Source organism: Tamandua tetradactyla, chromosome 22, assembly GCF_023851605.1.
Source record: "Tamandua tetradactyla isolate mTamTet1 chromosome 22, mTamTet1.pri, whole genome shotgun sequence".
Classification (NCBI taxonomy): Eukaryota; Metazoa; Chordata; class Mammalia; order Pilosa; family Myrmecophagidae; genus Tamandua; species Tamandua tetradactyla.
In genome coordinates this window covers 10,890,062-11,031,032 of record NC_135348.1, presented here as the reverse complement: position 1 = coordinate 11,031,032, position 140,971 = coordinate 10,890,062, and the positions used below count along the sequence as shown (strand labels likewise).

Below are 140,971 nucleotides of genomic sequence, written 5' to 3'. Positions count from 1 at the left end.
GAGGCTAATTATTTGTTTATAGTAGCAATTTTGAGATGTTTTTAAAGTATTATATTAGAGTTGAGAATGTGCATTATTGTGTATAAATGGTGCCATCTCTTGGCCCACCTCAGGAGTTCAGAGCCTCTCAGATCTTCCATGCAAATATTTTACAGTATATAATCACTTACCATTAGTGGTGCACTTTTACATCTATTTCTTTGAAAACTTGATTCTATAAGTTGAAATTAGTCTTATATGGAGGCAGACTAAATACTTCAAGTGACATATTTAGCAAGGGTCCTGGGAACACTTCCCCAACCATCAAAGTAAAGCTTCAGGGAGCTTGATGTACAAATGTCTCTATTTAAAGATCTATTCTTTTGGGTTAAATTACCATATGGCAGAGTGCCCGTCAGCTAAGATCTTATTAGAATGATGGAAAACCTCATGACAACACTGAAAGCAAGTGGCTTGGCGAGACTGCGTGGGCTAGATGTCCTATTTTTCCCCTCCCACAGTGTGTTTTCTCCCCCTTACAAAGTATTCCTCATGGCTCGTTCTTGATAAACCACTTTGGGCAAAAACATTTCCCGCACACATCTAAGATACATGTGTATGGATTGTATGTATTCCTTTAGTATGTATGGTGTCAACACTGTTCTAAAAATAGTAACTGTAGCAAGGGTATTTAATCAACTGAGTAGCTCTAATAAACAGCTTTTTGCCTCTCAAGAAGCTCAGTTCTTCTTTCTTCTCATGTGGCTCCCCTGAAACTCTCTGCAGGTTCAGAGGTGACAAGTGGTGCCCAATGTGGGGCCTTTTCATCAGAAGCAATGCCTAGGGGGTGAGTTTTGTCCAGACCAACTCTCACCGTAAGAGAATCACAGTACGTTAGATACTGCTGGTGTGCTTCCATATTCTTTCACTTTCCCAACTATGGGCTCTGATGTTCCGAAAGAGCAGGACCAATTTCTTTTTTTTTTTTTTTTATTAATTAAAGAAAAAAAAAGAAATTAACCCAACATTTAGAAATCATTCCATTCTACATATGCAATCAGTAAGGACCAAATTCTTAAGATTATTCAACATGGGCAACCTCAGCATAAATCTCTTCCTTAAATGGTATCTGAAAGTACTAAAAAACAAGGGTTAACAAAAATGGACTCTGAAGCTCCTTTACCAGAAAAACAATTGTAGCGGGCGGCCACGATGGCTCAGCAGGCAAGAATGCTTGCATGCAATGCCAGAGGACCCGGGTTCGATTCCTGGTGCCTGCCCATGTTGAAAAAAAAAAAAAAACAATTGTAGCATCTGTTGCTCACAGTTATGGTGTTCATGGATGGGATTTAAAAACTCCTGTTAAAACAATTGTAACCCCTGCTCAGTAGAGTATTGAGTGATTAGAATTTCAAGAGGGCTGTACCCAACAAGCCATTTAAAATATTGACAGGCAAATTCCCATCGAAGCAAGTGCGCTCCTGGGTACGCCACTGCGTGACCTTGGTAAGAAATTTTTGCAGTGTGCACTCAGCTGGGAGGGCTGGCTATCCTCTCAGAAGGAGATGAACTTTAATGAAGTTATCTAGGTCCCAGGAAGCTCCTCTCGGTACCAGTTCCCAGAGGACCACCTGGACCCTATCATGTAAGCTACTGGAAACTTGACCATTGCATAAATTAAACATCAATGAGAAATAGCCTAAAAGTGAAACTTTAAATTTCAATAGCATCTTATAATTAAATTCATTTTGTAAAAAGTCACAAACGAAATGAGGTACCTTATAATCAATCTCTTTAAAAATGGTGATCATAAAACTCTAAAGAAATGCATTTTTTTAGAAAACAAGTATAATATCTATATGTACCATCAATCCTTATTAAAAAATGAATATTAATGTTTTAAATATGCATTAACTAAAGCATTTTTAGTATTTAACATTATTCTAACAAGTTTAATTGTAATCGTAACTGTATGTGGTAAGATTTTGCTTAAAAACATTTTTCAAAATCATTTTAGTAACTAAAATATGAAAAATATATGTTATTTTTTTTTTTTGCAACAGTAGGCATCAGGAATTGAACCCGGGTCTCTGGCATGGCAAGCTAGAACGCTGCCTGCTGAGCCACCGTGGCCCATCCAAGACGTGTTTTTATTTAAAAAAAAAAAAAAATGAGAAAGAGAAAGAAAGTAGTTTTGTCCTAAAATAAATTAAATAACTGTTACAAAATGAGAAAAGTATAAAACAAGGCCTGAATAAATATGTTACTGAAGGTTTATAAAAAAGGAAATTATGGTCAAAGTTAAAAAAAAAATGAATCTATTTACAATGTTTCTAAAAGCTTTAATATCAAATAATATACTAATGCAAAACTAAAATTTAGTTTTCTCTATTTTAATGAAGATTGTAAAATTATTTTTAAATAATCAATATAAAAAGCAGAAACTCTATGTTTTATCAAAACTTCTTATACTTCATGTTAACTTTATCATGTCCTTGGCTATATAAAAAATAAATAAATAAATCATCTCACTGTTTAAAAAGGCTAAGTCAAAAAAATTCCCAACTTCCTATTCAGTTATTTTTATTTCCCACTACTTCAGCTCCTACAAAATTATTAGGCCAACTGCCCTCTCATTTGGGTTATTTAAAATAAATCTTTTTACCACAAACTCCCTTACAAAGCTTAAAAATATCATAGTGTCAAGGACCTGATAAGCAAATTCTCAAACAAGAGTGCTCAGAGGCTTTGGCAGTAGTGACCCTAACACTGTTTTTTGGTTCCAAATTATTAAATTTAGATAAACCTATTTTGCAAATCACCATTGAAGGCCAGCCCTTCACTGGATTAGTAAACACAAAAGCTAATATTTCCATCATGTCTACTTTCAATTGGCCTGAGGAATGGCCACTAAATGACTGCCAGTTTCTTGTACAAGGGATTGGGGGCTTCTCAACACCACAACAAAGTAAGAATATGCTACAGGTTCTACTGCCCTCATAATAAAAGTCGTTTGTTTCAACCTTATGTCATACCTATGCCTATAAACTTATTGGGCTGAGACCTTTTATCACGATGGCAAGCAAAACTATTGTTACCTCCTTTTTCATAGGGGCCACTGTTCCTTTAAAACCTCTCGCCCTTACTTGGCTCACAGACATGCCGATATGGATTGATCAGGGGCCCCTAAAAGAGGAAAAGTTAAAATTTGCTCACTTACCAGCATAAGAGCAAGGGCACCTGGAAAAACCTACCAGTCCATGGAACACTCCTGTGTTTGTTATTCCTAAAAAAAAATCTGGAAAATGAAGATTGATACACGACTTAAGACAAATTAATGCTATCATCCAACCTATGGGGCCTTTACAATTAACAACACCTAATCCTGCCTTCATCCAAAGGGAATGGCCCCTAATTATAATTGATTTACAAGACTGCTTTTTCACCATTTAGCAGCCAAAGATAAGGATCGCTTTGCGTTATCTCTTCCTTCCCTTAATAACTCCACACCTTCTGTTTGATATCATTGGACTGTACTTCCTCAAGGTATGCTAAATGGCCCTACTATAGGTCAATTGCTAATGCATCAGATTAGTCGACCAATCAGGCTTCAATTTCCGACCATCTTTGTATATCATTATGTGAATAATCTTATTAACAGCTCCAAATGAGAATATCCTTAACCAAACCTTCACGGCTTGACAACTTAAAATAACAAATGCCAGTCTAAGAATAGTTCCTGAAAAACTTCAGCATACGTCCCCTTGGAAATACTTTGGTTTTATTTTGATAGAAAAAATTGTTAAGCCTCAGAATCCACAGATTTCTATTGCTTGCTTAAAAACTTTAAATGACTTCCCAAAACTATTAGGGGCTATCAATTGGATTACACACTCCTTAGAAGAACCTACAAATCAATTAACTCATCTTTTTAATACATTGGAAAGTCCATCAGACCTCAATTGCCCTCATACTTTGACTCCCCGAAGCCCAGAGAAAACTGTGGCTCATGACGGACTCCATCCAACAAAAATACCTTCCTTGTCACATTCCTTCCTTTCTGGTATGCTTGTTCTGTGTTTTCACCATGCATTCTCCTACAGGGATTCTTGGACAATTAATTCCTGGCCTATCTTGCCTGGAATGGATTTTTCTTTCCCACCTTCCTAAGCACTCTATTAATCCAAACTATTGTTTACTAACAACCATCATTGCCAAAGGACAACTGCATTGTCGTAAATTCGTTGGATTTAATCCTGCTTACATACAACTTAAATTAACCCCCAAACAGCTTAAACATTTATTGTCATTTTCTTTAGATTTTCAGATAGCTCTAGCTGACTTCACAGAAGAAATCTTGCTGCCCTTACCCTGACAAGTTGCTCCAGCAGTTTGCCAGCTTTATTCTTGTTATATCCAGTTTATTGTCTCCCAGACCACTTTGCGGAGCTCAAACTGTATTTGTGGATGAATCGGGAAAAACAGGTAAAGCCACTTTTACCTGGAAAGAAGACAATTCTTGGCATTCCTTTACCTTTTCTCAACATTCTTCAACTCAAGAAGCAGAAATCAATGTAATCATTTGGGCCTTGAGACATTTTTCTGCAAAGCCTTTAACCATTGTAAATGACTCAAAATGTACCATCTATGTTGTACAAAATATCGAAACAGCCTTGTTAAAAGAAACTCCTGATCAGTCTTTGCATGCTCTTTTTCTAAGTCTGCAAACTCTCTTACATCAATACAAATTTCAACTATATATCACTCATAGTCGATCTCATACTAAACTTCTGGGACCATTAACGGAAAACAATGCTCAAGCTAACCCTATAGTCACTCTAAATCTCTCCTTTCACAAGGCCGTGGCCTCTCATGAATTTTATCATCAAAATACAAAAGCTCTGCAGTAAATGTTTCACATCGCTGCCAAACAGGCAAAACAAATTGCCAAAGCATGTGTTAACTGCCAAAAGATTTCTAGGCTTACACCCCTAGAAGACTCAATCCCTGCAGTCTGTAAGCCAATGAATTATGACGAACTAATATTTCTCATTGTTCTAGTTTGCTAGCTACTGGAATGCAACACACCAGAGACAGATTGGTTTTTAATAAAAGGGGATTTATTTAGTTAGTTCTTCAGAGGAAAGATAGCTAACTTTCCACTGAGGTTCTTTCTTACATGGGAAGGATGGTCTCTGCTGGCCCTCCCTCCAGGCCTCTGGGTTCCAACAACCTTTCTCAGGGTGATTCCTTTCTGCATCTCCAAAGGCCTGGGCTGAGCTGTGATTGCTGAGATGAGGTATGCTGAGCTGCTTGGGCTGTGCTATGTTGTGCTCTCTCATTTAAGCACCAGTCAATTAAGTCAAATGTCATTCATTGCAGTAGGCATACCTCCTAGCGGACTGCAGATGTAATTAGCAACAGATTAGGTTCAGGTACCATTGGCTCATGTCTGCAGCAACAGAACTAGGTGCCTTCACCTGGCCAAGTTGACACCTGAATCTAACTACCAAACTCATACTCCTATGTTTGGACCCCTGAAATATGTACATATAAGTATCACCACCTTTTCTCATTGTATCTTTGCCTCTGCACATGCAGGTTAAAAAAAAAAGTCAACATGTCAAGGCCCATTTGCTAAAAACAATCTCCTTTTTAAAAAAACCTAACAAAATAAAAACAAATAATGGGCCAGCCTTTATTTCTCATGCTTTACAACTTTTCTTCCAGCAGTGGAATATTATGCATTCCACCAGTATACCACATAATCCACAGGGGCAAACCATCATAAAACGTGCTCATGGCCTCTTAAAACCATGCCTGTTTAAACAAAAAAGGGGGAAGGAATAAGGGTGATCAACTCTCTCCTAAGGAAAGATTACTCTCCCCTAAGAAAAGATCACATAAAGCTCTACATATTTTAAATTTTTTAGAGTGTTATTTGGCAGGCTATAGAGCCATAAAAAAGCCAAAACATTTTAATGCTACAAAGCATAAGGGGCCACGCCCATTAGTACTGTATAAAAACCCAATGGAAAAGAGTCTCTGAAAGGGGCCACTGCTAACCTGGGTGTTCTAGTTTGCTAGCTGCCGGAATGCAATATACCAAAAATGGGATGGCTTTTACTAAGGGGAATTTAATGAGTTGCTAGTCTACAGTTCTAAGGCTGAGAAAATGTCCTAATTAAAACAAGTCTATAGATATGTCCAATTTAAGGCATCTGAGGAAAGATACCTTGGTTCAAGAAGGCCGACGATGTTCAACTTTTTTCTCTCAGCTGGGAGGGCACATGGCAAACATGGTGGTGTCTGTTGGCTTTCACATGGCTCTACCAAAAAAGCACTCTCTCCAAAATGTTTCCTCTTTTAAAGGATTCCAGCAAGCAACTCCACCTTTAGTGGATGGAGACACACCTCCATGGAAATCACCTAATCAAAAGTTACCACTCACAATTGGGTGGGTCACATCTTCATGGGAACAATCAAAATGCTCCCACCCAGCAATACTGAATGAGGAGCAAAGGGTTTGGCTTTTCTGGGGTCCACCACAGATCCAGACCAGCACACCAGGGAAGAAGATATGCTTGTGTCTCCACTTCTCCAGGTGTGTGGTGACTTCCAGCTCATTTGGTAAAACCTTACCAAAACCTATCCAAGAAAACCCTCCAGTCAACCATATTCAACTGAAGCCTGCAAAACAGAAGACAACCCAGGATCCAGAGACCCTCATCCCATCACTGAAGAAGATTAGCATCTCTCGTCAAAGAAAGTGTCAAAAACTCAACAAAGACTCTAATGTGGCTTGAGGAGGCTTGAAAACACTGGAGCAACAAGCCTCCACCATGATACGACAAACTGGGACTGCCAACATGCCAGTATCTCTCAGCTAATACAAGCATTTGAAAAAAATCGTAGAAGAAGACTCCTGGGAACTCTTATTGCATGCATAATTTCTCTACTTATATGAGCTGCAACTGCCACTATGGCTATTATCTCTTTAACTACGTCCATTGAAACTGCTGATCAAATAAATTGCCTTGTTAAAAATATTACAAATGAATTAATAGAGCAAACTGATGTTGATAATGAAATTTCAACCTGACTTAATGCATGAGAAGCTGCTGTCTTATGTCTAAGGAGAAAAGCAACACGCTTGAGCTATTCGTCTGTCTCTTCAATGTGATTTTAACTATGCATCTATTTGTTACCCCTGTTCCCTGGAACAGCTGTTAATGCTCATGGCAATCTATGAGTCTGCATATACAGAAGGTTATCAGGGGAAACATAACCCCAAATGTACAGTCTTTTGGAACTTCTCTAAGACAACAACTCCATGATATACTTCTGAGCTTGCATAGCGATTATCTGTAAGCTACTTCTGAAGGATTCTCTCAATTTAGCCCCAACCATTGGTTTCCCTCTTTAAATTTACAAGCCTGGTCCAATACATTTGTAATCATTCGCATTGGTCTATTGATCATGTTCATTCTGCTCAAGTTGTTTAGAAATAACCAGGCCTCTTCCCATCTAGTATGTTTCATGATGATTTTTAATGATGACCCAAAACAACAAAGGGGGGAATATGGCAGAGTGCCCAGCAGCTAAGATCACATAAGAATGACTGAAAACCTCATGACAAGGGTGAAAACAAGTGGCCTAGCAGGACTGCGTGGGCTAGATGTCTTATTTTTCCCCCTCCCACAATGTGCTTTCCCCCCTCACAAAGTATTCCTCATGGCTGGTTCTTGAGAAACAACTTTGGGTAAAAACATTTCCCTGCACACCTTTAAGGTACGTGTGTATGGATTGTACGTATTTCTTTAGTATGGATGACGGCAACACTGCTCTAAAAATAGTAACTGTAGCAAGGGTATTTAATCAGCTGAGTAGCTCTAATAAACAGCTTTTTGCCTCTTAAGAAGCTCAGTTCTTTCTTTTCATGTGGCTCCCCTGAAACTCTCTGCAGGGCAGAGTGTACGTCAGGTACGGTCTTTTAAAATGTAGGTACTCCTGAGACAAATGCAGCTAACTTACCTATTCACCCTTCCTTGCTTACCTTTCTTCCTTTATTCTTTCCTCCAGCTTTCCACTAGTCTTCGTGGAATGTCTGTGGCATATGAGGTTATGTATTAGAAGGCCAAGAAGGTCTAAATTATCAGTTATCCAGTGTGACTTGCTGAGCACAGAGTAACCAGTTGCTTTAAGTTCTGGGAGAGACTGGTTCAAAGAGAGCCTCATCTTGAAAAAGCTGTCCTGAAAGGGGGCACAATAAAAAAACAACATGGAGATTGTGCTGTGGAGCAAAAGAAAAGAAAAATCAGAAAAGGGCCTTCCAAAGTTATTCTTTATCAGCTTCATAATTTAACAAAGACACGGACATAATCAGAAATTTTCTTAAAGTCCATTTAGTGTTCACTTTCATTTCACTTTTTCTTTCCTCTTGGTTATAACCTTTTGATACTTTCTCACAGTGCTTTTCTCCAACAGAGAAAGAAAGAAAAAAAAATAAGGTGGAAATGACAGAAAAGAAGGAAGGAAGGCAAGACCTCCCATATCCAGCCAGTTCTTGATTAAATAAACTAAGAATAAAACAAAAGGAAACCTCATTTTTATATACTCAAACTTGTTCTGCTCCTCTATGATGTTTAAATACAGAGGAAGGTATTTGTTCTTGCTTGCACAGATCTAGCTCCTTATCTCTCTGCCACTTTAAAATGAGCTTCTCAAGTTCCTTTTCTCCTTTCTTCAGTTTAAAAAATAGGCACTTCAGTCTCACCCTGACTCTATTAGTGACTTCTAGTAAATTTGAATTCAATCATTGATGAGTTAGGAAGCAAAATCTGTCCCCTGTTTTCTCTCACATTTGAAAGTAAAGCTCAGGACCCTCTTCAGAGTTCTGTCTTGTTTCTCCTTTATTAGCCCAAGTTCAAAAATAAACACAGAAGGTTCCAGTTTCCTTGTTTCTGCTTTCTCTGCCGATTATGGCTGGTTTGCATAGCAAATGTATTTGGCAGAAGATAAATCTTCAAATCCTTTCCACATCCTCTCCTCCCCACACCATACAAAGCTTGGCGATGAATGACAAAACCAAATCCAGTGATAATCTGGAGAGTTCAGAATGATCATTATCTACCATCTCTGCACAAGAAGGATGGACAGCAGAAAATCACTCATTTAACACTGATAAATGCAAAAGACAAAACGGAAGAGAGTGGATAGCAAACAAGACAAGAGAAAACACTCATCCGAATTTGCGTGTGAATACAAAGCAGAGGAAGCATTAAGAACAACATAGAGAGACATATATTTATTCCAGCCCAGTAATAGTAAATGCACTATGATGCATATCTTAGCCAACTAATTCCCATTCCATTTTTTAAAAATTCATCCGTGTTCTTCATAAAACTGTGATCCTCTGTGTCTGTGATGACTTGGCATGTATCTTAGAGTTTGAAAAATGTCGTCTTTGGCAACTACATTTAAATTATCTTTGAATTAAACTTTGTATTTTGTCATCTGTTTGGAGCAATGCATTGTCATTAATAGTGATGCAATATCTTTTTTTTTCTTTAGATAGATATAACAGAGACTACAGGGACACAAAAGAAGACAGTATAAAAATATTTTCATTTTTCTTTCATCTGAAATCGGTGTTTTTCTTCATAATCTTGGAAAGAAAAATCAAAACCACCTCACAGCATGCTTTTAAAGTAATACATTGTTCAGTAGCCTTTTGCCTTGGGTTCGTAATAATACGAAAGTGGAACTGATACTTCTGTTTTCTAGTATGCCCTCTGGGTAAGTCCTGTTGGCTAGTGCTTTGGAATTCATTGCAGTATATTATTTTTATAAAGTGCTGAGTGGAAGAAATTGACTCCTGTTTGAGATCTATTCAAGGCAAATAAATCCATTCATCTAAAATGAAAGCATGTCATGTAAAAGGCAGTGTAAACCATCCAGTCCAACCCTATTACCATCTCCCCATCCTCGCCCATTTCACAGACAGGAAGCTCTGGCACAGAGAAGGGTGGGCATGCCACAAACTCAGTCTCCTGCCCTAATTTGTTTGCCAGTCTACCCAAATGCATGGAAAAATGTTGGCAGATAGAAGGCAGTCAACAAATATTTCTAGAATGAATTCGAAGTTTGTCCTAGCCTTGTACTTTCTTCTTTACACACATCATTGTAATATAGGAAATTTATTGTACTGTTTTTCCAACATTTTATTTTGAGAAGTTCACACTTAAAGGAAAATTACAAAAACTAGACCATAAATCTACATATATATTTTACCTTGATTCATCAATTTTTAATATTTTCCCACATTGATGTCAACCCTCACCCCTAAATGCATCATCCCATTGTGTGTTAACCACAAGGATATTCTCGTACATATATATATAATACAAGAATCTCATTAAGAAACTTTAGCATTGATAGAGTACTATTATTTAATATATAGTCCTTACTCAAATTTTCTTAATTGTCCCAATAATGAACTTTATAGCTGTTATAGTTCTTCAATCCAGAATGTAATCAAGGATCATCATGAATGGCATTTCTTTGTCATGTCTATTTAGTCTTCTTTACTCCAGAATGGTTCCCCAGCCATTTATTCACTTTTGGCTTTTGGCTTCTCATTATATTGCTGTTTTCGAAGAGTCCGTGTCAGTTGATATTCAGAATGCTCCTCAATTTGAAGTTGTCCAGTTGCTTCTTCATGATTGTGTCAGCTCTTTATGGCAGGACTGCTGCATGGGGGATGCCATGCCCTTCACAGGCCATCGCTCAAGAAGCATGCGAGATCAGGTTGTCCTGCTATTTGTGAACTTAAGTTTGATGGCTTGGTCAAAGTGGTATCTGCCAGGCTTCTACATGGAATGTGTACCTTCTCCCTTTTCTAATTAATCAGTAATTTGTGGGAGTAATTCTTTGAGATTAGAATATCTTGTTCCCAAGCAATCTTTGGCTCAATGATTTTTAGCATGAATCAGTAATACTCGCCTAAATTAGGGTGCTTACAGCATGGTGATTTTCTGTTTCTGTCATTCTTTCTGTTTATTTGTTGGCATTCTTATGTGAAGAAGATTTTTATGAATTCATGGATTACTTTATGCTCTGTACATTATAATCCATTTCTAAATTTTCTCATTTAAGAATTCCTTTTGAATTTTTAAAATTCATTTAAGAAACTTCACTTTACCTCTAAAGATTAATTAAAATATGTGTACTTTGCTTACTACCATCTCATGCTTCAAAATTATGTATTAAATTAGTAATTGAAAATATCTTTTGGAAGAAAAACATTGTTAATTTGAGAAAACAAACTTGTGAAGCCTCAGACCTAGGTTGACCAATTTAAAGCACCAAAATTCTTAGCCCTACAAGAGGAGATAAGGTTCATGATCATTTTAGCACTGAATTATTTGAGTGGTTATGAAGAAAGTGGCAAAGCAATGCATAGACTTGCAAACTTCTGGCTGTTTCTTTTAAATAACACTATAATTTATTTATACAATATCTATTTTATGCTTTTCTACCAGATATACCAGAAACCAAACTTCTTGGGTCAAAACAAAAGTAAATCAAGTCATTTTTATTTCTTCATCCCAATTTTTATATGATTGCAGCTAAAAGATATTGAACTTTGTTCTTCAGACTTTCATGTCCATGGACTGATGATGTAGTTGGATTTTTAAACCCAGGAAGCAACAGTTCTTTGTATATGCTGAGTAATTAGCATAGAAATATATTACACATCTGTGGCATTATCACTAACAAACGTTTATTAAATGTGCCATGAATGTGTCCTAATCGTTTGTGTGTTTACAAAGTCCAAACGCAGCTGATGTTTTCAGTCTTCTGAAAATGAAAGGTTTTTGGGAATCTGACAATGAATTTCCTACTGCAATTTCTACCGTGATCTGCCATTGGCTCAATCTGTGGGAGGCTTCTGTTTGTTACTCAGCTACAAACACGTCTACAGGGAGACAGCCTCTGTTTAGACACCTCTGTGGTTTTTCATAGAATGTGAAAGCATTTCAGTTATTGGTCAAGGTAGGGGGAAGGACTCCACTAATGCTTAACTCGTAAGCCCATGAGATTGCAAAATATTAAATTCATACAGTACGTGGCATGGTAGGCCAAGGTAGCTTGGATAGGTTCAAATTCTCCACTTCTCCCTGCAATTTTCTGTTCCTGTCTGTTTTCTCAACTTTGAACTCTTATCTCTTTTGTGTAACAGAACATTTGGGAGAAATTGATCTGCCTTCTAAGTACTTGAGCAAAAATGTTGATTTTCATGTATTTCCAAAACCTAAAGGAGGGTTAGAAAGTATGTGTTTAACATAAAGCAAAACAAAAGCAAACAAGCAACAAAAACTAACTCAGAGATGCCAAATTTTTTTTTGAAGTAGAACACTAAAGAGGCACAGATCATGAGAGATAATATTATATAAATGATTTTTAAATTCCGATGTACATTTTACGCAACGAAGAAATACAAACTTGTCGGTCTCCTTGGAAACTTTAAGAATTTTAACCTTGTGTTAGTATAGCCTGGTTTTACCTTGCCTTTCAAGGGCGATCAATAAGATTATATATGCCGGATGAAACTAATGCGACTAAACAGCAAAACGAATGTAACAATCCAGGTGGAAGCTGGGTTAGATGTAGAACCAAAGATTTTAAATGAACATTTTTACAATAGCAAGAAATAATTCTCCTTTCTTGATCTAAGAGACTGGACAGGAGAGAGGAAGCCAGAAGGGGAAGCCATGTGATGGCTTCATACAAACCAGGGCACCCCAAGGATCACCAGCACCCGAATACTGCAGACCTTGGGAGAGCGCAGCATGTGTCGAGATCTTGATTTTAGACTTCAAGCCTCTAAAAGAAAAAAAAACATGAAAGAACAAACTCCTGTCGTTTAAGCCAACCCATTGTGTGGCATTTGTCATAGCAACACTGGCAAACTGAGACGAACCAGTTCCTTTCTTCACTAAAAGACCAGGTCCTTTGGTTTGATAGAACTTCTCTCTGAAAAGTACAACTTGATTTTCAAATGAATTATTAAGTGGATGAGATAATTTTCTGGTTTTCTTTTTTATCTAGAACATAATAAATTTAAAGAACAACCAAATCAGCCAATCAGTCAAGACAATTCTGAGCAGTCATTGTATAACAAAGCAAACACCAACTTTCACCAAGGCAAGCCTGTTTCTCAGACTGGAGAACTGGACACCATGTTACATGGCTCCAAGAAAGTTGGACTCTTTTAGTATAATTGCAGTGCTGTGGAGATATTGTTATTGTTGTGCAAATGGATATAACAATGGGAGAACAATTGTTCTTTCTCTTCCATAAAATGAAATCTATCCCTTGGTTTCTGGCAGCAGCTATGATTTGCAGGGCCTGTGGCTCTTTAGCCTCTTTAGCCTAAGGTGACGGAGAGATTTTGCTTAAAATTACCAATATCTCCTCCAACTCAGAATGATAATTTGACTCTAATAATTAAGTTCATAATTTCTATTTGTTTTTTATAGAATTTCTTTCTCTTACATATGCTGTTCTCCTACTTTCTATTATCTTAGTTCAATAGATTGGTTATAGTTTGTCAGCCAGTTTGAACAAACATCAAGATAATGAAATAGTTTAGAGAACACAGCCATTTTATGAATGGGAAGCAGCAGCATAGGCAGAGTAGAAAGAGCACAGTTTTTGAAATCAGACTTCAGATTTGAAGACAGGCTTTACCACTTACTGACTATAACCATGGAAGGTCAATCAAATGATCTGAGTTGCCATTTCTCCCTTTATGTAATTAGGATTATGAAATCTCATAGAGAAGAAATTAAATGAGGTAACTGGGCCTGCCCTGTGGTCGGCTCAATTCATGTTAGCATTCATTATCATAGATGAAACCATTAGTCAATTAAAAGTGACGATAAAATAAAATCTCATCCTGAGGATGAGTTTGTTCCGTTTAAAGTGATAACGAAAGCAAAGGAAAGAGGTGCTGAGTTTAGCATGATGAAGCAAGGGAATTTCATAGAAACAAAATAAAAAAGACTTGCAAAATGTTTTTTGTTAATGGCAGGCAGTGGTGGCTCAGTGGCATAATTCTGGCCTGCCATGCCAGAGACCAGGGTTCAATTCCTGGAGCCTGCCCATGCCAAAAAAAAAAAAAAAATTTTTGTTAAGAGATTGACAATAATTGTAATTGCAAGCACGTGTTTCTAATTTCTTGGTAGAAATATATCACAAATTCTATCTTCAAGTCATATACAGTCCATAATCTTTTCACTAGTCATTTAACATCACTAACCAAACCTTTAGTACAATCAATTCCATCATGCATTATCCCTAAATCAAATTCACAAAACTTCATAGAATTTACTAGGACTAAGGCATACTATTATGTTTTCTAGAAGTATATTATCTGCCCTTTAGATGCAGAGGTAAAGGAAACATTTTCCAAATGAGTTCTATAAATAGTAAATTCTCTGAAGTCATATAGGACTTCAATTTCACTGTATGCCAATGGTGTTTCCTTCACCTTATGGTGAAGGAAAGACTTGAACAAGTCTTATAGAATTAAGGAAATACTTGGGCGGTCCTCCATGTTATTTTGTACCTTAAAGAGAAATCTTAAAAAATTGAATTTATTATTTTGCCACAGAAAAGCAGACTGTTCATAATCCCCTTAAATTCCCTCTCTCATTAACATGAGCAACTCCAACTTCTTCTCCAGATGAAAACTCTAGCCCCACATTTTCCTTCTGCTTCTGGATTAAAAATGACAAAAACCCGATCACTACTCATTAATTGTTTGATAATCACAGTGACTCTCCTTGCATTTCATTTTTCCATTTTGTCTTACCATGTTGGCACAGGAAAGGAGATACTCACCAGAAGAAATGTTAAGATTCTGATGTGAAGGATGTGTGTGTAGGTTTATAGTACAGCATTTACCAAATTGCATTTTATATAACATTAGTTCATCGATCAATTCTTGTGGATATTTAAATAAGAATCACCAGAATCTGAGATTCACCAAGCACATTGACAATTTTTAAGCTTTAAGGAAGCTTTGCAAGATCTAATTCTGTTTGCACACAGTCAGCATTTTGTTACAGAAACCTTTATTTCTATTACTCTTAATAAAGCAGTGGGTGAAATTCTGTCCCAGACCACTCATTAAAGTGATGTTATAACTTCACTTTATTAATAGGATTGCTTAGACAATTCAGGCACATCATAAACCTCAATATAATGTCTATTGATTCAGATTGACTGCCTGACTCATGCATACGTTGAGGAAATATTAGAAGAAAGCAAACTTTTCTTTGCATCATAAGGAATATTTGTTGTTGTTCTGAATAACTGGTTTATCTTTATTTTCATGTAAATCATATGCTCATCTAATTTCCTCCTTTGCATTGACTGTTAGAAAACTTAGAGCCAAGTTTTGGCAGATCTCCAACAATTGTCTAAACTCTTACAGTTTACACTGTGTGTAATAATATCATTCTTGGCTTAATTGCATTTTCCTATATTAATTCTCCTTTTGCCTTGATCTCCACATCTGGTTATATTTAGGTACATTTTACCACCTTCATTGCATTTATTTTTTTGAACAAAGATGGTATATTAGGGTTCTCCAGGGGAACAGAACCAACAGGATATATAAACACACATATTAAGTTATTTATTATAGGAATTAGCTCACATTGTGAAGATTGGCAAGTCTGAATTCTATACGGCAGGCCACAAGCTGGAACTTCTAATGAAAGTGATGTTGAAAACCCTTGGAGAACTTGGCTGGCTGAAGGAGAGTCAGAAATTCTTCCTTCTGACTTCCAAATTCTCAGTTCTGGCTTTAAGATCTCCAACTGATTGAATGGGAAGATTCTCTTCATTGCTGAGAGCAAATTCCTTTGTTGATTATAGCTAATTATCAGTTATGGATGAAATCAACCCACTCTAGACACAAATCCATCTGCAAATATCCTCACAGTTACAATCAGGCCAGAGCTTGCGTGACCAAGCAAATGAACACCTAGCCTAGAAGACCCATGAGTTAACCAACAAACTACCTGCATGGCTTTTGTTTAACCAACCCACTCTTCCTTTTACAGAAACACTATAACATAAGAGAATGATGATGGCATTCTGGATTCAGGAGGCTTTAAAAGGCTTCATTTCACTTCCATGCCTAACTAGCTATTGAATTTTAGGCACTTGAAACGATGGCATTCCCTCATCAGTAAAGTGAGTTAGTTAAAATGGACAGCCTAGGTTAAAGATTTCAGGTTAAGTAGTGTTTTCTGGCAAGTTTAATGGAGCTTCTGCTGTCAACTGAAAAGGGAAGTGAAATGAAAAGGGTTTAGTTTCTGCCAAAAACAGGGCTGGTCTAAGTTTCATGGGCAACTAGGGATAACTAAAAAATTGGTGGTCTTAATAGTTATATCTTATTGGTCTGTTTTGTTATTCTTTAATTTGTTTGTTTTGGTAGAAGCAAGGCAAAACTAATTTTTGCACTAATCAAAATTGGTTTTAAAAACAGATTCATGCTATAATTCACTTCCAGTGCCTAAGTGGAATGAGTAGTTTGAAAAAAAAATTTTTTTAAGATATTTGTTATCATTCTTCTTCTGTTTTCAGTTGCCTTTTAATATTTCCTGAAAACAACATATCAAAGGGTTGGGAAATTCCATATTGAAAGTAAATAATTTATTACTATTATACTGTAATATTTTTTGCAATTTTTTGTTTCAGAATTATAGCTGACTGTATTGCACACGCTTACAGAAAAAGTGTTTAAATGCAAAAAGTCAGTGGTAATGAGGAGACTTTCTTCCTATTCTCACATCCCCTGAGGGTACTCTATATTTTGGCAGGGAAAAGATCTGCTCTGCCTCCATTTCACCAGTGACTTAAAGAAAGGATGAATTTGTATTTCTATTCCCTCCAGACCCAACATTTTTGTAATGGTCTTAGAGAAATGAGACGTGCACACAGTTGAACTTAATAAGTATATGACTTATTCACACCAAAGACTAAATGTCATCACTAGGTTCCGTGGGAATTTATATTTCACGATTGTATGAATAGACCAAAGAGCTGGGAGAGTTGAGGGATCACACAGCCCTAGTGATTATAGAAAAGCAAAATTCAGAAATGCATGTGTTGCAATCATTATAGACAGGAAGTTGAATAAGGAAAACTCCAAACACCACACAAGAAAGCACCGAGGCCTCTGAGAAGTGAACAAGCTTTTTATTGCTGTGGCAGACTCAGAGGACTTCTGTACAAAGTCTGAGCCCTGAATATCTTTTGTCTCCAAATTATACAGGAAAGCAAGCAGGACAGGAGTTACTGTAGGAATGGACAGGGATGGTGCTATAAGCTCTGGCTTGTAGCTGATTTCTTTTGTCTGGAATGCAGGCAGGCCTGGACATACCTGAAAGATGCAACAGACATTTTTTTCACTACCTCTTTCAGGAAACATGTTTTTGCACATTCTTGAGAGTACACAAATTCATAAAGCCATTTTAGTAAGGAAATACAGCAATAATATTGGGTCCACTCTATGAATTACCTCATTCCTCCCTTTTGATGATACTATTCATCACATTTCATTCCATAGATGTAGCACCACTTTCATTTTCAGGGGAATTCAAATTTGTGATAGTTTGAGGAGTGCAGGCCTCTGAGTTGAAGTAGGTGGGAGGCAGTTTTTCTGTCTACTAAGGCTCCAATAGTTTGACTTACACTTCTCAGTAAGCAAGGGAGGAGGCAGGGGAGGATAAGATATACACTAAGCAGAACTAACACTTTCAAGATGGGGTTAAGTCATTTCCAGGTTTCAGCCAGGAGTGGTGAATCTAAGGGATGACCTTGCCAATCTTGACAGTGTGTGGGTAGAAAGGAAGACCATATAGGGTCCTAACCAGGTGGGTATTAATGCCTGATTCTTCCAGTCTTTTACCCAGACTAATGATCCTGGGGTAAAGGAAAGCACAGGGGGTGTTAATTGTAGTGGGAATCTTTCTTTCATTTCCCCAGCAGTGCAGCCGAGACAGGGCGGAGTTTAGGTCCTGGAGTTGCTTTCTTAAGGTCAGTTCTCCAAATTGTGTAATATTTCCTTGGAGTTCTTTTACCGGTGGTGGAGGACATCTGAACAACACTTCAAAAGGGGAAAACTTGGATTGTTTTATGAGACTGCATCTTACTCTTAACAAGGCTATAGGGAGAACATCAGCCCATTTTAGACTGGTTTCTTGACAGAGTTTCTTCAGATATGATTTCAGGGTGTGATTCATTCACTCCACTTTTTTGAAACTCTGCAGCCTCTATGCTGTGTGGAGATTCCATTTTATGCAGAGGGTTTTGCTGAGATTTTGTATAATTTGGGCCACAAATGCCGGTGCATTGTCAGAGCCCAGGGAGCTCGACAGGCCTACTGTGGAATGGTTTCTTTGCATAAGAACTGAACTACTTCTTGGGCTTTTTCTGAGTGAGTCAGAATGGCTTTTACCCATCCTGAGAAGGTACAGACCCCTGCTAGTAAATAGTGATACCCCCTTGTCCGGGGAAGCTCTGTGAAGTCCACCTGGATGTTGTTGAATGGCATTTGTCCCACGACTTGAATTCCCAGGTGGGGAGAGGGGTTTGGACCTTGTAGGGGGTAGTTTCAAGCACAAGTTACACATTTAGTCCAAACTGCTCAAGTAAGTTGATGCAGCTGAAGAATGGAAAAGCACTCTTGAAGGAAGTGCTCCAGGGCTGTTTTCATGAACTTGCGAAACCACTGCTGCTGGGTTAGTGCTTCTGGGATTGCTAATTGAGCATCCTCAAATTTCCACCATCCATTCAGCAGGAGGGCACTGCCTTCTTGGCTCAACCAGGTACATTTGGCCTCAGAATATTTTGGTCGTAGGCCACTTGTAGGTTCTGGTAGAAGTGCTGCTATTAAGAAGGAATAAGTTCCCCTTAAGGCTGCTTCCTTGGCTTCTTATCAGCCAGACAGTTCCCTCAAGCTACTGTTGTTTTTCCTCACTGATGTCCAGGTCAGTGGACGATGGTGACCTTTGTGATGGCCCTTACTGCTTCCAGGCAGGCCAGGATTTCCCTGCCAAACTTTATTTCCTTTCCCCCAGCATTGATCAGTCCTCTTTCTTTGTATAAGGCCCTGTGCACCTGAGCAGTGTTGAAGGCATACCTCGAGTCAGTGCAGATGCTGATGATGGAATTTCATCTTAACTGAGGGCTCTGGTGACTGCTATGAGTTTGGCTTTTTAAGCTGAGGTGTCTACTGGCACAGATTCTATGATCGAGTCCAGGGTTCCTACAGCATATCCCACTTTCCGCATTCCACTGTGGACAAAACTGCTGCCATCTGTGTAGTATTCTGCATGAGGGCAGGAGAAAGGCTTGTCCTTTAGGTCTGGTCTTCTGGAGAACACTTCTTCCAAGGTTTCCACACATTCATGCTCAGGCAGGCCTTCTCCTGTTGGTAGGAGGGTAGCGGATTTAGGCTGCACACAGCCTCCACTTGAGTGTTCGGGTTGTCTCATGAGAGGGCCTGATACTTCAGCAGCCAGGAAGTGGAGAGCCAATGATGTCGTTTTTGCTGGAGAACTGCCTTGATTTGGTGTGGGATGCAAAGCATTACTTTTTCAGAATCATGGGTTAGAATGACAGTAGTGGCTATGGCCTGAAGTCACTATGACCATCCTTTGGCCACTGAGTCTATCTTCTTTGACAAGTGAGCTACCAGGCAATCCCTAGAACCTAGTTTTTGGATGAGGACCCCTGTGGCTATTCCCTATAGTACAGGGTGAGAGGTTTGTCAATGTCTGGGAGACCCAAGGCTGGAACTTCGGTGAGCTCCTTCTTTAGAGTTTCAAAGGCTCTTTGTGTTTTGGTTCCCCAGGGCAGGGGTGAATTTTCAGCTCCTTGCATAACCTCATACAGGGGCTTAGCAACTGCAGCAAACTTAGGGATCCAGATGCAGGAGAATTTTTCAGCCCCTAGGAGCATGGATTTGTCACCAAGATGTGGGTATAGGTAAGTGACAAATGGCTTGTTTTCTTTCAACTCCCAGGTGCCAGGTGCCTTGGGCAATGTGAAATCCAGTGAATTTTACTTGTTTTTTTTTTTTTGCAAATTAGGGCCTTTTTCCTAGAGACCTTGTAGCCTCTTTGATTCAGGTGGGTCAGGAGTGCCTTTGTACCTTCTAGACAGTCTTGTGAAGTTGTGCTGGCGAAGAGTAGATCCTCCACATATTGGAGCAGAACACTATTGTATTTTTGTCATGAAATTCTTGCAAGTTCTTCCCTAGGGTTTGGTTAAATATAGTGGGGGAATACTTGAGCCCTTGAGGCAGGTGCATCCAGATGAATTGTTGCTTTCTTCCAGTGTGTGGATATTCCCATTCAAAGGTAAAGATGGATTGGCTGACCAGTGCCAGATGAATTAGGAAGAAAGTGCCTTTCAGGTCGAGGCAGGAGAAAAATGATGCTGTTGCAGAAATTAAGCTCAAGAGGGCATATGGGTGTGGTGCTATGGGATGGAAGGTAACAGTCAATTTGTTAATGGCCCACAAGTCTTGAATGGGGCCGTAGTCATTGGTGCCAGGTTTTTGTACTGGAGACTGACATTTGCATAGTATGCCATGAACAAGTAACTGGTCAATGTATGCTTGAATTCTCACCTGAGTTTCTCAAAGGACTAGGTATGGTTTAAGATGCACTGTGGCAACTCCCAAGTAGAATTCCATGAGGACCAGAGAGGCATTTGCTGCTAGCCCTGGTGGACTGTTTTCTGCCCAAACAGAAGGATCAACTCCTGGCATCTGTAGATGGTTGGGCTGGCTTCAGCCTTGTTTGGCAAGAAAGAGTCACCACTCTTCTCTCTGGGAGGCTATCAGGGTCACCATAATCTTTTTCTCTGGGTCCTTTAGTGTCAGGAGACATTCCTCTTCTGCAGTTAAACTTATTTGGGCCTGGAGCTTTGTCAGGAGATTTTGGCCCAGTAGGGGTCCTGGGCAGACAGGAAGATAAAGAAATTGATGAGAAACTTCACAGGATCCCAGCAGACACTTGTGGGATGTTCAGAAGGAATGTTGAGCTGAGACTCCAGTGGCTCCAACAATGGGGGCTTGCCTATTAGTTTTTGGCCCAATTTGTTGCTGACAACAGAATGTTCTGCACCTGTGTCTACCATAAAGTCCATCTTTTGGCCCCCTACTGTCATCGTGTCTATGGGCTCCCTGGCACCGAGTGTGAAGGGGCCTGGTCTGTCTCAGTCTAAGTTGTCTTCAAGGGCTGCTAGACCTACGAAATCAGCAGTTCTGAATTTTCCATGACTGGGGAGGGGGCAATTCTTTGTCATCTTTTTCCCATCTTTGTTGGGGCATTCTGGTTTCCAGTGTCTCTCTTCCTTACAGTAAGCACACTGGTTTCTTCCCAGTGGAGCTGCTCTCCTGCTTTCTCTGGATAGCCCCCAATAAGTGAATGCTTTATCTCCTGACCCTGGTTGCTTGAAGATTCTGGGGGATTTCTTGGTGTCCTGAATGAGCACCACAGCAAACCAGTCTGCCTTTTCCTTTAGTCACTGGTCTGCTTCTCTCTGTTCCTCCTGGTCTCAGTTCATGTAGACTTCAGTAGCTACATCAAGGAACTGGGATAAATTCATTCCAGAAAACCCTTCTAATTTTTGCAGCTTTCTCCAGACATCAGGTTGAGCTTGCCTGAGAAATGCAGAGTTAACAAGTCTTTGGTTTTCTGGGGTTCTCAGAGTCAAAATGAGTGTACAGTCTAAAGGTTTCACAGAGGCACTCATGGAACTGGCTAGGGGCTTTGTCTGACTTTTGCAGGACTTCAGCAGTTTTTGACATATTGTTTTTCTGGCCCCCTTTTCATGCCTTGACTGAGCACATCTTGGTAGAGATTTAAATTGTTGCTTCCAGCTTCAATGTTTGGATCCCACTATGTTTGGATCCCACTGTGGCATCTGGGAAGGAGTTTTGAGCATATTGGGATGTGTTCATTGTCCGTGCAGGAGCATTTTCTCACCACTTCAGGGTAGTTTGTGAAACCCATTTCCACTCTTCTTTGTTGAAGAGGGTGATGCAGAGCTGGCGGCAATCTTGCCAGGTTGGCTGATGGGTTTACATAATTGACTGGAGTAAGTAATCATAATCTGGGGCTTCTCAGTGTAGGAGGGAGTGTGGTTTTTCCAGTTTATGAGGTCAACATTTGAAAAAGGTTGGTAGATGAACACATTGGTTGGCCTCCCTGCAACTGGCCTCCTGGATCATAGTAAATAGGTCCTATGGTTTCTCGTAGGGGTGGTTGCAGAGTTCCTGAGGTATTGCAGGTTTTTCCAGTTCAAGATCAGATGTTCCTAGTTTGCAGGATTTCTGGTGGGGGTTCATGTGGACTGGGACTCAGAGAGATGGGAAGCAATAGTTGAGAGCTGGCTGGAGTTCCTGATGAGGTGAAGTTTCCATAGAGGGCATCAGGGAGCTGATGGCGCTTCTGGAACTACAGCTGGTGTTTGAGGCAGGGGGATGAGAAACCAGAGCTGAGTAAAAGTTAAGGCGGGGGTGATAGGTCTTCATTGGCAGTGGGGAGGACTGGAAGTTTTCCTGGGGTCAAGGATTTAGGAAGGTAGGGGTAAAGAGTCTCTGTCAGCCACAGGGAGGGTCACCCCTCTGTCCCTTTATCTTGGCAGCCTGAGGGTGGGGAAAGGTTTTTCTTTGTCGGCGGTGGGGAGTTCTCCAGGGTGGGATGTTTGGTGGTGGCTCAGGTCAATTGTTTTGCAGCAACTCTTCCAGGGAGTGGAATGCCCAGGTCTGCGTGGGCTACCAGGACTTTCACATGGCTTTCAATGCAAGCTTTTAGCCATGGTGGCAAATTCTGAACAAGTTGGAGTCAGGAGTCAATGAACAGAAACCGGTCAGGATGGCCAAGCTGTCCCGAGACAACTTGCCAGATAGCTTGGCTCAGTTAGGGGTTGCACAACCCCTCCAAAAGTCATCCAACTCTTAAAGTTGGCCAGCCCAAATTGGCAAAATTTGCACAACTATTGGGGCTAAGTTTCACTCTGTAGTCTCCAGTAAATCCTTTTTTGAAATCCTTAAGGAGGCAGGCTAAAGGGGTTTTGCTTTCAGAACTACCCATGGTGTTCCTCCCAGGGCACCAGATGACAAAAGAGTAGAATAACCAAAAACAATCACTTTGCTTGTCTCTGACCATTTCCTTTGAGGGAATTTAGGGTCCTCTTGGCATGAAGTGGGTCGGTATATACCCCTAACCTGGCCTCTCTTTCAAATGAGAGGGCCAGCTTACCATGAGGACCCTCCAGAGCTGCAGATCAGGATACTCAATTTGCTTCTTGGGTGACACAGTGCAAAAGCCTCCAGGACAGAGCCATGCACGACAATATGACAAGTTATGTTGCCTCCCCAAACCAGAGTGTATCTAACTACCCGGGGCTATTCCTTCCAAGGGTACTCAGCCTGGTTTAGGAGGTAATCAGTCTCCTCTTCTGTCTGAAAGGCAGAACCTGGCTTTTCCTATACCTGATGGAATGTCTGTTCTTACACTCTGACAGGCGGCGCTCCAGTCCAGTTCTCAGGGCTGCCGAGGTCCCTCCTGAGTCCGGAGAAGCTGGTGTCCCCTTCCAATTAGATGATCCTGAACCGGGGGAAGAGATGTCAGAGCACACCAGGGGAGGATCAGGATTGGTCTGCAACTCTGGCCTCCCTGGCAATGGAGAGGGAACACAAGCGTGCCTTTCTCTTGGGGTACAGAGCTTCCTAGCCAATGCACCAGAAATGAAGTAGGGAAAACTCTGAACAACACACAAGAAAGCACCAAGGCCTCTGAGAAGTGAACAAGCTTTTTATTGCTGTGGCAGACTCAGAGGACTTCTGTCCAAAGTCTGAGCCCCGAATGTCTTTTGTCTCCAAATTATATAGGAAAGCAAGCAGGGCAGGAGTTACTATAGGAATGAACAGGGACAGTACTATAAGCTCTGACTTGTAGTTGATTTCTTTTGTCTGGAATGCAGGTGGGCCTGGGCATTCCTAGCAGATACAGCAGATGTTTTGTTTCACTACCTCTTTCAGAAAACATGTTTTTATATATTCTTGAGAGTACACAAATTCATAAAACCATTTTAGCAAGGAAATACAACAATAATACTGGGGCTACCCCTATGAACTACCTCAAAGTGAGGCAGTTGTGATAGAATAAATATCAAGTTCCAAATTTGCTAGGGGCAAATCACAAAGTTTTAATAGACTATAAAATTATGTTTATTGATTTAAATTTATTGGCAGCTGTTTGTGGTTTGAAGCTGTATGTTCCCTGAAAAACATGGTTTAAAATGTAATCCATTCCTGTGGGTGTGAACCCACTGCAAGTAGAACCTTTTGATAACATTACTTCAGTGAAGGTATGAGTCATCTTACCGGAATCTCCCATTCCATGGGAGAGGAAACAGAAAGAGAGAGAGAGAGAGAGAGACAGAAATATGAAATCAGCATGTGCCTTGCCATGTGGCAGAGGACTCAAGGATCTCTGTCACCAGGTTCTTTGGGAAGATAACATCACCTTAATGATGCTTAATTTGGATATTTTCTTGGTCTCAAAACTGTAAGCTTGCAAGCTAATAGATTTTCACCATTTAAGCTGAACCATTTCATGGTATCTGCTTTGAATAGCTTAGAAAACCAAAACAGAAACGTAGTTTTAGTTTTACATTGTTTATGAATTTACTTTGTTATTAATATTCTTTAAAAGACAGAAACGTCCCTTTGTCTGATATTATGTTCAGCCAAATTTCTGCATTGCAGAATCCTTCTCATCATGCAGTATTCAAAGTATCTCTCAGCAGAAGCTTTCCTTATTACCTTCCCATTCCCTATTTTTCAATGTCTCATTGCTGTTTTATTTGCTACACAGCCCTTATTATGCTCTAAAATGATGTTATTTCTTAAATTGTTTTAATTTTTTATTGTCTTTCCCCCCTCATTGTGGGTATTAGCTTCACGAAAGAATGGGGTTTTGCCATCCTGTTGACCATTTTAATCTGGGGAGCTAAAGCACTGACTTCAGGGTAATCATATGTTGAGTGAATGAATGAATTTAGGCATCCTTGTAGTAAGTATAATTGAAATCAATACTTACGATTGTTTACCTTTGGAACACTATCTTAAAAGAGTCTCAGTCATTGGATAGATGATGGAACTCAATGACTCTTAACTTCAAAATCCTAGACTGTATTTATAATTCCTAGGATTGTATGAAATAAATTGCAATATGTAGAAAATATTGAGCACTTTTTCTTACATCCTTGGGTATATTAGCATATTAACGATGGATACATTTCTTCCAATTTGGCTGTTTAAACAGACCCAAGCCTTGAAGCAAATTTGGAGGTAGTGATATTTATTCTTTCACAGCTGCCTTACTTCCTGTAGATGCTAATAAACTTGCTATATGAGTAAGACTCTGGGTATTACAATTTTTTCCATGTAATAAAATGAAAGTTGAATTCAAAGTCAAATTGACAAATGATTATTATAATCATTAATTTCCTTATTGCATAAAATAATTAAAGGTATTCTTACGTTTATGACAATATAAAACATGGAATTTTATCCCTGAAAAAAGAGGAGAATCAGTGAAAATATGTTATCAAAATCTAACAGTTGGCATTTGGAGGCAGCTTGTATAGGAGAAAGAGCAAGTACTACATAGTGAGAGAGACTTCAGTTTATATCCTAGCACTATCAATTGCTAGTGTGTATTTATATATATATATATATATATATATATATATATATATATATGCTTAAAAGAGTCAGTTCTTGGATGGTTGCATGTATGAACATATGGAACAACTCCTGCACTGTGTCTGACATATAAAAGGCATTACAAAGTCATTAGTTCTTTTCTCCTTCTCTTAATTGTAGTTTTGCCATTCAGTTGTAAAAACTGCTTCACAAGTACTTGACCATTTTCAGGAGTGACCAATTCAGTCTTGGACTCATGAGAATTCAAAATGGAAAGAAGTAAGTTAATTGCAGAAGATGCTCAGCAGAAGTTGTTGACTAGCTGACCTGCCAGTGAGCCAAGATTTATGTATAAATGTATTACTACCTATGATACCTGAAGTTTCATACTTTAAAACAATCCCATTGACTTTCTTTATCTACTCCCCATGTATACTTATTCCAATGTTACTAAATGCTACCAAAATGCTACTTCTCCATTAGACACCTAAGTCTTTGAATTTATCTTTCATTCTGCTGGACACGGGGTGATACAAAGAGGACATTTAATTTTGTTCAGAAATACATGCTTTATTCTTGTTATCTGGCTCTATGTTGGTGCAGAAGATTCCAGAAGAAGTAACACACTGTGCTTGTCCAGGGGAAATATAGTCTAGTGAGTAAATCAGGCAAAAACCTAATGATGACAATTAAATGTGATAAACTAAAAAATTACATACGAATCAAGTTTTATTTAACCACAGAGGAGGAAAAGTTACTCTACCTTGCGATATCATGGAAAGGAATTTTTATTTGAAATGTGCCTATGCTGGTTTGAAAGGATGTATGTCCCCTAGAAAAGCCATGTTTTAATCTAAATCCCATATCACAAAGGCAGAATAATCAATATTCAATACTGTGTGTTTGAATCTGTAATCAAATCATCTCCCTGGAGATGTGATTTAATCAAGCTTGGTTGTTAAGCTGGATCAGATGACGATATATCACCACCTGTTTGGGTGGGTCTTGATTAGTTACTGGAGTCCTATAAAAGAGGGAACATTTTGGAGAATGAAGGAGATTCAGAGAGAGCAGAGAATGCTGCAGCACCACGAAGCAGAGAGTCCATCAGCCAGCGCTTTGGAGATGAAGAAGGAAAATGCCTCCCGGGGAGCTTCATGAAACAGAAAGCCAGGAGAGAAAGCTAGCAGATGATGCTGTGCTCGCCACGTGCCCTTTCTAGATGAGACAGAAACCATGACTGTGTACACCACGTGCCTTCTCGGATAAGAGAGACACATTGAACTTTATTGGCCTCCTTGAACCAAGGTATCTTTCCCTGGATGCCTTTAATTGGACATTTCTATAGACTTGTTTTAATTGGGACATTTTCTTGATCTTAGAACTGTAAACTAGCAACTCATTAAATTCCCTTTTTAAAAACCATTTCATTTCTAGTATATTGCATTCCAGCAGCTAGCAAACTAGAGCAGTGCTTAAAGAATGAGTAAGAGTACTATAGGTAGAGGGCCAGAGAAGTCACTCAAAGCATGGAGAATTTAAGAGATTCCAGGATTTAACCTTTTTACTCTGGATTTATCTTGTGATGTTTGAGTGGGAAAGTGAGATTTGAAAAATCACACAATCTGGGGTAAGGGTATAACATCTTGGTTCTACGGTAATAATTTTGTACAATTGGAGATTGTATTATGTTGAATATTTACAGAAATAACATCCTCCTGATAGCACTAGAATTCATCTTTCTCCTCCTTTTCAAAGAAAAGCCTTTTCTAGTTGAGCATTTTGCAAATTTTCCTGACTTACCCACCCTTTAATAGTAATAATAGCATGAACCATATTAAATTACCAATTCCCAATCACGACCTAGAAAGTTATCCATTTCAAATGGTTCAAAACATATCATATCATATCATATCATATCATATCATATCATATCATATCATATCATATCATATCATATCATATCATATATCATATCATATATATCACATCATAACATATATCATTTATTATATTGTATTGGGTAATGTTTTCTATTCAAAAAATTAACAAGAATGTATGTGTATGAGAGGTTGTCATTGCGGTTACCGTATTGAGTGAAGGGAACAAGCTATTCTCAGATTAGTTTATCTTTGCTCTGATATACCAAATTCAAATATTTTAGTGATTGGTTTCCGTGTTGTGAAGGCAAATCATGGAATTGACACTACTCAGGAGATCTAAGAAGAATGCTATTAACAAAAATCTCTTTTGCTCTTAAGATGGCAATTTTTTCTCTGATTTATAGGAAAAACCTTTTTCACCTTAATCTTACTAGTATGCTGACAAGCAAATGATGGACACGTCTCAGCCCAAAAGACTTAAAGGAGAGTAGACTATACTACTTAGCTACATTCCTTATAAACATTTACCAAGTAGAACAACCAAGAAGAGAAAGGAGATGGTAGGCATTCCTTGCTTCCACACATTGCTTCTTAGCCACGAAGAACAATGATCTTCCCTCTTCCAGAAAAGTCCACTGACCTGTGTTTGAGCAATTACAAGGGTTATCTGTAAAAACCCAGAGAGGGCGGTGCAATGGTGGCTCAGTGGTCGAATTCTCACCTGCCATGCCAGAGACCCAGGTTCAATTCCCAGAATCTGCCCATGCCCAAACCAAAAACAAAACCCAAAGAAAATATAAAGGTTTTAGAATGTGGTTTCAATAATTTCCCAGTTCTCCTATAGCATAGCATTTTCATGTTGTTTATATGTCTGTAAAACATTGCATTAAATGTGTTATAACTTATTATCAGGTATTAAAATCAGGATTTTAGGGTGGATAAGAAGCTTCAAAATTAAATTTGAAACACCTTTATTTCTTTTGATAAGGCAGCTGATATGCACAGAGGTTAAATCTGTTTTCCCATATCACGCAGCTAATCAGTGACAGAGCCAAGAATTGAAATAAGGTTTTTGACTCTTGATTACTTTAGTAGATTATGCAAAAAAGAAAGAAATAGGAAAAACCACCATTGTAGAGGGTGCAATAAATGGGAAAGTTTGTTTTAGCAGGTAGCAGTGGTGTGCCAGGGACAGGGTAGTGGCTTCTGTTTGGCTCAGTAGTCCTCAAAACAATCTCAAAGAACTTAGAGCAAGAAATTACCTATTATTTTTGGATGAATATCTTACCACTAGCATTGTTTAGAATTGTGACTCGATGGTTACTATTGTTTAAAAATTATCCATGGATGATGAACTCTAGCCTGGATGTTACCCATTGCCCTGAACTTGGTGTCCCACTGGAGAACAACAGTAGATTAGTAGTATCCATTTCATTTCTAACAGTGTTAGGAACTTAGCTCCTGATAATAATTAGATCAGAGTTAAGTGAGAAGAACTCAGATGGCCTGATGAAAGTAAGGATTTTGTCTATAGTAGACAATGAATTTCCCTCCCTAGTTCATTTTTTTTTGCTTGAGGAATTACAAGAATATCCAAATCTAGAGAGAATAAATACTTGGTTTTTACAAGCTCGTCATCTGGTAACATCCTAACACAATGTTAAATGTGTTAATGTGATGCAATAGTTAATTTTTTTTTAACTTGCCCACTGTTGATTTACTTGATGTTTGTTACTCTGGATTGAAACATGTTGTAAATTCGGTTTGGCAAATATCCTCACTCTTGTTGCCAACAAATGGTTGGTGATATAAATCCACTTTAAAGTTGACAGGAGACCAGCTTCTTTACCAATTGAAGTGAGAGCCCTGCTAGCAGTATGCACACAGAGACGGGGTTGGCTGGTGCAGAGTGAAGAGGAGACATAAAAGGTCGCTGTGGAACACTGGGAAGTTCAGATTGATTATCCATTAAGAGACAAACCTACTGTGCTTTCCAAACACTCCAAGCAGCAGGAGTCCTGATCATGAGTGGGTGCCCATTTTTAGGAAACAATGCTGGGTGAGTATTTATAGCTCTTCTAAGTGTGATTAGACTCTTAGAAAGCCCAAGTATTTAATTTCTGAATTTAAAAGGCATTGAAAACCATAGCCTTTATCTGCTTGTTTAAAATGATCTATTCTGAAAACACAGAAAGAACAATAAGAACTTTGATCTCTATTTTCTTACTTACCTGTGTTTCCTTAAGCTCTATTTTTTTCTTCTCACTTATTAAATCTGCAGGTGTGTTTTTAGAAACCAACCTGCAGAAGATAGTGAAGAAGACAAATCACAAGCTGGTGTGAATAGAGCCAGCAAAGGAGGACTTATCTATGGGAACTACCTGCACGTAAGTGAAGGGCTCAAAGTTCAGCTTCTACTGTTAGCATGAAGATCTGCTAGGTGATGTTTTCATGGTTGGTTTATTTTTTTCTAAGACGTGAACTCTCTGAAACCAAATATTTGTCTAGGTACATCTGGATCTAACAATATCCCTCTTTATACAAATTTATGTTTTTTCATCTTTTGTTTGACCAATTCAGAAGACAGATGAAAGAAAATTCATCTCTCCAGAAGAGGTGCAGTAAGCATAGGAAATTCAGGGTGTCCGTAGAAGATTATACATGATGAGATAATGTGTAGATAATGAGTGGCCATTGAGCAACTTGTATCAATACAACTTGTTCAATAAAGTCCAGGTCACATAACTGCAAATACATGCAGAATGAAGTTCTCTTCTAAATCCCTTATAATAAAGTAGTAATGTGGAAGACACCCTGAAAGTTTTCTTGAAATCATCAGTTAATAAAAGAAGCACATTAACAAATGAAATATTTGGAAATTATTCTGGAGTAAATTTCAGCCTGTCTTCTATTTCCTCTAAGAAATGAAATGATTAGAGACCTTGATGCCTCCACAGATGGAGGCATCAAGTTCTAAGGTTGAACTGAAGAAGAACAGAAGAGTTTTTCAGAACAGGCCATTTAGGAGAATAAAAGGATGGTGGATGCACAGTCAGCTAAGCATATTACCAAGTTTTTACCATACTCATTTCATAAGATGAGAGGGACATTACTTCTTGATTAGTGTAATGTTTAATAAAGGTTTATTTTTAATATTTGAAAAATTATTTTTAATGTTTAAAGAAATTTATTTTTAATGTTTTATAAAATGATTGGTTTTGGGGTGCAAGGGTAGTTCAGTGGTAGAATTCTTGCCTGCCATGCAGGAGACCCAGGTTCGATTCCTGGCTCATGCACTTCCCCCAAAAACAAACAAACAAACAAAAAGCAAGCAAACAAAAATTCAACAAATGGTGCTGCAATAAGGGGATACTCACACGGAAACAGAATGAAATGTGACTCTGCCATGCAGCATACAACAACAAAGAAAATGATTGGTTCCCAAGAAGTTGGGCATTTGGGGAATTCTTTGCATATTTTTGCATATCTACTTATTTTTTTAAGTGTTTAAAAACTAAGTTCTGCAATTTCAATATGGCATTTGTATTTTTCTGTTAAAGTTGGAAAAGGTTTTGAATGCACAAGAACTTCAAAGTGAAATAAGAGGAAATAAAATCCATGATGAACATCTCTTTATCATAACTCATCAAGGTAAGTTACATAAAAGATGGGAGAAAAACTATTCCATGGATATATCCCATCAATATTGAGAACTACTATAATTCTTTTTATTATTAGATGGTAAAAAATCAAGAAATCCACCTTTGTTTAAGTGCTTGAGAATACTTTGCTGCCAGATAAGTTCTCATAAGACTTCCTTCTAGGATTTATAAAGGTTTTTTTTCATGCTAGTTTACTGCTAATTGGTTCATGTGGGACTTTTGCTTTGCCCCTAATTCCAAGGGAAACTTTCATTTGCAAAAATTTCCCCTCAAAATTTCAAACTAAAGATATTACTATTCCTCATCTTGGAACTTTATAAAACTATTTTCCAGAAACCAAAACATTCAAATTTCTGGTGGATTAACATATTCTTATGAGACAAGACTATGCATTTTGTCTACAATGTGAGCTTATTTTCTCCAGCTTCTAATCTCTGGGCAGTGGTTTTTAACCTCTGGTTCCATGACTGAACTTTAGGAGTTTAGAAGGTTCCTTGAGCTCTTTGAAATTTTGTTGAAAATCTCATGAAAATGTATCTTAAGGAGGATCAGAATACAAAGAACATTCACTCTAGGGTTGACAGTGTATGTCAGCCCATTAATTCATACTGGTCAGTGCCCATACTTACCCCTCTTACCTTCCCCCCCGATTCTTCATTTCATTACATCAAGTGTTTGCTTGCCTCACTGACTGATGGAAATAAGCTCCTTTGAGTTAAGGAAATAAAAATGGAAATTAATTCCTTCTATTTTTATGCTTGTTTTTGAATTTCTGGCTTACACCATGGCAAAAATCAATAGGAGAGGAATCATAGCAGAGTAACTCAGATTGGGATTTACACAACTGCCTTTATAAACTGTATGAACTTACACAAGTGCTTAGGTCTCAGAACCTCCATTTTCCCATCTGTAAAATGGAGATGAATATTGTATCTTCCCAGTTGTTGCATTCTTGTGAAGATTGATTAAGAAGCACTAAGCCCAAGGCATGGCATATGACAAATGGTAGCTATCGTTATATGATAGGAATCTTTCTTGCCATCCTTCAGATACAAAATATAGGCCAGTTCTCATGAGACTAGCCTGGGTCTCATGGAACTAGCCACACAAAGTTAAACCAGAATAAACAGGTTACAAAAACTGATTGGGGGTGGGCAACAGTGGCTCAGTGGCAGAGTTCTCACCTGCCATGTCAGAGACCTGGGTTCGATTCCCAGATCCTGCCCAGGTGCAAAAAAAAAAAAAAAAAAAAATCAGGCAATACTGTAATTTTAGGGTACACAGGTGGTTCAGTGGTGAAATGCTCACCTTCCATGCAGGAGACGTGGGTTTGATTCCCAGACCATGCATCCCCCCCAAAAAAAACAAAAACAAAAACTGATTAGTAGGAGTGCAAGGGTAGTTCAGTAAATTCTCTCCTGTTATGTGGGAGACCTGGGTTCGATTCCTAGCTCATGCACTTCCCAAAACAAACAAACAAGCAAAGAAAGAAAGATAAAACAAGAAAACAAAAAATTCAACAAATGGTGCCGCGGTAACAGGAAACTCAGATAGAAAAAGAATGAAATGTGAACCTGTCATACAGCATGCAAAACAAAACAAAACTGTTGGGCAAATATTTGATTTTCTCTTTGCCCAAGTATGAAAATAAGCTCACTATAAAGTCTCCTTAAACACAATGTAAGGTTATAATGGGATTCCTGTAATTAATAGAGAAATGTAGCTTTTACCTATGTGATAGTTTCTAATTGGATGCACTCGAGATCTCTGTAACTGTTGACTTACCATGTTCATCTAATAACTATATTGGACGTTAAATTCACTTAATCGTGAAATAATCACATGTTCACTTTATGCCAAACACTTCCTTAGGTACTGAGAGGAATTAGGTGGATATGACCAAGTCCTTAATTGGTAAACAGCTGCAATTGTATGGGGAGGACAAGCCTAGGAGGAGAACCATTTTATGCCTTGTGAATGATTTAGTAACAAACGTATATCATAGTATCACAAATCCTAAGATTTTGTTTCATAGGCTTTTGCTTGTAGGTGGACAACTGTTCGACCATTTTGCATATGAATCAACCGAATTTCAGGAAAATTAAGTTTTTCATCACAGATGACGTTGTTAGTAACTACAGGTGGATTGAGTCCAGCCATGCTTCTCCCGATATGCCAGGCTTCATCACTTTTCTTCAATAACAATTGTATTGTTTAGATGTGAAAGGGAAAAGCAAACCCAGAGAGAAAAGCCCAGCTTAAATCCTTCCATAGAAATGCCTTGTTAGCATTCAGTTTTGGGAAAGAAGCTACAATGAATAATGTGAGGTCAACTGCAATGAATAAATAAATAAATCTGCCCTTGAGAATTAGCCAGATTTGCTGTTATTATTTTACCAGTAGTAACTGGCCACTTTCCCATTTGTGCTGAGCCCATAAATTGCTAGGCACACACACAAAAAAACCAAAACATTGCATTTTAAATAAATTAGCTTTCGAAATTTCAAAGTCTCTCACTTAGTTTGGGGAATACTGATTTTTCAGTTTATAGCTGAAGTTGAGTATCATTTCTGCTTCTCCGCATATTTCCACCTTCCGTTTGAAGAGTTAGAACTGGGCTGTGTGATTTATCCTGACAAGATATTAATGATAAGTGCATGGAGAGGAATAAGCATTGTAATAATGAGCATAAACCATATAGAGAATGTACTTGGCATCTTCAAACATTCAATAAAAGGAAGCTATTAAATAAATATTTAGATAAATATTTTAAATATTTATTTCTGTCATAAAAATAGGTCTGTATTAGCCTTTATTGATTTTAAAGTTTCATTTTCTTTTCTCTTTCAGTGTGCCATCGTGCATGTTATACAATTTAAGTCTCAAGGTCTCTAACTTTCCCACTGACGATGGATTTTTTTATTACAGCTTATGAACTTTGGTTTAAGCAAATCCTCTGGGAATTGGATTCTGTTCGAGAGCTCTTTCAGAATGGCCATGTAAGTTATCATGCCATGTTATTGGTTATGTACTTCTTTTTTTTTTTTTTAAGAATCTAGGAAATATGTAGCAATGAACAAAATTTAGAAATCTAACATCAAATGGTGAGATTATTACCTAATAATGAAAATATCATTCTGAGTTTCCAAAGGTTTTAGTCAGATTTTCTCATTGCCATTTCTACCCTACAGTATGACATTGCTTTCAGCATTCTTTCAAATTTCATTTTTCAAGCCCCTTGTTTAGAACTCAAATGTTCTTTTCTCTGAAAAATATTTTTAGAAACAATGATTAGATTGCCAGCTAGTGAATTGACACAAGGTACCAGAATTGTATTTCGAATGAGTGCTAGTGAAAGTCTTAGCTATGGAAGGAGGAGCGCGATAAGAAAGTGAAAAAAAGAAGAGAAAGCTGTAGTGGAGAAAGAGTAGAAGGAAGAAGAAAAAGAGGAGAAAAAGGAAGAAAAGTACCTGTAGGACAGAGGGGGCAGAAAGAAGAGAAGCGCTTCAGCCAAGTGGAGAAGTTCAAACTACACTCTCAGCCTCTTCTCACACCCTTTCCAGCTCTGACTCAGAGTCTCTCCTCCAAGAGGTTTGGAAAAAAGGAAATAGGGAGGCACAGATAATGCCTTTCCCAGGTCTGTGACAACAGTTTCCATTTACATTAATGGCACCTTTGTCCCTAAATTGAAGAGCCCATTTATTCAGATGTTGCTTAACCCCTACCCAGAAGTTCCTATGCTACCTTGACCTTTATTCTTTGAAGGAAAACCAAGAGAGAAATGTGCTTTGAAATGAGTGGGAATTGTGTTCCAGAATTTTCCTCCAATTCACATACAAGTTATATATACTTATATAAGTATAATTTGTTATTTTTAAAGAAGAAAAGTGATTCTGATTGTGCAGACATCTCTTGCACACACTTCAGAGTTGCTATTACCTCAGCAAATTAGGTCCAATGTGCCGCTTTAAAATAGAGAGAAAATTAATAGGCATGCCTTGCTATTTGCAATTGACTTTGCAGCTTCTAGAAATCAGGATTGATTGCTCAGAATTTTATTTCTTGACCCTCAGGTCAGGGATGAAAGGAATATGCTTAAGGTTGTGACGCGGATGCACCGGGTGGCAGTGATTCTTAAGCTCCTGGTACAGCAGTTTTCCGTTCTGGAAACAATGACAGCGTTGGACTTCAATGATTTCAGGTGCATATCTGTGGCTTTTGTCTTTTCTAAAAGCAATGGCATTGAGCTTTTCATTCTGGTGGGGACAAAGGAGAAAGAGTGTGAAGTGACCTGAGGAGAATGTCTAACTAGGCATACTTTGATGCTATGAGCATTGGGGGGGTCTTTAATTGCAAACTCTCTAAGAAACTAAGAACATCATACCATTCATTTTTACTTACTGGCACGGTGCGATTGATTCATTTCAATTCATCATATGCTCTGTTTTTCTCTAAAGAAAAGATCTTAGACAATTTACCAAAATGACTGAAGTTACTAACAACAAAAGTAATTAAATAAAAAACTTTAAATGAAAAAATACAAAGGAAACAGGAGTGATATCTATAGAAGCATGTCAGTCAAAGGTGTGGGTATAATTTATGGATTGAATCATAGAATCTATTTCTAAATTTCAAGGAAACCAAAGCCAAATGGAATTAAGTAATGACATATGTTCATTGTCATACATATTATCTGTTCTAGTTTGTGAGCTGCCGGAATGCAGTATACCAGAAACGGAATGGCTTTTAAAAAAGGGAATTTAATAAGTCGCTAGTTTACAGTTCTAAGGTCAAAATAATGTCCCAATTAAAACAAGTCTATAGAAATATCCATTCAAAGGCATCCAGGGAAAGATACCTTTGTTCAAGAAGGTCGATGAAGTTCAGGGTATCTCTCTCAAGTGAAAGGGCACATGGCAAACACAGTCAGAATTTCTCTCTCATCTGGAAAGGCACATGGTGAACACGATCAGGGTTCCTCTCTCATCTGAAAGGGCACATGGTGGACATGGTATCATCTGCTAGCTTCTTCTCCTGGCTTCCTGTTTCATGAAGTTCCCCGGGAGGCGTTTTTCTTCTTCATCTCCAAAGGTCACTGACTGGTGGACTCTGCTTCTCATGGCTGTGTCGTTCTGCTCTGCTCTCTCTGAATCTCTCATTCTCCAAAATGTTTCCTCTTTTATAGGACTCCAGAAACTAATCAAGACCCACCCAAATGGGTGTAGACACACCTCTACCTAATCCAGTTTAACAACCACTCTTATTAAATCACATCTCCAGGGAGATGATCTAATTACAGTTTCAGGCATGCAGTACTGAATAGGGATTATAAGAAATGGCTGCCTTTACAAAATGGGATTAGGATTAAAACATGGCTTTTCTAGGGTACATACGTCATTTCAAACCAGCACAATATCTGTATCTGTCTTTCCATGTATCATATATCTCCTCAGAAAAGAAAAAGCTTTTACTAAAATTTGTGAAGCAATTTTCTTAAGAAACTCTATAACAGGTACATTATATAATATAACTGGCAATATCCCCAACATTTTTGAAGATCAATGGAGAAGTGGTAGAATTCCTTTGAGGAGGATTTTAAGACATGAAATCTTAGAACCAATTTTATGAAAGAGATTTACAAGGTTGTAAAAGTTTGGGAGGTTGTTGGGGATGAGACTGTTAGCATTTTTTGAGTGCCTATATTATGTGTTGGGTTATATTCCACACATTTTATTTGTGTTATCTTGTTGGGTTAATCTAAGTATTTAGATTAATGATAGTGCTCAAGAATATAATTTTGGAGTAGGGTTGAATAAATCTTATAAAGAACGTTTTAGCAACGAGGAATTAAAAGATAATTACCCAGTATACCCATCTCTCTTTATCTTGGAAGCAAATTTAGCATTCAAATGACGCACGCGTGTTATATTTCACAAACTATGTAAACTTTCCAACCTTAGATTGATGGCCTAGCAGTAACAATGATGTTTAAGCAGTTATTTTTTTGTTTGTTTTACTGAAGTCCAAATCCTAGGTCCGCCCTTAGGTGGTTGTGTGTCTACTGTTTTTGGTGATATCCCAGAGAACAAAACTGATAATCTTTCACAATAAAAGAAATCATTATAGAAATTTACAATGTCCTCTTTCTCTTCCTCTCTCTTCTTTCCTTCTCCCGTTTATTCTCAAAGAGAGTATTTATCTCCAGCATCGGGCTTCCAGAGTCTGCAGTTCCGTCTATTAGAAAACAAGATAGGGGTTCTTCAGAGTTTGAGAGTCCCTTACAACAGAAGACATTATCGTGACAACTTCAGAGGAGAAGATAATGAGTTGCTACTTAAATCTGAGCAGGAAAAATCACTTCTGCAACTAGTGGAGGTATGATCAAATCCTCTAAAGTTTAACTCAATGCGTTTTACTAATTTAGCTTCTGTAGATAAGAATTTAAACATTCATATCAAAATTGGATCATGTGTTGCAAATAAGAACAGAAATAATTTTTTAAATACCTATATTTGTAAATTTAATTTATTAAACTATTTTATATCTTAAAGATGTTAAGGGCCTTTTAAAGAACTTTGGAAATATTTATAGAGTTAATTATTTCTTAATATTTAATAACTTCCTCATTGTATTAAAAGCAATCTTCTTAAACTTCCTTACTTTTTATTAGCTGAGTTTTAAACTGAATATGAGTAATCATTCAATAACTTGTAATTTTAAAGAATATTCCATATTATCATTTCCACCTGTTTGGCATTTTTTTTCTCAATCAAACCAAATTATTAAGCAGATATTCCTCAGAATATTTTTCCTTTCATAGTGAGATTCCTTGTGTGTCTCTTAAGAGTCTTGAAGACATTTGTGTCTTCAAAGTAAATTAATGAATAAGGATTGTATGGTCTTGATTTCCTTCATAAAACTTTTGCTGAACAAACTAAACTTTTATTCTAGTGAATTATACTGTGTTCAATTCCTCTGAATATAATAAATGTGAATATAGGTAAATATTTTTAAAATGGTGTTCTATCTAAAGATTTATAAAGACAGAGAAAGGCTCACAAAACTAATTTAGAACCTAAAATGAGGTTAAATGAGAACCTATAAACATGCATGAATAGGGTTTTATATCTATTTTTTAAAGTCTTGTGAGATCTTAAAAGAATTGTGTGGTTATTTGATTTCAGGGTTACTAAGTATTCAAAGTCCCTTCATTTAGGAGAGATTATGGCTTATAGGTGGCATATTTCCTTTAGCCCTTAAGCCATAAAGTATTTTGAGTACCAGAAGACCTTATTCAAACAATGTTTAGATATGCTCGTAGATTTATAGAACAAACTTGGGGTTTCTGCACTCATGTATTTCTTTAGAAGTGAAGAATAAACTTTATTAATGATGATTCTCTCAAAGATTGAGAAGATGAATTATAATCAATTGCTGTTTCATAAATTGTGAGAAAAGGTCAAATATTTGTAATTAAAACATTTCATAAATGTTATTTATTATGTATTCCATATATTTAAAATCTTACCGGGTAATCACTTGAAAATATTATTTTCTTAAGGCATGGCTGGAAAGAACACCAGGTTTAGAGCCACATGGATTTAACTTCTGGGGAAAGTTTGAAAAAAATACTGTAAAAGGCCTGGAAGAGGAATTCATAAGGATTCAGGTATTCATGATCCCATGGATAAATATAAGTTTGGTATGGAAGAAGTATTGAGAATTTTATTTTAATCATTCTATGTGTTTTTTCTTAATCTTTCATTTTTCTTATATCCTTTATCATTCATGAATATGTTAGCTTGGAAGATTTTACATGATTAACTTAATTTTTATTTATGTGCAATGGAAAATATACTAAATTAAGGAGCTACCTGCAGGCTAAGTTTTGTCTGTGATACATAGCTAAGATTTATCTGCATCTTTTTAAATTTCTACTAAAAATTCCTTATCATACCAATTCTAGGGAAAAAACGGACACACATAAGATCAATCCCCAAAAATATACTTAACCATATTTTTTCACTTTCCCATTTGATCTTTCCATTGGCCTGGAGATAATGTCAAGTTCTTCCCATTTAAGAGATACCGTTAATTCTTCCTTTCCCACAGGGAATAGGCCATTATTTCACCCTCTCTTCACCCCTGAGGTTTTTAAAAGAGTTTATATTCTGAATCTTGAGATGCTGTTTAAAGTCATACTGCATGGGTTCAAATCCCACCTCCACTCTTAGCAATTGTTTGCACTGATCTAATTATTCAACTTTTCTCTGCCTCATTTTTTTTCATCAGTAGAGTAGAAAATAAGATTATCTACTGCATAAAGTTATTAGCATTATAGTAGATTAATATTTCTAAAGCATATTAACTTAGAATACAAGTTAATGTGATTATTTCTTCCTCTTTGTCTAATCCTAAATCTATTCCAGTCTGATATCTAGCCCCAGCATTCACCCACAACCTCCATGTTCAAAAATCCAATGGCCAATTTTATCTTCATTTTACTAGATCTCTCACCATCATTGAATACTAATGACTACCCACTCTTTCTTGAACATTCTTTTTTCTTGGATTTGGTGATACAATACTATTTGTTTCAATAATTCTCTAGTCCTTATTTTTCTATCTCCTTTACAAGCTCATGCTTCTCTCTCAACCCAGTAACTTGTGTGTTTTCTAAATGCGTTGGCTTAGATCTTTTTTCGTTTTCTCTACTTTTACACCAGATAATCTAATCTGTAATCATTGCCTCAATACACCAATAATTCTCAAAGATTTCTCTTTAGCTTGGATGTCTCCTTAGATTTCAGATCACACATTTAACAATGTATTTCGTAATTCTACTTGGTCTTCTTACAGGGAAACTGAGAAAATTGAATTTATGAAAGCCCACCCTCTGTCCACTGTCATACAACTTGGTCTTTACCAAGTGGGAGAAGTTTGTCTCCTACAAATCAATTAGTTTGGCAAAATAGAGGCTTATGAGTGATTCTCTTCCTGAAACACTTATTCCTCTCACCCAAACCCAAGAATTTTACCTCTAAAAGATAAGTCTCAATTATCTCCCTTTAATCTACCTCCACCACTCAAGTCCAGACTGCCATTGTTTTTCACTTTGACTACAGAAATAAAATCTCTCTACCTGCCTTCCGAACATGACTCCATCTCACTGTATTCTCTAAGCAGCAGCAGTAAGAGTAATCCTTTTAAAATGCAAATCTGATCACATTTCCCTTTTGTTTATAACCCTTTGATATCTCCCTTTTTGTTTTTAGGATAAAGATGAAAATCCTAACATGGCCTTTGAAGGTCTTTCATGATCTCATGTGGTGCAACCTTATTCCAACCACACCTGCTTGATTAAACTGTATTTAATACTTTGAATTTGTCTTTTTCCCTCTTGCCTGTTGTTCTCTGAGCTTGAAGTCTCTTTCCAAGGTAGTCTTCTCATCCTTCAAATATTAACTCAAGGGACAATTTTTTCAGGAAGGTCTTTCCTGATCTCCTTGGTATGATACGTTATTATGACACAAATATTGCTCCATCTTAGCATCATCCATGGTTGTAGTTTATACCTGGGATGATTATCTGTTTGATGTCTTATTGTCACTAGATTGTAAACCACCACATGAGATCAGGAGACTCAGTTTTTTCTCAGAATTGTGTCTCTACCATCTAGAATGACAGATGGCACCTGTTCATTATCTATTGAGCAAATGAATAATTAATAGGCAAAAATAGGCATATAGATTTCTAACACAAAATGTGGTCATTGTGTTGAAATGAAAATAATTGGATTTATTCATTTGCTTGAGGTCAATTAATTGTGTTGTAACAAGCATATGCATTGCAGGCAAAATAAATTCTCTTTAAGAATTTCCTTAAAGGAATCAATGACATAAAATGTATTAAAAAAATAAGGGTGAAATAATCTAAGAAAATGTGTTAACATAATGCAATACTGAACATAGAATTTCAATAGGGCTACCTCTTCTTCTGACCGAGAGTTCTTAACTTTTCTTAAGTAGAAATACTTTGCCTCCTTTACTAAATAATTCCAGACTAAAATTTGATCATTATTGACCACTTATTGTTACCTTCAATTTTATCCATCCGAGTCCATCTCTCATGATATTTATAAAGGGAATATTTGAGCTCCACTAATTCTTTAAAGTCAAATAAAAAGGAGAGAATCAGTAAGTGTGTGAAAGATCCATTTCTAATTCATAATATTAGACGGTATGGTAGGCCCTTTCTGTAACTGAGGAGTCCATTTCTCATAGATCAAGTTTTCTAAAGTAAGAATCTATTCTTTCTCTGGGAAATACTAATGCAGCATTTTCTCCAAAGGCTAAGGTAGAGTCAGAGGAGAAAGAGGAACAAATGTCTGAATTTCAAAAGCAGAAGGAGGTGTTACTGTCCTTGTTTGATGAGAAACGTCATGAACATCTACTTAGTAAAGGTAGGTATTTAATTCTGAGTATCCTTTCCCTGGAATATATGCGTGCGAATTCAAAAGATAATTTTATATGCTAATCAAATCTTACTTGAGGAAAACAGAATGAAAACTGTTCTCATTAAAGAAAGGCGAAATCTTGTTTCCCTACAAGTATATGAAAGGTCTTTCCTAAGAACACACGCATGAAATTTTATATAATAAATGAAGCCAACCAAACATGAAGCTAACCAAACTAACTCCAAGTGAAATAGAGAATGCTACTTTTCAAATGAAACTTGAAATTATCCTGTTTAAAGTTTTTTGGAAAAATGAATAAAGCACACTTAAGATTTATTTTGCAAATTAAGTACTTTCTATATCAGATTTTCCTAAAAATGACTTTTAAAGGGTTTGAGAATTTAGTGTGTGTGTACACATAAACATATACATATATGTTTATATATATACATGCACATATATATTTAGGTTATCTTTGTAAATCCAATGTTAAAATAATATTTTAAATAATAAGTTTCAAAGGGCAAGTTAAGCGATAACTTTTAAAATAAAATTTATATCATTTTCTAAAACTGTGTGAAACATTTATTTATTTGTGGTAATGGTACTAAAATTAATATGACTGCTCTAAATTACTTCTTAAACTAAAACTCACTATGTGTTTTGCAGGTGAGAGACGATTGTCCTACAGAGCACTTCAGGGGGCGTTGATGATATATTTTTACAGGTAAATTAAGGCAGAAGAGGAGACATGGATATGAAAATTGAGGGCAAAGAGATAGGTAATAGACAAAGAACAAAGCTTAACGAATTACAACCAGAGTTTCATCCTTTTAGCTCTGGAAGAAAACTTAGACAATAACTAGTACTGAGGTTACCATTTTGGTGGGCAAAAATCACAAACATGCATAAAAAATATTCAAATGTCTATTTTTATTAAATTCCATAGGGTATTGCATGACATTAAGTTGTTAAGTTTAATCTCCCTCAGAAACTCCAATCAGGCAATGTGTTTTGTCATTGAAAGATGCTCTAGCACTCACCTGGTTTTATAAAATAAAAATAGACTAGACAGAGTGAAATCACCTTATAAACATTTGTTTTGCATATTCAGCAATTTCAAGTAAAATTGCCTGTTGTCTAAAATGTTTGAGGTGTCCCTCAAATGGCCCCTCACTTCATGTGTGTAAGAAATTTCACGAATTAAATGCCTTAGAACAATGTTGAACACGCCAGCCAAAGGGCTTCAAATGCCTTTGTTTCCTGGTTAGTCCTTACTTCCTTATTTATTTCATTTTAATCCTCTACAAATCTGTTTCTTCAGAATGGGAACAGGACAGAATCTTTTGAGTCTCTTTTCCTAAACCTTTCCTAATGTGCCACTCAAGATGTTATGTCCCAAATGGAAATGGACTGAGAGAGTCAAAGAGTTGAATGTATTTGAGTTGAAGAAATGTGCTGACTCTCGATACATAGCTGGGAAAACTTCTGAGATGTGTATATATATATCTGCCTTTTAGTGGGAATCGTTGTTCAGTGCAACTCTGGTTAATTCACGTATATTACGTGGAACATTCTAGAGTCTTTGCACACATCCTGCAAACTGAGTACTATTACGTCCATTTGTTAAAGGAACCTGGGACTGAGAGGGTAACTCCAGAACCGCACAACTTCTAAGAGGCACAGTTGCCATTTGCTTCCAGGGCCAACTACTAAAAATTCATGCTCTGCCACACTGGCTTTACTTGAATATATTTCTTATTTTTTTCCCTTTTAGGGAAGAGCCTAGGTTCCAGGTCCCTTTTCAGTTGCTGACTTCTCTTATGGACATAGACACACTAATGACCAAATGGAGATGTGAGTTCCACCCCCCCACCCCCATATCCTACTCCTTTTCTCCTCTTTTTCTTCTATCTGACCTCCCTCCCTCTTCCTTCCTTCCTCCCTTGTGTGCATGCTTTGAGCTGATTTTTAGAATCAGCCTGGCAACTACCGTCCCCTTGGCCGACTTATCCAGCAGACCAACTTATCCTAGCACAGTGCTTATAGGGCTCCAGTACTTCTGGGGACCAATGCAAATATTTTATTTCAAACTCAGGCGGAAAAATGAAAACTTTGAGGTGGAAGGAAGTGATGTTCATATATGCATCTTTGTGTCAATGCAGTAATAAAATAAAATTTTAGTCGACTACATTTTTTTTTTTATGGAGGAAAGGACCCAAGAAGGGAAAAGTGCTCAGGGCTCAGGAAAGTGCTGATGTGACCTTGCTCTTTCCTCCTGTGTTCACAGGCTAAAGGTAATGAGAGATGGAGTAAAATGCATGTAGCCTGGACCCAGTGGGGGGCCGGGCAACCTAAGGGTCCCAGCTGGCTCTCACAGGACAACCTTCCATATGGTTACCTGATAAGGTGTCAGCTTTTGCTCTAAGCAATAATCATTACCAGCCCCTTGTTCGTAGAGTATCATGGAACCAATGGCAGAAAAATATTCTTGCAATCGATGTGTGTGTGTGTTTTGCTAGATAACCACGTGTGCATGGTACACAGAATGCTGGGCAGCAAAGCTGGCACCGGCGGGTCCTCAGGATACCAGTATCTGCGTTCAACCGTGAGGTGAGATGGGGAACTCCCCCCTGTGACCTTGGCAGAAATCAGAAATGCCCTGCTTTTCTGTATGCACATGCATTATCGCTGAGAAGGCATCTATAGTCGCTCCTGTCTGAACCGCTTGCAACATGAGTAGTAAGCTATTCTATCTGGAAGCTTTGGGGGCCGTGGTACACAATCATTAATTATTGAGACTCATTGATTTGACTCTGTGATGAAAGGAATAGAGGCCACCAATAGCTGGTGACCCGTGAAGAACGAAGGAGATAATAGTTTTTACATCTAGGCAGAAATGTGTTCAGGTCATTCTGTCTTAATAATTTGATTCAATTTAAATCGTAGTTATTAGTTCCACTAACGTTGTCTTGGCCAGATGAATGACACAGCCAAAGAGTAGTTTCTTGTTTCCTGAAATGATTCTTCTATGTGATAAAATCTATGCCCATCTATTGCAAAGAGTGTCTTTTTCATAATGCTTAGAAGGAAAGAGGTCAACATTTATTGAGCTCTTAAAACATGCTAAAGAATTTTCTAGGCTATTTTTATTCCTTATTATTTTAATAGTCACAATATGCTAGATAAATGGCAGGTTTATGGATGATAGGTAGATACAAACAAACAAAACATACATCGAGACATATTCAAAAAACTTACACGACGAACGGAGAATCAGCTCAAGAATAAATTAGTTATTTCCCCACAGCAAATTGTTTCATCCTTTGCTTTATTACCAGATGGCTGAGTTATAAAATTCATTGGCTTTAATTTCCACCCTTTTTGTATATTTGCACTTTCCCTGGGCAAATCTCTGTAAGCATGAAATAAATAATGATTATCTGTTACAAAATAAACACACATGACAGAGTGGTGGTGGGAAAAATTAGCACAACCTGAGTATATGCAGTGTAGAGTTCTCATTTAATCGTCACTGAGACCCAGAAGAAAGACTTCAGTTTTTGTTTTACAGTTAGAAAGCTGAGCACTGAGGGTTTAAATAATTTGCTCTAGGTGACACAGGTTTACGTGACAGAACCAGAATTAGAAATGCAGCATTATTTGACTTCCAAGACACATGTTCTTTCGTGACTACCAAACGTACAAACGATTTTGAAGTCAGATTCATTTTTACAGAAATTATAAATCTAAGGTCTTATTTCAATTTATTGATCCATTCATGGCAGTTATGGGTCAGCTACCTTGCGCTTGGAAAGTATATTCCAATGATTGACTTGATGAGCTTTAAATTTATTATTTTGCATGTCAGCCTTTAAAAGCTAGAAAGGAGAACACACCCTTATCTTTATGAAGGCGGCGTGATAATAAGACTCTGGGTTGCAAGCTAGACAAGACTGGTCTGTAACCACCACACATATAATACTGTTTTATGCCCTCAAACTTTAATGAAATAAGAACTAGGCAATCTTAACACTAATATTACCTAATTGTTAGTATAGTAGAGATGGCATATAATATACATATCGAGTACTTATTATTTATGGAAAAGTGTTTGTAAATATTTCATGTTAATGTATCTAAAATGTCTGCATATATATATATGTGTGTGTGCTTTTCCAGTGACAGGTACAAGGTATTCGTGGATTTATTTAACCTTTCAACATACCTGGTTCCAAGACATTGGGTACCAAAGATGAACCCAATCATTCATAAATTCCTTTACACGGCCGAATACTGCGACAGCTCTTACTTCAGCAGTGATGAATCAGATTAAAATCACCTGCAAAATCTATGAATGTCATTGATTTCTCACTGTGGTCCTTTTTATTTTCTATGATTTCCATGAATACACAGTCTTAATGTAATATATGTATGTACATAGTTAAGCTTTGTTGTGCTTTGATTCCACTCTGTTAGTGATTTTACTACATTGTTTGTTATAAGATGAAGCATTTAGATCAGAAAAAAATTCAGTTAAATTGTAACATTTTACATGCCCTCTTCCTGTTAATTATTCAATTTCCCCTGATGCTTATCTTCATGTAACCTCTTAATGTGTCTATCTAATTGATTCAAACTCAATAAAGCTTGTAAATTCCAGCTATTTCAAATATTGTGTACAATAAAATGCCATTCTGTTCCATCAAAAATGTTTAAAAAGTTCTGTGTGTCTGACATATCTTCTTCTCTGTGGGTGTTGGATTCATTGTTTCCTGCTGGAGACCAGCTCCTAACTCAGGCTGGGTGGCATCTTCCAGAATCTTTAGAGTCACAGAAGGTCTCAAGTGTTCTTTCCCCCAGCTCCAATGCCTGTACTGTGGGCGAAGCAGTTAGCAAGCTTGGGTTTAAACTGGCTTGTCCTTTACTAATCTATTCTGGAACAAAAACCTTACCCCATTTAAGCTCCAGTATTCTATTCTACAATGGGGATAATAATACTTTTCTCATAATCCTTTGGTTTTTCTAATGAAATACAAAGAGATATGTTACTAGATGCCCTGTCACCAAATGCCTTATGACCTTCCAATGCACAGCAGGATTGAGGTAGGGCAATGAAGAAGAAGGAAAATGCCTCCCAGGGAGCTTCATGAAACAGGAAGCCAGGAGAGGAAGCTAGCAGATGACACCGTGTTTGCCACGTGCCCTTCCACTTGAGAGAGAAACCCTGAACTTCATTGGCCTTCTTGAACCAAGATATCTTTCCCTGGATGCCTTACATTGGTCATTTCTATAGAGTAGTCTTAACTGGGACATTTCCTCAGTCTTGGAACTGTAAACTAGCATCTGATTAACTTCCCCTTTCTAAAAGCCATCCCATTGCTGGTATATTGCATTCCGGCAGCTAGCAAACTAGAACAGAGAGTGTTCATCTAATTTCGTCCTGAGTGGTCATAGCCAGCAGTGAGTTCTTGATGGTATTGAACCATTTTTGGTCTTTCAATCACAAGTTTTTTCCCTATCGCTTATTTGATCATATTGTCTAGTTTGTCTCTAAATTACATATATAATTGCTTTTTCCTACATCACTCGTGTGTACGTCTAGTACCCAATAGTGGTTAAGCTGAAAATACACAAACGAAAACAGCAGGGCAACGAAAGGCAGACTTTGAAATCAGCAAGCTTGGAGGGAAACTTGTTCTGCTCTTTAGCAACAATTTACTACAAACAATTTTCCCCATTTAAGCCCCTTTCCTGTCTCTATAAGGAGATTAAAAATGCTTATCTCAGTATCTTTTGGTTTTTCTCATGTGATATGAAGAAATACGTTAATAGATGTACTGTCACCAAAATGCCTTGTAATCTTCAAATGAATGCTAACTCATTGAGGGTTAGCACTATTTTAATAGTCTACATGATTTAATTTAGCTCTTTATTACTATATGCTTATATTTGACTAAACTGTATAGCTGCAAGAGTCTTTCCAAAGAATATACCAGTAGTTTTCAATGTACAGTCAACAGTTAATAATGCTGGTTCCTACCTTTGCCCCTACTGACACTTACTTCTAGGGCTGATGATCCACTTCAAATTATAATTCTTAAATGGGCCACACATTCACTGTGAGATATAGGAACTCAGTATTTACTTTGGGATGCTTGTGAAACAACATTCAGGAACATTTTGATGATTTTTATCAGAAATCTAATTATAATGTACAGATCTGATTGCTTTCTGTGTAAACTTCAAGTTGTTATGATTGCAACACAATAAATACCCATGTGGAACAGCAGCAAGTGGCCAGATAGAGAGGGACTTCATGAAAGCTCATCTTAAAGAAATCACATGTTCTCTCATAGGCAATGGGGAGCCTCCAAATGGTTTCCAACAAGGAAATAATGGACGATGTTGTATTTTAGAAAATGTCAATATAGTGGAAATATGGTAGATTATAAGAGCATCCATCAGAATCATGTGGAGGGCTTTTCAGAAAAGAGATTCCAATTTGGAAGGCCTGGGGTGGGGCATGATATTTTGCATTTCTAGTAAGTCCCAGTTGAAGCCGATATTATTGGTCTGAGGATTATGCTTTGAGAAGCCCCGAGTTAGAAGATATTGAGCTGAGTGAGTAGACTACTTTGAGTGGAGATAAGAGATACTGAAGACCTTGCATGTTGGAGAGGGGCTGGGAGATAAGGTAATGGGTTACCAAGGTATAGTTGACCTGATTAAATACCTAGGATTTATTACAATTTTATCGAATGGTTACATAATGTTAATGCTGTTAACCTAAACAGAGAATCTACGAGGTGCAGAAGCTTTTATGGCAATTGAAAGGCAGGTTGATGAGTGATGTTTTGCAAATACTGAGGTCAAAGTGTTTATGGAGAAAATAAAAAACTGGATGTCTGAATTTTGAGCTGGGAAAATTCTATGTGAATGGAAAGCATATTAACATTGGGTTGACAAAATTTAAACCATAAAATTGTGGACAGTTCCTTCTTTACCAGAGGATAAATATAGGCTGTTTTATTATAAATTTCAGTAAAAACCATAACATTCTCATTTTGAAACACTAAAAATCTTTTAGTATTTGACAGAGAATTTACAAAAGTATTTCTATCACAGAGAAAGTTATCAACTGGACACAAAACTCAAGAGAAAACATTCACATTTATCCATCAGGAACTAGAACAACAGGACACAGTTTCTTTCTGGCATACTTGGAAAACTAGAATATTTATTATCTAAAATGTTAACATCTATCATCCCAGAACATTTGAAATCTGAATCAACACATGTTCTTTTGAGGTTGCTTCCGGCTGGTGTAATAAAAAGAAACACTCTGTTTTGTTCGTCATTTTGTTTTTCTAATAAAGAGATGGATATAGAAAGGCCAAACGTGAGAGGAAAAGTTCAGTGTCCTTGAAATTTGTTAGGTGCTGTTTATAAAGTTTCATAATTGTTAAGGTCCTCTACATTAAAACAACCATGAATCCTAGAGAAGAAATATTTCCATATGGAGTATTCCATGTGATTTCCTTATATTGACTCATCCAAACTGGTTGCACTTACAGTAAATCAGGGAGCAGCTGTTTTGCTTTGAGGTCTTACACTGCCGTACATGTAGTGGCTTGTTTCCTGGTTCTAAGGCATAAACTGGGCAGTGTCCCTTCTCTGTACACAAGATTATTTTTCACTGCTGAGAATATATATTAATCAGACTTGGATGAGAACAATGATTATGGCAGAGAAGCTGGAAATCACTTACGTAATTAATGAAACAAGAGAAATCAATGGCCTAAAGAGCTAAGAGCCAGGTGGAAGGCAAAGCATTGTACAACGGTGCTGTCAGGATGGAATACTGGGAAAACTGTGCAGAATTTCAGGTTTCACATTTAACTGAAGTTAAGAGATTAGATTTTGAAGGGAGTTGTGCCTGAGAATGATGGGGGGAAGAGAAAGGTGAGATCCTGATGTTGATAAAAGGCTTGGAGGAAAAGGAGGCCAAATAATTGGTTAGAGGAGTGAAATGGAAAATAAGCAATGAGGCTTAATTCTTCAATCGTGAAATCCAAACCACTAGGAAAATTTAAAGATTATGCAGTAAGAGAAAGACAAAGAAGAGTGGGGAAATATATTGCTCTCCAATAGAGGGAGAATAAAGTTAGGCATGAAATCTATGATGACTACCGTCAGTGGAAATGTCCATATAACCATTTGATTTTCAGGCAGTGCTACTTGAAGTTGCTCATGACCTAGTTCCCATGGTGGTCATTGAATCTCAATCAGTTCAACTGTTTCTCTAAAGAAGTCATTTTGCCTTTAAATTCCCTTCCACATAATCTCTCTGTGCTTTGAGAGGTTAGCAACATTTGCTTGAGGTAAAACAACTGGTATTTTCCAACTCCTTTTGATATTCCATCTCAGAGAACTGCTAATAACACTTGTGAAAGGCACACATAACTTTGGATCACCTCTTCTTGTACACGGGGGTAAACTAATGCTGGAGATTACAATGCCAAGCAGGGAAAGAAATTCTTATTGCCACTCTGATCCTACCTGAAGCATCTCTTTAAAAACAACTGAAAACACCAAAGAACGAAAGAGGAACAAACAATAGACTCTTCACGTGGGAGGGATAGAAGATGTCTCTTAATTTGACCTTCCTCTCAGAGAAGGAGATTTTTCCACAGATCTCTTCCCAGGAAATGACGCCAGTGTTCTCCCAACTCAGTTTGGTTGTCCAACTCTCTACAGAAGGGAATACTCTGCGGCAAAGTGCTTAAAATATTCTGCTCAGCTTTCCAGTCTTCCATCTTAACTACCAGGTTCTAGAATCTTCCATGGGTATTTGCTGAAGTCAAAAGCGAAATACTGCATATCCCATTTCATTATGCAAGTCTTCATTTTTGTAGCTGTTTCTTCATTTGCACAACATATCACACAAACACAGCAGAAACAGAATCCGCAATACCTAAGGAAAAAAGTAATTAGTATCATTCTTCTATTTCCTTTTTTAGGTGTTTTATAAAGGGCAAAGTAAAACATTTTTCTTTTGGGTTCAAAAGAATAAATACCTACTAGGAAAATAATTTAATAGCATTAGCAACAAATTGCTGCCAAAAGATGTTTGAAGAAATGCTCATGAGAACACCACAAAAATCTTGTTGCTAACCGAAGAGGTCAATGCATCTGAAATCTGTGTTGCACTAAAGTATTGCTTAAAGGCAATGCAATACTTTACAGAACTTTTAAAAAATAGAATTTAAAAATATAAACTCTGGCAGGCCACTGTGGCTCAGTGGCAGCGTTCTTGCCTGCCATGCTGGAGACCCAAGTTCGATTCCTGGTGCCTGCCCATGCAAAAAAAAAATCTAAACTCTACATTTAATCAGCAAAATTTCAATAAATTACAAGCGTGCTGTGGTTTGGTTAACACAGAAGGTAAATCTCCACATCATGGCATGGTGAAAGCAATGAATAGCCTACCTGAAGACTCTTGATTTGCTGTAATTAACAGTCTTTTGAAACCCTCTTGTGGCCACCGAATATCACATGTCCTTATACCATTGTTCGTAGGGACAACATGACCTGAAGGAAATATTCACTTTCAAGAAGAATTTGGGTTCCTGTATAATTGCCAACAAGAAGGCCCTTGGAGACTCAAATTATGAAAGCAGGTGGAGAGGGGAAAGGACCCCAAATCAGTCTTAGCAGTGGGAAGCCAGTGTTGGGACTCAGAGAAATTTCCAGAGATGCTGAGCCTCCTAAGTGAAGTGTGACCCAGTTTTCGAATATCACATTAGCGTACAATGTTTTATTCATTATGTTTTGCTTGTTTTTACATCAGGCTTCCTGAATATTTACGTTTCTATTTTAAAACCTGAACATGTCCATAGCCTCTCTTTTTAAAACACATTTTATTTTTCTCAATTTGTTAAGTGATGCAACTTGTTACTGCAAAAGTGTTTTGCGTATGTAAGAAGTATCCTATAAACTAGGCACATGTATAGTTTTGATACATTCAAAGAAGCTTCCTTGACAGCCTGGAGTCTTTAAACATAGATTTGTGACTTACCACACATGTTAGCTCCCATTTTAACATGGGCATAGCCATCTACTCCCCATGAACTGCCCCAGGAGTTCCGTACTATCCAATACGGAATATTTCCTACAAAACATAAAACGGTAACACATGCTGAAACACTCATACATGCTGTGAATATGTAAGTGCCTTTAAAACTGGGTTCTTGACAAATATAATGGCTCTGAGAGAAAGCTTAAAAAGGTATTATAATGCTAATTTAAACCAGCTAAGTATATCTGGTTTTCTTTCATGTAACTCTCTATCAGGAGGAAATAGGTTTGACTTCATTTCACTTAATGCAGGGACTGCATCAACAGAAAGCAAACACATGCTTCTAGGGAATTAGGAAAAGAAAAAAAAGTAATTGCTAGCTGCATATGATAAAAATGATAAGCGTTTCTCTTTACCCAATAAACATCCTAAATATTCCAGACGGGGAATATACATTTTTTAAATGAGAATTATCTTTATTTTAAGCAGGTACCCAACAAATTTTATAAGTGGAACTTGACAAGGATTTACATTTACAAGTATACTGAGGAGTTAAGAGACTGCATGAGAATTAAGTTGTAGCAAGGCCAGATTTTAGCATTCTAAGATGGCGAGCATTGACAGTCAGTGTTCAAGTTTGAAAGCAATTTGGCTGCATCTTACCAGCACATACCTGTTTTATCAAACCCAGTTATGATAACGGCATGATTTGCTTCTCCACTAGAGCAGTGATGCTGTATTATGCCTCCCAGATAATCTTGCCAGCTCACTGCATCTACTGTAACGACCAAAGGGCCAAAGGTAAGAAGTTCTCTCGCCATTTCGTCTTCTTGGTCACTGCCAAAAGAGGAAATATTTGGTTAATGAGTTTATTTTTTGAAGATAAAAATATCTTTAAAAAGAGTTATTTAATCTGTATGCAGTTAGGGGTAGCTATGGTTGCAATTACAAAAGACCTAAATAACGGAAGCTTAAAAAGCCTAAAAGATTGAAAGTCTAGGACTTGTATGGGGTCCAGGATGTCAGGAACCCAGGCTCTTTCCCTATTAATGTTCTGATATGTGAGGTTTCCATCCTCAAGTAAAAGTCATGGTCCGAGAAGGCTGGCTGCTGGAGCACCAACCATTTAGTGCATATTTGTTACAGCAGGAAGTAGGAAAAGAGTGCTATATGCCTCTTTTGAAAAGAGTCCCCAAGAGTAACACACAGCAATCCTGAAAATATCTTCAAAGATTTCATTGGCCAGAAATCAGTCATATGGCTAGGTCTGACCTCAAAGAAGTTAGGAAATAAAATTTTGTAGCTGGCCATCAAAGTCCCCAAATAAAATATAGATTTTTTTTTTTTAAATAGGGAAAGGGGGAAAACTCAGTATTTGATATTTAGAGGTACCTTGTTATCTCTGCCACACCATATGAAAATGAGGAGACCAAACAATTTATGTCCCACATGAGTGAATCTCAGTGAATGTCAAAGAAAATCAAATATAGAGATTATACAGAGGCTTACCCAGAAGTGGTTAATATTATATATTGTGATAGAAGAAATGTTAAGATGCAAGCAGAATTAGGTGAAGATTGCAAAGGATACAGCTATTGCTTTCATACATGACTATCTATCAATAAACTCTTACATAACTTCAGCCTTCTTCCATCTTAATGCTACATGATTAAACCACAATGTACACTTTTTTTCAAGGTCCATCTTGTGGATAAAGTGTACTGAAAACAAGATACTGATATTTCAGGTCATTAAGACAGTGTTTGGTTGTTTATTGCTGCAGCAAATCATGAATGGGTTAGTGGGTTTAAAGAGTAAACCTAGCTGAAGATCAGTTTCTACCAAGACACTGTCCACAGATTAGGAAAAAAAATTTATGTGTAGCAGTGAAATTACTGAAATAAAAACTATGCATTCATTTTAAATATTTATTCATATTATCTGTCAAACTCTTTTTCTGGAATAATAACTGGAATTCATTAGATTTCCCTGAGACAAGGGAAAATTCTCAAAGAGCAACAGAGCAGGGCATGTTCTGTATACCAGGGTTCAAATTCTGGTTGTACACTGGAGTCATTCCACCGACCTTGCAGAAGTGATACAGGGATAAAACTCAAGGGACCTCAGCACATGAGTCATACTTTACATTTACAGCAAATTATCTTTTCCTCCTCCCATCTCTAAGTCACCTAATTAATTTTGTTCAGCATTATATAGCATATAAAGTTCTATTTTATTGTTTTGACATTTTTGCATATTTTTAATACAAGTATGATATATGTGATCATTTCTGTATTAAACAGAACACAGTAGTCACCACCTATTTATGGGAACAAAAGATATACCACAGATACATCACATTGAAGATTCACTTATGGAAGACAGAGTGAGGGAAGGAAGAGATCAGGAAGGAAAAATCATTTTAGAAAGTAAAGGGCTATTAATATTGTGTGACAAAAGAAGCAATTTAATAAAAATCCCTGCTTGGAGACAGGGATGAAGAAAACACAGCAAAGATACTGGAAAATAAGTAATAGCAGGACATGTCAGAGTAAGGACAAGCCAAGCAAATGTTCTCTTTAGTTCCAGAACTTAGGGGCATTATTATCAGCTGTCTCGCAGAAAAGCGTCGGTCTTTTGTGACGATTACAAAAGACACAGTTGTAACTCTCACACATGGGCATACATGGATAATGTATATACAGTATACAACTATATAATCTTCAGGCTTCATGCATCTTAATTGTACCTGGTTAAGTCACTATTTATATATTTTAAAGTTTAGCTTTAAAATACTCCAGATAGTATCTTTATTTCCATGAACTGCCCAAGGTAGAATGAGTATCAAACGTACATTGTTGATCATGGTCATATCATTAAATCTTGGGCCTATGAGCTTACGATCCATTTTAAAAGGCAGCAATATACAAAACTACATGATCCAAAGGATTCTCCGGAATTGTATTGTTCCCTTGGCATATGGCTTCTGACTGTGATGGCAAACGGAGGCAAGAGAAGGATGTTCGAAAACAGGCAGAGAAGGGATTTTCTGTTTTCCAGTTTTCACCCAGTAGGCTCCAGGCCCCAGCTTCTTTACACACTTGAGAAGCAGCAGCTAGCACCCTCCACGGGGGTTCAAGCCTCAGCTGCAGAGGGTCTGCTCCTCAGAGGGCTCAGCACCAGTTCTGTAGGACACTCCTCTCAACTCATAGCTTTTAATAGTGTCACCTTGTCCCTTCCATTCACCTACCTCTAGGAGTGGTACTTGCTTCCTACAATGATTTATTTCTGAACTACTTTAGCATCCCCTTTGTAGACTTTCAGCCCTCTAACTCCTGGACAGTTAATCCCTATGTTTGCAATAGTAGAGCTGTTTCTGTTTTCCTCTATGAGTACCATGCTGTAAAGTAAATAAATATAAATATAAATATAAGTAGGTTGCATGCAATATTTGGGAACACTTCTATTTAAAAAAAATATTTGTTGCTTATCTGCTTAGCTGAAATTCATATTTAACTGAGTACCCTGCATTTTTATTTGCTGAAGCCTACAGCTGTGCTCCTGACTCTCATTGTGCTCCTACGTTTGCCCTGTTCAATGTGTTCTCTACCAGAAGCCGGAGTGATCATGCTAAAATGAGATCAGATCAGGTTGTTCTTCTACTCATAAACCCCACCCCACCCCCCCCGAAGGGAAAAATAAGAGAAAGCAAAGCAACAGCTTTGCAAAACATCTGCAGACTCAGAACACTGAGGCCTGTGGTTTATGATGGAATGTTAACTTTAGAACACTCAAGTTAGCCAAAATTGAGGAACATCCACTTGACTGTCATTCCACTAAAGACAGAGCAAAAACACGCTCTTTGTCCCGTAATCACTACCCCGAAAATGAGGGAACAGGCACTCTCTCTGTCTGCAACTACTGTTACAGAATAAACATAAACAAAAAGTTACTTCTGTACCGTCCCTGCTGTCCTGAGAAAATAAATACGGTGCTGAGCAAGTGTTCAAGGCTCCTGTCCTTTGAGACATGAGTCCCCTGCTCTCTGGTCTGAGTGTCTTTATTTTTCAGATTCATGATGCCTTCGCCAACCACTCGTGCTGAGCTGGTCTCAGCAACCCTCTAATGATTTCGCACCTTATTTTGCATGAAAGTTAGAGATAGTCCTACAACCTTTAAGACCTGACATGAACTGACAGCCTTTGGGTTACTAACTGCTAACCTCTCTGACTCCATCTTCCCACTCTCACAAAGGCTTCTTCATTGTTCCACAAACATGACTCCACCTCAGGGCCTTTGCACTTACAGTTCCCTCGGTTTGGAACAGTTAGTCCTTAGATATCTGTCTGGCTAATTTCCCTCCCTTTTCAGGTTTTCACTCAAGTGTCACTTTCTCAGTGATCCACGTCCCTTTCTAAAATGTTCTTTAAATCCCCTCCATCAGATATTTCCTATTTCACCCACCCAATTTTATTTTATTCTGTCTAGAAATTATTACTTCTAATATACTATACATATTTTTGCTTGTTTTGATTATCATCTGTCTCTCCCACTAAAAAAATGTAGCCCATGAGGGCAGGTGTTTGTTTTGTCCACTGCTAAATCCCCAAAACCTAAGACAGTGTTCAGTAAATGTCTGAATGGGTGAAGAAATGAATTAAGGTCTTACTAACACTAAGAGCTGAGCTGGAAAAGCTTAGCATTCTAACTTGACTAGGAAGAAGAGCTTAGTGATTACGGTAAATGTGGAGATAGTTTATTGAGATTTCCTCCTTCTTTATCAAAGGGTTGGATAAAATCCATCTCAGGTCCAATACCAATTCCCTCTGCATTATTTCTCTCTCCCATATTGACTAATGCCTAATTCTTCTTCTTAACTTTTTCCGTTTGCTACCCCTGACAAGGCATTCTCTGAACACCTTTTAATAACATTTTGAAAATCTAGTTTCTTCTTGTCCGTGACCTTTCCTTGCACTCTCAAGTAATCGATGGCAAATAGAGCACGCTTTCGCATTTTAGCATGTGTACTGTCATCATCCCCAAAGGAAAGTGTTAGCCAACGTCCTCAGCAGCCCTGCACATTTTATTAAAGATCCTACATAATCTGCCAGGTGTAGAATTGTGGTTTCCCGGGGCACACTTCCCAGGGTCACCCCAAGAGTCCTAGTTATAAACAAGAATTATGTTGACAATTTGCTGGTCCTCTGGCATAGTTATGCTTATTTAGAGGGCTTGCCTTTTGCTCAAAGATCCAATTTCACCCTTGATTTCCTTGAGATCCCATGGGCAGACACCATCTGTGTCAGGAGATTCTTGTGTATTCAGTATCAGTAAGTTATAGGGCATTTTGCCTCCTTTCTTGAATTCAATTTAATGCCTCCGTCCTCTCTATTTCAAAAGACAGTGTGAAGCTCCTTTTTATATTTCTTAAGAAAATATTGAAGCCATGAGTTAGCTGAGACTTTCTTTGTTTTCATCAACCCCCGAACACCGATTTTGCCCTCTCTCAAGTGGTCAGAATAATTCTCTATCTAGCATTTTGGTTTTCATGTGCTTTGGAAGTATTTTTAATGACTGTTTTCTTCTGAATCTTTCTAAAGTCATCCTGCCCTTCGAGCTCCAATACATAGACCTCTTTCTCATTTATCTTTGTCCCTATTACTTCTATTGTGCTTTAGTATGTGCTCAACATTTTACATTCAGCAGTATATTCTTCCCTACTTGTTTCCAAATTGGAAGTTTTAGTTTAGGTTTTTCTAATAGTTTATGCCTGGAAAAGTGTCAGGGTGTTCAAAACATACTTTTTGGTAAATAAACTGCTTGATATTAGCTGAAGAGTCTAAACTAAGTGATCCTGGATTGACTAAACAGTAAGACTGAGACATGCTAATTGTATTGTACCAGTAAACTTGCTAAAAGGGAGGTGTACATATAATTTATACCTTAAACTATATTTACATTTACTAATTTAAACTTGTTATTTCTATTACAAGTGCATAGAGAAAAGAACATAAACCATATTCAAGAACCAACGTCCTATAATGTTCTACTGTGACTGCCAATTAGTCTATCCAGTAAAATGCAGGTTTTAAAACAATTAAGAGGATGCAATGATGCCTTCAATTGAGTTAGTAATTCTGAATAGTGAATAGATCATAGAGAAAAGCGCAGTGGAATAAAACATTTACCTGAAGTCATATGAAGAATAACCTTTGATTGAAAATCCACAATGTGAACCAGAAAAATAATGGCACAGACCATTTTGTGCTTTAAATGGGTATTCTGACTCTCTCACCAATTTTACTTGCATCTAAAAGAAAATAACCACCCAAAGTATTCACTTCCATTCAGCTGGTTTTAAAAGTCAAACAGAATTTACGTCAACATGCCAAAATAAGGTTCACCTTGGCCATAACTATACCACAACATATTCTTTGCATTTGTAAGGTCTTAATTCAATCTTTAGGTACTTGTTATAGACATCACAAGTAATCACTAGCCAGTGTCCTTCTTTCTCTTTTACTTCTGCTTCTCCTACACCTTTCTTCCCTAGCATTTCTGTCTATCTGATAAGAGGTCAAAATTTATCTTGTTCCTGAGGACACAGCAGGGCAAAGCTTTCCTTCCAGCTCTTCTGGTTCCATGCTAGCAAGTCTTCGAAGACTCAATCAGTACAATGGTTTACCCACAGGTAAATATTTTATAATTTTCTGTTGGAATCCTCCCTTTTTGAATACTGGGTTTCTGGAAGGAAGGGGGCACACAATTCAATGTCTGCTGTGATACATATAGAGTGTCCCTGGCATGTAGTATCTTAAAATATAATGAACAATGGAAAGACATTCCAGATTTTGGAAGTCTGCCTTGATGATATTAAAAATAAAAACCAAAAACATAATAGTGCCCTTATTGGCCAAATGGATCTGGAAAATCTCAGAGAGTATCCTAAGAATTTTATGAGACACATAGTATATTGGGAAAACCTTATACTGGAAAGCTGAGAGCTTCAGATGTACTTCAGGCTTAGCTAATGACTTGGTAAAGTGATCTCTCTTTTCAGGTCTTATTTCTTCATCTATAAAAAAAGAGTTATGGATCAGTTGACTCCAATGTTCCTTTTAACCTTAATATTCTGAAATTCTATCAAAATGAATAAGTAATATACTTTCATCTTTCTGGGTCATTATATGACACTTATCTGCAAACAACATCTTCCTATTAATAAATACAAAAATGCTAAAACAGAAGCACAAGACTTTTCTGAAAATAAACTTCAGATAAGATTTTTCCTGCTTTGATTTACTGATGTCTGATTTTCCTAGATGCAATTTATTTTAAAACCCTGCCATAAATTAATTCAAGCTTTGGCTATCTAAACCCCAGAACCTGAAAAGATTATTTAGCATAAGAGTAAACTTTGTGAATTTGGAAACACATATTAAACAAGTCAGAGAGGAAGCAAAGAGCTGAAGAGGTTGAGAAACAACTCACCTTAGTTAACCAGTTCAAAGCATTGACAGTAGACCCTCCATTGCAGCCATAATTATTGTAGGAACAATCGATGACCTGCTGTATACTCAGGTCTTCCAAAACCTCCCCTTTTATTGCGTATGCAGATTCCACTGCCCCTACCACACTGAAGGCCCAGCACCCTCCACACTGTTTAAAAATACAAAGGGGTGGGGGGAATAGTATTTATTACCATCAAATGCTGTTTAAATAAAGATCACCAACATCTTTAAATATAACAAGTAAAGTGAGCAGGATCTAAAAGCTTACAAATATACAAAAGCCCATCATCTAGATTTTCAAATTAAAAAAAAAAAAAGAAAAAAAAACATCTCGGCATCAAAATCTATTAACTTAAGGTAAATGGATAATATCACTATTGTAAATCCAGACAATACAGGACTTATGTCTGTATACTTCATGCCTGTAACTCAATAAAATATTCACTAAGTGAATCTACCACAAAAGGTTGCTGGCAACCATACCCATTGCTAGCTTTAATCAAGCCAGGAGGGCAGTTCTTGCTCAAAAATATCTTTCCAGTATATTCTGTTAATTAAAGATTCTTACATAAAAATACCCCTTTAATAAATTTAGATAGTTAGTCCAGAAAAAAGAAAGAACAAGCTCTTTGAGGAGGCGTAAGTAGGAGAGGACCTGGGATGAGATGAGGATGGTGATAAGCTAAGGGCAGATGATGCAACATCTTACTCATCAGGGTGAGGAGCTTGGATTATTTTTAAAAATCAATGGGCAAAAAAAATCAATGGACAACCAACACAGGGACGTATGTGGAAGAATGGTACAACTTTATTTCTACTTTTTCAAAGATCATTCTATTAGCTCTTGTGTAGAGAAGATACCAGTGAAACCTAGATGCCACAGTGTGGGTAATGAAACAGAAACCACAATTTGTACAACAGACTCTATCATGATTCACAAAACAGAAAAAGGATACCAAAACATGACATGCAAGACACAGTATTTAAACTCAAAGATCATTTCGATCAAAATGTTCCAAGACCAAACTCTTCTTAACTGTAACTCTGCACAGACTTATGTGTTCCAAAGGTAAGATCGCGATCACTCCAGAGATGCCTACTTTACAGATTCTGATCAATCCCTCTCAGACCACCACGCTTCTAATTTTCCCCTACTACAACCATATCGCAAACTCCATCTCCCACACCCTACATTCACCCTGGCTAAACGCCCCACCTGTGTGAGGGCACTGAGAGTCTTTCCATGGGATGTGATCTCTTGCTCAGCAAGGTTAATAAGCCTGACTTTGTATCATCAACAAGTCTCTATCTAGGGGTTGGGGCTCAGATTATGGTGATGAAGTCAAGGCAGAAATGTGGACTGTTTTGAGATATATGGTGGAGACATATGTCTGACAAGACTGGCCAATGGATTTCATGTACACTGTGGAGTGTGAAGCCGGAAAGGCAGGGAGGAATCAAGGCTGAGTTGTTTGTCTGCTTTTTGGGCTTGGATTGAGGTGGTGCCATTAGTTGAGACAGGAAAGACCGAATGAAGAATGTATTAGGGATTGTTCAAGAGGTCTGTTTTGGACACATTAAGCTTGAAGTGCCTACTAAACATTCAAGTAAAAATATGCACTTTGTGAGGTATGCAATTTTTTAGAACACAAACAACATCTCGCACACAGTTACAGCAAATTCAGGATTTTTTAAAATATGGTGAAGAAGTATGATTGTCAGGTGAGAGACAAACCACAAGCAGCAATACAAGGAGAATTATCTGCCACAGTCAGAGTTGGAAGAACCAGCAAGAAATAGGCTTAATGTTGAACAGAATCTTTCACCTTTAATTATGTTTCCACCTTCTGTTCAAACTGGAAAGAGTAGAACAAGCAACTTCAGGAAGCTAACAAAATCTATGATACTTGAGAGAAAGAGAAATGCAAACAAACACCCACATAAACACAGACACCAGTTCTTATGAGTTATACCAGTTAGGAGTCTTTTCATTGTTAATGTGTCACTGGTAATTAAACCCTGAGTCAGACTGGCTGAAGCCAAAGGTTCCTTGAGGGGACTTTGGGGTGAGTTTGGCTTCCAATGTGGCTTTGAGTGGAGAGATGCACATATCATTAACAGAGTGGGTTCTTCCCTATCTCTTGGATGGTTTTCCTCTTCTACATTTGTGAGCTTCTTTCTCCTTTTTTTCTTACTTTCTTCATCAAATCACAAGTTAGCTGCCATCAGTTGATGGGGCTATCTCCTCTCAGATGCCATTCATTACAAAAGAAAATGCTTCACTATATAGTAGAAAAGGGCAAGCTTTATTTCACAAAAGACCTGTGATGCACCTGACTGCAAGCTCACCTCTGAACTAACCACTGCTAGGTGAATTCAATAAATCAATTGGCTTGAGTCTAAGTGTATGCCCAGATCTGGGACTGAACCCCACACAAATGTTAGATCAGAAGATGGGAGGAAGTGAAAAATCAAGGGTTGATGCAGAATGCAAGGAGCTGCAACATAGGTGACTGTCACGAGTGTAAATAGATAGCAGCTCTCCCAAATAACTTGCAGTCTGAGATCAATAAGGACAGTATCAAAGTGAAACAATAAATGAATACTAAGTGTGCTGGTTTGAAAGGATGTATGTATCCTAGAAAAGCCATGTTTTAATCAAAATCCCATTTCATAAAGGTAGAATAATCCCTATTAAATACTGTATGTTTGAAACTGTAATCAGATCATATCCCTGGAGATGTGATTTAATCAAGAGTGGTTGTTAAGCTGGATTAGGTGAAAACATATGTCCACCCATTTGGGTGGGTCTTGATAAGTTTCTGGAGTCCTATAAAAGAGGAAACACTTTGGAGAATGAAGGAAATTCACAGAGAGCAGAGAATGCTGTAGCACCACGAAGCACAGTCCACCAGCCAGTGACCTGTGGAGATGAAGAAGGAAAATGCCTCCTGGGGTGTTTCCATGAAACAGGAAGCCAGGAGAGAAAGCTAGCAGATGACCCTGTGTTTTCCATGTGCCCTTCCAGCCAAGAGACAAACCCTGACCGTGTTCACCATGTACCTTCTCACTTGAGAGAGACACCCTGAACTTCATCAGCCTTCTTGAACCAAGGTATCTTTCCCTGGATGCCTGTGATTGGACATTTCTATAGATTTGTTTAACTGGGACATTTTCTCAGCCTTAGAACTGTAAACTTGTAACTTATTAAATTCCCCCTTTTAAAAGCCATTCTGTTTCTGGTATATTGTGTTCTGGCAGCTAGCAAACTAGAACAGATTTTGGTACCAGAAGTGGGGTGCTGCTGTGGTTTGCAAATACCAAACATGTTGGAAGCGCTTTTTAAATGGATAAGGGGAAGAATCTGGAAGAGTTGTGAGGAGCTTGACAGAGAAGACTTAGAATATTTTGAAGAGAATCTTGGTAGAAATGTGGATTCTAAAGATACCTCTGACCAGGCTCTAGACAGAAATGAGATGTGTGTTATTACAGACTGGAAGGAAGGTGATTCTTGTTTTAAAATGGCAGATAATCTGGCAAAGTTGACTAGTGGCTTTGGCTGGAAGGTAGATTTTAAAAGCCATGAACTTGGATATTTAACAGAAGAGATCTCCAAATTAAATGTCAAAAGTGCAGCCTGTTTTCTCCTCACAGCTGACAGTGAAATGCAACAGAAAAGAGACAACCTGAAAACTGAACTTTTGGGTACAAAAGAAACCAGAAATTGAAGTTCTGGAACATTCTGGGCCTCCAGAAAGGGAGACCCCAGAGAGTAGTGCCCCATGGGAAGATTTAACCAAATGTGGACCAAATCAGCCATTTCAGAGAAAGCCAGGATTGGAGATGGAGTTATTCAGGAAGGATTTGTGGAAACTCCTTATGTCTGATGGGCATGATTGAAGGCTACTGCCTAGAAAACCAATGAGAGTGCTGCAGGATCTGTATAAACAGAACCACTGCCAGTCAAGAATGGGAGGTTCAGAGAAGGGACACATTGGAGGAAAAATAACTTCAGAGGCAAAGCCATGGAAGCTTAGGTCTGAAGTCACGCAGCCTCGGGCCAGGAGAGTGGACCCACCCAAGCCCATGGAGAGGGTGAGTTTGCCCCAAAGACAGAGGATGGGCCTTCCACCTCATTGCAGTGGAAGAGTCATGCCGCCTCAGGCCTTGGAAAGGGTAAAGCATATTCCTTGGGGTTTGGAGAGAGCCTGGCTGTCAACACATGGAGGGGTTGAGCATGTGCCCTGGAGAAGTGCCCGGGTGTGGCCCCAATGCTTGGAGAGGATGGAGCCAAGAAAAAGGTGGTCTCCCCAATGTCCCCCAAGGTTGCATTCAAAAGAGAGGCAAGCCACTGCGTAGGCCCTTGGAAAGGGTGGGACTGCTGCTTTCTAAAGCCCTAAGGACAAATGACTCCCAGACTTTGAAATCTAATGGACTTTGCCCTGTAGGTTTTCAAAACCGTAAGGGTTCAGTGACCCCAGTGTTTTTTCCTATCTATGGAAATGCATATATGTATCCCATGACTGTTCCTCCTTTGTACGTTAGCAGCAAATAACTTGTTATGAGTTTTCTAAGGTCCAGAGATAGAGGAGAATTTTGCCTTAGGACAGACCACGCTTGTAATTAACTTTGAGATTTTGTATTGGTTTTAACCTTGTATTGTGTTTGTAATGTTACTGAAATGGTTTAAGGCTCTTTGATACTGTTATGGAATGAATGTATTTTGTAAATGGGGAAAACATGTCTTTTTTAGGGTCCAGAGGGTGGAATGTGCTGGGTTGAAATAATGTATGTGCCCTTTCAATCCTAATCCCATTTTGTAAAGGCAGCCATTTCTCTAAGCCCTATTCAGTATTGTATGTTTGAAACTGTAATCAGATCATCTCCCTGAGATGTGATTTAATCAAGAATGGTTGTTAAACTGGATTAGGTAGAGGTGTGTCTCCACCCATTTGGGTGGGTGTTGATTAGTTTCTGAAGTCCTATAAAAGAGGAAACATTTTGGAGAGTGAGAGATTCAGAGAGAGCAGAGCAGAATGGCATAGCCATGAGAAGCAGAGTCCAGCAGCCAGTGACCTTTGGAGACGAAGAAGAAAAATGTCTCTCAGGGAGCTTCATGAAACAGGAAGCCAGGAGAACAAGCTAGCAGATGACACCATGTACGCCATGTGCCCTTCCAGATGACAGAGGAACCCTGACCTTGTTTACCATGTGCCTTTCCAGATGAGAAAGAAACCCTGACTGTGTTCACCATGTGCCCTTCCACTTGAGAGAGAAACAGTGAACTTCATCACCCTCTGGAACCAAAGTATTTTTTTCTTGATGCCTTAGATTAGACATTTCTGTAGACTTGTTTTAATCGGGACACTTTCTCAACCTTAGAACTGTAAACTAGCAACATATTAAATTCTCCTTTTTCAAAGGAGAAATTTTTGGTATATTGCATTCCAGCAGCCAGCAAACTAGAACACTAAGTATAGCTTTAAACCTCACATGGAAAACAGTACACAAATGTTAATTAGTAATGTTAGGCCACAGGTATCAGTCTATTGAGTAAAGATTTGTGAAGGTATATACCGCTAGGAGCAGGGAGTGAGATCTTTAGGGAACTTCATTATGAGTTCAATAATAGAGCAAACACATTAGTAGTAAAATTTTATGCATGGAATTTCTTATAATAAATGCATGGAAAAATATAGGATCATCCTAACTAGACAGTGAGAAACTTGTGGCTTCAAAACACATCATACAAGAGAAAACTGGATGAACTCTTGAGGTTTCCACTGCAGACAAGTTGCAATTATCCCTGTTTATAGGGGGCTGGTTTCCAGCAGCGGGCTGGCATCCCTTTGCCAACAGTAGGGGTAGAGAGGGAGAGGCAGAGGGAAATGTCAGCAAAATAGGCATACATGCACTCCTCAAACATCTATCAGCTACTTTGGTTCATTTGGTGTTATAACTTTCTATCTGATTACAGATAAACCTCCTTCTACCACTGCATAATAATAATTCAAAAGCTGGAATTCCACAAGCACACTTCACCTCATTTTCAAAGTAAAGTACCATATTTACTGCAGTCTTTATATATTTTCTTAATCATTCAGCACACGTAAAACTGTTACCTTTTTTATTAGTTTCCTGGATTATTTTTTAATGTGTCACTGATGTGTCATTTTCTTTCCATAATTGCTGGCTTTCATTATTGCACAATTTTTCATAGATGATGATTTTTAGGAACACGGGTCAAGTTACAGCAGAACAGACTGCATATTAGAGGATCACAGATAAAGTACAGGGTCCTGTGTGGTTTGGGGTGGGGGTGGGGTTTCCAGCGGAGCTCATGCCATGAAGCCTGAGAACCCAAGGGATCCCAGTACACACTGCTGGCAAATGATCCAGTTTTAGGTTGCTTTTTCAGTGGTGCTTCCCTTGTGAGGAACTTAGGCCTTGAGTACTCATGTTGACCTTTTCCAGCCTTCCACCTGCTATTCTTCAGAAAACGTGGTGTCTGTGATGTGGCTACTGGGAAGTATCCCTGAGTTAGTGTGCTAGTGCCAATGGCAGTTAGTGAGAGAACACTCTAAGGAAGGTTTATCTTTAGGAATAAAAGTCATTTATTCCATTTATTCTATTCCAACACTTTCATTTTCATGTTTTGGATGATCAAGGGTTGATTGTGTCTAGAGAAACGATGGAACCGATAACAAGTCTGATTGAACTTGACTGCAAAGATGTCTTCCAACGCTAAGATGACAGAACAAACAAACAAAAAACTGAAACTTACCATTTGCTGGTTTCTCACTTGAGTTACAACATGTTTGTCTCTCCAGTCAAATCTTAATGGCAGCGATATATTGGGTACTGGAATTTGTACTTTTGCTGTGTACCTGGGAAATCTGAAAGATCTGCTTCTTAAATAAATAGCTAAATGGTAGAAATAAAAAGACAAGCAATATTATATTACAGGAAAGGAGTTCTTTTTCCAGGAGTTTTTTCAAGCAAAAACCTTAGCTTTCTAGTGGGGCCTGATATTTTAGATTTTCTTTTGTGCTTTTCCATATCATAAAATGCATTTAGCTGAAATATACCAAAAATGAGCATTCCTAAAATAAGGCTGAGGCTGACATAAAATGGTTAGTTTTGTAGAACAAGATTAATAATAAAAATGAGTATAATTGACAATTTATCATAAGCCCACAGAATCACAGGTGTCTTGAATGGAAATAATGCTGGAAAACTGCAAAAGTGATAAGAGGTAGTATTCCTTATAACCATATGGAAATATGTACACTTTCAATGTTTAGCTTTTAAATAATTATTAGGAGGATGTGGTCATGAATTTATTGCTCTAACTCTCAGCACATGATACCTGTTGAGACTTACTTGGTAAATATTTAATAAATATTGACTGTTACCCAAGGTATTAGATTTATAATTAAGCAATTCCTCAAAAATTAAGAAAACAAGTTAAATTTAGGAAATAATCAACTAAAAGCACAATACCTCTAAACTCTTCAGGAAACAAGTAAGAAAATTGATTTATTCCATAGAAGGCAGTGGAGTTTTCAGTAGGAAATAAAGAATTCAAATGCTGATGTCTATTAAGACTTTCCTAAAAGGAAAAAAAATTAATTGATATGGAACAATTAACTTTCCAAGGTGATTTACATATAACTAACAGAAATTATTTTTCAGGTGTAAAAGTTAATGCTTGATTTACTTCCTGCAAATCACAATGAAGGTTTTATAATACATCCAGATCAGATTTATAAACTTTTTGTATTAGAACTACTCTCTGATCTCAAATACATTTTTTGAGACTGGGAAAATTCTTTCTTATCCAACTCCAAAACCTCTTAATAAGCATAATGGCACCACTACATGTATGTTTGCTGAAATGCGGAGCTAGTGGAAAAAATAAAGTAAACTGCCAACAAACACTAGCTACTAGTGGTAAATTCTCACCTATAGACACTCATTTGATGAGACAACTATGAATATAAAAATTCTGTCCTTTTCCTCTGTATTTCTCACTACTAAATAACAAGGAATGAAAAACGGTATGAGTAAATGAATGAATGAATGAATCTGATTCTGTTTAAATTGTGTAGCTTTCTCCATCTCATTCAGAGTAAAATGGCTTTGTGAAAGAGATGCAATCCTGGCAATGGTCCAGAAAATAGACTGATTTTCATATATGAAGGGAAAATATGGCCATTATTTTAAAAATCCTCAATTTTGGATTTTATGATAATTTATCTCAGTCTTGCCTCAATGTCCTAATGTTAAACAATTGCACAGGATAAATAAAATTTCAGGAGGCTCTCCTTTAGTATGTCTCCAACTGTAGCTCTTACGTATTTGATGGTGTAATTATGTCTTTATTATGTGTTTGCTTCACAAACCTGTAAGCAGGAAGGAAGCAAAGCCTAGGTCTGTCTTACTCATCGTTGAGTTCCCCACACTGAGCCCACGCCTGGGACACAACAACAAGAAATATTTGTTGTTGATTAAATAAATATAAAGATATTTTACATATTTCATAAGAGATTTAGGTGGTTTATTTTTAAGAAAATTATTGCTGGGAATTATCACAATCTTATTTATTCCTTGAATGTGCCTGGAAGGATTACTAATCAATATATTAGTGAACAGTTATTGTTTTGAAATGATCTTGATGAAGCAGGGTGTGACAGTTAATTTTATGTGTCAACTTGGCTAGGTTATGGCATCCAGTTGTTTGATCAAACAATGGCCTCAATGTTGCTGTAGAGATATTTTGTACATAAGATTAGCATTATAAAGTAAATTGTCTTTAAGTAAAGAAGATTATACTCCATAATATGGGTGGCCCTCATCTAATCACAGCTGGGGATCTTAAAAGCAAAGAACTGAGGGTTCCAGAAGAAAGAAGAAATTCTGCCTCAAGATTTACCCTCTACTTTTGAGTTCCCAGTTTGCAGGCTTTCCCTACTGGTTTTGAACCTAAGACTTCAACATTAACTCTCAACTGTAATTTCTACCCTGACAGCTTCCCTAAGAAATCTGGACTCCAGACATAAACATCACTCTTACCAGAATTTCTTTGCCCTACAGAATTCTGCCTGCTCTACAGAATCTAGATTTTCTAATCACCCCTCACCCAATCAAAGAAGCCTATTTCTTAAAATAAATCTGGTTAAACACAGACACACACATGCACACAAACAGACACACACATATCCTGTACATTCTGCCTCTCTGGAGAACCCTGACTAATGCACAGGGCTTTCAAAGTAATCTGGAGACAAGATGCATAACTGTAAAGAAAAAACTGAAATTTTTGTACAAAAACTGAAGTAATTGTATGTACTTGCAATTACATACATGGCAAGTAACAAACAGAAGGCAGAGACAGTTAACTGCTGGGGAATTCAAAGGATTCCTCATTCAATAAATATTGATTGATCATCTTTGCAAACTGGGGCAGTCAGGGGAGAAACAGAGAATGTAGAACTTTACACCAAAGAGGCAGGTCGTGGTGGCTCAGCAGACAGTGTTCTCACCTGTCATGCTGGAGACCCGGGTTCAGTTCCCGGTGCCTGCCCATGTATTAAAAAAAAAAAAAATACACCAAAGAACACGTGGCACCTTACAGATCTCTATCTACAGGGAGCTTAAATCTTATGTGCTTAATTGCTATGATTACATTACACTGAAGCCATGGTCTCCAAAGTCTGCATCTAGTCAGTGACTGAGCATGGGACTCCAGTGATGGCCAGTTTTTATTAATGACTCCCTGATTAGATTACGATAACTTTTGAAAGGTGAAGCATTTTGGAGAGTCAGAAATGACAGAAACCTCAGAGCTGACAGAGCCCAGCACTGACACAAATGCCTGGATGTTTGGAGATGCTTGGAGCCCAACAGATGTCACCATGAGATGTTAAGCAAGCGAGAACCTGGAGAAAGCCAAGGGAAGCCAAGAGATGAAAGCCAGCTCCAGAAAAGCTCACTAAGGACCCCCCACAGGAACAGAAGCTGAAAGCATAGAAGCCCAGGAACAAGGGACCAGCTGATGCCAGCCATGTGCCTTCCCAGCTGACAAAGGCATTCCAGGCACATTGGCCTTTCATGAATTAAGGTATTTTTCCCTGGATGTCTTAGTTTGGACATTTTCATAGATTTAGAACTGTCAACTTGTAACTTGCCATTCCATTTCTGGTATACTGCATTCCAGTAACTTTCAACCCAGCACAGATCTTTTCAATAAATGCAAAAAAAGCAATTGACAAAATTAAACTGATACCTGAAATGATAAATATTCTCAGCAAACAGTGAATGAAAATGAGCTTATTCAACTCGAGTGGGGACAATTTATGAAAAGCCTACATCATAGTCAATAGTGAAGATTTTTTCCTAAAACTAGAGAAAAGCAAAGATAGTTTTCTCTCACTGCTTTTATTTAACAATGTGCTGAAAGTCTTATTCTGTTTAACAAGGCAAGAGAAACATTCAAAAATCATAGAGATTTTAAAGGAAAAAATAAGACTATATTTGCATAAAACATGATAGGATATATAGAAAGTGCTAAGGAATCTACAAGATCAATACAAACAAGTAAATTTTTACATCGGTAACAAAATAGAAAATGAAATTTAAGAGTGTTAAACAAAAACATGAAAATATACTTAATACATTTAACAAAAGATGAACAAGAACTCTATGCTGAAATCTACACAATATTTTGAAGGCAAATTAATGGATAGCTAAATTGATAGTGAGATATATCATATTTATGATTTGAAAGAATTAATATTGTTATACTGGTAATCCTCCCCAAAGTGATCTATAGATTCAATGCAATTCAAATCCAATTCCTAACAGATATTTTTGAAGAAACTAACAAATTCATTTCAAAATTTGTATAGAAAGGCAAAATATCCCCAAAAGAACTGAGACATTTTTGAAAAAGATGGACAAATTTCAAGGACTTATACTACCTGATGTCAAGACTTACTATGAAAGCTATAATGGCTAATTAATTTTTGATAAAAATGCAAAGGCAATTAAATAGAAAGTGCAATTTTTTTAAAACAAATGATGGTGAATCAACTAGAGATCCATATGGATAAAAAAAATGAAACTCAACCATACCTCCCACCATATGGAAAAATTAACTCAAAATGAAACACTGACATAAATTTAAGATATACAACTGTGAGGAAGATATGGTTATAGCATTTGTAAGCTTGCTCTGTGTTTACTTGTCTGTTGACTAGAGTGCTGAGAAGGCTGAAGATGTTTGTTTGCTTAGTTGTGTCACTTGCATATTTGTCAGCTTTACTTTTTCTGTGGCATTTGCTCAGCTACAACATATCCTCCTACACATGGGAAAATTCCTGCTTTGTTCTTAAAATTAAAGATACCTACTCAAGGCAAACTTGTGTTCAATGTATAGCTTAACTCCAAATGGCCCCTTTACCTGAAAAATAGCTAACAGCAAATAAATCCAAGGCTCTGGCTCTCTCTTGGGACAGAGACTTCCTTGCTTTCTGACTTTGTGTCAAAGGTTTTTTCTTCTCACACTGATTCTTTGTGGGACAAAGAATAACTTCCATAAAACTATTAAACTGTGTAAAAATTTCATAGGAAAAAAATTTTGTGACACTGGGTCAGAGAAAGATTTTTTAAGTAAGACCAAAAAGCATCTATAAAAAGATGCTATAAATATCTACAAAAAGAATTGATAAAATGCCTTTCATTATAATTAAAAACTTTTGCTCATTGAAATATCTTGTTAAGAAAACAAAAAGCAAAACACAGACTGGGAGAAAAAAATTTCACAAAGGTGTTTTATCCAGAGAATGTAAAGAAATTCTTACAACATAGTAATAATAAGACAACTAATAAATACAAAAGTGGTGTGGTAGTTAGATTTATTTGTCAACTTGGCCAGGTGAAGGCACCTAGTTTTGTTGATGTGGACATGAGCCAATAGTATGTGAACCTCATCTGTTGCTGATTTACGTCTGCAGTCAGCTAGGATGCGTGCCTGCTGCAATGAATGACATTTGACTTAATTGGCTGGTGCTTAAATGAGAGAGCTCAAGGTAGTACAGCCCAAGCAGCTCAGCATACCCCATCTCAGCACTTGCAGTTCAGCCCAGGCCTTTGGAGATGCAGAGAGAAATCACCCCGGGGAAAATTGTTGGAACCCAGAGGCCTGGAGAGAAGGCCAGCAGAGATCACCCTGTGCCTTCCCAAGTAAGAAAGAACCTCAGTGGAAAGTTAGCTGCCTTTCCTCTGAAGAACTAACAAAGTAAATCCCCTTTTATTAAAAGCCAATCCGTCTGTGGTGTGTTGCATTCCAGCAGCTAGCAATAAGTGGGCAAAAGCCTTGAACATATTAAGAGGAAGATATATGACTATCTAATGAGTGCATGCAAATAAACTCAACACAAGTGTTCATAAGAAAAATGAAAATGAAAACAATAATGAGACACCATTCAATACATGCTAGTATATATAAAGTTAAAAAGACTGACAATCCTAAATATTGGTGAAAAGTCAGAAAAAGTGGAAATCTCATACATTTCTGCTGGGAATACAAAATAGTACAGCCACTCTGGAAAACAGTACAACTGTGCTTTAAATGGCTAAACATGCCTTTACCATATAATCAAGCAATTTTACTCCTAGGTATTTGACCAAGAGAAAAGAAAACAAATTCAAACAAAAACATTCACATGGATATTCTTAACTGCATTTTTCAAGAAGGCCAAAAACTGCAAGCAAACCCATCAACTAGTTTATAAATAAATTGTCATATCCCTACCATGTAATACTACACAGCAACAAAAAGAACAAATTTAATGCACATAAAAACATTAATGAATCTAAAAAAAAAACATGTTACGTGAAGGAAGTCAAATACAAAGGTTTTTTTGTATGATTCAATTCATATGAAATTCTAGATAAAGCTAATTATAATAATAACAGAGAAACTGCTTGTTATAAGCTGGAGTCAGGGGAAAGTTATCCAGTGAAAAATGTTGTAAGAGACTTTTAGGATGAGGGAATTGTATTATATCTCAATTATAAACGTGACTACATGATTGTAGGAAATTTATCCAAATGTACACTTAAAATTAATAAATTTTATTATTTGTAAATATTATAATTAACAAAAAAAGAGGAAAACAAGCTTTTCAATTAGACAAAATGGATAACATTCTAATGTATGCAATTTTAAGTCCTAACTACAGGAATTTTTTTCTTTTATGATTTTGAATTTTAATACTTTTAATCCAGAGTTTATATTTTAACCTATCTTTTAATATAATGAAATTCTGTAGTGAAAATGCAATTCAGTGACCACATATAGTATGTGTGACATGGATTCTCTTTTGCATTATAAACATTGTCAAGTAAAACACTCATCAAGTGCTTGCTGGCATTTTCTAAGAGTTTTTAACGCACTCTAGTTACCACTTGATTCTTTACTGCAACACTATGAAATAAGTATGAAACCATAAAATCACTAAACTACAGATGACCATTTACAAATGTTTTATCAGCAAGGACCTTTACATTTTGATGCCAAATAAGTAAAAACAAAACTGATAGACTGAGGCGGGCAATGTGGCTCAGTGACAGAGTTCTCACCTGCCAGGCCAGGTGAGAACTGATGCCTGCCCATGCAAAAACAAAACAAAACAAAAACTGATAGACTGAATTTAAAAAAAAAACCTTCAATGTACCACAAAAACATAAATAAAATTGAAAAGCAAACAAAATCTGGGAAACAGCTTGGTTAACAATGTTATTATTCAAGGACTCCTCATAATTATTTAGAAAAAAATGAAATCTCATCAGAAAAATCATCAAAAGTAATTAATAGGCTCCCAAGAGTAAAAAAAAAAAGACTGATAAATACGTATCTTCAGCGTCCGTATTAAAGTGATGCTAAGTGAAATAAACAATGACATCTAACGTATGCCTGAGAAATCTGTACATTACTTCTCATTTTTCAAGAGCACAGTGGAAAGCAGGCACACACACACATTCACACACGTACACATACACACATCACTCATGCGCACATGTACAGACAAGGCTTGGTTTTTGTCTTTTGCTTTATTGTGTTTCACAGATATTGTGTATTTTTTTTTTTGCAAATTGAAGATTTGCGGCAACCCTGCTTTGAGCAAGTCTTCTGGTGCCATTTTACGAACAGCATGCGCTCACATTGGGTTTCTACGTGACATCTGAGTAATTCTCACAGTATTTCAAGTTTTTTCATTATTAATATATCTATTATGGTGATCTGTGAACAATGATCTTTTTTTTTTTTTTTTTTTTTTTTTTTTTTTTTTTAAAGGAAAGACAGAGAGAAGGAAGGAAGGATAGAAGGAAGGAAGGAAGGAAGAAAGGGAAACATTTTTTAAACATTTTCTTGTTTTATTGTATTCTGTTTCTCCGTTTTTTGTTACATGGGCTGGGGCCGGGAATCGAACCGAGGTCCTCCGGCATAGCAGGCAAGCACTTTGCCCGCTGAGCCACCGCGGCCCACCCTGAACAATGATCTTTGATGGTACTACAGCAGTTGTTTTGGGGAACCACAAACTACACCCATATGAGATGGCAAAGTTAATCGATAAATATGTGTGTTCTGCCTGATCCACAGGCTAATGCTTCCCCCTCTTTCTCCCTCTCCTTGGACTTCTCTATTCCCTGAGACAAATGATATAAGAATTAGACAATAGATAACGCTACAATATCTTTTAAGTGTTCAAATGAAAGGAGGCATCTCCAAAAGACTGTAACTGCCATAGATGGTGATACCTATGCTGGATCTGGGCAAAGTCAACGGAAAGCCTTCTGGAAAGAATTCACCAGTCTAGATGCCATGAAGAACATTCGTGATTCATGGGAGGAGGTAAAAACATCAACATTAACAGGAGTTTGGAAGAAGTTGATTCCAACCTTCGTGGATAACTTTGAGGGGTTCAAAACTTCAGGTGAAGAAGTTACTGCAGATGCAGGGGAAATAGCAAAAGAACTAAAGCTAGAAGCGGAATCTGAATATATGACTGAATTGCTACAGTTTCATGATAAAATTTGAATGGATGAGGAGTTGCTTCTTACAGAAGATAAAAGATAGTGGTTCCCTGAGATGGAAGCTACTCCTGGTGAAGATGCTGAGAACATTGTTGAATTGACTACAGATCATTTAGAATGTTACATAAACTGGGTTGATAAAGTAGCAACAGAATTGAAAGGATTGACTCCAATTGTGAAAGAAATTTTACTCTAGGTAAAATGATATCAAAATGCAACTACAGAGAGACCTATTGTGAAAGGAAGAGTTGATGGATGTACCAACTTCATTGTTGTCTTGTTTTAAGAAATTGCCTCGGCCACCCCACATGCCAGCAGCCACCATCCTGACCAGTCTGTAGCCATCAACATCCACCAGCAAAAGATTACAACTGGCTGAAGACTCAGATGATAGTTAGCATTTTGTCATTAAAGTATGTGCATTGTTCTTTTCAGAGATAATGATACTGCCCACTTAATAGACTACTGTAGAGTGTAAAGAAAATTTTTATTCGCACTGGGAGGCAAAAAATTGTTTAGCTCACTTTATTGTGATACTTGCTTTATTGCGGTGGGCTGGAACTAAACCTGCAATATCTGTGTGGTATGCCTGTATGAGGTATAAACCAATATTCTTCTGTGAGCTGTACAATTACACTAGGCCTTTGACCCAGAAAGTCTAAATTCTGGGAATTTATGCTAGCCCCACAAGCATGAGCAATGATAAAGTGGCAAGCATTCAGTGGGCATGTATGCATGGGTGGGTGTTCTAGTTTGCTAGCTGCTGGAATGCAATGTATCAGAAATGGAATGGCTTTTAAACAGGGGAATTTAATAAGTTGCTAGTTTATAGTTCTAAGTTGAAGAAAATGTCCCAATTACAAGAAGTCTATAGAAATGTCCAATCAAAGGCATCCAGGGAAAGATACCTTGGTTCAAGAAGGCCAATGAAGGCCAATGAAGTTCAGGATTTCTTTCTCAATTGGAAGGGCACATGGCGAACATAGCCATAGTTTCCCTCTCATCTGGAAAGGCACATGATGAACATGGTCAGGCTTCCTCTCTCATCTGGAAGGGCACATGGCAAACTCGGTGTCATCTGCTAGCTTCTTCTCCTGGCTTTCTGTTTTATGAGGCTCTCCGGGAGGCATTTTCCTTCTTCATCTCCAAAGGTCGCTGGCTGGTGGACTCTCTGCTTCTCGTGGCTATGTGGTTCTTCTCAGCTCTCTCTGAATCGCTTATTCTCCAAAATGTTTCCTCTTTTATTGGACTTCAGAAACTAATCAAGACCCACCCGAATGGGCGGAGACATGTCGTCACCTAATCCAGTTTAACAACCACTCTCAATTACATCACATGTCCGAGGAGATGATCTAATTACAGTTTCAAACATACAATGCTGAATAGGGATTAGAAGAAACCGCTGCCTTTACAAAATAGGATTAGGATTAAAACATGGCTTTTCTAGGGTACATAATCCTCTCAAACCAGCACACAACGTGTTTTTCTTAATTTTCCATGGTCTTGAAATTTCACTTTATATTCTAAATATTAATCATTTTGGTTCCAAAGTAGGAATAACAATGACTAAATATTGAAATTAATATATTATTTTATTGAAATATTAATGACCCTAATATTCAATGACGATTCCAATAACAGTTCCTTGATTTTGACATCTTCCTGGAGGCTTCTGAATGAGAAATATCTCTCTTACACATCTACACACACACACACTTAGGGATGGATTTATCTAGTTTCTTCTCAACTTGGCAGCATGCTGAAGTGTCTAACCACATAAACAGACATCTTTTGGCTATAAACTCAACTCTTTTTTTGAGCTTTACTTTTCTTCATTGACCAACCTAGCAGAATATGAGGATTAAATAAGGTACTGTTTGAAACATACAAAGGAGTGTCAGGAAGAATAAATGTTGAATTAAGGTACTTTATTTCCTGCTTTATCTTCCCTTTCAAACTCAAACATAGAAATTTTGGAGTACAGAAAATATCATTTGAAGACCATGCTTTCAGGTTCAACTGGGCTAATTAGAAGGAAATATTTCTGATAGAAATATTAAAAATGAGAACCAATTACTGAAAAGTAATATTATTATTATACCCAAGAATATTTATTCTACTTTATGTCAGAAGGGCACATATCTAGACCATCAGTGCTGGTCTGAAAAGGTTTAGGTACCCTAGAAAAGCCAGGTTTTAATCCTAATCAGTCTTGTGGGAGCAACCATTTCTTTTAATCCCTATCTAGTACTATAGGTTGGAAACTTGATTAGGTTATCTCCATGGAGAAGTGACTCAATCAGTTGTGGGTATTAAACTTGATTAAATGGAGATGTGTCTCTACCCATTCTACATGGGTCTCGATTGGCTTACTGGAATCCAATAAAAGAGGAAACATTTTTGAGAAAGCTGGAGATTCGGAGAGAGCAGAGGACAACAGAATGACGCAGAACCACAAAGCAGAGAGTTTACCAACTAGCGACTTTTGGAGATGAACAAGGAAAATGCCTCCCGGGGAGCGTCATGAAACAAGAGGCCTGGAGAGAAAGTTAGTAGATGCCGCCATGCTTGCCATGGGCCGTTCCAGCTGAGAGAGAAATGCTGAATGCCATTGGCCTTTTTGAACCAAGGTATCTTTCCCTGGATGTCTTAGATTGGACATTTCTATAGACTTGTTTTAACTGGGACATTTTCTAGGCCTTAGAATTGTAAACTAGCAACTCATTAAATTCCCCTCTTTAAAAGCCATTCTATTTCTGGTATATTGTCTTCTGGCAGCTAGCAAACTAGAACACCATCTATCAGTGTTTCCATCTCAGTGAAAATTTTAAAGTCCTGTATCCTTTTCTTGAGACTATCTGTTCTTTCAAGAAAATTTCCTGGTCTATCTTGATTCTTTGCTAAGGCACATTTCACAGAAGTATCACAAACTACAAATCTATGTTGAACTCCTCCTGCTCCTCAAAGGCTTAATTAAAATATGTTCCTAATATAGGGCAACTGAAGATATAATGATGATCAACTGTAGAGTAAGGATTCCTAAAGTCATATAAAATATTAACATGAAAAATCTGAACCTTAAGTCATTTATGAGGGAGAATATAAAAGCTTTTGAAGAATATACAGGAAACTTATTCTTAGGAGTTTTGAAAAGTGCAGAAGTTTGAAAGTTGACTGGATGATACATAAGAAATTTAGAGTTGATAATTTAGAGCAGGCTTTGAACAGATGCAGTAACAAATACCTTCACAATTTTTTTCATTTTGTTTTTAATTGAATGTGTTTAATTGAATGATTTATGATAGGAGATACCAGGTTCCTGCACAGAAGGGGACCCAGGACTTAAGAATTTGAGAATTATCCTATAAATATACAACTAGAGAAAATAGAGTTTTTGGACATTAATAGATATTGGGCTTTCTCAATTTTTATAATCAACATTATTCTTTGGACATCGACCCAAAGCAAACTTTACTGACATCTAATAGCCAAACTTCTAATAGCTGGAAGCCCTTTCACTTAAAGATTTTTGGTTTGTTTTGCATGCGTATGTGTTCCAAAATGACCTAAATGTAACATATTTCTAAGCAGTCTCTTCTGATTTTTAGTTTGTTGCTTTGTGGCCTTAGCTAGGATATTACATGAATATTCTGCAGTTCTCACCAACCCATAATCAGAAAGGAAGGTCAATGTTTGCTCAAATCAAGAAGCACAAAGGATTGTTTCAAACTAATAAAAGATAACTCTGTTATTAAGAAACCAGAACCAGTCTCATGGGAGATGAGAGAGGAATTTTAAAATTCTTCAGAATGAACATTTTTCCTTTAGGGTCAGGGAGCAGCTTCTCCCTTCTCAAGCATCTAAAATCCCAACTCTTAACTTTTCAATTACGGGTAACCGGAGTCTCAGAAGCACCCAATTTAGGGAATGATGAGAGGAGATGGCCATTTTCAAAAAGATCGAATAGTAGAACCATGGGAAATGGTGCATTTCTCAGCTATTTGCCATCCTTAACTCTAATCCTTGCAGGAGAAAAATAAGAGAAACCTTTCTCATAGGCTGCCACTAAATAAGATTAAAATAAATTAGACTTTTCCTTTTAGAATCTAATCAACCTTTGCTAGAGTAAGCAAATCCTCTGGAATCAAATTATTCTTTCAAGTCTCTAAAAATAAATTTCTCAGCCTTTGGGTACACAAATACATAAGGTTGAAGAGACCGTTGAATCAAAAGCAAGTATTTGTTCTAAGAGCTTTATATGAATTAACTTAACCTTTTATGAGGTAAGTGCTAAAGTTATCCCCATTTCAGATGAATAACAGGCAAGTTTTGCCTAAAATCACAGAGCTAGTGTATGTGGTAGAGGGCTCTGGCTATACAGCCCATAGGAAATCTGCAGAAGGAATATAAACTTCCAGGGACTTCATGTCCCTTTTATTAGCTAAGGAGGCAGTCAAAAATTTATGTATTTTCCCCACTGGTATCTAGGCTTTCTTTTATTAGTGGTGTTTTAGTTTGTACTTAGGAAGATATGCCATGGTTTATGTATTCCCTATGATGAATGCCATGCATTACTGGGAGAAGAATAAATTTTTTTATTGAAATTATTAGAAAAATCAAAATGTAGTTGGCATAACCAACTTTTTCTTTTTTGTACAGCCCTTTACTAAATTCACGGTTACTTAGGCATTTCTCCTAACAATCGTCATTTGCAAATCCTAAGGTTTGGTGTAAGATAAATCATAAATTTTACACAGGGATTTTAAATGTTCTCCTTGAGAGCATTTCGCTTCTGGAAGCTGAAATAAGTCCGGGAATAAGGAAAAATAAGTAAAATATGTGTATACAATGTGGCAGCTCGTTGAAAATTTCTCTCAAGATATGGGTTCTTAACTGAAAGCAATTTTGCACACACACTCCCCCCTTCCCGGAGCGACATTTAGCATTGCCTGGAGACATTTTTGATTGCCATCTGGGGGGAAGGGGTGCTACTGGTAGCTGGTTGGCAGAAGTCAGAATGCTACCAAGCACCTTACAACAAATACACAGGACAGCCTCAGGCCAGAAAGAATGACCTGTTCCAAAATTTCAATAGTGCTGCTGTTGAGAAGCCCTGTGTTAGAATAATGGAGACAATTTCACAAGATATTCTTTTATAAATGACTGTCTGCTAAACAGAGCATTGTAAGTATGGTAAACCAAATATGAAATACGCAGCATTTACTTTGTGTCTGTGCATGTGTGAGAGCTCAAAGAATAAACTTAAAAAGATTACCTTGTGAATCGGATGAGGAAATTGTAGGGTTTAGGCCATGGTGATCTTCCCTGTTCCCCCGACCTAACAGAAATCTATTAATCTATTTTTCTGGTGTACCAGTCTCTACATCCTTCTGTTTTGTTCACTGGAAAATGGATTACAGTGCAATAAATTTAAATATTACATAGTCACGTATTAAGCTATCATGTCTGAGAGGTCACTATATGTCTTATTCTTCACTCTATCACTCAGAAAATACAGAGCAGTTTCTTATACCTACTAAATGTTAAATAAATTATTGCATGAATGGATGGGCAGATGGACAAATGAATGAATGCATTCTGCTCCAAGATTTCAGGTTTGTTACATTTTTATTTAGGCAATGTATGCTTTAAGCTAGGTGTATGTAAGCAAACCAGTTTAAAAATAAAAATAATTTTGTCACAACCCAGCATTTGTCACGATGGCAGAAGTTCTTGAAATAAAGTTTCTGACATTTTTTTGCAAAATATAGGTATATTTATATACAAATGTTATTCTTAAGTGGGTATACACAACTTTAACCAGATCTATTTTGGGGTCAGTGGCCCTAAGAGGCATAATAAAATTGCATTGTGGTAAATAACGAGCATCAGTAAATATGAGCATATACTTAGGTTTTGGCATAAAGGAGAAATGACAGTATTCAAGAGTTAGGAGCTTTCTGAAGAGGCGGAAGTTTCTACAGGAGTGAAAGAACAGAGATAAATACTGATATCCTTTTCCTTTTCAGCGATCCTGTGAGGGATCCCATAAAAATACAATAACTGAAAAGTAATGTAATAGTAGTTTGTGGGAAAGAGGTTAAGGGCACCTAACTTCCATTTAAGGGAATATTCCTGGAGAATATTTTTTTTAATACCTAAATCAAGGATGACAAAAGCCTTGCACCATTCTCTAAACCCATGATCACAGAAGACATTACTAATCAATCAACATATTTTTCCAACTATATCTTCATTGTTTTCCCTGTACACTTCTTAACACCAGGTTTCAGGCAACCACTATTGATCCATCAGTGTACAGCATCCTATTTGCTATTCCTAGATAAAATAGATAACAAGAACCAACAAGGGTGGACAATGGCGGTTCAATGGCATAGTTCTTACCTGCCATGCCCGAGACCCAGGTTTGATTTCCCCGCCACCCCCCAAAAAAAAGAACCAACACGATCCAAGGACTGTAGCTCTTGGGTCCTCAGCTTTTGAGGGAAGCAGCCATCACGCAAACTGCTGCTTCTCCCAGGACTTGCCCAATCAGAGCCCTGTGCCTGGAACATTCTCTTATTTGGAAGCTGGGAATCAAGCCTATGGCTGGACTTAGGTTCTTCTTCCATAACAGAGTGATCTTGCCCTGTTCCGGGTACACATGTAAATGCTTACATGCATGTATCGTATGGTTCCCTGCCACCTCTTCCCCACCGCCCAGTACATTTGTACGTCGTGGGGAGGGAACAGGGTGTCTCCCAGTAACACAAGAGAGTTCAGAAGGACCTGATGAGAAAGCCCTACTGCTGAAGGTGACATTGATTCTGACAGCTGAATAGTTAGGAAAGACACTCAATATAATCCTTTAGCTGAATAATACAGTCTTCAGTAGCTAGAAAAATTTTTATTATGACCATTTCACTCAAGCAGCCTTGAGTTATTTCAAGCCTAAAAACCCTTGTGGAAAATCATTTGCTGTTAATTTAATCTCAAAAATTTACTCTCTGCTCCTTTTCTGTTAACAGTAATAAAACCCTCCCTTACTCTGTTGCAAGGATGAACCATGGGGGAATCTCAGCACCTTCTATCCCTTGAAGGACAAGATCAAAAGCCCAAACAGTCAACACCAAAAAGAAGGGCGAACAAGATAACAGGCCAGGCTGACCAAACAGCTTTTCTGCTTCTATTTGTTTTTTCTCTCTCTTTCTTTTTTCCTTCTGGATCCTGGCCATTTCTTTGAGGTTAGAAAAGCCCTAATCACCTTTCTCACTCTGAACTGGCCTTGGAAACCTTTCCTCCACTTTCTTGCATGTGCATCTGTAATAAAACTCACCTTCTCACCAAGACAAAGAGACTCGCTTCTGTCTGATGTGGGATAAGGCAAACCTAACTATTAAAGACCGTGTTTAATGGCTGTAACAGTCTTTTCTGTGTGAAGAAAGCCTTGTTCCAACCAGTGCTTGTGTGTGTTGTGTTTTCCTTGGCAACCATGATGCTGTGGTGCCATGAAGCAGGCAAAATGACCCAGACCAGCACACTTCTGCCCGGGTGGTGCCCAAAACCTTGGGTGGGCATCAATATTTGCCTGCTTTTCAGGCAACTGTCTATAGGTTCTTGCTAGCACAGCGTACCACAGTGTGCTTTACGACAATATTTCAATTTTTGAAACTACATTTTATTTTTATCTTTACCATCACTACGGCACAAGATAATTTTCTGGATTCTGTATATAATTATCTGAGAAATAAATAGTGGGGAGTCTCAAATCAGTCCATTCAGTTTGATATAATTTTATAGAGATTAAGTTTTCTAAAGTTATGCTGATTTTTGGTTGCCACATATTTTAATCCATCCTGCAAGGCCAGAGGTATTTTTCTGAATGCTCACAGGTATCAATGAAGCCAGACCCTTTCTACTGCTTCCTCCATCCAGCACTCTGACCCAGGTCTAAACAGCCATCCAGATTCAAACCCTAAAGTGTTCAGTTTTCTACAGCTGCTTTTTGCAGCCTAAATCCCCCTCATGAAGTAAGTACTCCGAGCTGCAATTGCTTTGAAAATATTTTCACCCTTTCTCAACCCAAGGTTTAAAAATGGACTAAGACTCTTCATAAACCTGCTCGCCTCTAATTCCAACTTTCCATCTCCCAGCCTAAAATCCATCTAATTCTCCTGAGAATAGTTGCACTTTTCTAGACATTCATCTCCTGGGTATGGACTCTTCACAGCACCAGTATGAGTAAGTATACATATAATAAACACATATATTTTATTCTGGCCTCCTTAAGCCACCAGTCCTCAGGTGTAATTTTTTGAGGAGCACAGCAACACATTTATTGATTGAGCTATTTAGCAAAGGACTACATGCATTAGTACAGATGAGACTGACTATTTTCTCCTTAAGGGGTTTAGTTCATGAGGATGTGCAACCAAGCTTAGGACAGGGGTAGAACACCAGACACAAGCTTTGTCTCAAGTGAGCGTAAGAACGCATCTGGTTTTGAAAACTCGAACTGAGCTCCAAGCGTAAAACATTGGAGATGTATGTACAAATCTTGGTTTGGACAAAAAATAATAGTGCGGAGAAACAGCCAAGGCTGGGAACTTCTGAAGCACTTGGAGCCTTTCAGGGAAAAGAGGTGGAGTAAAGAGCACGAAATGCCAAGAAAATATCAGAAAAACAATAAAAACAATTCCAAGAAGCAATACTGTTAAATTCATACTTATTTTTAAGAATGTTTTCCTTTATATTAAATAAAGTCATGATGAAATATTTCATGTTATTTTTTCTTAAAGTGTTAAATAGAATCAAATGTATTGAACCCAGAGAGGTCAATTCTGTATCTCTATCCCTTGCAGTTTTCTGAATTTCAGGAAAAACCTGAAACTGGCATTCTGTGCGTTCAGAGTTTTACTGCTGGATTGCCAGGGTAAAATCTAAGTATGATGACGGCGCTTTTACCAAATACTCTCAACAGAAAATCAGATGTTTCCCTTTTCCCTAAGTCAAGCTCCACCAAATCAGGGACAACTTAACAATCAGATGCTCCGAGATCTGCTCCACTCTCTGTGGAGAAACCCCCGACCACAGAAAGGGTTCACAGCGCCGCCGTCCGGTGGAAAAAGGAAAAGCTCCTTCCTCCAGCAGGGAGCACCGCCCTCCTTCGGGTTCTAGGAAATGGGAACTGGAACAGCCTCTGGAAAGCGAAGAGTCAAAGAGATTGCAAAAGGGGGGTGGGGGGGTGGGGGTGTTTCTTCCAAACAGGTGCACTTCGGACGCACCCCCTAAAAACCGCTCGGGACCCACGCTGCAAACCAGGCCGGGAAAATGCAAGCTAGCAGGTCGCGAAAGGCGGGGGGCAAAGGGGGGAACCCAGCTGGGACACCGCACCCCAGCCGGGAGGGTCCGTCCCGGGGGTGGGGGTGGGGGTGGGGCCTCTCTTCCCCGGCCCACCCGTGGGGCAGGATGCGGGAGGAGGGAAGGACCGGGGCGGGCGGGAGGCGCGCGCTGCGTACCCGGAAGGCGGCCGCCTCTCGCTCGGGGTTCGCGGGCCCGGGCCGGGGCCAGGTGGGGTCGGGGCCGCCGCAGAAGCCGCAGCCGCCGCAGAGCAGCCAGAGCCACGGCAGGGCGCTCAGCTGCATCCCTCGGCCGCCGGCGCCCGCCCGTTCTCTCCCGCGATTCCCGGGGCTCCTCCCCGCGCCCGCGGCCCGGAGGGCGGGAGGCCTGGACTGGAGACTCGGCCTCTGGGGAAGATCCCCGCGGCCTCAGGAAACTGCTGGGTCTTCGCCGCCTTTTCTCCAAGCAGCGGGCGCGTGGCCGTGTGCTCGCGGCTCAGAGCCCAGAGTCCTCACGCAGGAACGCGAAGATGCAAACTGGTGTGTGACAGAGCGCTGCCTCTTGTTATGTAATGAAGGAAGTAGAGTATCTGGCTCTTTCTTTAGGCCTGGGCTTCCTGGTTAAGTCCTTTCTTTTTCTCCCCCCACCCCCACCCTTTTTTTTAACCTCAAGAGGAAAGATTCACATAATAGTTGAATTTAACTTGACCTTAATCCTGTTCTTTCTGGAATGCTCTAGAGCATTCAGGACTTAGTGCCAAAGCCGTGCAGATTTACACAGGGACATTTTTATTTTTTTATTAATTTTTAAATGTTTTTTTAAATACCAAAAAAACCCACCAAACAAATGCAAACATTCGTAACTTTTGATCATTCTGTTCTACGTATAGAATCAGTAATTTCGCAATGTCTTCACACAGTTGCATATTCATCATCATGATCATTTCTTGGAACATTTGCATCTATTCAGAAAAGGAAATAAAAAGAAAGCAGAAAAAAATTCATGCATACCATACGCCCCGCCCCTCCCCCTCACCGATCACCAGCATTTTTCTCTTAATTTGTTTTAACATTTGTTCCCCCTATTATTCATCTTTACTCCATTTGTTTTACTCATCTGTCCACAAGGTAGATAAAAGGAGCATCAGACAGAAGGTTTTCACAATCACACAGTCACACTGTGAAAGCTATATCATTATACAATCATCTTCAAGAAACATGGCTACTGGAACACAGCTACACATTTTCAGGCAGTTCCCTCTACCCTCTCCACTACATCTTGACTAACAAAGTGATATCTAATTAATGTGTAAGAATGACCTACAAGATTAACTCTCCACTCTGTTTGGAATTTCTCAGCCATTGATACTTTATTTGTCTCATTTCACTCTTCCCCCTTTTGATTGAGAAGGTTTTCTCAACCCCTTGATGCTGAGTCCCAGCTCATTCTAGGATTTCTGTCCCACTTTGCCAGAAGGTCTACACCCCTGGGAGTCGTGTCCCACATAGACAGGGGAAGGGTGGTGAGTTTGCTTGTGGTGTTGGCTGGAGAGAGAGGCTACATCTGAGCAACAAAAAAGGTTCTCTTGGGGATGACTCTTAGGCCTAATTTTATCCTTTGTGGAGTTAAGTTTCTTATGAACAAACCCCAAGATTGGAGGCTCAGCCTATCGCTTTGTTTGTCTGCATTGCTTGTGAGAATGTCAAGAATTCAACTTGGGGAAGTTGAATTTTCCCCCTTTCTCACCATTTCCTGAAGGGGACTTTGCAAATACTTTTTTATTCACTGTTCAAATCACTCGAGGATTTATCAGGACATCACTCTGGACAAACCAACAAAATCTCATGTCCTACTCGAGGTTCCATGTACTTATGTTGTTCAATTAAGCTGTCTACATAAGTTATATTAGTAATGGCACTAGTCAAAATATAAGTTTTGTACACAGGGACATTCTTGCAGCAAATGTTTATAAGTAGAAAATGATAATTTATAGCTGTGAAAATACTACATAGTTTCTTGATTTATCATACTATGCTCGATTCAAAGCCTCTCTAAGTCTCTTTCTCCAGTTGTAAAGAAAGAGATAGCACCTACTTCTTAAGATGGTGGTGAAATTTAAATAAAGTAGCCCATGTAAAACGTTAAGATGCCTGCTCCATGGTGAGTGTTCAAGTTAGTGTTAGCTACTTGATTTTTAATTTTTTTCAATTTTAAAAATTGAGGTGAAATTTATATGATACACAAATAATCATTTCAAAGTGCACAAGTTGTTGGCATTTAGTGCATTCGAAATGTTGTGCAACTATCAACCTGCTCTAATTTCAAAATTTCTCATCACCTGGTAAGAATACCCCATATCCATTAAGTAATGACTCCACTTGTCCCCAACCCCCTAGTAATCGCCAATCTATTTTCTGTTTCCTTGGACTTGTCTATTCTGGGTATTTCGTATAAAATAAATCATACAATATGTGACCTTTTGTATCTGGGTTCTTTCACTTAGCATAATGTTTTCAGGTTCATCTGAGTTGTAGAATGTATCACGTTGCTTTCCTTTTTTTTTTTTTTTGACTGTGTAATATTCCATTCCGCATGCCACAAATCATTTATCCAGGCATCCGTTAATGGACAGTTGGGTTGTTTCTACCTTTTGACCATTATTAATAAAAGTTGCTATGAACATACAGGTGCATGTTTCAGATTTGACATATGTCATCATATTCCTTGGGTATATGCCTTAGAAGTGGAAATGCTAGCCCATGATATTTATTTAATTTGTAAAGTAGCTTTTTTCTTCACTTTATTATCATTGCACTACTTTCCACCTGCTCAGCTTAGTTCATAATAACCCATTCCTCATCCTTCTTTCTCCTTGTTTTTCTCTTTTCAAACCATTTGACTTCATATTAATCCAATCTCACAGGAAGGGCAGTAGGAACAAAAGTAATGTTCAAATCGCTTTTCTCAATCTGGCAGCATCTCAGGTTAAGGATTTGCTGGGAGACTTTCTTTTAAGAAGCCTGGATAACTTCAAATGTCCAATAACAAGGGTACCCTGGAGGTAATGCCCACAAGGAGCTGACATTCCATTAAAGAGACATGAACAAAAAATTTTCAGCTGAGGTTTGCTTTCAGATAATAACTATTGTTTACCGACAACCGACTGAATCAGAAACTTTAAAATACAAGCAGTCATCATTATCCCAAGATAACTGATGCTGCAGAAAAGCTATTTGAGCTAAATTTACTTTGCACAGATCAACAAATGTTTATTGAGTGCCTATTAAGCACCAGGCATAGTTCTATGCAATGGGGGTGTATCAGTATATTAGTGACTAAAGAGACAAAAATCTCTGCCTTTATGGAGCGTGCATACTAATGAGGAGAAATATACAATAAAATTATGCATATATACAACCTAAAATTCTCCTTTTAATCAATTCAAATATGTAATTCAGTGCTGCTAATTACATTCATAATGTTGTGCTACATCACCACCATCCATTACATTCACCAATTATAACAAATGTGCCACACCAGTGCAAACTATTAATAAAAGGGTGGTATAAGGGAAACTTGTGTTTGGTGCATGGTTTTTCTGCAAACCCACAACTTCTCTAATTAAAAAAATATACAAAAATCCCCCCTCCCAATACACATATACATATTTATATATGATATAAGGTGATAAGTGTTGCGGAAAAAATAAAACCAGATACAGATAATCAGGGGTGTGGTAGGGTGGGGTTGTAATTTTAAGTAGGACCTTTGAGATAGGCTTCATTTGGAAGGAAACATTTGAGCAAAGACTTGAAGGAAGCCAGCAAGTGAGCCCTGTGGCTATCCAGATATCTTGGAAGAACAACTAAAGAGGAATAGCCAGTGCAAAGGCCCTGGGGTGGAAGTACGCCTAGTATGTTTCAGAGATGTCAAGAAGTCTGTGTGGATAGAGTAGAGAGAGCAAAAAGTAAAGTTGAAGATGAGATAAGTAAGAAGCACACTGTGCAGGTCTTTGTAGGTCAGTTAAAAAGGACATCAAAATTACTGCATCTAATAAATAGTAAAGCAAACAAACAAAAAAGAGGTTTGAAATCCTTTGTCTGGAAAAATGAAGGTTGCAGACATCTTAATTCTTAGAATAAACAATTATAAATTGCATCTATATGAGGTGTTTTAGTTTGTTAAAGCTGCCAAAATGTCATACACCAGAAATAGATTGGTTTTTACAATGGGGATTTATTAACTTGCAATTTACAGCCCGTAGGCTGTAAAAATGTCCCCAATAAGAATCAACAAAATGATACCTAGACTCTGAAGACAGGCTGTTGGCTACCAGGACACCCCTGTCACATGGGAAGGCACATGATTGGCATCTGCAGCTCCTTTGCTCCCTGTTCATTGCTTTCAGTTTCTGATTCAAGTGGCTTCCTCTGTAGCTTCCCTAAGGCTTTTCTCTTAAAGTATCTCCGGGCTCTCTGTCCTTTATCCTCTCATAAAGGACTCCAGTAGAAGGTTAAGACGCCCCTTGATTGGGCCGAATCATGTCTCAGTTGAAATGACCTAACCAAAAGGTCCCAGCCTCAGTATCTCCATACCCACAGGAATGATTTAAAGAACATGACCTTTTCCAGGGCATATAGCAGCTTCAAACCAGCATGTAAGGGATGTAATGTTTGCATCAAATTTCCAAAATAGCACCTGGGGTTTCTTTCACCCCTCCATCAGTCATCTATTGCTGCATAACAAATAACCCCCGCATTTAGCAGCTTACAAATGCAAACGTGTATTATCTCACAATTTCTGTGGGTCAGGGGTCTAGGGGCTGGGTAGGTCTAGCTCAGTCTCTCATGGGTCTGCAGATGGCACTAGCTACAGTCACTAACGATTTCACAAAGCTGGAGGATTCTCTTCCAGTTTCACTAGCGGCTGCTGGAAAAAGTTTTCAGGTCTCTGGCTTTCTCGACAAAGGCCTCAGCTACTCAGCACCTGGGCCTCTTCAGAGTGCTACTTTTGACATAGCAGCTGTCCCCTTCCAGAGTGAGCATTTGGAGAGGAGAAGAGAGAACCGGCAAGGGAATGACTAAAACGGTAGCAGCAGTGTCCATTATGATCTAGCTTCAAAAGTGGCATTCCATCACCGCTGGTATTGGTGCTAACTCTGGAATGGTGTGGGGGCGGGCATTACACGACAGTGTGGCTGTCAGGGGTGGGGATTATAGGACAGCATCTCGGAGGCCACGGCCATCTCCTTCTAGTTGACCTAGCAGCCTTGTAACAAAGCTGATCATTTCTGTGACCAACAGTTCATCTAGTTTCACAACTGTCTCTCAGATTTGGGGGCATTAAAATCCTTATTTGCTGTTGCATCTATCCTGTCTGGGTTTTCTGCTGTTTTCAGTTTCATCTTTAAATGGCTTCATTATATAGTTATTCTATTTGTTGGCTTTTGGTTTCTAAAAAGCACTCATGGCAGTTATTAACTTTAATCCTCAGAACAAATTCTTGAAATGGATGTGTTATCATTTGCGTTTAAACCTGGGGACTCCGAGGCACAGTTACATGCTTGCTTCAGATGATGCATTTAGTAACTGGTGAATCCAGGATTTGAATCCATGGAATCTGGCGTTTAGTTTCTACTGCTACGTTGCTTCTGCGGTTCTCCATTGTCTCTTTAATATACTTCATGAAATCCTGCACCTTCTGGAGATATGTAATAGTACTTTGTTATCAGGGCACACTATAACTGCATAAGGTATTATAAGCTTGAGATGATCAGCAAAGATTGTTAAATAATTTGGAATATCAGTGGAGAAAGATTCTAATATTAAGCTGGGAAAAAATGTTTGAGCACATCCTGATTTTATAAGACATTAATTCTGCAGTGACATTTTCAGGAGATGAGGAATTTTCTGTCCGGGCGCTCTCTGGTGTCTGCACACTTTCAGATAATGAACAGGCAGATAAGAAGGAACATCATCCATTATCTCCAGTCCTTACAACAACTCCGCAAGGTGGGCAGTATTATTCCCACTTTACACAAGAGCAAACCGATATGTATAGCGAATAAGGAACGTACTCAAGATCCTAAGTAGTAAATGGTCCTGGTGAGACATAAATTGGGCTGCCAGCCTTCAGGGGCCACCACACAGGGCTGCTTTCAGCTCCTCCAAGGTACATCTCATCATTGTTTCTTCTTTTTATTTTGTGTACATTTTTCTCCATTAATCATACACTCTGTTGTGTACTGTGAGCTTTCTATATTCTAATACGACTTGCAGAAAAGCATGGCATCCAGTAATGCACTTAAAGCATTGTCTTCCCTTTGAGTGGTAGGTTACTATTCCTTTTTAATTTTTTCTTCCTATGTTAGAGGAGGGAGCATTATTCCTCCAAGCCGTTATTTGACGAGTTTCTGGATGGAAGGGTTTAATTATCCTTAGTCTTGTATTTTGCAGCTGAAAAGTTTACTAATACTACGGAGTTCTCTTCTTTTTGTTGTTGCTGTTACTGGGTTCACACGTTCACTGCAGTTGCCTTAACCTCTTGCATTGATTTACATTCCCCAGAGATTATATAAGCCCCAAGTGTGAGAAAATATGTTATGCGAATTTCTAGGTAAGTGTCTTTGAAATGTCCTTCCTGGCCAAAAGAGAAGAAATGCTGTGTGAACCTGAAACTGCTAATGGGCAGGATTTGTCAGCTTTATAAGTGGCTTGTTCCAGTTTCCAGGCTGTAGGGGAAAGGGGCTGGGGTGGGGTGTGGGGGTGGCAGCCAATTTGTGGTACAACAAAAGAAAGCGTGGTCACCCCACAGACCAACTTCTAAGGAGGAAAGACAATACTGTAATGAAAAGCCACAACGTGTACCTTCTTTCTCCTTACATTTAATGCAACAAAAGGCCCCGAGAAACACCTGAGACCCTGTGTGGTTTCCATGGAAACCTCAATCCCTTTCTAAACAGGTGGCATTTGAATCAATGTGAACAGAGGACATTTTAACTCAGCTACATTACCTGCACTGTGGAGAAGCGGCTGATGGCTTTATCTTAGGATCATTATCAACTGCTCCTCTCAGCAAAATAGTGTCAATTCTCTCCTCATCGACTTAAACTGTTGCATAAAGACTTGAGAAAATTCTGACATCACTAGGTAAAACTGATACATTTTGCAAGACAGTATTTTGCCAGAGCATAACATGACTTTCTCCCTCAGGCAATAATTTTAAATGGCAGAAATTTAGTCATTTCCATGACCTAAGAAAATGGTTCTCCTAGATTTTATTCTTGGTATGTCATTAACCCTACCATCCATTCTGCTCTAATAGCTCTCCATTCCTGTTCACTTCAATGGAGCCAGCAGGAATTACAAACCTTCTGACATCCATTTGCTTATGCAACAATCACATTATCTCAAAGATAAGTTAAGAAAAAGGGAGATGTACCAAGAAGGAAAAGCCTATTTAAAAAAGAAGTTTTTAGGTGGAATATGTATAAATGAGGGTGACTCATTATAATCCTAAATCCAGTCTTACACTTAATAATTATAGAAAACCCAGTGGTACGCGGAAAGGAGAGCCATTTGCAGCCAAATCAAGGTAGCTGCGGAAAGAATGATTTTGTTGTATTGCTTTGAAGGCGACAGTGGTTAAATGATTTTTATTAGATTACGTTTCGAATACTCTTTTTTTTGTGCGCACCACAAAGACTCGGAAATATCCATGGGCTAAGATGCTGGGTAATGTCAAAATGGAGATGATATAATATAGCGGATAAACCACAGCCATAGCTTTGGATAAACAAGAGTTCTTATTCTGGTTTGCTTATTGGCTGTGTCACATTAGGAAACTTATTTATCCTTCTTGAGCCTCAAATTAATTATATGAAACTTGAAGTAATAATTTCAAGTTCTGATATTGCTATTAGAAATTAGAGATAATGCATAGACATAAAGAGTGCTGAGATTCTAGAAGTTGATTAATAACAGTATCTATAATTATTCTGCTTTATAGTTTCCTGTGGACTGAGATTTAGCACCAACATCTGTAGACTTTACTTTTCTCCTTATTAAATTCCTTGGACGAGAATAAGTTCATATTTGACAATTGTAGTACTTCCTTGTCTTTTTTACTTCCTAATGATCTTCTTTCCTAAAGTAAACATTGCATCGGTAAGGGAAATAAAGTGATTTTCTAATGATTCTAACATGTATAAGTTTTATAAATACCGTAATTCCTCACTAACCATAGCCTCCATTTAGATTCTCTTTGACCCCGCAAACTCAGAAAATCATATAATTTTTTTTTATAGTTACTGATGTTTAAGGAAATGGAGTGCTAGAATTTGGAATGGAAAGTAGAGATAATATGGATGAGAGAGCTGGAAGCATGATTTCTCAATTTGGTGAGAATGCTAAGTGAAGTAGAATGGCGTCTTATCTGGGCTTGCATAGTGCAGGGAAAGTGGCCAAAGATGGATGTGGCATTAAGTTATTATGGGCATTAACCTAAAGTCTCATGGAGGTGATTGGGAAACAGAAATATTAGAGGGTTGGGAAACAGGTAAGTTAAATGAATCTTACTCAATGCAAATCCTCCTACCAGGTGGCTTTTTGAAACAAGTCATAGAGTGACTGTGAGATTATTAAGCAATGTGGGACAAGAGAAGAAAGTGGATTAGAACCCAGGAGTTTTTAGAATCATTAGAATAATGGGATGTGGGCACTAGAAGAGCCAATGGAAATCCCATAGTCTAATCTGTTTAATTTGCAGATGAGAAGTTTCCTCCTGAGATGAAGAAGTTTTAAGAAGCCTAAATTCAAACAGCTAGCATTGGAGAGGCAGGGATTAACGGGCTGTCCTGACTCCTACTTTTGTCCTTCATCCAATGTCTTATGGTGCCTCTTAGCGTGGCTACAGTTCTCAAACTTCTCAAACTAAAATGGGGGGCTCTTTTGTTTTCTTTTTCATAACTGCCAGCACGATCACTGCTGGTCTGCTTCATAATAGCATCCTGGACAGCTATATATCTGAAAAAACTCCCCTTAATTACAAAATTTCTAAGAAATCTTTTCGTTCATTAGGGATAAAATTTGAACTGCTGAGCAAATGTTTCTCAATGGTTGTCATGAAATGTTTAATCTTTTTATTGATTAGATATTCACAATATCATTGACCAAGAGTGAGCATTAATTATTAAATGACGCAGTATTGTACTACTAATATTATGGTGCATAATTGAAATCTAAGACTAAGCGAACATTTTGAGAGCTTCTATTTTTACATCGGGGCACTGTGTTAATATAGTTTTCACCTAAATTACCTCATTGCATTTTCAAGAATTCAATGTCCATTTTTTAAATGAATATCTTGTAGGCACAAAGAAGTATTGTAACATGAACTTTCATAAATATAAAATGGCAGAGTTAGCATATAGTGGTGAATGAGTTTAAATTATGAAGTCAGATAACTGGCTTCCTTATTTTTTTATTGTATAGTCTTGGGATATTCTCCAACTTAGTTTCCTCATTTGAAAAATGATAGATTAAAAAAAAGAAACTATCTTTGGAGAATCAAGTGAGATGATATACATTAAATATTTATAATGCCTAAAACATAGAAAAAGCTTATTAATGTTAGCTAAAATTAGTATTTTTATTTGTATTCATGAAAATTTTGCATCACTATGCATGGGTGAAACTTTGGCAATTGGTTTGTTTACTGGTTATTTGTGAATTTTTAACTTCATGTATAGGATTTCGCTTACCATTAATTAAAGCAAACACAAAAATACATTTACTGGCTTAAGTAACTGTTTGCATGTTATTTCAAGTATGACCACTTGAGGGCAGCATGGTACCTTTGAAGAAAATGAAAAACGGGATGGAGGGGGATTAGTATTAAAGCTATAGAAATCATAGATATAAAATTGCAACTAGAAGACTCCATAATGGTCCCTTAATCCAACCTTTTATTTCTCAATTGAGGTTCAAAGAGGCCAAGTCATAAGGCTAAGTCCCACAATTGATATTTGTGGACAATAGAGCAAAGAACTATTCTAAAGCATTAATAGTAGCAATAATGAATGCATTAGCAGAGCACTAGATAACGCTGAGACTTTTCATTATGCATTAATATTTTGTGTGACAATCCTCTGGAGTAAATTGTATGTTTTTTATAATGACTTTGTCCCAGGAATATTCCTTTCTGGAGAAACAGTAAAATAAAAAAGGTAGAATCTCATTTCTGGAAAGACTTCATTGCGTACTTGCAGGCAGAAGAGTGAACCAGGTGACCACTCAAGGTTGTCATTAACATTTTGCCCACAACCACATGTTTGTGAATTGCCTTCAAACTGCAGCGCCACTTCCTAGAAAAAGCAGCCAGTGAGCGAAAAGTGCACACCAAGTGTACCTAGAAAATTTCCCAGAGTTTTTTTTAGAGCTACATTTTCTCAGCAACCCCTCTCCAGTTATATAGTGTACACAAATGCATTCACATATGCATGCAGAAACTTGCAGCAAATACATGCTCACGGGAGGCAGAACCACAGTGGGGATAAATGGGGGAGGGAGACTTTAACCTCTTACCCGTAGTTTCATCATGCATAGGCCAAATAAACAGTCATCAAATAATACATATAGAAATACGCTGACTATACAGCCCAACTCCCCCTATTTTCCTCTTCCTCCCTAAATCTGCAGTCCTTTCCTTCTCCACTGCCATCATCTCTCATCTGCATTACTCCATGAGCCTCAAAAATTGGACACTCGCTTCAGTATATTTTCCGTTGAAACCGGAGTGCCCAATTGTACAATAGCTTATGAATTGGAATTATTCATTGATTCAAGAAATAGCTTACTAAAGCTGTACCTCCGTCATACGCTGGGCACTGACCTTGAGTCTTCATTGAACTCCAGTGTTTGGCATTTAGAGGGCATTTAACAAATGCTAGTTGAGTGAATGGATATACACATTCTATCAGTTACCTTGTAAAAGAATTTTTGTTTGCATCAGAGCTCCGGCATTTCCCTTTCCATCTGTGTGAGAGCAAATTAAGGTTATTGGCTTAGTGCAAAGAAAAGTGCTTATCTCTCCGTTGCTAAGATACCTTTTTGTCCAGCCACATAGCTGTGCATATTATAGTATTAGGTTGAAGAAGAAAAGAGTGTGATTAATATACAATAAAGAGGTTTCATGTAAGAGTGTTCGTTGTCAGTCAGTACGTTGGTTCATTAGAATTTTACTTGATTTAATCTATCCCAGTATATAACCACACCGAGACAGTATAGACTCCCACATTTTACAGGCAAGAAAAACAAGATTCAAAGGAGTGATTCATTTAGCCAAATTTGCATAGGTGGTGAATGGGGGAGCAATTACTAGAAGTCAGGTCCCCAAATACCTAGTCTTGCTGTTCCTTCATAGAAAAACTAAACCGCTTGCCTTTGTTAGCCAGCACAGGATCCCTTGGAAGTGGCCATAAGAACTCTCTCAGTGACTCAGCCCCACCTACCCTCCTGGGCTCACCAGGATTCACATGCCCCCTGCTCACTGGGCATCAGCATCCCCACTTCTTCTTTCCTCTGTCTCTGGATGGAACACCATAGCGTCATTCACACATCAGGAACTTTCCCTTATTTTCCTCTGAGCAGAGAAATCTCTTCTGCCAGATCTCACTTTGCTGGCTTCTTTCTTTATACTTCTGTTTGATTTCAGCTCACTCAAGCAGCAGAAATACTGAGAGTCATTTTCCATCCCATTCCTATGCTTATTTTCTTCATAGAACTGTAAGTTACCCAAAAAGTATTTTCTTTTTCATTTATTTGACTCATTTATTTATATCACTAGCAGACAATAAAACTATAAACTGCAATCTCCAGGATGCCTGTTCACTGTTAATTTTTTTGAATGCCCAGTACATAGTAAATGCTCAGTAAACGCTCTCTGAAATAACTGACTTTAATTCAGTGAAAAAATATGAAAATGAAGATCATGAGAATAAGATTTATATACCAATGGTATATTGACAATATGGCCCAAGACCAAATCATAAGGTTTGTTATTAAATCAAATGTTTGTTTTCAATGCCTTCTAAATCAGAAATTCCTATTGTTTTAAATTTATTTGTTAAATTCAAATGTAACTTCTTAATTTTCACATTGGAAATGTTGTAAATGTGTGATGTATAGTTGTTTTGAAAAATATATATATTTTGAATTAATAAAAATGATTTTATGGGCTGGTCTCAAATACATAATATCACATAAGTATGATTACACTAAACCTTTGATTCATCATTTGAATGAGGTTACCAAGGGATAAAATAAAGGAATATATATCATGTGACACCTGTAAGTCTTAATAAGAGGCAAAGATAAGAGAATAAACTGTCTTATTTTACTGTATTTCATGTTTTCCCTGGTACTTGGGAAATCCAACAGCTTATATTTATTCTTCACTTTAAGTAAAAATGCAACTTATAAAATAAATGCACATTTTTATTTGTGTTGATTACGCAACCCAAATGCATAGAATATTTTCATTTATATACTTTTTTTGTACTTGAGAATAAATATTATTCTCATCAAGAAATTGAATAATCTAAAGGTAGAATACACACAATCAAGAGTCATGGTTGGTCTGTCCATTTACATCAAATGCTTATGGTTAGAGCTTGGACACTGGTAGACCTGATCCAGGTCGAGTGAGTGAAAATGGAAGCGCGGATCTGAGTGAATAAGTAGTGGCCAGAACTAAACCTAGAAGAAATGCTGCTGTTTGGCAAATCGGTGGCTAAATACAAACCCAAATGAAGGTAAAAAGAGGTTTCTGGGCAACTGAGTCAGTTTGTACTTACATAAGTGCCTGAACAGGTAGGATGCAGCTCCTGGGCTGGATATGATCTGGAGTCATTTTTATTATGAGGTTTAAATTGCTGCATCCTGAATTCATTTGCAATTGTGATTATCTCAGAATAGTGTTTGCAAATTATCACCAAAAACTAGGTTCGAATATCGACTTGGCTTCAAATATTTTATCCATGTCTTTATTTACTTTCATGGGATGATTTGATGAGTTGTCTATAACTCTTGCTTATTTCCCTGACCTTGCTATAGCTTCCTGTGGTGGAGTCTGCTTTCTTACTCCATTGGTTTTGGCCAAAGTGACACCTGATTTGGACAATGAACTCTGGGCAGGATGGATCACATGCTAGTTCCAAAGCAATGCATAAGAGCCATAGCAAAATTTAGCCAGTGTTCTTAGAACAGCCACATATGCCACGAGAGGAACATGTCTCAGGGAGCTATTGTTTAATAAGCTTGGATTCTGAAATGAAATTCCAAACCAATGTGAGGGCTGTAATCTAGCCTGGATTAGAAAAACCTAGGCCAACTCACCTGACACCAACAAAATCAGCTCACACCAAAAGTGCCAGTATAAAAAAAAGATTGATTTTATAAGCCATGGACATTTGATGGGTGTCTGTTACAAGGCATGCTTATAGGAGAGCCTGACTAATTCACTCACAGCAAAAGAACAGTTAAAAACATAGTAAATTTGTTAAGGAGAAGATAAAAAAGATATTTATAAAGCATATAAAACACTTATAGGAAATGAAAAATCATGAATATTACAATTAACAAAAATGCAAATCATTACTGTGTATTTATTTTAAATAGCCTGCTAGGCCTATAAACTGACTCTGCTTACCTATGGCAAGGTCTAAAAACAAGCCAGGTTGGAAAGGATCAGTTTTGTCCTTTGAGTCTGAATCTCTCTAAGCCAGAAGGCCATCCTGGGGCAAGATTCAATTTCAGTTGGAGTAATGAAATTGTTCACAAATTGATCGTGATGATGAATGCACAACCATATGAAGAAATTGTGTCCATTGATTGTATACTTTGGTTGCTCATATGGTATCTGAATATATCTCAATAAAAATGCATTTTAGGCGGGCCGCGGTGGCTCAGCGGGCAAAGTGCTTGCCTGCTATGCCGGAGGACCTCGGTTCGATTCCCGGCCCCAGCCCATGTAACAAACAAACAAAATACAATAAAACAAGAAAATGTTTAAAGATGTTTCCCTTTCTTCCTCCCTTCCTTCCTTCCATCCTTCCTTCCTTCTCTCTGTCTTTCCTTTAAAAAAAAAAAAAAAAAAATGCATTTTAAAAAAATCAGGGAAGTAGGGAATAGTACATTTGCATCAGTACAATGGTGCTTGAACATTGTTGTTTTAGAATTGGATTTTCCCATTGAGTTATTTAGGAAAACACCATATCACCAATTTTACCGAACCTGTATCCCATGTTCAAACTAGTGAATAAAATAGTTGATTCCTCTAGTGAAGAAAGCCTATGAGTATCCCTCTGTATTATAATAGAATTATTCTGTATTATTTTGCACCAAACATTCTTTCTCAGACTGTCTCTTCCAAAAAGCAAAACAAGGAATTGCAGCAATATTTTCATCTCTGAAAACATAGATGCTACAAACAAGAGTTATGTCTGATTCATTTATATATGTTTAAAATTACTAGCATTTTTATTCATGTGTGTAGATGCTTGTTCAGATTTTCTGATTTAATTTAAAACACTATGAAGACAGACACTGATGCTTTCTTTGAAGTAATCCACATGGCATAGCAGAAATGTTTATGAAAAGTGAATGTTCAGCCATTGTTGCTAATTGCCTGTTTTCCACTTTACTTTTGCTACAACAGATGTGGCCAAAGGCAATTTCTTTGTATGAATCCTGCCTTTGTTTCCAGCTAAGCATCATTCTTTTCGAAGAAGAGAACATTGCCATTTAAAACAAGCAGTAAATACACATTGCACATTGAAAGAAACTTCTAGTTAGAACAGGAAGAAGAAAACAAGAGTCAAATTGAAGGCCAAGTTATTTTATTGCATTGAAAATTCTGAAAATCTAGAGCGTGACATTTGTACTTGATTGATTTCACATCTATGATCATTTCACACATCAGAAACTGACAGTTTTATTTTTTGAAGTACCAAAATTAACTCAAACTTGGAAAATTTTAGTAACACTAAAAACAAACCAGTTAAATAAATACAAACACATTTTGAAGATAGTTTGGGATAGAAACACTTTTTAAATCGACTCTAGTTGTAACTTTAAAATACTCATTCTGAGGCTTTTCAAAGTTACATACTATAGGTTTCCACTATAATACCAATTAAAGTGTTTGGGGGGTAACAGAACTAGCTTTCATATATATGTATATATATACACACGTGTGTGTATATATATATATACACACACACATACACACACGTATATAATGTAAATATTTTACAGCATATAATAGAATTTCTTAAAAAAACACTTCAACTCATGTTGGTCATTTCCTAGACATTAAATAAAGTCTCTCAATTCTCAAAGTACCGTCCATTCCTTTGAAAAATCTAAATGATGTTAATGATCCTTTCAAGAAAGGAACCGACTTCTGCAAGTTATGGAGGAATGTTTTTTTTTTTTTCCTGTGGTTTCATATTTTAGTATTGTTTTCAAGGGTTAGGGTTAGGGTACAGTGGACTTCTATAATATGTACCTAAACAGATGTTCCCCTAGCAAGACAATGTTAACTTATTTGCCAGCTTTACAGTGATTGCCAACTTTTTCATCATTTCTCTACCTTTAATGGGAAATCCAATATCATAGAAAGATTTTTGTTATATAGCATTGAAATAATAAATAATATGATAAAGTGCCTGTTAGAAATGACCAATTAAATGATGATGACTTATTTCTCTTAATAATTATGTTTGAGCTGATGATCGCCTGGATATAATCTCAATGAACGAAATGTTTGCTAGTTCGTTTTTCTTAGCCCAATGGTTATTGGAAACTTCCAATGAAAACTTACATGCATAAAATATTGTTAGGAAAAGAGTACTGTGGTTTTAAACTCTCTGTACATGACAGGGGAGCCAGTGGATTGGAATGGTCAGGTATAAAGGTTCTCACTGGCACTCACAATCCTACTTGGTTTCTCATTGTCATGGGTGCTGAGTAAAGAGCCAGGGCGCTCGTCAGGGCACCCACCAAAGAAGTGGTGAAATGAACTTGCATCAGAGGCTATCTGGGTCAGAGCTTAATAGATGTGGGGTCTTTAGCTCTGCACAGGCCAAGGGAAAGCATAGTCTGCAGGAAAAGTTGGCTGGCTCCCTTTGACTCACAGAACTCCCAAAATGGGAGCAGCTACATGTACTCCAAGAACTACAGGCAGCTACTACCAACAAGAACTAGCTTGGATCTCAGGCTCACTGCAGAGAGACCTAAGGATCCATTCTCCAAGCTTTCACACAATCCCAAGAACTTCCTTGCCCCCATACATCACACAGTGACGAAGAGAGGAGCATGAAGGTCTGGTGGAGAAGAGGGCTGGATGGTATTCTCAAAACTAATCTTTACCTAATGAGAGTATTTAAATGACCTATCCAAGTGAAATTTAAATCAGGTTGGGTATTAATTTTCCTGCTATTTTGTCTGGGGGAGCTTGTGAAGAAGACTTGATTAATTATAAGGTTGCTATTAGAGTAGTTGGTGAGCACACAACAAACGGAAAGTCAACTGAGACTGTTTATACTGAATATTTTTGTTCCCTGTCATTTATTCAACATTCATTGTTTCTCAGAATTTTCTTGGCCATTCTTTATATTTATGATGATATTGTCATTGAACGTTGATTGGCATGTTTCTCTTTAACGTAAAATTGGTGGCCTGTACCCATAGCTGAAAACTAACAAAAATGCATATCCTTCATTCAAAGGAGGACTCCAAGAATTGTGATCAGATGCCCACAGAATCAGCCCTACTAAAGTCAAAACTCCTACCCATCCAGGGCTATGTAAGGAGACTCCTGAAGAGGGGAGGGAAAAGTCAGCAGCTTTGTGGAAGTATGTTTGTTATGAGTACTGAGTCATTCCACCCCACCCGCCCACCCCCTAGTAACCGAGAGCACTTCAGTCCCAACCTCAGGCTGTTGACAGCAGGAAGCTTAATAGCAAGGGTACAAAAGAGGGAGGCATTGCCTGCAGAGATGGAAAAAAGGGAAGCCTTGCATTCTGATCTCAAGTTGGATGCAACTTAGGTGACAGACATACTTCTCTACCTACACTTTTCTGAGCAGGGGAAAGATAATCTAGGAGGGCAACGGTAATGCAGAGTGCAGACTGCATTCCCATTTTGGCATGACAAGAATGTGTTTCTCGTAGATTGAGTGGAAACCTACAGAAGGAGTAGAGCTGAGTTGTCTTTCTAGTATTCCCACTGCAGGAGGGGTCCCTAGTAGACAGGGTCTGGGGTAGACTTTCAGTCATGTTCTAGTTTGCGAACTACCAGAATGTGATATACCAGAAATGGAACAGCTTTTACAAAGGGGAATTTATTAAGTTGCAAGTTTACGTGTTCTAAGACTGTGAAGACTGTCCACATTAAGGCAAGGCTATAGAAATGTCCAATCTAAGGCATCTAGGGAAAGATACCTTGGTTCAAGAAGCCCAATGACATTCAGGGTTTCTCTCTCAGCTGGAAAGGCACATGGCGAACATGGCGATGTCTGCTAGCTTTCCCTCCAGGCTTCTTTTTTCATAAAGCTCCCCTAGGGGCATTTTCATTCCTCATCTCCAAAGACCTCTGGCTATGTGGGCTCTTGTGGCTCTAAAGCGTTTTTTCCAAATGGCTCCCTCTTAAAGGGCACCAGTAAACAATACCCCCTTGAATGGGTGGAGACACAGCTACAAGGAAATCATCTAATCAAAAGTTGCCACCCACAATGAGGTGGGTCATGTCTCTGTAGGAACCATCGAAAAGCTCCCACCCAGCAATATTGAATGAGGATTAAAGGACAAGGCTTTTCTAGGGTCCACAAATTCAAACCTCCACAAGTGGCTCGAGTTGGAGGGTACTGAAGACAGGAGACCAAAGTCTCTCATTTCAGGGAATTATGCCCAAGGACATTCTGGAAAACCTTTCAACTCATACATGTACTCTAGGTGAGAACCAGCCCTCAGATGTCATGCTCATAGAAGACACAGACAGTCCATCAGTGTCAGTTGGCAAAGCAACAACAACCCAACATGTCAGGAATGCAACTGTGCCCTGTGAAATAAAGAGGCACTTTCCTTTTCTCAATCCATCTCCCTGGTCATGATTAGCCAGGGCTTGACATTTGTAAGGGAATGGGGGTGAAAAGCTAGACCAGGTCTCTTTCCTTAGATCATTTCACAAGCATAGCCAGAGATGGCAGAAGATAAAGCATTGGATTGGATATGAAACTGGAATTTTGAGTTGGACTGGAATGAATCCTAATAAGGAAAAATATTCAGAAAGTTATTAAATCTGCCCAAAATGACACTCAGGGATGTGAGAGATTCCAATGAATATAGCTGAAAGTAGTGATTGGAAAAATATAAAGCCATTTCATGTTTATGGACTCAATAAACTGGTTTTACAATGAATGTGTTATTATAAATTCAGATCAAAGTAATGGAGACTATTTGGTAAGGGAAGCACAGCGAAAACTAACATTTATTAAGCACTTATTAAGAGCTAGGTATTATGCTGGGAGTTTGTATCGAATACCCATTTAGTTCTTACAATGAATTGTATACAATGCTCCACTTTTAAGCTTAGAAACAGAAGCTGAGAGAAGTTGCTCAGGGACATACAGCTAATGAGTGATTGATCTGGGATTAAATTTGAGTAAATTATGATGTCGAAGTCAGTGCTTATACTACTTCCCTCCACTGCTACCAACTAGATGGGCTGTTAAATATACAATATATTAAAACTTTTCTAAAGTTTGCTTTTTTTTCTTCTTTAATCTAGAATGAAAGCCAATCTTTAGTTATGTTATACTTTAATAGGACCTGTCAATTGTATATAGTGATTCTTTGCCTGTTCTAATACAAATTGCTTACTTGAAAATTGTACAGTCTTGCCTTTATTGTTAATTTTCTTTGTTTGGCTGGTATGCTGTGGTGCCATGGAGATGATATTCGCAAACAGATGTTAACACGTCATTATGAACACTGCCCGTTCTTGCTTTTTACTGAGGATGAAGAGTTCTGTTATTATTTCATGGCACACAGCCATCTGGATTTGACTCAAACCTTCTCTTTTGACACATTTCCACTTTGAATGACTAGTTTCTTTTTCTTTCTTTTTTCTTTTGGTTCAGATTTCTTAGGTTATGTTTTAATTTCCATTTGAAACACGGATGGTGGGAAAAGGAGGAGACAGTATGAAGGGTCGGACAGAAGAGATCACTTTTATTTTGTTTTTGATATTGGGGATTTTAGTAGAACAACTTTGAAAGCAAGCTTTGACTGAGAAGTTTACTCCGATTTTCCCATCTTAAGCATTCCAAAATGGTAAAACACAGATTTCTTTCCTGATACGCATGCTACTTCAGCTTTCTTAAGTGATATTGCCCGATTTTGATCATTCTTATTGGGCTCTGTGCTCAGTATTTAATTAAATGTTACTACTACATTCATGTATGGTCTAGATCTACTTGATGGTATAAGCTTTATCTACACATCTAACATTGAATTACATCAAATGCCTCTTATCCATCTTGTATTTTAGTATCTTCCTCTTTGGAACCAATCAAGAACATTTCCTTTTACACTCACAGATATTCAGTAGTTTCATATATTGCCATAACATTTATATCCATTTGGACCTTATTTTTTTTCCAATCGTTTATCTGCAGCAATTTACAGGACCTGGGATTCATTCCAATCAGTAAATGGCTGGTCTCTCAGCAGTAGGTTGAGCATTACGCTCTCATCAACGTACAGAAAAGATAGCTCTGAATTAAAAAGGGGAAATAAATAAAAGAAGAGAACTACCAGATTTTATTAATAATGTACTATAAATTGAGAGGTTTGATTAATTCCACTCTTTGCCCTTGAAAAGCAATCATAAAAATGTCGATAAAATCTCTAATAATACCTGGAATATATAAGATACACTCTTTGAAGTAGTATTTCTAGCATTCCTTACATCCTTTCATTTTATTCTTTGCTTCCACAATTGAACTTTAGATGACCAGTTTAAGGCTAGCTGAGTGGGCTTATTGAAGCAGAAGACCAGCCTAATTGCAAACATCTTTGCGAGTTATGTGACTATTCATATAATGAGCATCAAAACTTTTTTGTTTGTCTTCCACTGTAATTTTGCAAAAGTGTAAGAGCAAAGCACCTCATAAAAGCCAATGGCAACAAAAATACAAAAAGCTCAAACTCTGCTTTATATACAAAGGTGGTGCTGCTCTGAAATGAATTGTTGATCATTATACTACCCAAAATGAGGTAGCTCAAAATACCCAACGTCCGGGTGCCTTCTGAATGTCTGAATCTGGCAAACGGAAGTTGACTTCTGGTTTTCAATGAATAATATATAAAAGTGCATTTTGTATAAAAGTTGAACTTAAGAATTTTCAGTCTAAATTTTAAATCACATTTTCCACAGTGTCTGATTTGCAAGGTCTGTTATGACAAATACTACAAATTTGTTGGCTTTAAACAACAATAATTAATCGTCTCATCGTTTTAGAGGCTAAACACCCCAAATCAAGGTATTGCCAGGAAATCAATGCTTGCTCTTGGAGGCTCTTCAACATTTTGGGGTTGGCTTGGGGGAAGTCCCCTCACCCCAACCAAGAGACTTTTTTTTTGGTCTCTGCCTCCATCACATGTTGATATCTGTCTGCTTCCACTTCAGGCTCCTAATGACTCACTGTGTCTGAATTCCCTCTGCTTATAAGGACTCCAGTCATATGGGTTAAGTCCTACCTGTGTTCACTTTGTCCTCATTTAAATAAGGACTTCAAAGTCCAATTCACAAATGAGTTCACACCCACAGGACCAGAATTTAGGACTTAAATGTGTCTCTGTGCGGTACGTGATTTATCTACCATACACATTAAATCAAGGTTTTGCTATACGTCAGAAGAAAAGGAGTTATGAAGATCTTTCCTGGACTGTTTTGATTGCCATCAACTCTAAGGGCCACTTGTGGTGCTATTCAGCAAGTTGAAGGTCAGAAAGTCAGCATAATAGGACCATCATAGGCTCGTATGTATTAAGAGGGAATGGAGAGCATCTGTTGGTTAACGCGGAGAGTGGGTTAAGTGAAAGCTGCTTAAGAAGGATCTATTGTAAATTCATTCCACCAGTTAAGTGGTGATGTGAATTGGCTGATCATATTATCCTTAGCTCCTATTACTCTTTTGAGGTGAAAGGACAGAAGCAATTGCCTGGATTCACTTTTCTAAATTACGTTAGAAATCAAGTTCTTTTAGTATTCCTGTGAGCCTTTCTTTCCAAGCAATATGTTCATCCTACTGAGTGGTTATTTGAAAAGCTCCATGGGTAAAAGCTCTTTGAACTGTATTTTTCTTTGTAGCTGAATGAGAACATCTGAAAGTCCATCTCCCATTTTCTTCCCTTGATACTAACTCAGTTTGACAGTCTGTACTCAAGAGAACTACATATCACAAACTGAACTAGAGTTTGCCAGACATTTAAATGCTCTTCTAGTCCCAAACTTTCAAGGCCATTTTTAACCTTTATTTTGTTTGTAGCCTGCTGTTCATGGTAAATTCCCATGTAAAACAACTGCCTGATTTCCACCTGGAACTCACTCTACTTGTTAGAAAGACAATCTAATTTTTTTCTCCTTTAATAGACTGCAAAACACTTTAGGAACTCAAGGATAACTTTGCTTTCCCCTTTGATATCTTTGTCCGTTTGTAAACTTATGGCAAACTAAATCTCTATCACAGCCATTAAAATCAGAATTTTTTTTTATTGATAAATATAAATTGTGCACCTAAAACTAGGTGCAGCCTTATCTCTGAAGTAGGATGTTTATGCTTTCAAGCAATCATTTTTTTTTTGCCTGTATAAATTGAGAGATCTCTTCTTACCATGATTTTTCTTGATACATTTGAAATTTCTTCAAAACAGAGTCCATCACTACTGGATGCCATTTATATCACGATGATGCAAAACCTAGAATTTGATGTCATGAAACTATTGCAATTGAGTTGGCTTAAAAAACAGGAAGTAATTGCTCATGATTTTGAGCCTAGCAAAAGTCTAAAATGAAGGCATTGGTAAGACAGTACTTTCTGAATAGTATGGCATTCTGGGCTGCCTAATGATGTCCCTTGGTTTCTTGGGTTTTCAGTCTCATGACATTGCACATGGCAACATACTTTCCTTTATCTTCTGGGTTCTGTCTACTTCCAACTTCTTATTAATAGGATTAAGAGTCATCCTAATTCAGTTGGCTACACCTTAACTAAAAATAACATCTTCTAAATGTCTTATTTGCAGTGGATGCACATTCACAGGAATGGATTAAGTTTAAGAACATTTTTTTTGGGTAGGGGACACAATTCAACCTACCATGTTGGGTTATATGTGTATTACATCATCTAGCCTGCTGGAGGAAATCACATTTACAACATGACACATTTTCAGACATGATGCATGCCTGACAATTGGAGTTTATATTTCTGTTCGGTCCTTTTTCCCTAACAGCATCATGGTATTCCATGTGGCCCCAATTTCAGCAAATAGCTGGGAACCTGATGAAATTAAGTTCGTTTTTCGGTGCCTAAAGTGCCTAAAGAATGTGTATTCAGTGGTCTGGGCTAACACTGTGGGTGCTTTGGTGTAACTTCAGCTCTTACTCGAAGCAAATATTTCTAAGCAATACCCATGAATTCATCCTTTAAAAATGCCTTGTTGTATTATAATGTGAAAGATACCGTTTGAGGATACGTGGCTCCTGCTGTTAAGGAATTTCTCTTCTGGTGAGAGATAAAAGGAATGCAGGCAACACAACCTATGAATAGCTGCATTATATAAAAGCAAAGAAAATATCCTGAAGGGCTCAGGGGAAAGAGGGATGGTCATAGAAATCCATTAAGAGAATGTGACATTCTTGAATGGTAGTTCAGAATTGAATATAGAGAAACGAGGTTAAGAAGGAAAGTGGGCAGGACACCACAAACTTTTCAATGACTTGGTCTGCTATTAGAATAAAATTCCAACTCCTTTCTTTAGCATACAAGGATCAAATTGGTGATTATCTTCTTTGGCTGCAGTTAGAATCCAATGCCTGAGACTTTTTCCCCGAAATTCTGATGGAATCCAATGGATAGTAACCCTAATGTAGAACCAGAGTTGAGATTTATTGATCAAAGTGATCTGCCCCCTGGCTCCCTTTCAGACTTTATTTCCTACCATTTTCTTCTATGTGCATTTTATTCCTGCTAACTTGACCCCTCTGGTCTTCTGTTTCTCAAAACTTCTCTCCTGCCCAGGTAATTTACCTTGCCTGAATCAATATTTCCAAGATAATATTCGCTAACATTTATTCAACACTTCTGATGTACCAGGAACTGTGTTGTGCATGAAGTGTGAAATGTATTAACTCAGTTAATCTTCCCCCAAACCTATGAGGCATCCTTATTTTTCAGATGGGGAACCAGATGTACAAAGTTGTGATGTGTGTACATGTGTATAGCTGAACTGATATATGGGAACTTCAGAACCCTGATTCTGAACAGTCACACTTTTTTTTTCTTCTCTGTCACATCATTTAAGTTTTTATCCAAATGCTAATTCTTCAGAGAAGCATTGCTTAACCATCATATCTAAAATATCTCCTGTTTCACTTCCTTTACTTGCTACTCTCTTACTCTGAAATTATATTATCCATTTATATAGTAACTTACTACTAAGTCTCTCCCTTACTAGAATGCAAACTCCAAGAAGCCAATGTATATATGCTTTGTTCATCACTGCATCTCCAGTACTCCAGTAAAGGGTACATTGAAAATTCTCAAAACTGTTAAAGAAAAGAGTGAATTTCTAGTATATGCAGTATTCAAAGGGAAATGTCATTGCTCCAGATCTTTTTCTTTTCTATGTTTCCATTTTAAGCATAATGACTTCATGACTTGAAATTCCAAAGGGAAAGCCAAGGTTAAGTAGAGTTTGCCTTCACATACTCAACCCATATTTTAACAACCTCTTAACCTAACCTCTACAGCGGATGCCTTTAGCTGGCACTGTTGTTTGTTGCCCAGCCAGCGTCCTTGTTCCCTGTTTCCTTGCTGGCAGGGCCCTAGCATTGTCCAGTTTTCCTTATGCAGAAATCCATGTGTCCCAACCTCATGTCATCATGTTGGTCCTGCTCAACCTTGTTAAGATTGTTCAGGTTTGGGCAAACGTGAAAGTTCTGACAAGTGAGATCTGAGTGAATTTCTGAAGCAGGACTTCTTCAAAGTTTTGCTTTGAGGTTTGCTTGCACTTAAAAATGAAAACAAAGTTATTAGTTCCTCCTATGTGCCTAGACTTAGCAGTGTGTGGAGGGCATTCCTGTAGCATGAAAGTCAGATAATGGAGTGATTAAGTGATACAGGCTCTGGCAGGCAGAATGCTGGGTTCAGTCCACAGCGCTGCCACTGCCTAACCATGAAGTCTGGCACTGGTTGATTTAATTTCTCTGCTCTGCACTTCCCTTGACTCTAGCATGGGTTATAACAGTGCCTACCTCATAGAATATTTTGAGAGTAAATGGGTTAATGTATACCTAAAATTCCCTCATTTGTAAAAATAAGAGTAATAAGAGGTCTGCCTTATAGGACTAACCTGAGGATTAAATTAATTAAAACAAATCTAACATACTTAAGCCAAAGCTGGCACATAGATAGGAGGAAATAATTGTTAGCTGGAAAGAGACCAGAATAGCAGGAAGGCAGATCCAAGACAATCTCAGAGACACAGAAATGAAACCCCCATTGAATTGAGCTTGGAGACATACTAGCTTTGTGATTCTTTAATAGAAGAGTTTTCAAAAAGCCATTATTTGGGCCATTAGGAGCAGAGTTTCCTGCATGTGCTAGTGGAAATCATCTTACTTGTCATATTCCCCACAACTGCAGAAGTAATGGAAGCAATGCCCCTCACACCTGAGAATGCCAGGGCTTTTCTTCTTGCACGAAGCTTGTCTGGGTTGAGGCCTGCTAAGTAAAGAGAGGAGAAACTCCTACTCATAATAGCATCATGCTTTCACAGGAAAGGATTTTAGTTCCATCCTCGACGTTTCAATGCTCTCAACTTGATTGATCAATATGGCCAATGAAACCTATAGGACCCAGTTTTGAATGCAGGTAGGTTTAATTCTCCCAGAAGCATGCGGGGCTTTAAAACTTTCAGTCTCAGACTAAAGAAACAGGGAAAGCTTTCTATTTTGCTTTCTTCCAAACTTAGCTCCCATGATGAAAACTCCAAGGTCTAGAACATGCCAAGTTTAATTATCTAACAACTACTGAATTTCATTTGAGCAAAAGCATTTTGATCGATGTGTCCAGCTGCGACCATTGTGCAGCATGCATTTTCTGATGGGTTTAAAATGTTGGCTATGCAGCTGTCATCTGGAACTTTAGAATGCACTGGCATTAAAATGCCAAAGCTATTTTACAGGCCTGTCTGTATCATAGAGATAGATAGCATTCTTCAAGGGAAGTTCAGTATACAATTTGTTACATATTCTAGCGGTGCTGTAATCAGTGTTAATGTTTCTGTTTCTCTTAAATTCCTGTGTTAGTTTAATTGAGCAGTTTATGACAGGGTTAGCTCAAGATAGTTTTTGCCCCATAAAGGACTTACTGAAATCCTTTTTTCATTGCATTCACATTTTTTCCTCCCTTCGCGCAATGCTGTTTATGAGAGCTAAAGCTGTGGAATGGGATTCCTGTTTCTTCCATTCCCACATTGTGCACAACTTATTAAGGAGACCATAGGAGGTAAAGTTCAGCCTCCTTCTTACAAAGGCTGGTAAAGTCAACAGGAGATATATAGGAAGGACTAGACATAGAAATACCTGCCTCTTCTTGCAACAGGGAAGGCTGAAGATGATCAAGTAACAGACTCCAAGCCCATTTTTGAAACAGCTCTGATTATGTTTAGGGTACATTATTTACAGTTATTCTCATCTCCCATCTACAAAACCACCTTCCAGTTTCCCTCACATAGTAGATTAGAAATGGTAATTTCTATGGCAACTTAGGTGAGAAGAAGACCAGGAGTTTGCAAATAGACAAATAATGGAAGGTAACTTTTGTATATAACATGCTTTATACATACCACATATATATTCTTTCTTTGTCATGGAGCAGTGGCATGCCTGTTCCCCACATCTGCAGAAATAAAGGCAATCAAAATATAAGAAGGGTATTTTAAAGTCCACCCTGAGGACACAAATCCTTTACTTGCTTTTTAAGTCACCTTTCCCATTGTCAATCCCAAGAAGAGAAACATGATCATTTAGCTGGCAGTTCCTTTTTTTTTAACAGAGGAAGGTAGAAGACATTTCTTTCAGACTACTTCTTGTGGGAGCCTGTAAACATTGATAGAAGAATCCACTATATAGTAGTTGCAGCTTTATCTTCTTTTTCCTTAAAGATATTTCTGGTCTGAACACAACAGGCTGACTGTATCCACTTAGGAATGTTCTCCAGAGGAACAATTTTGTGATTCTGGCTACCACAGATTTTCAGAAATGTTTGCTACTGTTTTTTTTTTTTTTTTCTTTTATAATATTGAGAAGGAGAAGAATTAGTTGTAGATATGTGGAAAGCTTGGTAACATATTTACGACAGTGAACATTCAGACATTTTTGTTTGGAGGCTATTTTGCTTAAAGGAGAAAATCCTCTACAGCTGTCAGAGCTTTATTTCCACCAAAACTATCTTGACCTTTGTTTTCTTTCAGCTGAGCTGAGTTTTCCAACTGTGGCTTCCTTCTGGTCAAATGCGCCTTCATCTCCTGCACAAAGCGTTCGGTGCAAATGATTTCAGTTCTTGGGTTTCTGAGAATAATTTTCTTGCTTTTGCTATTTTGCAGGCCTTAAGGTCAGAGGTTTACATTTGTGCATTTTCTCTATGGATTACTAAGAAAGCAATCCTATGGCAATGTAGTAGAGGCTACGCTCCAGGCTTGGAGCCGTAATGACTACTGTGGGGTGGGTGAATGAAAGGTATTTGAAAACTGTTTTTGTTGTTTTCTCCTTTACTTCAGAACATGTGATTTGGGGATGGAAAGAAGTCACAAATCTAGGTAGAAAACCACAAACTTACAAATAGGCCTACCTCTTTTTATATGCTAAACCATCACAATGTTAAGATTTTCTTAAAAAAACTAAGGAAGCATCACTGGAAGGTATTATTTTAGCCAAAAGAGCATGCATCTGCTGCACTTTTATAGTTTTTTAATGTATGGAAACATTTTATATATATATATGTATATATAAATACACATATATGTGTATATATATATTTGTTGCCTAAGCAACAGGCTTCTATTTTGTCCTTTGCCACTGAAAGGATTTTTTAAAATAATTTTTATGACTCAGAAAACTTTTCTTAGTCTCTTTGCACCTGTTTACAGAGTATTTTAAAATGCTTTTTTTTACAGAGTATTTTTAAATGTCTGTTTTTTATACTGCATAAAAATCTATAATTTTTTTTCGTGTTCATTGGGCACAGAAAAAAAAAAAGAAGAGATTGAACATATAAAGAGGTTGAGATATCCAGAATAGACCAAGAAGTCCAACATTTATCTAATGGGAACTTCCAAAACAAGAGACAAATGAAAATAGAACAGAAACAAAAATAGAAGGAATAATAGATACTTGTCAATACTGATAAATAAATAATTCCTCAGATTGAAGAAGCAAATTAAGCCCTGAGAAGTCCGTGGGCACCGGGACATTTTGGAGAAGGAAAGTAAGAGGTAGGATTTGTCCTACAATGTTCAAATGTCATTAGAATCCTATAGAAAATAATGAACATGACTAGGTGAAGGAATAGACAAACGCTCATGATGATATCAATGATAATATTAATAGTAACATCTGTTTTAGGTGCTTCCTGTGTGCCTTGGAATGTTATATGTATTTATTATTAGTTTAATTAGAGAAATTGTGGGTTTACAGAAAAGTAGTCATCAATCACAGAGTTCCCATGTGTCATCCTGTTACAAACATCTTGCATTGAGCTGGTATGTTTGTTGCAATTGAAGAGAGCACATTTTTATAATTGTACTATTAACTATAAACTATGGTTTGACTTAGGGTTAGCTGTTCTCATTATGAAATCCATGGAGTTGTTTTTTTGAAAAAATATTTATTCTAATAACATATATACAGCCTAAAATCCTTTTTAACCGTATTCACATGTATGTGTTAATTACATTCACAATATTGTTCTATCATCCCTACCATCCATTACCAAAATTTTTCATCATCCCAAATAGAGACACTCTATATTTTAAGCTTTAAGTCCCTATTCCCTACGCCCACTCCATCCCCTGGCAAATTATGCTCTAGATTCTGACTCCATACTTTGCTTTCTGAGGAACTGCCATACTGTTTTCCATAGCACTGCACCGTTTTAAATTGCTACAATAATGAATGCTTCTATTTCTCCACATCCTCTCCAACACTTTTAATTTTTCCTTTTTTTTAAATAGCTATATAATGGGTATGAAATTGTATCTCACTGAGGCTGTGATTTGCATTTCCCTGATGGCTAATTATGTTGAACATCTTTTCATGTGCCTTTTGGCCAGTTGCTATATTCATTTGGAGAATCTGTTTGTCTTCCACCCATTTTAAAAATTAGGTTGTTTGTTTTTATAGTTGAGATGTAGGATTTCTTCATATATCCTGGATTTTAAACACTTATCAGATATGTGGTGTCCAAGTATGTTCTCCCATTGTGTAGCTTGTTGTTTTACTTTCATAACAAATCTTTGAGACCCATATGTTTTTAAATTCATTGAAGTCTGATTTACCTATTTTTCTTTTGCTACTCATGCTTTGGTGTAAAGCCTAAAAACCATTGCCTAACACAAGAACAGTGGCTTTGCTCAGAGCCTGGCCCCCAGCAATCCAAGGTAGCTAATCGAAAGCAAAGATAAGTGACCAGGCTACACTCCCTCACTGGGATTTTTATGCCCCTCTCTGGAACTAGCAGACTGCACGGGGGCCCGACCCATGGCTTCCTACAGTGAGAATGAGGTATGGGCATAGTAAACACCACACAGAGAAAACAATGCACTGGCATTTCCTGTGATTTACTAGTCACTTCCTCTTGCTCTTCCTTGACTGTTGTACCATGTTCTGCCAGACTCTGGATTTTCAAAATAGTCCATTCTGACAGTTTCTGCTTGTTTAAAAGTGTTCTGATCAAAGAACTGATTCCTGGAGCTTCTTATTCTGCCATCTTCCTGCAATCAGTCCCCCCCATTTTTTTAAAAATATGTGACACTAGTTCAAACAAATTTTTAATGGTACTATGCGTTATCACCATTTTCAGGGACCTTTAGGACTCCGCTATCCTTAAAGCTTATAGCATGGCTGGGCTACTGCCAGCTTTCTCCAAATGTTTTATATTCAAAAAATATTTGAATTTTACAAGCCTGTGATACTGGTTCTATTAGTCCAATTTTATATGTGAGGAAACTGGAGCACAGAAAAGTAATTTGCTGAAGGTCAAATCATTAATAAATGTTGAAGTTTAATATGTGAGTCCAAGGATGGGATATCAGATGCCCAGGCTCTACTCATCATGTTGTGACATGAAATACAAGGTCTTAGAGACAGACTGACACATATGTGGGAACTAAGCTATACTATATAGAAGAAATTAAAACCAATGGGTACAAAAAGATACAAAAAGAACTTGGTCTGGGAGAAAGCAGCTGTTACGCCATGTGTGGTAAGTTGACTTATGTCCCCCATTGAAAAACATGTTCAACTTAATTTTCATCTCTGTGAGTGTGAACATGTTTGTAAATAGGACTTTGTGAAATGTTATTTTTAGTTAAGGTTTGGCCGAACTGAGTGAAGTTGAGTTGTAATCTCTATTGCTGGAGCCTTATTAACAGAAGAAACTGAAAGCGAGGAGTCAGAGAAGGACATAAAGGGAGAAGTTGGAAGTCAGCCGAAACTGGAAGGCAAACACAAGGAGAAAGAGAGAGAGAGATCATCATGTGACAGGAGGCAGAGATCAAGCCAAGGAACCCCAATAAATTTCAGCAAGCCAGCAGAACTTGGATTCTTGAGCTTTGACTTATAGACTCCAAAACCATAAGCCAATAAATGCTTGCTGTTTAAGCCAAGCCATTGCGCAGTATTTGTCATGGCATCCTGGCAAACCAAGATACCATGTGATCAAACCTATGGATAGGTCCATATTGGGAACAGCGGAAGCTTTCTGCTGACAGCCATGTGCAAGAGCATGCAATCATAATCTCCAGTGTCATGAGATGCCTGGAGTCCTGGCTGAAAATTGACTGTGACTTCTTCAGAGACCCTGAGCCAGCAACACCCAGCTGAGCTGCATCTGGATTCCTCACTCACAGAAAATGTGAGATAAATGCTTTAAGCTGTTAAATTTTATGGTAATTTGTTACGCAGCAATAGAGGATGAATACATCTTACTTCCCTTCAATTCTACTTCTCAGCTTATACTGTAGAACTATTGCTTCCAACATTTTTTTATGTCATAGCTCACGTAAAATATGATAATGCTTATATGGGTAAATGGCCAGAAAGTTATCAGCCTAAGGTCTCAGGGCACACCAGCCCCATCCAGCTGTCTTGAGGACTGAGATACTACCCTTGAATTACTATAACCTATTCCTTCTAAGGAAATGCTGTTATGGAGAAATGTACCATAAGTACAAAGACAGACGTAAAACAATGTTCATGCAAGGTTTGCTTGTTATTTCAAAACATTTGGATACATTTTATCTTGGAATGTATATTAATGTATGAGAAACAGGGAAAAACTTGGAGGAGAAAACAGCAACAGCTTTTCTATAAAAGAGAACTTACCCCTATGTGTTCTTGTCTCAGTCTCTTCCACAGCTTTAAGAACACATGAGCAGAATGGAAGGAAGAGTAGAACCAAGAGGAAAAGTCTCGAAATAAATTTGAGCACTGATTGCTTTAACCAGTTTTCATTTTCACCTACCACTTTCAGCAATTTCTGCACCACCTCTTTTATCTTTTCATTTTTCTGAAAAATTAAAGATTTGCCTAAATTAAGCTTCTCTACTTTTCATCCTATTGTACCACCCCTTTTATCTTTTGATTTTTCTGAAAAATTAAAGATTTGCCTAAATTAAGCTTCTCTACTTTTTCATCTAATTTTATTGTCTTTTTTCTTTTCATTTTACTTATGCTATAAGGAAATGTTTTGGATGAAAGTAATTTATGATATGGTTAAAAAAACAAAGAGCATGGGAGGGCTTCTAATGAAAATCCATTCTTCCCCCCTTTTCCTCCATCACCAGTTCATTTCCCAGAGGAAATCACTTTCAAAAGTTTTCCCTAATCATTGAACGCTCACTACCACATATGAATATATGCCAAAATCCACATCCAAGGTAACTGCTGAAATGAATCATGCAGAAAATATTGAAAGTACTAGAACACAAGAGAGAATTTTTAGTCCCATATTATAAGCTTTTTCAACTCAGGGACAAAAAAATTGGACAAACATCTATTTGGAAATTCATCATTGAAATCAACACACACATACTCTCTCTCACACACACACATAAAAAAAGAATACAATTGTGTAAATTCATAAGTCCTGCTCATGGCTGAGTTTGACTCTGGAAACTGTGTGGCTTAATGTGAATGCTGAAATCTAAACATAATGGCTTTGTTAAATTTACAGATTTTAATTTAGATTTTAAATTCATAGATTTTAATTTAATTTAGGCAGTCATGATATAAACAAAGCCTTTTAACATATTTTTGACTATGTGACTCGATTAAAGTAAATTTCACATTTAATATCACTGGAAATATTACTAGATAACTGATTACATGCAAAACAAATGGAAATTAGACGCATTTCCTTTTATCATTCATTCTCCATTACTGCAATCGAATCAAATTTATCAAATTTAATCAAATGTATCAATGACCAGATAGAGTCAAAGATTAAACTTAAAATTTGTGCAGTGTAGCTTTTAATTTTAATATTGGAGGCTGGGGAGAAACAATAGAGAGCAAATTACTCTTATAAAGAGAATACTAAACATGTATTTTCTGGCAGGACTCAAATTAGTTTCCAAGCGCATGTTGGTCTAGATGTTAATGAGATTTTGTTAAACTAGCTTCATCTGTAACATTAATAGCCTTTGTATATTTCTTCTATGTTGTATTTATTTTCCCATAGCACTGGTATTGTACATTTGATAAGTTGGCATATTTGATAAGTAGGCACATTTGATAAGTAGGCCTTTGTCTCAGAGTCATAATCTAAATGTATTTTGTAATCAATAATAGCAGGAAATACAGCTTATGTTTTCTCAGGATATTTTAATGCAATATGAGAAAAACAAACAAAAACTGACCTGTAATTTTCCCTGCATAACTTGAAAAATTAAAGTAGAGAAAAATTTCATGTGGTCTATATTGGAAAGCAGTAATCATTTTCTGAAATATCGTCCCTTCTTTTTCTTAGTGTTTTTTTTTTCTTGTGGTGATCTCTACAAAACAGACTCACCCAGTATCACAAAGTACTCTTTCATATTTTATTTTCACATCTATTTTGTGTTTGGGAAAAACAACTAGAACCAAATCTTGTCAAGACTTCAAGTGACCCCTACGCTATCTCTACAGCTCTTACCTTTTTTTTCAGGGTAGTAAAAGCACTTTGCAATCATTAAAGTTATATGTAAACATTACGTAGTAAAGAATGTTTATGCTGCTTTGAACATAAATCTAGATTCATCGATTGCATGAATTTTAAATAAAAATACATTGATGATTTCTTCTAGTCTTTAAAAACTCATTTCTTTACACTATTTAGTAAAAATTGAGTGAAATATATCTAGCTTTGTTACTGTAGTAAACAATAAATGAAATGTTTATTTTGAGTATTTCTAGAATGCTATTGATATGATTGAACATAGACTTTTATAAAAATTTATTAGCTTATTAATTTTTCAGTCATGGCTTCATTGTTTACCATTTACTATAGGCACTGGGATTGATTTTAGTTACACTATAATCTATATCTTCTTTATGTTTAATTCACTCCCTAGAACTAAGATATTTGTGGCTTTATTGTGGGATACTGTTTTATTATTCTATTAGGCCAAATTAAGCCCAAAGTGACATATGAGAATGTAAATGTGATCAAGCCACAGAAGAAAGCAAAGCTGGTTCTCTGTTATTAAATTAGACATACAAGACCATAAATTAATGTCACTTCATTTGGATTGCCTAAAAGCTGTACTGCTATATTGTCCCTATCTGTAAAATAAGCAGGGTAATCACATTAGATCATTCTATTCCCCTTGCTTATAAATAAGGTCTCACGTAGGTAAATATACACTTTATTAGTGAAAAGGCAGCTTTATCTTTTCATTCACATCCTCCAGCTGCTAAGGTTTGGGCAGCATCATGTGTGCAAAGCTACCAGTGAGAAGAAGACACTAAGCTCGCTAAACAATATTTTCCAATTCTATTTCATTTTTTTTTTTATGCAGCAGACATCAAAAGGTAAACAATTGTGTTTCAAAGTATTTTTTTCTTGAGTGCTGTATTAGTCTGGATCTTCTGGCAACCAGGACCCGAGGTGGGAGTAAATGAACGGAAGTTTTATTAGGGGAAAAGCTTGTGTGAGAATAAAGGGAGAGGGAGAGGTAGAAAGGCTGGAAGAAATAGCAGCTGTTTTGCAATTCTGAGCAAAGGCAGGCAGGGAGGCAGGTTGGATGGCAGCTCCTATGCTTCTGTGCGGTATGAGAAAGAGACAGCAAGATCTTTGGGCATCAAAAGAGCCCTGTGTCCTCCAGGAACTGGCTTCCTAGGTATCCCTGATGTGCTCTAGTCATCAGCAGAGAGGTAGCTGTGGGAAGCATAGTGGTCTAGTTTGCAAGCTGCCGGAATGCAATATACAAGAAACGGGAGGGCTTTTTAAAAGGAGAATTTAATAAGTTGCTAGTTTACAGTTCTAAGGCTGAGAAAATGTCCCAATTAAAGCAAGTCTATAGAAATGTCCAATCCAAGGCATCCAGGGAAAAATACCTTGACTCAAGAAAGCTGATGAGGTTCAGGGTTTTTCTCTCAAGTGGAAAGGCACATGGCAGACATGGTCAGGCTTCCTCTCTTGGCTTGAAGGGCACATGGAGAACACGGCGTCATCTGCTAGCTTCCTCTCCAGCTCCCTGGGGGCGTTTTCCTTCTTTATCTCCAAAAGTTGCTGGCTGGCAGGCTCTCTGCTTCATGGTTCTTTAGCATTCTGTCATCCTTTTCTGCTGCCTCTGAATCTTGTGGCTTTCCCAAAATGTTTCCTCTTTTATAGGATTCCAGTAAACTAATCAAGACCCACCCGAATGGATGAAGTCACATCTCCATCTAATCAAGTTTGATACCCACAGTTGATTGGATCACATCTCTGTGGAGACAACTCAATCAATTTTCCAACCTTTACTGGATAGGGATTAAGAGAAACCATTACTCTTGCAAGATTAATTAGGATTAAACATGCCTTTTCTAGGGTACATAAATCCTTTCAAACTGGTACACATAGCCTAGGCACAAACATGATGATAAATTTCAAAATGCAAGAGCTGGAACCCTCGTTTAACAACATCCCACATAGTAGGAGGTCTGGGAAGGGGGCTCATACTCATGGCTGCAGTAAATATGCAATATGTATAAGTGTAGCATGGAGCATGCCTGTTTTGTTTCCAAACTCATTAATTACTGCTTTTAATTTATTGACAAGCAATGTTATTTTATTTCTCTCTTTTCCTTTCTTTTGATTTGCATTGTAGTTCTTTCTCTTGCTCTTCTTGCTGTAATTTTCCTCAGTTTATCCTCAATGCATCCTACTTAGGTTCATTACTTTGTAGGACTCAAGACTACCTCAGACTTTGAGAGTTTCTTGCATTCACCCTATGCTGGTTTGAAAATATCACATACCCCAGAAAAGCCATAGTTTAATCCTGGTCCAATCTTGTGGAGGCAGCTGTTTCTTTTAAAACTGATTCAATACTCTAGGATGGAAACTTTTGGTTAGATTATCTCCACAGAGAGGTGACACACCCAATTGCAGGTGTGACCCTTTGATTAGATGGGGATATGACTCCATCCATTCCAGGTGGGTCTTGATTAGTTTTCTTTAAAAAAGGAAACACTTGGGCGGGCCACAGTGGCTCAGCAGGCAGGAAGGCTTGCCTGCAATGCCAGAGGACCCAGGTTCGATTCCCAGTGCCTGCCCATGTATTAAAAAAAAAAAAAAAAAAAAAAAAAAAAGGAAACACTTTGGAGAGAGTCAGAAATGACAGAGCTGACAGAAACTTCAGAGCAGAGCTAAATAGTTGCCAACATTTGGAGAACAGAGACACGGATGTTTGGAGATGCTTGGAGCCCAGCAGACATTGCCATGAGATGTTAAGCAAGCCAGAACCTGGAAAAAGCCAAGGGAAGCCAAGAGATGAAAGCCAGCCCTGGAGAAGCAAAATGAGGAGCTTCCACAGGAATAGGGGCTGAAAGCAACGGAGCCCAGGAACGAAAGACTGGCCGATGTGAACCATATCACTCCCCAGCTGACAGAGGTGTCCCTGACACATCGACCTTCCTTAAATTAAGGTATCTTTCCTTGCATGCCTTAGTTTGGCCAATTTACAAACTGAAAATTTGTATCTCATTAAATTCCCCTTTTTAAAAGCCATTCCAGTTCTGGTATTTCAGCAGCTTGCAAATCAATACACACCTATTGGAATTTGTGAAGCTCTGTTGCAGATCTGGCTGCAATTTTCAGGTGAGCCCTCTGAGCAGTCCACGTTCAATGGGAGCCCTCAATTTGAGAAATATTATCTGTTGTTTTTCTTCTTGGGTCTTGAAACTATTAGAAGTCGATTTGCTTCTTTACATACAGTTGCTGATAACAGTGGATCATTTTGCTCTTTGTGGTTTGGCTCCATTCATTTGTATTTTTGGAGTTCTTAGGAGATTCTCCTTCATTTATTTTTTCCTAGTGGCATCTGTGGGCTTCCTTTTTCTTACTCTCCTAATTGCTCAGTTTGTTTCTTTGGAAGAAATTATGGACCTTCAAAAGCTATGCAGCTGCTGCCACCTTCCCTTGACTTACTTACAAAATGATGACTCTGCTTGCTATAGTTAGAATGCAGGTCAGGAATGGAGACTGGCATACGAGAAATGAGGCTATTACTATGGTTTGGATGAGAGATTATGGGTTGCATGGTGGCTTTGATATTTTGAAACTGTGGTCAGAGAAAACCTCTTTTAAGGGGCAACTTTTGAAACCATAAGTATGAGACTATTCACATGAAAAGCCAGGAAAAGAGCCCTCCAGGCAGATATAGGTATAAATGGGTGGTGATGAGCAGGAATATGTGTAGAAGAGACAATGCTTCAGGGAGGGAGGTTGGAGAAATGAATCTGAGCCAGATCATGTCTGTCTTTGTAAACTCTCTATGGGGTTTAACATATGCTGTGAGGACATCTCAGATGGCACCCTACAGAAAAGACATATAGGTAGGACTTAGAATGAAAGAAGGTCCAAACTAGGGGTACAATGGACTCACGATTATACCAGAGAAGAAAGACCCATCAGTATGACTTGACACTGGTAAATCTTCTTGGAAAAAAGTGGCATTTATGTCTTAAAGGAGGAAAATGATTTCAATAGATGCTGTGATGTTTCAGATCTTTCAGAGAAAGAAGAGGAGTGCTCTCAACAATTTCCAGGTTGAGAAAATAACAAGTTCCAATGAAACGTTTGCTATTGATTAGGGTATGAAAATATATTCAGCAAATTAATACTTCTCCACTATGGTGGTTTGGAACTGTACGTGCCCCAGAAAATTATGTTCTTAACACTAATCCATTCCTGTGAGTGTAAACCTATTGTAGATAGGTTTTCATGAGCTTTTTTTCAGTTATGGCATGGCCCATAGTAGGTCTTAAACTTCCTCCTGTAATCCTTTGTAAACAGGATGAACAGAGAAAGAGAGAGTGAGCCACAAAATCAAAAAAAAACTGAAAACATCGAAACCCAGAAGAGAAGGGAGAGACCAGTGTCTTGCTAATTGCCCAGGATTGTCCACAGCAGCTTCTGGAAGGAAACATTGTCGAGATGATGCCTTGATTTGGACATTTTCACAGCCTCAAAATTGTAAGCTTGTAAACTAATAAATTGCCATTGTTAAATGTCAACCCATTTCATGGTATACTGCTTTCAGAAGCCTGCAAACTGAAACATCTACCCTAAATGAACCAATAAAGCAAAGGAATATAAAAGATAAATGAAGTTAAGACCTATTAAATTAGCCCTCCACCAATTCTATATTTACTTATTGGTGATATATGAGACTACCTTAGGAAAACTCTGTTGACAGCAGCAATATTTATGCTTTATTTTGAGAGTTTATTTGTATAAATAGAATAGAAGAAATTGACCAAACTTTCAAAGAGGCAGATGTACCATTCTCGATTTTCTGGCTGTAATACAGAGAGGTGAGCACAATTAATTAGTGAAGATATTAACCACTTAATATTGGCATGTGGTGCAATAATAATCATAGTAAAAATAGTATCTACAATGAATATGTGTGAAATACTGCTCACGCATCATCTCACATCACATCGTAACCCATTGAGATAGGAAATATTACTAACTCCAAGTCCCAGATAAATCAACTGAGGCTTAATTAGGTTCAGGCTACATTTAAGGACATCCATCTGTAATGTTGCTGAACTGGGATTCACAGAAAAGTCCTCTGACCCCAGAGGTCAAACTTTTGGTTGTTATATTCTACTGGTAAAAATCACTGTTTTGCTGAATATTAAACAGCCCTGTTGAAAATCTGTACATTCAGTATTTTTTATGAATTACCAAATACTAAAAGATCTATTTAATCTCTTTTCCTGAGATAGGTACTATTTTCTTGACGTTTCAAATATGATTGAAATTGTCTCCAAATAAGTAAAGAAAGCATATATTAACAAAACCAGAATTGTTTTTGTAAGGGATAATTTAATCTCATCTGTAATGTGCTTTTTATTTTAGTACAGATTATTTTGTTTTGCAAATAAGATTAAACTCTATCGTGCATTTTGTTTAAAAGCTAGTTGCCTACCCTTTTAACACAAGCCTTTGTATGATGTTGTTTCATTACTTTCAGATTAGTTGATCAGCAATCTGTAACGCAACATTCAATTTTGTTCCTGTGAAAATGTTCAGGCTAATAAGTTTCATACATTGTTGTTCAATTTATCTGCCTATTAGAAGAAGTCATTAAGTAGAAGAAACCAGCTTTTAGAAATAATGAGTTTTTCATTTACTGGTACAAACATTTTCTTTAAAAAGACATTATTAATCACATTGTTAAATCACTAATTAAAACTGCTTTACTTTGATTTGCTTTATTTTCCCGAACTATATTTAACACCAGTCCATCATGTGGATGGCATGCAAAGATCAAAGACCTCTGTGTTTTCCTTTGTCATAAAAAAATTATAATGGCCCTGTTTTGCATCTCTTCTGTCGTGGTGTGTGAGACAGAGTGAGAGACTCTACTCAAGCATGTATGAGATATATTTTCCACCAAAAGGGAACCCAACTTTCAAAAATATGATCTGCGAAATCTAAAAGCTGCCTATGTAAATAATCAAAATGTATAAAATGTAAATATTTACTTTACCATTGCTGTAATTTTATTTTTATTTCGGCTGATGTCTTTTTGATTAAATGTAAAAAGTTTATTTCTAAGCATTGCATTACACAGGGTTTTGTTTCATGGAAAACGAACAACACATTCCAGTACTGTGTTAGTAAATTATTGGAGCACCTCCAGAAGGTAAGAAGCAGGATATTTTGCTGGGAAAAGCTGCAGAATGGAAGCTATGAGTTTTCTGTTTTCTAATCTGGCACTAGCTTGCTATGCAATGATAGACAGATTACTTAACCTCTTAGTGCCTCAATTTTCCTTGATTGCAGATTGAAGGAGATCAGGCTTGTGATTTTATTTTTTCTTCTAGATCCAAGATTCTATGAAGTTATGCTATCATTTTGTTTTTGGGTGAAGATACAAAATTTCCAAGCATGAGTACATATTTTCCTTCCTCATATATCCCACTGTTTCACAATATTTTATATTGTGTTATTTCATGTGAAGATTCTGAACCCTTTGGATTAAAGTCAAACATTGAATGAAGGAAATTAGAAAAAAAAGCTAGTACTTTGGTATCACTTATAATTTTGATTTCCTAAAAGATAGAATGCTTTGGTGCTGTATCACATATTTTGCATAAGCTAAATCTAAAGACAAAAACATTACTGATTGCCCAGCATTGCACTGCATGCCAGGGCTAATACTGATTTTGACATTTGCTAAAACAGCATAAGCGCTTTGAAGTAGAATGTTGTATTTATTTTCCAATTTACTTTTTTTGCATATCCCAATAGAGAACAGCAAGTATAACTGGAAGTATAAGTAGATCCCCCACCTAGCTCTAATTCATTTGAAAATGTTGGCTATTTTTAGTTTTCAGTGGCTGGGTGTGTAGCTAACTGTCATTGGTGGGTTTGCTGATAAAAGAAACCATGGCAACAAGCCACAGAGGGAAGTAGGAAGGGAAATTTTACATAGCAACACATCATTTATTTGCTTACTGGTTTCCCTTTGCTTTTTCCCTATTGAATGTTTAAAATGCAGCATCACAAACTCAGGTTTGGGAGTCAGAGCTGATTCTAGTTGGGCAACTTGTAGCAATTTACTAATCCTCAGTGCATCTAAGTTTCATCATTTCTGAAATAGAGGTTCATAGGGCTACTACTGCTGGGTGGGGCTGTTTGATGATTAATTGAAATTCCTTCTTTCATTCAACACCATTCATTAAGAAACTACTGTTTCCCAGGCATGGAAGGAGAGTGAGAAATGAGGATATAAGGTCCTTATACTAATGGATCTTATATTTTTGTGGGGAGACAGACACTGGTACATTACAGCAAATAATAGATAAATATATTACAATAATTTAAAATTATATTTAAACTAAATATTAATAAATACCTTACAATATTTAAAGAAGTATTTTAAGTAAAAGATTTAAAATAAATTTTAAAATAATAAAATAAGGAATGTTAACACAGCCTCTGCAGTGATGATAATTACCAAGCACATGGACAGTGTTTATTAAAAAACCCATAATATCCCTTACTGTCATTTGGCCAACTATTCTTAAGGCTTGAATATATTTTATGACATAGTCACTAAATGATTGTTTGGACTTTTTTTTGGACCTATAGTAATTAAGAAGCACTTCTTCCTAATAAAACCCATTTCTTCTTCAGGAATGGCTGAGTATAAAACTTTCACATGATGTGAATTAACTTCATCACCATCCACTATTTCCCACTGCCTCATGGCAGAAATTCAGATATTTGAAGTCTTCAAGTTCTTCTGCTTGACATCCTTTATTCTACAGGCTAGTGCCCTAGTTCCTTCCATCATGCCCTAGACATCATGACTTGGAGCCCTTTTAATTCTGCATTCTTTTAAAGGTCTGCAGTTTCTCCATTTTCCTCTTAAAGTAAAAAATACTAAGGGATTATGACCAGTCCAGAACAAAGTGTCTGAAAAATAACTGAAGGTAACAGTTCCCATATTCTGTATGTTTTTTCTTCCTATTACTTTAGCCTATGGCCACATCAACCATTTTGACAGTACAATTACACCCTTGTTGCTATTCAGGTTACTATTAAAATTCTTAAGGTTTAAACACTGCATTTCAATTTTTAGCCTGTTCCTACTATTTTTGCTAAGCACGCCCCATCCTCACTCCTTTTCTTTTATTTCTAATTCGGTGTTCTGAAACCAGTGCAAAGTCCACATTTCTTTTCATAAGACTGAGTTGGGGGAGGTGGAATTTATCATTCTATTCTATCTAAATCGTGTTGGGTTTTGACTCTTCTTGAGTTCATTCTTGTGTATAACTCAGCACACTCTAGTTGTAGTTGTTTAAATGACACATTCACTTCTACGCAACTTATCTCATGTTGTTTATCAACATGGTCACGTGAGCCTGAGAAAATACAGGTATACGTCTAATTTGAGTATGAGTGGTTTGGAACATGGGGCAGTATTTCATTTAGGAATTATGAATTCTAAATTACACTGCTTTGAAAGAAAGGCATTAATTATGTGGGAATTTGATTTTTGCTTCAAAAGTATTATATTTTTATAATTAGCATATCCATATTCCTTGAAATATTGGGCACATTTTTTAAAAGCAAAATAAATTTTTCGTTAGTATGTTTATCTACCTTAATGGTATATACTATAGAATAAGTGGCTGTCAGTGTGCTATTAAAGAAAGTCTTCTTTAAGGAATGCTATTCAATTGGTTTTGTCCTTTCTGAGCACCAGAATCTTAGCTGCATTTGTTTAGCATTTTCTGCAGCTGGCTTCCCACCACCAAGGTGTGAATTTTTCTTTTTCGACTTCGTATCTTGTGAACAACAGAAAGAACTTGTTGAGCTCTGATAAATTTTAATTGTAAAAATAAGACATACCTATTAAATCAATGTAAACATTTATAATTAATTTATGCATGGTTTATGTTCAACCACAAATAACAGATATGGGAATTCTGATATATACTGTGTGTTGTACTTCATTCAGATTCTGGTTGAAAAAAAATGTTGGCAAAATATAGGTAAGAATCTAGGAGGATAATCTTTGTTCTGTTTTGGTCTAGCTCATTCTTTGTCTTTTATAACCAAGTTATCCCTGCGATGGTCTGGGCTGGAAGGACCCTTTTTCAGATCAAGGTCCTTGAAAGCTTGTGATTCTGCTCAAGGTCACTTAAAAATAACCTGCTTCAGAGAGCTGCTGCCTCCGCTCATCTGTGCATTTGAGTAACCCTCATCTCAGATGTTTTTGTTTCATTTCTCAGGATCTGAGACTTGTAGTGAGTCTTTGGATTCTGAGGGCTTCGTTTCTTGGTCTCTGTACTTCATTTTGTTCATCACTTCCAGCCCGCCTTCTGTCTGATTGCTGTGCTCTGCCTTACAGGACGGAACAGAGGGATATTTAGGCACTTTAGCTGGTAAAAATGACTTCCCAATTGAGACTCAAACTTGCAATATCACCATTGAATAGAGATGTTGATACAGTTTCGCACCCACTGTAATAGCATTAAACATGCCTTTTGGTTATTGCAGACTTCAGGAAGCTCCTATGCACAAGAGAGGCATTTAGAAAATCGCTATTTGGCCTTAATTTGCTTTCCTTAAAAGAATATTTAGTAATGCTTGGTAATTAGAGCAATTCTCTCTTCTGTTCTGGCCCTAGAAAAATGGAAGCACTCAAGTAGCATTAACACCCATTAGGTAGGATAATAATCCTATGTACCTGTCCATATGAAAGTTGAATGATTATGATTTAAAGATGATATTTTCCAAGCTTTTTATTTAAAATTTTATAAGAATATATATAATTCTTTGAGAATTCATTTAGGAAAAAGCATTTATTTCCTAGGCTTAATTTTTATTTTTTATCAATCCATCTTTAAATAATTTTTACTTTGAGGTAATCGCAGATTCACATGCAGTTGGAAGAAATAATGAGAAATCCCATCTCCAAGGGTAACATCTTGTAAAGTTGTAGTACAATATCACTTCCAGAATGTTGACGTGGATATCCTCAAGATACAGAACAGTTTCATCACTATGGGGAGCCCTTGTGTTGAGCTTTCATATTTATCTCCCACTTCCCTTCGGCTCCCCATCCCAGGTCGTTACCGCCTGGCAACTAGTAATCTGTTCTCCATCTCTACAATGTTGTCATTTCAAGAATGTTATGTAAATGGAATCATCTAGAATGTAACCATTTGGGACTAGCTGTCTCCACTCTGCACAAGTCTCTGAACAACACTTAGGTTGTTGAGTGTATCAATGGTTCACTCCTTCTAACCGCTGAGTGTTTATTCCGTGGCATGGATATACCATAGTTGATTTAACCTCTTGAAGGACATCTGCATTGTTCCCAGTTTTGGGCTATTATGAATCCAGCTGCTATGAACATTTGTGCACAGGTTTTTGTGTGAACATAAGTCTTCATTTCTCTGGGATAAATGCCCCATTGTGTCCTGGTGGTACGCAATAGTTATTTCTACTTTCACAGGTACAACTATAAACGAATACATCAGAACTGGAATTTATTCAGGATAAACCTTCTGTAAATTGAGTTCTTATAAGTTAATTCACATTATCAATCCAATAGCATAACTCTATATTTTGTAAAATGAACAATTCTTCATAAGTAATAACTCCCTCATTATTAGCTTTATTCTATAGCTCCTTATTTGTCAGCGCCATATTTTTAAACTTATTTTATTGTAAAATATAACATATATACAAAGCAAAGAAAGAAAAAGGCAATAGTTTTCAAAGCACTCTTCAACAAGTAGTTACAAGACAGATTCCAGAGTTTGTCATGGGCTACCATACCATCCTTTCAGATTTTTCCTTTCAGCTGCTGCAGAATATAGGAGACCAGAAGGCTTAAATATTGTTTTTTATCATCACAATTGACTTTTTTTTTCTTTTTTGAGAAAAATAGCATATATGCAAAAAAGCAATACATTTGAAAGCACAGCACCACAATTAGTTGTTGAGTAGATTTCAGAGTTTGGTATGGGTTACAACTCTGCAATTTTAGGTTTTTACTTCTAGCTGCTCTAAGATACTGGAGACTAAAAGAAATATCAATTTAATGATTCAGCAATCAGACTCAATTGTTAAACCCTACCTTCTCTGTATAACTCCACCATCACCTTTGATCTTTCTGTCTTCTCTTTAGGGGTATTTGGGAGATGGTCATTCTAACTTTTTCATGTTCGAAGGGTCTGTCAATAATATGGGGTAGGGAGATGGAACTAGCTGATATCCTAGAGAGGCTGGGCTCTCTTGGTTTCAGGACTTATCTGGTCCAGAGACCCATCTGGGGGTTGTAAATTACATGGAACCTTTGTAGAATCTGATATATTGCCCTAGGTGTTCCCAGCTTCATTTTATAGATAGATAAACACATCCATACAAACACATCCATACAGATGTATATACACATTATGTATGTGTATGTGTGTGTGCATGTCATTAAACTAATGGCCTTAATTCAATCCTATTGTAAGCGCTCAAGTAATTGTTGGAGCTAACTTTGTATCACTCTCTTAACCATTATGATACTTGTTTATTATTGGGGCCCTAGGTGTTATATTTACTTAATTCAATATTAAAATTGGATTGAGATAGAAAAGTTTTGAACTGTTTGGGTTAAAACAGTTTTCTTTCTTCTCTGAACTGTCCATCCTCAAAAGGCAAGAAGCTATTTCAACACTAACTAAGGCATTTGGGAACACAAGTTAGAACAATGCACTGCGGGACTGGGGGGGGGGGGGGTCTTAGATAAATTGTTTGTACCTTCTTATTCTTTGATAAAACTTATATCTCCTCCTGAGGCCACAGATATAATGTAATTCTTTATATTCAAAAAATTATCTTGACTTAGATGAAACTTTTTTTCTAAAATTATCTATTGGTTTGATATAGGTTTAATGGGAGAGTTTCAATCAGTTATTCTGCTCTATTTAATGAAGGCTTTTATTTGTATTTTTTAAGCTCTCTAGATTGAAGCAGACTTTCAGTGTATGCTGCTCATTTTTTCCCTAAATATGCAGAAATATATTTTATAAGTCTGCATGGAAAGTGTTCTGATTCTGAAGTGTGACTAAAACATTACTTAAAATAATACATTTTGATGCCTTACAATACATGTCATCTACTTACTTCTCAATTTGTACTTCTTGAAAAGAACATAAAATGTTCCATCATAATTTGTGAAAAGACTAGAATTAAATACTTGTTTATTTGTTGCAGTTGTTTTAATCAGTACATGTTTAATTAACTTTTTATCTCGGATTAATCGCAGATTCATCAATACAAAAATCTCTAAAGTAAAGGATATGGAATTAGTAACACCTGGGTGTAGTTCCCATGAGCATAAATGCTTCGACCATGTTGTTCATGAAGTTTGCATATGGGTGTGAGTACAGCACATGTTCTGTCTATGTGGAAAATTGGAGCAAAGTTATCTGATCCATGATAATGCCAGTCTTCTAAAGCAGGCACAGTTTGCATCAAGGTGTTTCATCCAATGGTGATTACATTAACAGACAGTGGAAACAAATAATTATTTCCGAGGCCGTCTAAAAAGAACATGATTTTTTTGTTGTTGTTGAGGGTGATTTTGAACTTAGAAAGTATTAATCATGATAAAAGTGAGAAATGACTATTCTATTTTGATCAATCAAATGCTGCTAAGTCTTTCTTCTGAATGGGCTCCAATGGTTCATGGGAGAGACTCAAGGAAAACAATTCTTTTTAAATAATTTATTAAGAGCATTTCTCCAAATCTTAACATGGCTCCCCCATACTGAGATTTAGTGAGCCCAGGCATGGGCAGACATCAGGGACATTTTAACTTAAAATCAGGTATGGACTTTCATCACTTCTTTTCCTGGGATCTGTTCAAAAGAGCCGCGTTAGTGAGGGACCCTTGTCCACCAGGCCAGCTGCATTGAACTGAAGATGAAGGTAAGAAGAAAAAGGCGAAAGAACAAGCAAAGAAAGATTCAAAAGACAGCAACTGACTTCAAGCATTTTCATTATTTTCTCCCAGAAACTCTCTTTCCCTTGATGGCCTGTTCACATGTCCTTGTGTGGACATCATCTTTTCTTTAATAACAGAACACGTTCTTCCTGCAAGCCCACTGGGATGGAAGGGAGAGGGTGATGCATTGCACTCCCCTAGATAGTAAGCCACGTAACCAAGGCAACCAGAGGTCATCTCATTCAACCCCTAATTTTATTAATGATGAAACTGGAGATTTGAAGAGTTTTACATACTTTTCCAAGTTCACCAGGCTACTTTAATTCACCAAGTTGCTCAATTTGGATATAATTTTGTCAAATTTCATACTCTTTCCTTAACTGAAGCTAAGTTATTGCAGGAAACTGTGGTACGAGGTAAGTTGTATTTTAGATTCCTGAGAGAAGTTGTGGAGTTTCAGCATTATATGAAGAAGGGAAAAAGTAGGATGACCTAGACATTCTGTTCTAATTCCAGTAAGTCTATTCCACATTCAAATGGCAAGAGCTGAGTGTATCAGTTGCTGCTTGTAATCGTTCAGTAAGTCCCCGGGTCCATTCTGTGCTGTGAGTAATAAACAAGTCATCCCTGCTTTTCCTTCTCCTAGGTTCCTTGAGTTCAGTTTCCTATTTGAAAACTTCATCCTCTCCTTTGTTTTCATGCGGTTCATTTTTTTTCCAACACTGCCAACAAAGTAGAAAACATCTCTATAAACCAAACCAAACACAGAAAGATTTTACTGTGTAATTTTGATGTAACCAAACATGGGGTAAAAAGAAAACAAGAAATCAAAATTCTGGACAAGTTGGAAATAGTTTACAAATGCAGCTGAGTCTTCATAATCAAATAATTCAGTCTAGTGATTCTCAAACCCTGGTTTACGTGAAAATCCCCTGGAGTGTTTATTAAAAATAAGCTCAGGGGGTCGAGCCACAGTGGCTCAGCAGGCAGAGTTTGCCTCTGCCATGCCGGAGACCCGGGTTTGATTCCTGGTGCCCGCCCATGCCAAAAAAAAAAAAAAAAAAGCTCAGGGCAGTGCAGGGGTAGTTCAGTGGTAGAATTCTTGCCTGCCATGTGGGAGATCTGGGTTCGATTCCTGGACCGTGCACCTCCCCCCCTCCCCTGCCCACCAAAAAAAAAATAAATTTCAGAGTTTGACCGCGTCTCTGGTGTCTGAGAGCCAGATATTTGCAGTTTTAAATAAGAACTCTCCCAATCCACCTCGCCTGGGCCAGGTGATTCTGATTTAGATAATGTACTGACAGAACTTGGAGGAGCATTGTCTTTTTATGTTGTAGCTGATGAATCCTCTCCAACAGGTGTGAAAAACAGGAGTGATTCTTGACGTCATGTTGACATAGCTGTTTTGTTAGCGTCTAGGTAAATTTGGATCACATTAACTGCAAAGTCTAGTGAGTGCTCTGTTTTCATTCTTCTTCCTAATTTTTCCTCAGGTTATTGTCCTCTATTATCATCCCGTCTTGATTATTTTTCCAAAGCCATTCGTTTAACATTTAATTTACTTGGCTCTTCTGTTACTTTGATATGTGCATAAAGAACTTGAATCAGATGATTTCTAAATACCCTTTTGCCCCTATGGTGCTATAATTCCAGGATTCTGTGTAGTAAGTTAGTGGAGGAATCAGTCACAGTCGACAGTGACAGAAAAGAGCTGACTTTGGTAGCAGATCAGAAGCCTGCAGTGCTCTAAGGAGAATAAGAAATGCGTGGCTAAGGGTATTGCGTCAGAAACAGAGCAGTCCTTATTTCACTCCATCAAGCAACCCATTATTCTTGCCATGCCTTTGGTTAACCACCACATCAGAACTTTATTTGAAATAATGAGATACAGGGCTTATGCATGCGGGTATATTTATAAGAAATATTTCATATGCCCTTTCTTTTAAAGACTCAAATTAGGAAACAGAGGCACAGATGGCAAATACATTCAACAATCTGATAGTATAATTAAAATTAGAACTCAAACCATGAAGTGTGTAGACTCTGGAAGTCTTCTTTCACGTCCACAGGTGGAATACTGTATAAAGTTCACGTGGTCCCCTGGGAACATCTGCCTAAGTGGGCAGAGGGAGGAGGCTACAGGTATGTCATAGTATCTAGAGGGCACTATTTGCACATAGCGGGTGGAGTTGGGGTGTGAAACATCCCACACTGCTCCAGCCATCGCACCCAGCTAGGCATTGTCCCATGTGTCATATGTCATACTACTTATGCTTCCATTGTGGAACCCTGGAAGAGGAGAAATGTGGTCCCAACCTCAGGTGAACTTTCTTGCTCTGATTCTATGATCTTCAGAAAAACACAACTGAATCATGTCTTTTAGAGTTTGTTTTCTATTGTGAAAGAACAAGTGCATATTTTGTGCTTTGGTTACAACGCCCTTGTACGGTCTATGTTACTTCACCATTGCAGCACAAGGGAAACAGATACTCTATTAAATCCATATTAAATTAGCCCGTTAGTCTTTTGAAAGTCTGTAAAGAGCCAATGCACTTTTATCTTTTGAGTAGGTATTGCAATAAATTGTTCTTAGTTGGGAATTGTCAAGGGTGCATTTGTTAACCAAGTGGTGCTGGCTATCTCTCATTCACAGCAAAGCATCACACATATTTAAGATGACTGTGAAATACAAATGACAAAAGAACAATTAATAAGGTAAACAATGCTAGTCACAACCCAGCTTGTGGCTAACATAGTTCAAACAATGAAAATGTGTATATTAATAAAATAAATGTTCGCTTATCAGATATGGTAATCTAAAAGGCTTGATGCTGTAAATGGCTCTTTTTTATCCATAATATCTAAGAACTAATCTATAATCTTCCTTTCAGACTAGGTTATTTACTCTCTTTTCATTAATAACGGGGCAAGATCATAATGTTATTGCATAGGACATTTATATTATTAATATAAATGGTCATGCATTATTTATGATACATGATTGTTGACTAAAGATACAAATTAAAAGTAGTAGAATGCCCCATATCAGTGGAATTTCTGCTCCGTATGTTGAAATAGAGAACAAAGCTTATTATTTCCAGACTCAGGTGATATTTTTCTTGAAGAAAGAAGATGTGCAGAACCTCACATTTCCTCAATTTCCCACAGAGGAAAGTGTATGGCCTGTGAAATCGCATTAATTAAAATTATTGAAGGCCTGGTACACAAATATCGATCGTTGTTAGAATTTTGAAGTTGATTACCATTTTAGAAAAAATAACGGTCATGTCTAAAGCTTCCTCTATTTTTACTATTGGTTTAAACAATTATTTTCGCGTTCTGTTTGCCCACTGCTTTATACTCCCCCCCAATGTATTTAAGTGACATTAATGAGACTCGTGGCATTAAGAATCAGCTGAAACTATCCAAACAAACGCATACCGATGTGCATACAAATGCATAAACGTGTTATATGGAGATTAGGAACCATTCTGGTTTTATTCAAAGTTATTGTGTGAAGACTAAAGAATCCGAGAGTGCACAAATCTAGTGGGACTTAGTATGGAATCCCTATGGAGATAGACTGTTGTTAGGAAAGAGGTCCCAGGGAATAGTTTGCATGATGAAAGAGGTGAAATCATTTTGGAAGTCATCCTCTCAATTATTATTTTTGGCTCTTAGGGTAGAATAAGAAGGCTTCCATGTTTCTTTCTCAGCTGCTAATCATTAATATCTGCTTGTTAGAATAAACAATGCCGTACCTTTGTACCCCATTCCTCTACTGGACATTTGGATTTTTCTTCCAACCCAATTAAAAGACCAGAGCAGAGGTACTGTCAGCTGCTTTAGATTGTCCCACACCCCTCTCTCTCCTCTCTCACCCAATAAAAATAAAATGGAGGAGCAGACTATCTGGCACAAATCACTGTGGAATGGCTGGGATATGTCTATTTTGTTCTTATGTTTTAAACATGAAATTCTGAAAGGAGGGAACAGTCCCTGTTGTAATGTTATGTAGCAGCATTTGTCACTGGCATTCCTTCCCTGTATTGAATCTAGCCATTAATCCACTTTGTAATATGCCTTCTATTTATGCTGGGTGATTGGAGAAGGCTGACCTCATGTGATTTTTTTCCCTACATATCACTGAGGGAGAATACATTGATAAAACATACTTTTAAACAGCTTCAGTATTAAGTTCAATGTTGCCGTTCCTTCACATGAGAATATCCTTTGTTTTTCAGCTGTAGTTTGTTAGAGAATGGAAATACCATGTATTTCTTACCCAGTACGTGTTGACTGATTCATTATGCATTGTTTCACTACTACTAAGCTTTTTCATTTAGGTGTTGTCTCCATTTTACAGATGATGAAATTGAAATTCAGAAAGACAGAATCACTTGCAAAAGATTACCTAACAAGTAAAAAATGGAGATGGGATTTAAAACCCAAGTGCTTGACTGTAACCCATTGTTGAACTGCGTCTGAACACTTGACATTTGCTATCTGAAGTCAACATGTAGACACTCTGGAAAAACAATCAGCAGCCCTAACTTACCCAGGAAAACAGGATATTTTAGTTTCCCAGCTGCAAAACAAACACGATACAATGGGCTTAAACAAATGGGGAATTGTTTTGTCTCAGGATGGTGAGGCTAGGAGTAACCCAAAATCAAGGCATCAGCAAAATGATGCTTTCTTTCCAAAGACTGTAGCAATGCACATGGTGAACTCTCCTGATTTCTTTTGCCTATAAAGGACTCTGACTTTAGTTGAATTAAAGCCAAACTGAGTTAGTGGGGCCATACCTTAACTGAAGTAACATTTTAAAGGGCTCTTTTCTACAATGGGTCCACAGCCACCAGAATTCACATCAAGACAAAGAAAGAGCATGTCCAAACTGGGGTAGACAATTGAATCCACCACAAAGGATGCAAGATTTTCAGGGCTAAAACCCAGGTGGGTCCTGGGAAAACTGCTGTGGTTGGTCAACCCAGACCTGGAGTTTGAAATCAACATATTTCCTGAATGTATTCAAAGATTCTCAAGATTTTACCTGGCTTTTCTAATTGCACCTTGAATATTGCCCACTAATCATGTTCACTGTCAAAGTTTTTTTTTTTTTTTAACTAAGCCATACCTAGGTGCAAGGTTCTCTGAGAATAGGAAGTAAAGGCATTTTCCTCAGTGTGTAGAAAGTTGTTGCTATGAGCATTTTCCTCCCCTTTTCCCACACACACAGTCTGCACCACTTCACTCCTTCTTTTATGTGGGTGGAGACTTGTTTTTTCCTTGTCTCTATCTGTAAGTACATATGAAATGTTTCAAATATAAATGGAATTCATTATAGAAGAATATCTCTGTTTCATCAACATTGATTTTGAATTTCTTTTATGTTGGGCTAGTGATATTGGATGATAAAGCTACATCATCTGTAGCAAGAATTTTTTTAGTATGCGACTTCCTTGATCTAAGCATAATGTATAGTTTGGAACAATGAGCATAACTAGCATATACAGCATTTAAAAGAAAGCAGCCACAATAATATTTCAGATAGCTAAGACCTTCCTTTGTTGTTTGAATGCAAACTATAATCTTCTAGAAGCATAATATGAGTTCTTTATCTACCTTATAATTGGATGTGCTTGATAAAATACTTATGGACATAAACCTATTATTTATGCTGACCAGAATATTTGAAAACTTAATACAAACCCATAACTTTACAATGACCATTTTCTATTCTTGTTGCATTACCCTGGGAACTCCCAGATGACATTAGGAAGAATTTACATCTCACAGAGTAATAGGGTGCTGGTCAAATTAATTTTTTTGTTATGGAAATGATCTATGAGAGCGCTTTCTGTCTTTCTAATTTGCAGCAGTCCTGCTTCTTATGAAGAGCTTTGATTTAATTTAAAAAGGCAGAGTGCATATAACTTGGATGTACATCCATTTGGTTAATGTTAAATTAAAGTTAGGTCATTCATTTGCTCTATCCAATCTATCAGTTATTTGCATTCAATGATGATAAGAAAACCATTAGATGCTTTTTTTATTACCTAAAAGCAAAGGCTTTGTTTTTTTTTTTTTTTTAGGTGTTTGTTGTAGCTAATAAAAGTATAAATATTCAAGCTCTGAAACAAAATTCCATCAAGGCATTCAATGGTTCATGTTTATAGACCACTCTAATTAGCAATTAAAAGCAAGGATCTCCCCCTTACCACTCCAGCTAATTTTTCCAAAACATTCCCATATTTCGCTCATAATGTTGAATGAAAATGTGTCTTATGCTTTTCTGACCTTAAGGAATAATTTAAGGGTAGTTAGTAGAAATAAGCTGATAGCTGCTGCAGATGTGTAATGGGAACATCTGTATTTACTTCCAGGAACTGTAGAGTCTTTCCTAAAACTGAATGACAAGGCAGAACATCTGTGACAGTAGATATGAAAGATTGTCAACAACTTCCAGTCAAGCAAAGCAAATGTCAATGAAGTATGTTATCCAAGATCTCCTATGGAAAGATCAAATTTCACTTTTAAGTATAGGGGGAAAATCCAGTCCTCTCAATGGAGAACTTTTGCTGAGCTAACTACGCTGTTAGAAAAAAATGGGTCTTATCCTGCTCCCATCTCTTGCTGTAATGGAGAACAGGCTATGCTAAATCTCTGACTTTGTTTTTTTTTAACTAAACCTTAAGAAAATAAGTGATTTTGTTTAATATAATTCTGTCTTTGCATAATTTCAAGACTGACTGTAATATGAGTTGGATGCAAAGGTGTTATAGGGGCTGAGCTTGTGGCTTCCCTGGTCCATACCTCTGGAGCTCTCTGGTCACTGCTTATATTCTCCACAGTCTAAGTTTGTAATGATGTTCAAATAGTCACAAGGCAGCAAAGAAAATGGACAGAAAAATCATTTTCTTCCTTCTTGGTCTAGAAACAGCCATAATATCTCCTGGCTCAGACTGAAGGAAGGAATATCTCTGGATGATATTTAAAATCATGTTGCAAAGTATGAGTGAAATTGTTTTGCAACCCTGGAATTTGGATGTAGAAAAGATACCAACCTTGTTGGGAAATCATATCATCTCGACACTTTGTGCTTTTTTCTTTTTTATCAGAAGCATCATCTAATCTCTTTTATATACCTATATTTATAATAGTAGCCCATGTAAAAGATCCATCTCAGAGTCACTCTGCCTTTGGTGATCGAGGTAAAACTCTCTTGATCTCCAGCTCTATAGCCCTGGCCAGCTCAAGGTCTTCCCCATTCTTTCCTTGACTCATTTCCTCTTGCTTTTTCTTTGCTTCCACTTCTGGAAGCAAGTGTGGATTGCTCATTCCAGCCAATATCTTACAGAGATGCTAAGCTTCATCCTCCATTATCTCCCAAGCATCAAATCACACCAGCATTTTGAAGAATGAAAGAACCCATGGAGAAGAATGATCACATGCAGCGTGCACAGTCTTTTCAATTAAGTTCACTCACACCCCAGCACTTTCCAAAGACCTGGTTGCTTACAGAGACCTTCTCAGAACCCTCTGTGAAATGTGGACCTCTTCTCCCACTCATCACACACAACGTGCAAATCCAGAGACCTTGGAATTTAGGTGAAGAAAATTTTCTCCATGGCAAGTTAACTGATCTATTGATAAGACTGAACTGATACATGTTACCACACAAAAGTATTGCTATTATACAATAACATTTCTAGTTCGGGGGAAACTAGGTGAATAAAATTGGTGGTGTGATATTTACTTGAAGAGAATTGTCGAGTCTTTTTTTATGTACTATTTGGTTTTGCTAAATAGGTGCAGGATTACATCTGCTGAGAGATAGCACTGCCAGTGCAAATCAGGGGTGCGTGTAAAAGCTGCAATGGAATGCAAATCAAGCCTACAGAATAAAGATACAAAAACTTCTGAAGGATGTTACTAAGCTGAGTGCCATGCATGCAATGTAAGGTGTGCTGTTTGATAGGATTATGTGCCCTAGAACAGCCATGTTTTGGTCCTGATCCAGTCTTGTGGGAAGAACTGTTTCTTTTAATCCCTATTCAGTAATGTAGGTTGGAATTTTTTATTAGATTATCTCCATGGAGATGTGATACACCCAATTGTGGTCACCCAGTTGACTAGATGGAAATGTGACCCTACCCATTCCTGGTGGATCTTGACTAGTTTACCCAAATCCTTTAAAAGAGGAAGCATTTTGGAGAAAGCTGGAGAATGACGAAGGAGACCTTCGGAGATGAAGAAGTAAATGCCCCTGGGGGAGCTTCAGAGAGCAAGAAGTCTGGAGAGAAAGCTAGAAGATGTCACCATGTTCACCACATGCCTCTTCCATTGAGAGAGAAACCCTGAATTTCATTGGCCTTTCTTGAGTGAAGGTAACCTCTTGTTGGTGCCTCAATTTGGGCATTTTTATAAACTTGCTTTAATTGGGATATTTTCATGGCCTTAGAACTGTAAACTAGCCATTTATTAAATCTCCCCTTTTAAAAGCCATTTCATTTCTGGTATTTTGCATTTAGGCAGCTAACAAACTAGAACATAAGGCAACTGATCACAAGGGTAATTTAGGACTGGATGGTAAGGGGAGAAGCTTTCTCTTCAGGAGAAAGAGGCAGCAATCCCACTACCCTTAATTTGGTTGTTATTTATAGGTAATACTATTATTTTCTATTCTTAGGGAAAAAATGTACAAAGCATCTAATAGTTGAAGAATGAGATTGTTTTACTAACAGAAATAAGCAAAATTACCTAATTAAAATGATTTGTAAGTAAATTTTAAATACCATGATAATACAAATCCTTTTGAATTTGTATGAAAAATTGTAATACAAAATTCGAGACTTTTAAAAAATTAAAAACACTGACCCTAAAAAGTGAATACAGAAGGAAGTTATTAGTTTCACATTTTGAAAAAAGCCCTGTTATCAGCTCTTTTAGGTGCAGATAGACAGATCCCGCAGAAATTGAAAGAGAGAGGGCATTACATGTGTAGGGATGAAATCTACAGTCTGAGTATGGTTTTCAATTATCTGCAGAAAGCCATTTCTAGATGTTTTTGCCATTTTTACTCATTTTTTTTTGTTACCAAGATCTTGCTAACCTGTCTTTTCTTGCATACTTTCAGGTTGCCACTTATTTTAAAAAGAGTTGCTATATTTATATAGTTTCAAAATTCAATATTCAATCAAATAGGGTATGTCCTCTATTTTGAAACCAAGAAATATGTTTTTTTTTGACTTTGTAAAATGTGGAATTTCGGAGTTATATTCGTTTCCAATTTTATTTCCACTCTACTGAATTTTTTTCCAACAGCTCTCAGTACTGGCTTAATATGCAGATGCTTTTCTAAATCAGAGCAATCTCTCTGGAAGAGATTCTAACTCCAAATGTAACAGAGCCCACGGAATACTGCAGGATGAGATATTGTCATATTTGGGGCATATTGCAAGGAGTATCTTACAAACACAGTGCTCTGAGCAAATAGGAAGGAAAGAGAGACTTTTGTTCTCCCTGGGCACAGCCTCTGCGTGAAGCAAAAGCAGCAGTTCCAGTTTCTTTTGGTCAAATTCCTTGATTTAGTATCACATCCTCCGTGGCAGAAGGAAACATCACTATAGATTGGCCTTAATAATAGAAAAAAAAATTCAGTCCTTAAATGCAAGAGAATTGAATTGCACTGTTCAAAATATCCCCTGTGTCTCTCTCTTTTGTGGTGGCCCTCCCACACTGGGGCATGAGTTCAGCAAAACCTCAAAGAGTCAGCAGGCAATCATCAAGTTAGCAACAGCTCTCTCTGACTCACACCGGGCGTTCTCTTTGTAAGTCTCTAATCTAATAAATGATTCAGCCTGACTCTCCTGAATTGATGAGCCCCATGAGGTATTACAGCTCACAAGTAGGCAGACTCAGGTCTTTCTAAAGGCGAAAAAGCATTGGAAGAAACTTCTGGAAAAGGTTTGCTTAAAACAACTTTTCACCACATATACTCACAGTCCTTTAAAACGATTTTATATGCCTCCTATCTTCCTACTTATTGCTCTTTACTGCAATATGTGTCTACTTGTCTGAGAGTTTTCTGAAAGCAAGAAGCATGTCTATCTTTATTTTTTCCTCAGTGCCTATCACATAGTAATCAATCTTAGCTCTAGTCTATCTGTGCTTATAATTCTGTCTAAATCTACTTCACTGAACATTTATTATTCTATTCCAGACATTGCTATGTATCACATAAACTTTAGATTTTTTTTTTTATTTCTGCCCATCCCTATGAAATAAGCATTACTTCACAGAGATTACGTATCTTGCCGAAAGGTACACATAAGCTTATGCTTGGGCTATGATTCAGTTCAAATCCTCTCTAAATTCAAAGCTATTCCACACTCCTCTTTGGTGAGAAATTATATAAATTTACTCAAATCATCTGTCTAGGTGAAAGATGGCATTGAAGTGACTAAGTGAAAACCCATGTTTTGGTTTAATTTTTCTGAAAGTACTAAAACAAAATATAAGCGTAAATGTAGTTATGAGTCAACATTATTGGGCATTGGGCTCTCCTTACCCCTCATACCACAGTAAAGTAAAATAAAAGGAATAAAGTCATAAAAGCATAAAAGAAAGGGAAATTGGAGAATGAAGAAATGCTATAGCTTACTATATTTCTGAGAAAAATAGACAGATTATGGATAAAACAGATGCAAATGTAGCAGCCTGAGAGAAGAGCTGCCAAAACTCTGAACCCAGAGAGCTCAGAAAGTCCTGCATTTGCCCCTGACAACAATGAAACAGATACAAGAAGACATTTTGTTAAGGAAATGGAAAGAATTGTTCCGAGAAAACTATTGCTGTTAGGGAAGATACCAGAACTTTAGAGACAAATGTGGAATTTTGGAAGGAAACTTGCCCTTCAGGTTTCTCTGCCACCTGCTTATCCCAGAGAGCGAGCTACCTCTTGTAGGCGCAGCACTTTTGAAGGTTCTAGGTTTTGGAGAAAGGCAAAACTAGGAAACATAAACAGCCAACCAGGTAATGCAACCCAAACATGAATTAAGCATGAATTGAAAACTGAAGCTAGCCAAGCAAATGAAGAAACTATAAAGATAGAAGTGAAGACATAAGATACATTTCTAAGATATTGTAGCTACCCATATTTTTCAATGGTTCAATCCTTGAACACCCATTTCTAGGATCCCTTACCCCATGGAATGAGTAACCTCATTTGTCCTTTCTCCCTTTTTACTCCCCTCCCCTATTCTTTTCTGGAAATTCTTACCATTTAAGTCTCAAAGGTTAATTTCTCAGGCAGGTCTTCACTAATCCTCTATATTAGCTCAGATCTCATAGTCATGT

The 140,971-nt window shown here is 37.5% G+C and overlaps 2 protein-coding genes and 1 non-coding gene across 4 annotated transcripts; 2 read left to right on the top strand and 1 right to left on the bottom strand.

The window, feature by feature from the left end:
• Positions 1-29,508: 29,508 nt before the first annotated feature.
• TDO2 (tryptophan 2,3-dioxygenase) lies at positions 29,509-46,497 on the top strand. The gene is made up of 12 exons (XM_077139701.1): positions 29,509-29,734; positions 29,957-30,062; positions 31,236-31,326; positions 34,266-34,336; positions 35,411-35,538; positions 37,526-37,712; positions 38,899-39,006; positions 41,688-41,799; positions 42,463-42,520; positions 43,571-43,650; positions 44,316-44,406; positions 45,976-46,497. Exons 1-12 carry the CDS (start codon positions 29,700-29,702, stop codon positions 46,127-46,129), a joined length of 1,221 nt encoding a protein of 406 aa, XP_076995816.1. The 5' UTR covers positions 29,509-29,699; the 3' UTR covers positions 46,130-46,497.
• TRNAG-GCC (transfer RNA glycine (anticodon GCC)) lies at positions 30,901-30,971 on the top strand. The gene has a single exon. It is a non-coding gene; the product is annotated as a tRNA-Gly (tRNA).
• Positions 46,498-48,807: 2,310 nt separating the features above from the next.
• CTSO (cathepsin O) lies at positions 48,808-84,412 on the bottom strand. Of its 2 annotated transcripts, XM_077139699.1 has the most exons (9): positions 84,006-84,412; positions 66,889-66,997; positions 66,170-66,309; positions 59,366-59,533; positions 58,063-58,184; positions 52,548-52,711; positions 51,875-51,967; positions 51,286-51,387; positions 48,808-50,770 (listed from the first exon to the last, which is right to left on the bottom strand). In XM_077139699.1, the coding sequence occupies exons 1-9, from the start codon at positions 84,129-84,131 to the stop codon at positions 50,736-50,738; spliced, it is 1,059 nt and encodes a 352-aa protein (XP_076995814.1). In that variant the 5' UTR covers positions 84,132-84,412; the 3' UTR covers positions 48,808-50,735. The 2 variants fall into 2 exon arrangements, with proteins under 2 accessions (XP_076995814.1, XP_076995815.1); XM_077139700.1 differs by lacking the exon at positions 51,286-51,387 and having other exon boundaries at positions 84,006-84,409.
• Positions 84,413-140,971: the final 56,559 nt, after the last annotated feature.

Bases quoted from the DNA above. Each gene is read 5' to 3' on its own strand.
- TDO2 (XM_077139701.1), top strand. From the start codon at position 29,700: ATGAGTGGGTGCCCATTTTTAGGAAACAATGCTGG. The intron at 34,337-35,410 runs GTAAGTTATCAT...CTTGACCCTCAG, and splicing joins AGCTCTTTCAGAATGGCCAT to GTCAGGGATGAAAGGAATAT. The intron at 42,521-43,570 runs GTAAATTAAGGC...TTTCCCTTTTAG, and splicing joins TTGATGATATATTTTTACAG to GGAAGAGCCTAGGTTCCAGG.
- CTSO (XM_077139699.1), bottom strand. From the start codon at position 84,131: ATGCAGCTGAGCGCCCTGCCGTGGCTCTGGCTGCTCTGCGGCGGCTGC. The intron at 58,185-59,365 runs GTGAGTTGTTTC...ATTTTCTTTTAG, and splicing joins CTTTGAACTGGTTAACTAAG to ATGCAAGTAAAATTGGTGAG. The intron at 51,388-51,874 runs GTAAGTCACAAA...TATTTCCTTCAG, and splicing joins AATGGGAGCTAACATGTGTG to GTCATGTTGTCCCTACGAAC.